We start from the raw sequence: 136743 nt of genomic DNA, 5'->3' as shown, positions 1-136743 counted from the left end.
ATCCTGAAATGAAGGCAGGGCCACACTGCCCCCCCACAGCCTCCAGGGGAGGGTCCCTCCTCGCCTCTCCAGCTTTGGGTGGCCCCAGGTGCTCCCTGGCTTATGGGCGCATGTCGTACCCATCTCTGCCTCTCCTCCGCACCCCTCTTTTTCATAGCTCATCAGTCACATTGGCTTAAGGCCCACCCAATGCACTGTGGCCTCGTCTTAACTCGACTGCCTCTGCAAAGACCCTATACCCCAAAACCATCACATTCCCTGATACTGGAGGTTAGCACCTCACTTTTGGGAACACGGTTCAACCCACCACCTATGTGGTATCAGATTAGGAGCACCTGCAAGTGCTGACTCAGGCTTGCGGTGACGTTCCGGAAGAAAATGACCAAAGCAGACTGCTCCCCCCTGCTCTGTCTGCCCCATTTCCATTGACCGCAGGATCCTCCGCACTGTCCCTGTGACTCGCTCAGCGCGGCGATGAAAGGCTTCTCTGGGACTGGGGATGGCAAGCCGGCCCCGTGCACGCCCGTGGGCACAGATACTGCTTGTCACAGAGCCAGGAGCCACGCCTTGAAGGCAGCGAAGGATCCAGCCACCCTCCAGCTGAGCCCAGTGTGGATCTGCCTGTTTCATCGGACTCCTGTCCGCCTGCTTCCTGAGCTCCTCAGACCATCCGCCTGCCCCCTCCCGCTCCCCACCCAGCTCCCCCCAGCTCCCCCTGACCCCGACCCAACAACACCTCTCCTTTAAACTTGCAGAAAGTCACTTTCCTGGCACACAGGGATGCACGTTAATATGGGGCCACAGTCTCTCTCTGCTCACAAACGAGATCCCTCATTTCCCTTTCACAGATGAGGAGGCTCCGTGCAGGGAGGGTACTGAAGGGCCTTACACTTCTGCCCATTTCAGGAAGATGGAAACTGCTGGGTTGGGAGGAGCGCTTGTTTCAAAGGCACTAGAGTGAAGTGGCAATGCTTGTGTCACTTGCTGAAAAACAGCTCTGGAGACCATAAATAAATGTAATTCAGTATCTGAATGACAACCTCTTACGAGGGTAGGGCAGTGGTTTCTGTAAATTCTCCAAACGCTACCCTTGAAACATTAGCGATCAAAGTCACTGGGGCACCTGGGCAGCTCAGCAGTGGAGCATCTGCCTTCGGCTCAGGTCCTGACCCTGGGGTCCCGGGATCGAGTCCTGCATCGGGCTCCCTGCGTGGGGCCTGCTTCTCCCTCTGCCTGTGTCTCTGCCTCTTTCTCTGTTTGTCTCATGAATAAGTAAATAAAGTCTATTTTTAAAAAAAGTCACCAAAAATTGCCAATCACCCGAACAGCGTTTATTTAAGTGTATTGCCAATCACCCTAACAGTATACGGGATTTCTAAATATCCAAGTAGAAAAACAGCTGGTAAGCGCACAACTGAATCAGCCTGGGGGCAACAGTTTTCGTTTTATTTTTACTCTCTGTATTTCGAGTAATCATGATAATCAGAAAATCAGCTAATAAATCATGAAGGATCAGAATAAAGAGTCTCTCATCACTGTGTAAGCCGAGAAATGGACCCTGCGCTGTGATGACTGTGGTCCCGCCCTCTGAAGACGTACCCCGGCCGGTTTCTTCCATTTCCCGCGCCCTCCCCTAGTGCAGGGACCGAGGCCGGGCCGAGGAGGGGGCAGGAGGCCGCGTGCTGGGGTGAGGGTCTGCCCCGGTCTGGGTCCTGCTGCCTTCAGCGGGGCGGCGCGAGGCTGCGCTCCGGGGGCTCCGGGGGCTGCGGGGCGGGGCGGGGCGGGGCAGGCCCGAGCACCCGAGCACCCGAGCACCCGAGCACCCGAGCACCCCGAGCACCCGAGCACCCCGCACTGCCTCTGGTCAGCGCCCTGGGCTGGGAGCAGGACCCGCTCCCCCAAGCGGCGACCCCCAGACCCGGTCCAGGGCAGTGAGCGGCGCTCGCCAGGCCTCCCTCCCGGGCAGCGTCCTAGGGGCGCGGGGGGGCGGGGCGGGGGTGCCGGCCTGGGGGCGCCCCGGAGCCCCCCACCCTCGCCACGGGGCTCTGCGCCTCGCCTCGTCTCCCTTCACCGCCGCTGTGGCCGCGGGGCGCCCCTGCAGTGGGGGCGGAGGGGGAGGGGGAGGGGGCGGGGGGCGGGGGGGGAGGGGGCGGGGGGCGGGGGGCCGGGGAGGGGGCGGGGGGCGGGGGGGCGGGGGGCGGAGGGCGCGGGGGGCCGGGGAGGGGGCGGGGGGCGGGGGGGGGAGGGGGGGCGGAGGGCGCGGGGGGCCGGGGAGGGGGCGGGGGGGGAGGGGGCGGGGGGCGCGGGGGAGGGGGAGGGGGCGGGGGGGCGCGGGGGAGGGGGAGGGGGCGGGGGGCGCGGGGGGTGCACGGCCGCGGGCTCGGGCCTCCCCTGGCTCCCCGCGCCCTTAGGGGCCCTGCGCGCGCCGCCCCCTGCCCCCCCCGCCCGCGGCTGCCCCCCGCCCCCCCCGGCCGCCGGGCGGAACCGCCTCCCCCCCAGCCTCTCACCTGCGCGCCACCCTCAGCGCCGCCCAGCAGGTACTTCGGGGCGCGCGAACCCGAGGCCCCGGGGTCCCCTCCCGGGGAGCCGTCCTGGCTGGCCACGGGGCGGGCCTGCGTCGGGACCCCCGCCCTCCGCCTCCGCCCCCCGGGACCCCCTGCGCCCCCTGACCCCCCGCGCCCCCGCCCCCTCCCGGCCCTCTGTCCCCGCCTCCCCGCCAAGCCCCGTGCCCCCGCGTGTCCCAGTGTCCCGCGCGCTCTCGCCGCGTCGCCCTCGGCCACCAGCCTCCCGAGCCCCGGGCTGACCCCCGCGCGGCCGCGGCCCGGACCCGCCCCCAGGCTCCGCCGCAGGCCCCGCCCCCGGCAGCCCCCGGCCCCGCCCCCGCCCCCGCAGCCCCCGGCCCCGCCCCCGGCCCCGCCCCCAGGCCCCGCCCCGGCCCCGCCCCCGGCAGCCCCTGGGCCCCGCCCCGGCCCCGCCCCCGGCAGCCCCCGGCCCCGCCCCGCGCGTCCCACGCACACACGCACGGCGCGGGCCCGAGCACGTCGGCAGCGCGCATGCGCACATCGGGCCCCGCGCTTTTCGGAGGCTGCAGGTCGGCAGGGCGGCGGGGCTGGGCGCGGGGCGCGGGGCGCGGGGCGGGGCGGGGGGCGCGAGGGACAGGGGGGCGGCGGCGAGCGGACGGGGTGCGGCCGGGGGTGCAGGCGGGTCCCGGGCCCGCGGTTGCGGGAGGGTGCCTGGGGCGGGGCCCTGCGGGGCGGCGTGACCTGGGGCTGCAGTGACCTGGGGGCCTGCAGTGACCTGGGGGCCACGGTGACCTGGGGCGTGGTGACCTGGGGGCGGGTGACCTGGGGGCTGCAGTGACCTGGGGCTGCAGTGACCTGGGGGCCGCGGTGACCTGGGGGCCTGTGGTGGCCTGGGGGCCGCGGTGACCTGGGCCGCGGGGTGCATGACTGGGGGCCGCGGTGACCTGGGGGCTGCAGTGACCTGGGGGCTGCGGTGACCTGGGGGCCGTGGTGACCTGGGGGCGCGGTGACCTGGGGCCGTGGTGACCTGGGGCTGCAGTGACCTGGGGGCCGCGGTGACCTGGGGGCCGTGGTGACCTGGGGGCCGCGGTGACCTGGGGACCGTGGTGACCTGGGGGCTGCAGTGACCTGGGGCTGCAGTGACCTGGGGGCCGTGGTGACCTGGGGGCCACGGTGACCTGGGGCTGCAGTGACCTGGGGGCTGCAGTGACCTGGGGGCCGTGGTGACCTGGGGGCTGCCAGTGACCTGGGGACCGTGGTGACCTGGGGGCCGTGGTGACCTGGGGGCCACGGTGACCTGGGGCTGCAGTGACCTGGGGGCTGCAGTGACCTGGGGGCCGTGGTGACCTGGGGGCTGCAGTGACCTGGGGACCGTGGTGACCTGGGGGCCGTGGTGACCTGGGGGACGCGGTGACCTGGGGGCCGTGGTGACCTGGGGGACGCGGTGACCTGGGGGCCGCGGTGACCTGGGGACGCGGTGACCTGGGGGCCGCGGTGACCTGGGGGCCGCGGTGACCTGGGGCTGCAGTGGCCTGGGGGCTGCAGTGACCTGGGGACCGTGGTGACCTGGGGGCCGCGGTGACCTGGGGGCTGCGGTGGCCTGGGGGCTGCGGTGACCTCGGGGCCGCGGTGACCTGGGGGGCCGCGGTGACCTGGGGGCTGTGGTGGCCTGGGGGCCGCGGTGACCTCGGGCCGCGGTGACTTGGGGGCCGCGGTGACCTGGGGGCTGCAGTGACCTGGGAGCTGCGGTGACCTCGGGGGCCGTGGTGACCTGGGGGCCACGGTGACCTGGGGGCTGCGGTGACCTCGGGCCGGGGTGACCTGGGGCACGGGGACGCCCTCCGCGGGGCCTAGGGGCCGCGGGGCAGGTGTTGGGCTGCTGGCGCGCACATGGGGGGGCAGACGAGTTGGCAGGAAGTAGACGGACAGGTGCACTTCCAAGGAAAGGGTGAAGGTGGAAAGGAAAGGAGGATGGCGGAGTGCTGAGCCTGGGGGGCGTCCCAGCATGGCGGGGGAGGGGGGGAGGGAGGGAGGAGGAGGAGGAGGAGGAGGAGGGCCTTCCTCCCCATGAGGAGGTGGTGCCCACTTCCAGGTCACCTCCCAGTTCCTGGGTTCCAGGACTGCCCCCGAGACTCTTAGAGGCTAACATGGTGGAGCGGAAAGGAGGGCGAACGGTTGTCAGAAGTCAGGTGTACTTTTTTTTTTTTTTTAAAGGTTTTATTTATTTATTCATGATAGTCACACAGAGAGGGACAGAGAGGCAGAGACACAGGCAGAGGGAGAAGCAGGCTCCACGCAGGGAGCCCAACGTGGGATTCGATCCCGGGTCTCCAGGATCGCGCCCTGGGCCAAAGGCGGGCGCCGAACCACTGCGCCACCCAGGGATCCCCAGGTGTACTTTTGACTCGTTTATTTTTTATTTGTTTATTTTTTAAATTCATTTATTCATGAGAGACACAGAGAAGAGGCAGAGACCCAGGCAGAGGGAGAAGCAGGCTCCATGCGTGGAGCCGGACCTGGGACTCAATCTCGGGACCCCGGGGTCACATCCTGGGTTGAAGGTGCTGCTAAACTGCTGAGCTCCCTGGGCTGCCCCTTTTGACTCGTGTAATTCAGCTTTATCACTTAAAGCAAAGGAGAACCTGCCTGGGCCCTTCGTTTTTTGTCTCCTTATGGGAGACACGGCTGTATTACACGTGTACTAAAAGAACTTACAGATTGCTGATTCACAGGCAATTTGGGAGGTAGATTTTATTTTATTTTATTTATTTATTTTATTTTATTTTATTTTATTTTATTATTTATTTTAAAATATTTCATTCATTTATTCATGAGAGACATAGAGACAGAGAGAGAGGCAGAGACACAGGCAGAAGGAGAAGCAGGCTCCATGCAGGGAGCCCGATGCAGGACTCCATCCCGGGTCTCCAGGATCACGCCCTTGGTGGAAGGTGACGCTAAGCACTGAGCCACCTGGGCTGCCCAGGAGGTAGATCTTAAAGTACACGAGTTCTTGGTTTCTGCAACATCCTTTATCACAGTACTCCCAGGAAACCTGGGACATTTTCTTACGCATCCTTTTGTGGATCAAGAGGTACAGTCCATACATCCAGCAATATGATCACAATCACCTAAAATTCTGGTAAAATAATTCAACGTAATGTAAGGAAGCTTATAAAAAGAAGTTGAGAGAAGGACCCTAAACTAAAAGCACCTTGGTAGCAGACTGTTGAGACCTAGTGTTTATACTTGGGCAGATTTGTTTTCATGTTTCATTCATAATGACAGTTTCATTTTTTAAAAGATTTTATTTATTTATTCATAAGAAACAGGCAGAGACACAGGGGGAGAAGCAGGCCCCGTGCAGGGGGCAGGATGCAGGACTCGATCCCAGAACCCTGGGGTCACGCCCTGAGCTGAAGGCAGATGTTCAACTGCTGAGCCACCCAGGTGTCCCAGTTTCACTTTTTAATACTTCACGTGACACTGGAAAATCGTGAAATTGTGGGGCATCCTGTTTTCAGTGCTGCTTGATGAGTAAGCCCTTAAAAACATCACCTGTAGGGTGGTCGCTGATGTTCATGATCCCCGCCCTGTGGCCTTTGCTGGCAGCGCCCAGGAGGGTCTCGTGCATGCCCACAGTCTGGATTGTGTGAACGGGCAAGTGTGAGATCTGGCGCTGCTGCTTGTTGGCTCCGTGACCTCCTGGGAACTCTCAGCCTTAGTTCGTACGTTTGTGTAACAGGCCCGAGAATGGTACTTTCCACAGTGTGTTCGTGCTCATTGTTTGACTCGATCCATAATGGTGATTTCTCTCACTTTGCAGATCAAACTGAGGGCCCGGTGCTAGCGGCTTGGCTGACGTCATTCGTCTGGCTCTTCTGAGACGGAGCTGAAACCCCAGGCTTGGTGTGTTGCTGATTAATTTGAAACCCTTTCCATCTAAACCTTACGCATGTTTTCTGCACGAGCAGGGAAAATGACATAACTAAAACCATTCGCCCCATCACAAAGCGTTACTAATCGAGTCTCTGTCTTGAATGCTTGAGCTCGGTGATTATCTAGCCTTTCCCTTAGAAGTGCTCCGTCCTTCCACACGAGAAGTCTAGCACGCCTCCCTGCCGACGAGCAGAGGTACGAGAAGCACGCTCACAGTATCGTGTCTTTGTTTTAAATTCTTCTTGCTCCTGATGTTTTCATTTTTGTCGTTTGTCAGAGCACCTCCGGCATGCAGGCTTCCAGCAGCGGGTCCGTGCACCTGAGCGAGTGGCAGAAGAATTACTTTGCAATTACATCTGGCACGTGTACCGCAGGACAGAAGGCGGATGCGTACCGGGCACAGATATTACGCATTCAGTATGCATGGGCAAACGCCGAGTTGTCCCCGGCCTGCGCCACCAGCCTGTTCAGAAGATACGCAGAGAGATATTCTGCAGTTATTGATTCTGACAATGTTGAGACTGGCTTGAATAACTACGCGGAAAGCATTTTAACCTTAGCAAGGTCTCAGCAAACCGACAGTGACAGGTGGCAGTCTGGATTGTCAATAAATAATGTTTTCAAAATGAGTAATGTGCAGGAGATGATGCAAGCCGGCAAGAAATCCAGAGACTCTCTGTTGGCACCTGCTGATGCATCGGTCGTCATCCATCAAGAGGCTGTTGTCCTCGATCCCCCTAAATTGAGTGTGTGTGGGGGTTCTGGGGAGGGCCGCCTGTTAACTAACTCAGCGCATGATACCACCAGGACCCTGGACCTCCCAGAGGGCAGCCCTCCAAAGTGCCCTCAGAGTGCCCTGCCGCCTGCGCTGCCCAACACTGGTAAGACCTGTCCCACGTCCTTAACACCACTGGGTGACTTTGCCACCGCAAAGATCCATGCCACTCCGTTATTTGGAAACGTCCGGAAGCACAGTAACAGCTCTCCGAAAGCCAACGTAGGACTAAACGTGTTCTCGTCTAATCAGTCTTGTTTGCCTTCCGTCTGCGAAGGTCCACGGGAGAGGAGAGCTTTTTATGGTTCTGGCACCATTGATGCCCTTTCTGCCCCAATGGTGAATAAGGCTTTCAGTAAAACGGGAGATAACGGCCAAAGAGAAGAGGGTAGCTTGCCTACTTTTAAGACTGCAAAAGAACAATTATGGGTGGATCAGCAAAAGAAGTACCAGCAAGCCCAGCGAGCATCCGGGTCCTCGTACGGCGGCGTGAAGAAGTCTCTGGGAGCCAGCAGGTCCCGAGGGATATTTGGGAAGTTTGTTCCTCCTCTCCCTAAGCAAGATGGGGGAGATCAGAATGGGGGAGTGCAGTATAAGCCGTACAGCCCGGGACCCGCAGAGCTGGCACATCCCGTTGATGAGCGTCTGAAGAACTTGGAGCCAAAGATGATTGAACTTATCATGAATGAGATCATGGATCACGGCCCGCCAGTCAACTGGGAAGATATCGCAGGAGTAGAATTTGCCAAAGCCACGATAAAGGAGATAGTCGTGTGGCCCATGATGAGGCCAGACATCTTTACTGGCCTGCGAGGACCCCCTAAAGGAATTCTGCTCTTTGGGCCCCCCGGGACCGGGAAGACGCTGATTGGCAAGTGCATCGCGAGCCAGTCTGGGGCGACGTTCTTCAGTATCTCCGCTTCTTCTTTGACTTCTAAATGGGTGGGTGAGGGGGAGAAAATGGTCCGTGCACTGTTTGCTGTGGCAAGGTGTCAGCAGCCAGCTGTCATATTCATTGATGAAATCGATTCCCTGTTGTCTCAACGAGGAGATGGCGAGCACGAATCTTCTAGAAGGATAAAAACCGAATTCCTAGTTCAGTTAGATGGAGCAACCACGTCCTCTGAAGATCGTATTCTAGTGGTGGGAGCGACCAATCGGCCCCAAGAAATTGATGAGGCCGCCCGGAGAAGGCTGGTGAAAAGGCTTTATATTCCCCTCCCGGAAGCTTCGGCCAGGAGACAGATCGTGATTAACCTGATGTCCAAGGAGCAGTGCTGCCTCAGTGAGGAGGAAATCGCACTGGTTGTACGTCAGTCCGACGGGTTCTCGGGAGCCGACATGACACAGCTTTGCAGAGAGGCGTCTCTCGGGCCTATTCGCAGCCTGCAGACTGCTGACATCGCCACCATAGCTCCCGAGCAAGTTCGACCCATAGCTTATGTGGACTTTGAGAACGCGTTTAGAACCGTGCGGCCTAGTGTGTCTCCTAAGGACCTAGAGCTTTACGAGAACTGGAACAGGACTTTTGGCTGTGGGAAGTAAAGGGACACACGGGACACTTGAAATTTAGAGATGGCATCTTTGGGACGCAGCCTCTCCCACATTTTTAGCCTGGGAAACTGGGAATTTATTAGTCGTGCATTTAGTGTCTATTTTGAATTCTACACCTCAAATAGAATAGCGTAACAGGAGCTCAGATTTTACAGTCGATTGACTTAGCCTGTGTGGATGGAAGCTTTAGTGTTCGTCCAGATGTTCCCTGATTGCGAGCCTCTTCGTACAAAATGTGAAGGAACTTTTTCTTTGGTTTCAAAGCGGTCTTTCTTTTCAAGATGTACAATATGATGAGTAGTGAGCTCAGGTTGAAACCAGAAAATCTCCTGTGTGCGTGAGGTGGCATCTGATGGGCGCGCGTCTTCCGTTGAAGACAAGGTGTCTCCTGAAGCCCACGTAACCCTTCGTGTTGGCCGGTGTCGTGGTGTATGTGGGACGCAGCTTTGCTCACTGCTGTTTGGGCCCCCCGGGACCGGGGGATCCCCCGGGATCTGAGTAGGTCTCAGATCTCCCCAGACCCTGGGATCAAAGTGCCAGTGTTTTGTTCTGGTTGTGACCGCTTCAGAAGTAGCCGGGCGCAGTCTAATAATCAGAGACGTAGCCGCAGAATCAGAGGGTGAAGAATGCCGTGTTTTTGCAGGGAGTAGGTGATGTTGGAAATTAATATGTTATTTGACCATACTTCACAGCCCGTGGCATCGGTCTCTCAAAAATAAACGTTTTCAGATTTTTATAAGGACCATTTTATTTTATAAGGTAATGGATGTCCATTGTAGAAATATTGGGGAATAGATAGAAATGAACAGCAAGAAGAGAGTAAAAACCACCGTCATCCCACCACTTTGGGGAACACAGTGGCATTTCTTCCAGGGGTTTTGCACAGGACCGAGGCTGCACTGCGTTCCCCTTTGTAGCCTGCGTTTTTCTTTCTGTCCTCATCACTTTCCTTGTGACCGTGCTCTTTGACAACATCTTCCCTTAGGATTCCCGTCGTGCAGATGGACTATAATGAGCCAGTCCTCTCCTGGGAGCATTTAGCACATTTAGCATGTTGTTCAGCTTTTCTTCATTGTGCACAAAAACACGTTGAATGCCTTAGTGATTGTTTAAGAAAATAAATACACATTTCTTGAGTAAAATTCTTGCATTAAAGATCATGCACAATTTTTGTTTTTGTTTTTTTTCATGCACAATTTTAAGGCCTTTGGCCTGAATTGTCCCCTGGCAAAGTCGAGCGCGTATAGAATTCCCATCACACTGAGCCACAGGTCCAGACGGCGGTCCAGGTGCTGAGAGCAGGGCGGTGAACAGCACAGCTGGGTCTTCCGTAGGCGACATTCAAGGCCTAAGGTTTTCTCTTGACTGTGCTATCGGAGACCAGGAATTTGGTACTTTTAATAGGGGAGTTTAGACTGTTGTTTTAATTTTTATTCTTGGCTTGCCTTTTTTTTTTTTTTTTTTTTGTGCTCCTTTAAAAGCTTTGTTTATAAAAAAAAAACTAAAAAAAAAAAAAAAAAAAAAAAGCTTTGTTTATACAACTGTCCTTTTTTTTAAAAAAAAAAAAAAAAGATTATTTATTCATGATAGACATAGAGAGGCAGAGACACAGGCAGAGGAAGAAGCAGGCTCCATGCAGGGAGCCCGACGTGGGACTCGATCCCGGGACTCCAGGATCGTGCCCTGGGACGAAGGCAGGCGCCAAACCGCTGAGCCACCCAGGGATCCCCACAACTGTCCATTTTTCCCTTTGAAACATGTCATTGTCTTATTAGAATTTGGATGTTAAACTTGTCTCTAGTTTTTTAGTCAAATCTTAAAGTCATAAAGCATTTCACACATTCTTTGTGTCATTTCATTTCTGCATAAAGAGCATTTCTACAGGAAGCCTTGGATTCCTAGGTATTGCCGCCCCGGAATTTCTGCGATTGCTTCCCCGACACTAGCTCTCTCCACGTCACGCACGCCTTGCCTGCTGCGGTCATGGCAGCTGACCAGATCGTCAGCAATTGCCCGGGAGCTGTTTGTGTCTTACCCTGTAGCTTGGGCTCCGTGGTTACTGAGGGTTTTTCTCTGGGCAGCCGCTCCTGCCGGCCCCAACACCTCGCTCCGTGGGTCACCAGCCTCAGGGCCACGTCCCCGTGGGGGGAATTCAGTTTATGTCCAAGAGGAAATACCCAGTGGCTTCGCTCAGCTCTTGGGTCAGGCCGAGCCACATCTCTCGGGCTGTGAACTCGCTTTCCCGGAGCCCGGTCTGTGCTGTTCAAGTGGGAATCCGACCCTGAAGCAAGGGGACGGAGGGTGTGCTGAAGCTGGAACGGCAGTTGGAGCTGGGGAGTCACCTTGAGACTGTTTCTGCCTTCTGCGTGGAAGCCGCCTTTCTCTTGGCCTTCTGCCATTCGGAGTAGGTTTCTGAGGCCTTTGGGTATAGAAACTTCCAGAAACTGGACGAGGTTGCTTTGTATCTGCACATGATGATTAGATACGAAAATCTGGGATTGAATTCTCTGCTGAGCATTTTGTTGGGGCTGCACTGTCTGCACCACCGCGTCCCTAGGGAAGTGGGCTCTCACCTGGCTTGTGTCTTTGGGGGATCCGTTCCTTCACGGAAACACGTACTTCATACCGACGCAGGGACCTCGCCTGTGTATTCATGCCTGAAGGCGTTGGTAGGGATGCAGTATTTAGGATCTGCAACGTCAGTCCTTTCAAAGTGTCTGTATCCTACATCCAATTTCATGTGATGCGTATTCGGGAGCTTGTGTTCTAGTCTGCGGTCTTCTCCCATTTGGAAATTCTAATGCATTTTCTCAGTTCTAAACTCTGGTAAAGTCCGCCTCCACGCTCACCCCGCACGAGGGGCGTCCCGGTGAGGCGCCTGGGCTTTGGAGCCGGCGGGCCGCGGTCAGAGTCGGGCTCCACGGGCCGCGGACGTGTTCAGCCTCGCTTCTCACACGAGGATGTCCGCGCCCGCTGCCTGGAGAGTGAGGGTGAGCGGCCTGGTTGGGGATGGCTCGGACGCCTCGACGTCCTGCTGCCTCGACTGCCGTCGCTGCTCTGCGGGATCGTTCTCCCTGCAGCCGCTTTATGTGGCTGTGTGCTCCGGCTGGTTCTGTTGAATATTTGTGACGCTTGTCTTCCATCACAGGGCCTGTGTCATCTAGGCTTATGCAGGAAGTCTAATTAAAAGGAGTATCTTTTAGTTTTGTTTGTCTTCGGAACATTTTAATAGATCCCAGATTATGCTTTTCCACTCATTCCTCCTCACATCTTATTCATCAGTCTCCAGAATCACTCCCCAGTGTTTTCAAGGGACATTTTGAAACCCACCTCCGGAGATCTGATCGGAAGACATAATTCTCTCCAGCTCCATGGCAAAAGGGCAGGTCAGACAAGGGCAATTTTTGTTTTAAGTTTTTATTTAAATTCTTAAATTCCAGTAGTTAAGATGCAGTGTGCTGTTAGTCTCAGGTGTACAAGATAGTGATCCAGTATTTCCCTGCAACCGCCTGTGCTGGTCATGACAGGTGCACCCCTGAGTCCCCGTCACCTGCTCCCCCCATCCCCTGCCCCCTCCCATCTGGTGACCAGCAGTGTGTAGAGAAGAGTCTCTTCCTTGGTTTGTCTCTCTCTCTCTCTTAAAGATACATTTTTTAAAAAAAGATTTTATTTATGCATGAGAGATGCAGAGAGAGAGAGAGAGAGGCAGAGACACAGGCAGAGGGAGAAGCAGGCTCCATGCAGGGAGCCTGATGGGGGACTCCATCCTGGGTCTCCAGGGTCACACCCTGGGCAGAAGGCAGATGCTCAACCGCTGAGCCCCCCAGGGATCCCAAAGATACATTTTTTAACCACAGATTCCCACCTCTTGACCTCAAATCTGGAGTTGGTGGTGAGCAGGCCAGTGGGACAGCTATTTAAAGTCTGCCCCAGCTGTCTGGCCGAAGGAGGGCATTTTAGGAGAATAGATGAGTCACCACTTCTAACCCTTGTCCTTAAACTTATCCGTGGGCTTTATAAAACAGCGGTGGTGACTGAGTGTGCACCACTTGTGATCCGCCCTCGGGCGACGTTTTTCTTCACCCTGAGTCTGAATGCTGTAGTAGATAATCCTTAAGACACACTCAGATTTGCTATTCTGTTACCAGTTACCAAGTATTTATCAATCGGACAAGTGCTTACAGAGCACCAGGTGCTGGGCGCTACGCTAAGTACAAAAAAAAAAATTGTATTTCTATGTTCCCTGTAAACGTCATGATGGAAACCGGGAGGGGGCGCCGGGTGGTACAGTTTCGGTTTAGCATCCGACTCTTGGTTTCGGCTCAGAGGTGATCTCAGGGTCGTGAGATCGAGCCCTGCTTCAGCTCCAGGCTCAGCAGAGTCTCCTTGAGATTCTCTCTCCCTCTCCCTCTGCCCCTCCCGCTCATGCTCACTTGCTCTCTCTCTCTCTCTCTCTCTCTCTCTCTAAGTAAAATAGATCTTAAGAAAAAAGAAGCTAGGAAGACACGAAAGGAGAGCTTTGGTGAGGAGTCCAGTCAGCATAATGTACCACTGAATATATGAATGATGTAAGAAAAGGGGGAAATTAAAAAAAATCAGGAATTCCACATAGGGCGGCACTTCAGCTGTGGTTAAGGATGTAGCGGATCCTGGATGCTTCGCAGCAGCCAGCTTGGGAGTCTTGGCAACCTGCAAGGTACCTGTGACCGGTGGGGCCTGCCCAGGCCCGAGAAGGCCCTGGAGGTCTCCTAATCCACTCTTCCCAGACAGTTAGAGTGACTTGGGCTAAAAATGGGAGGCTCCTCTTGCTGGGACGTGGCCAGAGCAAGCAGCCCTCCAAGCAGGGCCTGTGCTCACCTCCACCTGGGCAGGGCGACAAGCACGCAGCCCCGGAGAGGGCCTTGTCCTCGTGGTCCTGTCCTTTGGGGGCAGGATTGCTCCTTGCGTCTGTATCTCATATGTGCTGTCGTCTTGCCCCTAAAATGCTCCTGGGAAAAACTGCCCCAGCCTTTTTTTCTCTCCCGGAACAAGATAGCAGGTTCGTAAGAAAAGGTGTAATATGGAGCTTTTCATCTTAAAATAACGGGCGAGGCCACACGTCAACCTTTTCCACCTCCATGTGCAGGACCTTCACTGACAGGAGGAAGTCAGGCTGATTCCAGGGCAGTGGTGCGGGGCAGGGGGGCCGCTGTTCTCAAACACGCCACCACTTATGGTGCTTCCAGAAGTTACAGGGCAAAGGCGTTGGTGGGGACCCCTGGGCTGAGAGCAGCGGTCCAACAAGGGCCGGGGCCGGGGGAGCAGCTGAGGCTGGCTTCCTGGTGACACGGAGCGGCGGGCGAGAGGAGTTCCCTGAGTCGGAGCGTGACGGACGGTGGGCCTGTCTCCTGTGGGCGGTGGCAGGTCAGTCCCGGGTGCCGGGCCAGCTAACGCTCAGGGCGGTTGGGGGCTGCCCGCCTGCTGACCCCTCACTTTGTGACCTGCTGCCTCCTCCCCGCACCGACTCCCGCCAGGAGGCGACCGTCCCTTCCCCACGGCCCTGCTGAGCAGCGCAAGAGCACGACTGGAGCATCCCCACTCGCCGTCCGACAGGTTTCAAGAAGTCCGCTTCTCCCCTGTGAAAATCCCGTAATAGACGCCCCCGAAGTAGAAGATCCAAATTCCTACCAGAGCTGTCATCTGTCTTCACTCCCCCTCTGCTCCATCCCGCTGGTCCTTACTCTTCTCCAAGATGCGACAAGGCTTTATCCGCGAGCAGGAGGCGTGGTGGGCGGCGTCCCGGGGTGTTCCCGGGCTCCTGTCCTCCGGTTGTTCGGCCAGACACGGATGCGGGCGCTGCTGCAGAGGGACTTGGCGGGTGTCGGGCAGCCGTGGGTCTGAGGACGGTGAGGTTATCCAGGCTGTCCCAGGTTCTCTGGGCCGTCAGACGAGAGGAGGCACAAGACAGCTGTGGCCGAAGTGGAAGTCAGAGACGCCAGGAGGGAAGGAGCCAGCAGGGCGTTGCGGCGCGGAGATGCGGGCGGAGAGCCACGTGGAACTGGACTCTGCCAACAAGCTGGGCACGCCTGGACGTGGGTGTCCCCCAGAGGTGCCCAGTGAGAGCCCAGTGGGCCAGCCCCTTGATCTTAGCCCCACGGAGGGATCCTGGGGAACCTGGCCGAGCCCACCGGATGCACGCCTGATGGACGGCGGGATTGTGGGTCACTCGCCAGATTCGTGGGGATGTGCGACAGCAGCCATTGGAAACTGAGGCAGGGACTGAGGGCCTTTACGCTCCCCGTTCCCTGAGTTTCGAGATCGCTCCCATGTCCTCTCACGGCTGTGGCCTCATGTCCTATTTCTCCAGAAGTCCTCCCCGACCGCAGGGTGGGGGTGTCCACCCATCGCCGTCACACCGCCCCATCTTTGTTGGCGCCTGTCACTAGCTGGAGCCTTTGTGCTCACTGCCCCTTTGTCCCTAGCGGCTCCCTGCCTCCTGTCACACCCACTGTTAGGGACGTCCCTAACAGCCAGGCGCTTTCTCGTTCACATGAGAACCACGCAAGATCCACCAGACGCCTCAGAAAACCCGATAGCTGGGCCAGATGCAGATGCAAGGGAAGAACGGCTCATGTTGAAGAAATCTGTGCGTTCGGGAGACCGAGCACGGCCCCAGAAAGTCCTGATCCCAGAAGACACGGTGGCCATAAAACAAAAACAGCAGCTGTTATAGGAGTCACAGTGGAATAATAACTTCACCAACTTCACCACAAACAGACGCGTGAAACATCCACGTGAACGATCTCACGGTGTGTGCGGGCGGCCTGCCCGGGCTTCTGTGTGGGGGCCTCACGCAGCTGCCCTCGAGGGGTCGGCTGGGGACGAGTCTCAGCCGGGGCTCGACTGGGGAAGGGGCACCTCCAGGCTCCGGCGGTTGGCGGCAGTGGGCAGGACCTGGGACCTCAGAGCCCCTCCGCTGCCCGCCCGTCCTTGCCGGGAAGGCCTTCCCGAGCGGCTCCTTGCCTCCCGGGAGCCAGGGGGAGAGGCCTGCCGGCCAGCGGGCACTAGACGCATCCACGACGTGGTGACACCGCGGCCCTCCAAGCCTCTGCCGTGTCCCGTCGGGCTATAATGGGCGTCACAGCCGCACAGTTCAGACGCAGGAAGCAGGAAAGGGTCCTGTCAAGAGAAAGCCCTTAGTGGAGGGGACGGGATACAAACGAAAGTGGCTGAAGCCCACCTAGTGGCGTGGACGGACGCCTTGCGGGATTCTCAGAGCGCGGCCGCAGGACCAAGAGAAGGAAGCGGGCAGGTCAGCGGTAGGGGAGGTCCCAGGAAACTAATCTCCACGTAACGGGAACCTTACAGAAAAGGAACGGAGAACAGGAGACAATGGGCACGTTAATAAGAGCAGATGATTTCCTGAGTGAATACCTGAGAATTCACATAAAACAAAAAGTCTATTGAGTGCCCGGCAAGAATGGAGGACGGGGAAGAAATACCGAGAAATCTGTGTTCGGGCTCTCAGGGAAACAGGCCCAAACCAGACCCAACGGGGCGCGTGAGAGGAGGTTTAGCACAGAGCGGCTGCTGGCTGGGGAGGCTGAGACACCCCACGACCTGCAGGCCATCGTGGGTCAGCGTTCGCGGCATAAATGATTTAGAGATTTCGGCCGTAAACCCAGGCTGGCAAATGTGGGGCTGCAGGAAAGTTGTATTTAGACACAGGAGACCCCAAGTTATCACCCGCACGTTCTGGGGGCACCTGGGTGCCTCAGGTGGTTACGTGTTGGGCTCATGATTTGGGCTCAGGTCATGACCCCAGGGCTGTGAGACTGAGCCCAGCTCCGGGCCCTGCGCTCTGCGGAGCGTCGGCTTCTCCCTTCCCTCGCACATGCTCCCTCCCTCTCTCTGTCTCTCTCAAATAAATAGATAAATCTTTAAAAATAATTATCACTCACATGTTCTTTACTGGAAGGGGAAAAGAAACCGTCAAGGATGCGTTACGCAGAAGGCAGAGGTGCTCAGGACAGGGAAGTTAACCAAAGGAGGTCATGGGTTGCCACCAACAGCCGTGAGCAAGGGAGCCAGTGACATCGTGTCTGGAAAAGGAGCTGGAAAGTTTAGTGATGAAAGTGTTCAAATGGATTCCTAAAAATAATCCAAAGCTAACACTGCAGGTGATTTTCAACAAACAGGTGAGGGGACGCCGAAGTAGAACACCTGCTGGTTTTTCATCGTGTGTCTTGTTCTGTCGGAGGGAGTTAGGTACGAATTGTGGTTAAATTTTAATGCTGATGATGTGGGTTTAGGGCCAGGGCCCAGGGACACTGAGGCTGAGCGCAGACCCCATGGCAGGCTCACGGGGAGGAGTTTGAGGTGCAGGCACGGTGGGCTGGGAGGCGGGGGTGGCGCAGACTCCCGCCGCGTGGCAGCAAGGGCTAGAGAGAGCCACCCAGGCCGCGGGGTGAGGACGTCTCTGGGAAGCTTTTATTTATTTATTTATTTATTTATTTATTTATTTATTTATTTATTTATTTATTTTTTCTGGGAAGCTTTTAGAACGGTGGGAAAAACAGACCGCAGGGCCACGTTTCTTTCTTACAAGGAAAATATTCTCAGGACACTGGAATATTACTTTTAAATTAGAGGACTAACAAATAAATAATAATGAAGTAAGGATTTTAGAATCACCGGTGTAGAGCATAGGGAGTGTTTAGGGCAAGTTCTTATGAACTATTAAGGCCCCACGTGTTCCAAAGATGGGACTTGTGTTCGGTGCAAAAACAAAGGGAATCAGAGTCAAGGACACAGTCACCGGTTCCATTCCTGGACCTTTTAATGAATCTGGAAGCTTCTCTGATAACTGAGCCAAAGGAAGGCAGCCGCAGTTCTGCTAGGAAACCCTCCGCGCACCTCTCGTCTCAGTACAGAAGGGGGGAGGTCGCCCGTGTTCCCCGAGAACCTGGCTCACGTAGTAGGCCTGGGGCGCTGGCAGCTGCTGCCAAGGTGCAGTTAGCAGAGCCTGGAGCAACGTGTAGCGGCTCACGACTCCGGAAGGCGCCTCCCGTACATGACCGCGGGGAGCCCGGCCAGGAGACGCCACCTTCCCACAGCCTCCTGGTCAGCAGCTCATGGGAGATCGTCTTTCCGTGGTAGTCCCAATTCCCCAGCCTTTAGTCCCATGGTCGGTGCAGGAATTCTAGAACAGAGCTGCTCGGTAGGCGGACACGATGACAACCACACGTGGGATTTTACATGTTCTAGTAGCAACGTTAGAAAAACAAAAATAAAAGAACCAAGTGAAATGAAGACCCAGTTATGTCATTCCAACGTGTAATCAAAGTAAGGATTATTCATGAGGTATTTTATTTTTTTAAAGATTTTATTTATTTATTCATGAGAGACACAGAAAGAGGCAGAGACACAGGCAGAGGGAGAAGCAGGCTCCCTGCAGGGAGCCCGATGTGGGACTCCATCCTGGGACTCCAGGATCAAGCCCTGGGCCGAAGGTGGCGCTAAACCACTGAGCCCCCCGGGCTGCCCTGTTTATGAGATACTTTAATTTTTTTTTTCTTTCTCACACTGGGTCTTTGAAGTCGAGGTGTATTTTACATTTACAGCACTTCCCAGCAGAAGTGAACCACACTCAAGTGCTCAGGGGTCGTGGGTAGCTAGTGACCGCCAGGGTGGAGGGGCAGGGCAGGGCCGAGCGTCCTATCATCAGCCTATGCTTGGAATTAAGTCAAGTAGCTTCTCTTAAAACTCGTGTGAGGGGATCCCTGGGGGGCTCAGCGGTTGACTATCTGCCTTCAGCCCCCATGATCCTGGGGACCCGGGATCGAGTCCCACGTCGGGCTCCCGGCATGGAGCCTGCTTCTCCCTCTGCCTGTGTCTCTGCCTCTCTCTCTCTCTGTGTGTCTCATGAATAAATAAATTTAAAAAAAAACCCAACAACTCCATGTGAGGCATAAAACCATATGGTGAGAATTAGACGATAGAAATCATTGCCAGTGGAAAAGGTCAGTGGCATTATGCACATGGGTAATTTAGAAATACTATATACTGAGGGGGGGAAATGAGAAGCTATATAAAAATAGAAAAGCTTGAAACTGAAAAAAGTTCTTAGAATTGTCGATATTGAAGTTTGGACCTCAACCAGCCGTGTTCAACATTGCATTTTAACTTCTTACGTCGCGTCCTTGCGCTCTGCTTAACTTGGGACACGTGGCTGCATGTTAATGAACGATCATCAACTCTTTCTCATGAAATCAGTCCTTGAGAAGAAATAAAAATCAGTGTTTGATCTACACTGATTAAACATCTCACTAAATATATATATACACACGAATATATGCATACTTAAATATACATATATGCACATATTTTAAATATACACATGCCCTGTTTAAATTAAGGCAACAACAAAATGCATACATGCGATACATACGTATGTGTGCGTGGATATATTTCATTAAATATGTCAGCGTTAAATGCTAGTGCAGACCTTGGTGAAGTAGAAATAGGGCGTAGAGCAGAAATGAGACCTGGAACTTCCAAATCACAAGAGAGAAAAGTAAAATCCAAATGAAAGAGGAAAAAAGATTTAAAAAAAAAAAAAAGGCTATTCTGTTCATAGTAACAGGAAACTTGAAATAAGATGTCAGGAACAGGGTGAAACATTTTGGGGTTTGCAATAAACGTGAGGAACTCCCCAGTTAATAAAGACAGAGCCTTGCAGACGAGCCGGCCGGGCAAAGTTCAGTGACCTTTATAAAATGGACAGAGATGTTGGAAAAGGAGGGACAGGGCGGGATGGCAGCGGGAAGGGCGAACAGGTGAGCGGGAGCAGCGCGTTGACCCCGGAATCGGGGTAAAAGGCCATCGACTGTATCAGGGAAAACAGTCCCTGTGGGTGAAGCTTTACCCCCTTCCTGCCAGTCGTGGACCCTCACACACCGAGCCCGAAGCTTCAAAATGAAACCCGAAAAGCTACGCGTTGTCGACCCCCAGGCAAACCCTGTAGGATACGTAGGATGTTCCCGGGAACCCTCCCGCCGTGAAGCAGGCCGGCCTAAGCATCGTCCCTGGACAGGCCGTGAATGCGCCCCGGCGGGTGCTCTGTCTGAAATACTCGGGGCTGCATGTTTACACGCTGGTGGCGGGGGGACAGCCCCACGCACTGCTGGTCATTAAAATATGCAAATTGCACGATAATTTCTACATGTCTGTGTGTGAGTAAGTAAACGAATGAGAAGAGGCTCCAGAAGCTGGACGATAGCAACTAAGGGAGCTCACCCTCTGCGGTGGGAGCTGGGGGCTTGGGCGTTTCCAGGTCTGACTTGACACACACAACACGGTGGTTCGGATTGTTTGACTCTTTCCATATTTTGAAAAACTCAGTGAAATTGTATTTTTAAAGTGCCGAACATAGCTTTGTTGAATAAAGCTTTTTAAAAAAATTTCTATGGCAGCCATCGGGTTGTTCATAAGTAGTGCAAGGGGAGAGGACCTGAAGCCCCGGTTATTATTATTTTTAAAGATTTTATTTATTTATTCATGAGAGACACAGAGACACAGGCAGAGGGAGAAGCAGGCTCCCTGCGGGGAGCCCGATGCAGGATTCGATCCCGGGACCCCGGGGTCACGCCCTGAGCCGAGGGCAGATGCTCAACCCCTGAGCCCCCCAGGTGCCTCCGGAAGCCCTGATTATTAATTCCTCTTAGAAATCATTTCACATCACATATGGAAAAACAGGGCTGAAAAATAACAAATGGACTGGAAACAAGTCTTTAAAAAATAGTTTGAGAGCGTTGACGTCTGGCACATATATAAGACGGTATTTAGAAGGAAGCCTCTCAGGATCAGAATCCGCAGCAAACAGCCATCCATCCATCCAACTCCGAATTGAGCAAGGCTGTCAAAATTGCTTCAAAGAGTAGCTGTGAGGCCGATAGATATTTCATCTGCATTTTAAGAAACTGAATGTTCAGAAACCCATTTTATACGGAAATCTCGGAGCAAGCAACGTGCATGAATAACATTACACCTGTGACCACAGAAGGGAATAAATTCCATCTAGCAGAGTTTGGGGTGTAGATAATGTCGAGCTCTCACAACTGGAGGAAACGGTACCGCCACACGCATGCTTCTGACCCGGTGCAACACCGCAACCCCCACGGTGTGATAGGCTTCCGGAGACATCATTTCACAAAAATACAGAAAATTGCTGTAGAACTAGGGCATGATTGCAATTTAAGGGAAATGGTGCAGATAAATCTCTCTTAATGGATAAGCTTAGTAGATGCAAAATAAATATGTCGCTACTTCATTATTTATTCCTTTCAACGGGTCTAAATTAGAGTGGAAAATGCACACAATATCCAATCTGCAATTGTACACACAGAAATGAAAAAATGTCTCCTAAGCCATTTAAGTACTTTGGAAAAACTTCCTCCCACCGTGTAATTAATTTCAAAGGCTCTTTCTGACTCTTTCAATTCTGCTGCATGATCCGTCGTGCACTTCTTGGGCGTCACACAGGACCTAGGCCATCAAGCTGCTCACCACTGAGTGGAGTTCACAAATTCTCTTTTGATCCAGTGGGTCTCTTTGGACTCTAAGCGTCAGTATTTCCATTCAGTGAAGATTATGTTAGTGTGATTGGACAGAGTCCTCTGCCCGGCATTGCTGCCAGACAATAGGGCAGTTGGCAGTGGGACCCCGAGGGGCTGTGACACCTTCCAACCTGGTAACTCTTGGTTTATTCAGCAATTTTGTTGTTGTTGTTGTTGTTTTTTAAGATTTTATTTATTTATTCATGAGAGATGGAGAAAGAGAGAGAGAGAGGCAGAGACACAGGCAGAGGGAGAAGCAAGCTCCATGCAGGGAGCCTGACGTGGGATTCGATCCCAGAACCTCAGGGTCACGACCTGGGCTGAAGGGGGCGCTAAACTGCTGAGCCACCCAGGTGCTCTATTCATTAATGTTATTAAGTAATGAGCAAGGTTTGCCTTTCTTGCTGCCTACACAACAGATAGATGAAGAAGGGGAACGAAAAGTTTTATTACTTAAGATTCTCCCCAAATTCTATTCCACTGGAGGAATCAAACCATATGTAAGAAATGGGGAGTTCAATATAGCATTTCCTTTATTGTATTCAATGTGCTAGTTTATATAAGACACAGTATAGGCTTTATAATATGCTGGAGAAACTATGACATTTAAAGATATCAGGGAGGGGATCCCTGGGTGGCGCAGCGGTTTGGCGCCTGCCTTTGGCCCAGGGCGCGATCCTGGAGACCCGGGATCGAATCCCACATCGGGCTCCCAGTGCATGGAGCCTGCTTCTCCCTCTGCCTGTGTCTCTGCCTCTCTCTCTTTCTCTCTCTGTGACTATCATAAATAAAATAAAAATAAAAAAAATTAAAGATATCAGGGAGACAGGTTCCTGATAGCTTGACACATGATGTTATCAGATTAGGATGAACGAGCTTTAAGATTAGTGATCAGCTGGAAACAGGAGAAACTATATGAAACAGAGCTGAATCTTGCATGAGAAAATAAACCAATACGCTTTCTGGCGTAACCATAAAAGTAGGTACAGTTCAGAGTCAAAAAGTGAGATAACTGAAACTGGCTCTATTGAGCATAAAACTCTAGAAATTAAAATTGTAGGTGCTGGAATTTAAGGAATTTAAGACTGTCCTAATGTTTGGAAACGGGAGAATCTGTGATGGGAATTCCAAATGGGCATTTGTCGCAGGTGTCCTTAAGGAAAACCAACTCTAGTCTCCAGGTGTTTGCAAAGCTAAATTTTCTGAGTTTAAAGAGCTTTAAGAATCGTCATGTTCAGGTGGCTCAGCAGTTTAGCATTTGCCTTCAGCCCAGGGCCTGATGCTGGGGTCCCGGGATCGAGTGCCATGTCGGGCTCCCTGCATGGAGCCTGCTTCTCCCTCTGCCTGGGTCTCTGCCTCTCTCTCTCTCTGTGTCTCTCATGAATAAATAAATAAAATATTTCTTTAAAAAAAGAATCCTCGTGTTCTTTGTCTCTTTTAATGTTCTCTGTGTTTTATCACATGAGAATAGTGTTGCCCACATTAAGGACCATGAGAAGGAGTAAATGAGAAATATGTATTTTGAACTATCAGGAACATGTCAAAACTTTGTTTCTTTTCTCCCTTCCACACTCCTTCATTTTCCCCCTGTATTCTTCTCTATATTTTTATTCAAGTATTATACGAAACTTCCTGAAATAAAAGTCTTTAATTTTTTTTAAGATTTTATTTTTAAGTAATCTCTACACCTCATGTGGGGCTCAAACTCACAACCCTGAGATCAAGAGCCACACACCCTACTGGTTAAGCCAGCAAGGGGCCCCAGAAATAAAGTCTTTAAACTCAGAAAATTGAGCTTTGCAAACACCTAGAGACTGGAGTTGGTTTTCCTTATGGACACCTGCGATAAATTCCATTTAGAATTCCCATCACAGATTCTCCCATTTCCAAACAATTACTACAATCTTAAATTTCAAAAAAAAAATCCATTTTAATGCACGTAGGGAATTTAATCATTATAATCTATGCTCACTGAAGAAAATTCAAGGAGTACAGAATGTCGGGGGGAACATTACACATGCAATTGCGCAACCCAGAATGATTGGACACACTTCTCTCCAGGTCATTCCCTCCATGACACGCAGTATACACTTCTATATAGCTCACATTATACTGTGACCCAGTTATTATTAAAGTCTAGCAACGTACTATAAGTGGACACCACGTACCTACACACGCCTCAGGGCTGCTTGTATTCCACTGAGTGGACATGCCAGGCTGCGCTCCACCAGTCCCTTGATGTTGGCCTGACGTAGAGGACAAGACTACTAGGTGTTGGGGGAACTCTTACAAGAGCAGCAGAGAACTACATGGACGTACGAGAACTAGGAGGCTGACAGCCTCAAGAGGGGACCCTGAAATGTATCCTCTTCATCTCCTGAGCTAGAGGACGCGGATCGGCAGCACCGGGTCACCTGGGCCCCCTCTAGACCCACTGAGTTAAGCACCCGCATTATGTAACAGGATCCCCAGGTGAGTCACACGCATAGTTTGAGAAGCCAGAGCTTTAAAAACAGAGAAAACCGTGTTACTAGGTGGTGCTAGGAAATATTTTCAAACAGGACAAGCAACAGCCTTCGAAAAGGATTCCCGAAATCATCTCCAGCGGTAAAATTGTTCACCAATACATCAGGCTAGATTTAAGGAATGGGGTCTGAGGTCTGAATTGTCTCAGAGGGAAGGCGGATTGTGATAGAAGGCAACTGCCCTTGAGGTAGACCTTTTATCCGTCAAATCTTTCAATTCCGTGTTTTGTGATTTCTACCATAGCTTTCGATTTAGAAGGCCTCCTTCCAGACAGAGATGAGATGACTTGCAGAGATCTTGCATTTACATTTATATTCTGGGTTGGAGGACCCAGTGGACCTGTGTCTACACTCTGGGCCCATAGACACTTATACTGAGCTGCTAAGTTTGTTGTACTTTGCTATGGAGCAGTAGACAGTGACACAGACTCCAGCTTCTGGAAGTGGATTGTTGCTGCCACAAACACCTGAGAAAGGAGATGTTTTGAAAGCAGGCCACGGCGGGAGGCTGAGAGTACAATAGAGCCTAAATCACCTTGAACAGACTATTGTAGGAGCTACGCATGGGACACTGCTGCTGGGGACCCCAAGAGAAGTGAGGAGCATGTTATTGGGAACCAGAAGAGGGGGGTCCTTGTTATGTAGGAGGAAGCTGAGCAGAACTGCCTCCTGAGGCTCTACGGGAAGCAGGACTGGTGAGCGACCGCCTGTGTAGCTACAGAGACTTCCCAGCAAAATATAGAAGGGGCTTTCTGGGTTCCTAGTGCTGCTCACAGTAGGATAAGGGTAAGAGGAGTGGACTGAGAGAACGAGGACTTGATGATTTTGGAAATGCGCAGCTTCTCCAGATGGCAAATAGGCTACAGTTAGATTTATGATCAGGAAAATGTGTTTTGGGGCAAGGCAGAGGGTTGACCACACAACCTTTGGGCAAAACCTCAGAAAGGTGAAAAGCTGAGAATATTCACTTACAGAACAGACCCTCTTGATTGAACGGGAGGGAGGGCCCCTGGGAAGCTTCAGGGCCCGGATCTTCACCAAGCTAATGGGGACCACGGTTCGGAGGGATGATATGTGGGTGTGACTTTCATCCAATAGAGAGAACCCGTGGAATCCACAGAAGGCCCCTGGAGCATCGGGGAAAACTGTTTTAGCAGAAACTATCCACTGAGACTAACAGGGACAAAGAGAGTAGAACTGAAAAGTGGATGTCAGACCCCCAAAGTCCTGGCAGGAAACAGAGAGAACCAATGACTCACCTGCCATCACTGTTCATGAAAAAGGAAGGATGCTCAGAGGGCAGAGCTCCAAACTCAGAGGGCAAAGCCAAGAGCCAGAGGAACTTACTCTCAGGCCTTGAAACCTAACACACCCCTGACATTTGCCCGATGGAACCTCAGAGCCACTCTGGATCAGTGACCCCATGTGCCTCTTGGGTCTCCCGGATTTGAATGAGAATGTGCACAGCTGCGTCCTGCCGTTCACGCGGGACGTGATGGGCAAGATCCCTCGCTGGCCCACGTGTCAAGAGAAGTTGTGCCCCAAGAACTGCCCTTAATGACCCATCCCGCCAAGGGCCTTATCTGGACCTGGACTTGACTTAGATTTGGGACTCGAGTTGTTTTGTGAAACGGATGAGACACGTGGAAGGTGAGTGTATCTTACAGGTGTCGGAATAGAACCACCGGGGCCAGAGGGCAGCTGCTGGGGGGCAGACACCAGGATCCGGACTTGTTCGTTGTTTCCTGGACTGTGAATTGCTTCTAATGAGACAAATATAGACGGGATGGACTGTCACATCCATAGTTAGTGCATGAAAAGATCGCGGCTTCCAGCTTATTCTCCTGTCACTCTCACTTGCTCACCCTGGTGGTGTCCAGCCGCCGTGTTGTGAGGGGCCCTATGGAGAGGCCCACAGGGCAAGGGCAGAGGGAGGCCTCTGGTCAGCAAGGAACTGGGGTCCTCCAGCCAACTTCCAGAGAGGAGCTAAATCTTGGCAGTCCCGTGGAGGAGCTTGGAAGTACATCCTCCCCCAGCAGAGCCTTCGCAGAAGACCCCGGCCCAACGGACTTGAATGTGTTTTTGTGGGACACCTTGAGCCAGGAACCCCAGCGGAGATGCACCTGGATTCTTGACCCGCAGAAACTGTTGGGTAGCGAGTGTTTCCTGTGTGAGGCTGCTGGGTCTGGGCATCAGCTGTATGCAGCACTAGGTAACTGCTAAGGACAGTAAAACGGCATCTCACACGGTCCCCGGGGCCTTCAGGGAAAGACGTGCTGCCACATTAAATACAGCAGCAGAAGCGACGATGGGAAAACACAAACTGTAGAGCCCAGGGGAGAAGGGAGGGGCTATTTCAGGTCAAGCCCCCAAGTGTCGTCTCGATGACGCACCAGGCGACAGCCCAGGCGTGTGGCTGCCTGTGAGTCTGGGTGACGTCCTTTCTGACTGAATTATGGTTTCGCCCCCGATTCACACCTCTCAGGGTGGGCAAGGGCGCTTGTCTACAATTTCCGAGGTTAAAATTCCACAGAGATGTTTCATTTAAGACGAAGCAGGTACCAAACCAGTGCAGACCAGCTCCCGGCAGAAACGCAGACAATGTTACCGTGATAGAGACGCGTGGCACGTACCACGCAGGGAATCATCTGCTTGGGAGATGGGACAATGGACCCGTTTCCCCGCCGTGGGTAGGACTGCGTTGTCATATAGCCCCCCCCCCCCCCACGTGGTGATTTAGCTCTGAATTAAGATGAAAGGTAGTAAGACATTCAGTTCTTGGGCCGAGGCAGCCACGTGTCAGGTGCTGAATAGCACCGGGGCTGTGGATTCTCCATTGCCTAGGGCGGAAGTAGAACGTTTCCATCATCACAGAAAGTTCTATGGGATAGCACCGATCTAGAGAGTGCCAGGACCTGAGGGGCGCCACGGGGAAGGGGCGTGACACGGGGTGTGAAATGAGATATTGCATGGGGTGGAAGTGCAGCACGGTCCTCTCACTATTGTTAAAGGTGACAGTGGTATTTAAATGGGTTTATTTTTCAGATAACTCACCAATTATCTCAGCTAAATTTTAAAGATTTTTTTTAAAAAAGCTTATTTATCCATGAGAATTAGAAAGAGTGAGAGAGAGAGAGACAAGCAGAGACACAGGCAGAGGGAGAAGCAAGCTCCCTGCAAGGAGCCTGATGCGGGACTCGATCCCAGGACCCCAGGGTCACACCCTGAGCCAAAGGCAGATGCTCAACTGCTGAGCCACCCAGGGGCCCCTCAACAATTTTTTTTGAGCACCTTTCTACGCCTGTGATGTTTTAAATTCCTCCTTTATTAGTCTTGGGGGACTTTGGGCAAACCCGACCCATTAGCACCTGGACTCCTGGCCATTCACCATGGGGATGTTTTTCTTTCTCGAAGACCAGATGGACTTGGAACGTTGCCCTGGGAAAGCGTGGCCCTTCAACCTGGGACGGCTCTCTGCAAAAGAAGCACACTTAATAGCAAAGATTAGGTCAAGTAAAATAAAAGACAAAGCATGACTTGATCTTTGCTTTTCCATCCTGCCCCCCGAGGACAGAGGAGAGCACGTGCTCTAAGACCCGACGTCCCTCTGCGTGCAGAGCAGATGGTCCAGCGTTGGGAATTCCCGAGGATCCGGCCTAGGGCACGGCATGCCCAGAGGCATTCGTTGGCATCAGTCTTTGGATTCATCTGTTAAATATAGTGAAAAATGACGCTGGCCCCGCTCCAGAGGGCAGGGGTCCGCACAACCCTGTGAGCCTGCCGTCGTGCCTGGTCCCTGGAGACGAGTGGTGGGCAGTGTGAGGACAGTAGTGCCCTTACCCCTCCCCTAGGGTGTGGGCTCGGGTCCCTCCCCTAGGGTCCCAGAGCATGTGAAGACTCAGCTACAGTTTGGCAGGGCCCGCGGGAAACACGGGGCCAACAGAGAGAAGGAACGAAGCAGGACATGATACATGTGACGTGACCGCCCTGGAGCTCGCTGGCCACGGCCCCTGTGGGGCTCTCCCGACGGCCCCTCTCCCCCCGTCCCCTGGTGCACATGCTGCTGACCTCAAAGCACAGGATGCCCCCCCCGGTCCCTGATCCAGTTGCTCCTGGCCCCCCAAGAATCATTTCCTCCCTGTCCTGTAGAAGCTCTTTCTCCCCTGCCTGGGGTGGCTCCGGAGGGAACTGCAGCTCCTTCAGGACAGGTCCACACCCTGGGCCCCCGGCCGGGCCGTGCTGAAGGCTGAGGAGCACCTGGACGGCTCATTTCACCCGGACCGGGTGGGGCGGGTGCTCCCATTGCTCCCAGAACAAAAGAAGGCGGACACTGGTGTTTTCCCGCTTCACCACTGTCGGCGTAGAAACTCGGCTGGTCACTCCACTACCTAATGACGCGATCATGATAGCTGGTGAGATACTTCCTGCTTTCTAAAATTTAGTCCCCCCCATGCTCCTCTCCAAGGACTTCCCTTAAACATGTAATAAATTGCTGAAGTTTGGACTCAAAATGTATTCTTTGTGTTTTATTTTGTGTAGTTTCTATTACTATACTTTAAGGCCACTAATCCTTTCTTCAGCCATGTGTCGTCTGCCCTTAATCGTATCTAAGGGTTTGTCATCCTACTGTTGGGGTTTTCCCCTATGGGCGTTTTATTGGCTTTTTTTTTTTTTTTAGTATTGGCAATTTTTGAAAGTTTTTTTTATTGGTTTATTTATTTAGTAACCCTATACCCAATATGGGGCTTGAACTCATGACCCCAAGATAAAGAGTCCCATGCTCGTCCAACTGAGCCAGGTGCTCCTATTTGCATTAAAAAATTTTTTTAAAAGATTTTGTTTATTTATGAGAGACACAGAGAGAGAGAGAGAGAGAGAGAGAGAGAGAGAGAGAGGCAGAGACACAGGCAGAGGGAGAAGCAGGCTCCATGCAGGGAGCCCGACGGGGGACTCGATCCCAGGTCTCCAGGATCACATCCCAGGCTGCAGGCGGCACTAAATCGCTGCACCACCGGGGCTGCCCCCCTATTTGCAATTTTTATATCAACTACGTCACTTTGTCATCTTCTGAATGTCTGGGATGATGCTCCACATACTAATGGAATAAATGACGGGCGACGTGCTACCTGGTTGTGGTAACACCTGCGTCAGTTCTGGGTCAGCTTCTGTTGATCTCCACGGACCGAGTTTTCCTGCTTCTTTCGATCCCCGATAATATTTGATTGGATGCCAGACATTGTGAATTTTACTTCGCTGAGGGCTGGATATTTTTCTGTTCCTGTAACTGTTCTTGAGTTTTATTCCAAATTAATTACATTTATTTGGAAATAGTTGGATTCTCTCGGGTCTTGCTTTTAAGTCTTGGCAGGTAGGAATGAGACAGGGGTCAGTGGAGGGTTACTCATTCCTCCCTTCTGAGGCCCGAGTGTTCCGCGTACCCTTCCCTAATTCCTTGTGAACCCTGCCTGGAAGGAAAGGCGGTACTTCCGGCCCCGGCCCCGTGTGACTGGCTTCTGTGATTACTCCTAATCCTTTTGGATGGTTCTCTTTCCACCTTGAGGTGGTTTCCTCCCATGGATGGACATTCGGGGCGAGACCGTAGACCTCTGGGAGATCTGTCTCTATGTAGCCTCTCCTACCTGCACTCTGTCCTCAGACATACCTGCCTTGCTTCCCTAGGCCCCTTCACTCACACCCCTCAACTCAAGGAGTTTGTTAGCCAAGGTCCGCCAGTGTCCCCGTCTGTGCTGCTGCCTGGAGGCTCTGTCCAGCCAGTGAGTTGAATCCATCGTAAGACGACTCACTGGTTGTCCCTCCTGCAGGGATCACTGGCAGGCATGGCTTTATGTGTATTTCCTTGAAAACGCTCGTTTCCATGTATTGGCCTCTATTTTTATTGTTTCTTTTTTTTTCCAGGTGGGAAGGTAATAATACCTGGAATATGTCGCCGGTAATCTATCTTGGCCATCAACGAACGTCTAGATACCTTAATTTTTCACCCTTTCACTGAAGTGGCACTGGATGATGTGCATCAGTTTAGCTGCTCTTCAGAAATACAAGAGGTTGTCACAAGGGAAGTAAAGGCTTCCTACGGCCTAATGCCCGGCTTCATAGATGTGTAGTAGTGGAAAGTGCTTGTGGAAGTTGGGCGAGGACGTTGGCACTCCCCCCGTGTGCCCACGGACCTCCCTGTCTGAAGGCTGAGGCTCACCCAATGCTAGGCCAATCCTGATAATTAGATGACAGGCTTTAAGTATCCAGGAGTGGGCAGCTGGGGTGGCTCAGCGGTTTAGCACCGCCTTCAGCCCAGGGCCTGACCCCGGGGTCCCGGGATCGAGTCCCACGTCAGGCTCCCTGCACAGACCCTGCTTCTCCGTCTGCCTGGGTCTCTGCCTCTCTCTCTCTCTCTCTCTCTCTCTCTCTCTCTCTCTGTGTGTCTGTCATGAATAAATAAATAAAATCTTAAAAAAAAATAAGTATCCAGGAGTGTGTGAAACAGAACAGGGTGTTGAGAAATGGTTGGAAAAGAACCCATCCTCCCCGAGTGTGTCCTAGGTGCCAGGCACCAGGCTTTTCCCACACTGTCTTCATGACAACCTTTTACGGCAGGGACTGTTCTCATCTTGGCCTCACAGATGAACACATTGAGGCCTGTAGACAGCAAATAACACACCTGAGCTCCCCTAAGTCCAGAACAAGAGCCCAGTGGTCACTCATTTACCCACACTGTACGGGGGCCCCTCTGGCTGCGGTCAGTGGACACTGGAGCAGCAACAGGCTGGAGCCGGGGTACCCGAGATCAGAGTCCACCACCCCTGAATATGCTACTCTGGTGTCAGGGTTATTTTGAGCCCGAGGCAACCGAGAAAAACTCATTACTGGATGAGGTCTCTGCCTTGCTCCAGCCTCCTGGGAGCTGAGCACAGATTCTCCCTGTGGAAGGATCCTCCCACTGCCCGAGCAGTCCTCACCTGCCACCGGCTTCCTGCCATACTTTCTGTCTTACAGATCACTGCTCCTGCAAGTCCAGTCTCTTTCCTTTGTCTTTCAATTCTCTTTACATTTGTCTTTCTTCGTCTGAATAGCACAAAAGCCTCCAAGCCTCGGCATTCCTTTCTTTCTTCCATGCCATTCAAGACTTTTAACACCAAATAAAATCATACATTGATTTTATTTTTCTCCTGTTGATCTATTGCCTCTTTATTCCTCAGACCCAGCCCCTGAACCCAGGAGGTCAGAGGGAAATGTTTCCTCCCCTGCAAGGCGTCCGGGTTCTTGGTTCCAGGAACCGGGAAGCCAAGGGGCAAGGGCCAGCAGTAAGAAGAATCATCGTCTGAACCGTGTTCTTAATGCGGGTGGGCTCCTCGTGCTCCTCGTGCTCCTCGTGCTCCTCGCCCGGCTCAGGGCAAAGCTCCACGGAGGTCAAGGTGGCTCCCCAGGGAGACGCAGATTAAGAGCACCCATCAACGTCAGCGGGGCTCTGGGCCAGAGTGAGGGCGAGGGAGACCCCTACTCTTGGTGTTAACAGAGTTTATGTAAGGATTGATTTCAGGAGGCATCAGGGCTGGATGGCAGGTTTGAAAGGGTCATTTGATAATCAGTCCATAACCAAACGGTGCTGACATTTACCTGGTTGCAAGCCAGTTTCCACCCCTACCTGCCTGAGCAGGTGGGTATGTTTTTACTGCCCCAGGGCTCCGCTTCTCCCTCCCACAGTCAGGAAGCTGGGCTGGGTGTGGAGGGGCTCCCTCCTGGCCCCCAGCAGGTGCAGCACCTCCTCCTGGAGGCTGGCTGGTTGTCAGCGGCACGGATTCCGTCCAAGGCCGCGTTTGCTCACCACTAGATGGAGAGCTTCTCCCACCTTTCCCCCGGGCTCCAGGAAGGCCCTGGAGGTGGCAGTCACATCACTTCGAATGCTGACCCCACTGAAAGGAATTCCAACTCACGTGTTAGAAAATGTTCCGTGAGTTAATGTGCTAAAACCTCAGATTTTGGGTTTCTTCACTTCTGTCTTCTTTAATGTGCTGCACTTACATTTAAAAAAATGCTTCAGGGGCAGCCCGGGGGGCCCAGTGGTTTAGCGCTGCCTGCAGCCCAGGGCATGATCCTGGGGTCCTGGGATCGAGTCCCACGTCGGGCTCCCTGCATGGAGCCTGCTTCTCCCTCTGCCTGTGTCTCAGCCTCTCTCTCTCTCTCTGTGTGTCTCTATGAATAAATAAAATCTAAAAAAAATGCTTCATTAATTGAACTTTCAACATGCTCTGGCTCGTATTTATCATTAAGGAATTTTCAGCAGAACCTTCGGGGGTGCTTGTTTCTATGTAGGTTGGAAGTGGCTAAATCCCTTCCAAGTGAGCTGTCCTTTCCGGGGCCAACCAGACATGATGAATGGTGGGGCCGGGGGAAGCGAGCCACCAGCTTCTTTTCAGCAGCTTTCGGACTTTCTGTGACCTGTGAAATCCCTATTCTCACGTCCTCAGCACAGCGACGGGCACACTCAAATTGGCCGATTCCCTGTAGAACCCTGTGCGAGTACCTGGTTCACACACAGGGTCTCACCGAACCCTTCCTCTTAGAGCGAGCGTTTTAAAACTCTGGTCTGAAGACGAGGTGGTCAGACTGAGTTCTTAGCCGGCAGGTCCCACTCCAGCCCTGTGCACGCAGAGGCTGGGATTCGGAACGGCCTTGACTTCCTCCTGTGGCCCTGACTGTGCGACTCTCTGCATACACGACTCCGGGTTTTGCAGCCAGGGAGCAGAGAAGCCTGACGTCAGGTGGATGGAACCTTCCAGAGCTGCGTCCCAGCCGCAGGGTCTAGCGGAGACCAGCACACTCCGCCGAAGGAGGAAGGAGATGGCCTGAGCTGGCATTTGTCTTCAACCGCAGATGCAAGGAGCAAGGAGTTAGAACGCCAGGGACAGGGGGAACCTGGAGAGGGGAGGGCCCCGAAATGCAAATGCCTCCCAGAGCCTCGCTGTGTGAATGTGTGGAAACAGCCACTTTCACAAGGAACATTTCTCTAAGTGCAAAGGAAATTAGGCAAGCAGTTTATTTAGGAGAAGCAGAAGCAAGAGGAAAGTGATTTGCCTTCTTTTCCTCTTTTTCTCCTGGGAGGAGAATGATCCTGCAAGAATGTACCGGCAGGGTCTAACGAGCCCTTCCCTATTTTGCTGGAAATCCCACCCTCCCGCCACTGCTCCTCAGTTTCTGTTTTGCAGCCCGCTGCTCCGGGGAGGGGACTGGAGGTCACCGAAGCAGCCAGCCAGGGCCCCGACGCAGCCCAGGGGACGGGGTGGAAGGCAGGCAGGTCCCCAGGTTCCAAGGCACTGGGGGCAAAAGCAGGCCCCACTTAGCCAACACCAGTGAGCCCGCTTTTGACAAAGCACATGTCCTCAGGCAAATGTCACCTCCCCGCTGGCAGAGTGAAACCTGGTCTCCAAAGGGGAAGTGAGAGTTGCTGCATAATTTGAATATTGAAGGCAGCCTTCGGGATTCGGTGCCCCAGGCAGGCTTCTGAGGAACAAGAGGGAGCTCGGGAGCTCGTGGTCTGCTTGGGGAGGGCATCAGTGTTGCCGGGCACTGTCTCTGCCGGCCGGGGGCTGGGGCCCGGAGTCAGGCTGGCACGGGGGGTGCATTGGAGCTCCCGGAGCTGCTCTGTCCCGCACGGTGGCCGTGCCATGTGTGGCCTGCTGAGCACCTGGAATGTGGCTGGTGCCCCTGAATTTGCTATTTCTTTACATTTTAATGGCTTTACATTTCAGTAGCACGTGTGCCCTGTGGCTGGGGTACAGAGCAGCGATGCTCTGTGCAGAAGCCCCGTTTGGGGACTTGTATGGGGTGGGGGGCTGGGCTGTAGGCTCCGGGCACCCCCGGGCCATAGGTGGGGACAGGGAAGCCCTCTTCCTCCACGCAAACGGTTGAGAAATCGGATTTGCTCTTTGCTTCTGAGAGACATGACTTGTCCTCTACTCTGTGTCCCACTCGACGCTGCCTAAACGGGGGTGCGCGTGCACGCAGAGAGCCTGCCAGTGATCAGGTCACCCTCGCGGTGAGGAACGGCTCCCCTTTTTGGTTGCTTCTCCTGATTCTGTACTCGAGCCTCAGCCCCGGTCACCGTGGTGTGTTGACAGGTGGGGCTCCCAGCAGCCGGAGGCCCAGGCGGACGAGGTATCGTTGCTCCAGCCTTGCTTGTCCCCATCGCCCCCCCCTGTATCCCTTGCCCTATGGGTCTGACCCACCAAACTCTTCACTCAGTGCTGGGGTCTCTGGGCCTGCGGGGGGAGCCGTGTCCGGCCACCCAGTGGGATGGCTACTTTCATCCTTTGTGAGGAAGGCCTGGCATCAAGCCCCCGGGGGACGCGCTGGGGTCCGGTGGGCTCCGGCCTGGTGGTTTCCTCCCCGTTGGATTGCAGCGCCAAATGGGAGGCTACACTTTTTTCTTTCTTTCTGTGCAGATTTTTTTTTTCCCCACTCAGCTTTCTACTACTTCTGATTCTTCATGAATCATTAGTCTTTCTCAACTCATGTCTTCATCCCATCATTCAAACTCAGGCACACCCCATGGATGTGAATTTTCAAGTTTCTTTATCGTGTTTTTTCCCCAAAACTGTTCTGTCTGCCTGCCCTCCACCCCAAACTCCAAACCTAAAGTGTTGTAAGCAAGATTTACATCACCCGAGTGAAACAATTTTGAGGGCTCTTCCTCATAATCGCTGGTTGCCAGAGGTGGGGGCGTGGCATGGGAAAAATGGGTGAAGGGGATCAAAAAATACAAACTTTCAGTTATAAAGTAAGTCCGTCACACGGGTGTCGGGGTGTCGGGTGTCGTGTGCGGCATGGAGACCATAGTTAACAACATTGTATCTCACAGCTGAGAGTTTGGAAGAGGGCAGATCTTAAAAGTTCTTGGGCAGCCCCGGTGGCTCAGTGGTTTAGCGCCGCCTTCCGCCCAGGGCGTGATCCTGGAGACCTGGGATCAGGTCCCACGTCAGGCTCCCTGCATGGAGCCTGCTTCTGCCTCTGCCTGTGTCTCTGCCTCTCTCTCTCTCTCTCTCTCTGTGTCTCTCATGAATAAATAAATAAAATCTTAAAAAAAATAAAGTTCTTGCCACAGAAGATAAATTGTACAGTAAGGGATACAAGATACGACTGAGTCTGAACTGAAAAGTCTGGGTACTGAAAAATGTGAAAAATGCGAATAATACTTAATGGCAACCAGTCGTGGGAAACTGCTTGGAAAACAAAAAAAATAATTTATTAGCACAACTGGTGTCTTTCCTCTTCCCTTACATGCCCCATAACGCAGTAGACAGATTATTAAGAAGTTGTATTACCTCCATGTCGGGGTATTGCTTTTGCTTTGTTATGATCAATTGTGTCATCCTGGGGATCCGGGGTCCGCGAATGCTGTGTGACTTGGGGGAAATGACCCCTCCTGTCTGGCCCTCCTGTCGGTGGGTGTGATGGGACCTTGCAAGGATCACAAGGGCACCGTGTCTGGTGTCCGATACCAACTCAGTGCATTTCTTTCCTTCTCTACCTGCCCCTCCTGTGTTTTATGGCTGGTCTGATGGTGTTTTCACCAAGGCCCAAACTAGAAAGGAAATATGGAAATGGTGCACCGCTTCTTTCCAAATGTCGACACAGATGCGCAGGGCCTCAATCTGTTCTGAACCATCCAGGCCCCACATCAGGTGCTATGTCTCCACATCCAGTGGAGGCATAGGCTGAGGAGGCGAGTGTCCTGCCTCTTTTTTCTCCTGCCATAAAGGGAATGAGACACCCCAATCTCAACTCTGAAATGCCCCCACTACACCCCTGCTGGCAGCAGAGACCTGTCCCCCAAACAATTCCATTTTCATGGGAAGACTGACTTCCAGAAGGCAGGGGACAGCCCATAGGACCACCCTTCTATGGCACGGACACCCATCTGTTCCATGGGGGGCCCAGGGCACACCCTCTGGGGCCGGGGGCCTATGTTCTCACCATGGCTTCCCCCAAGGCACAGAGCCACACGTATGTCTCCATCCACGGCCCAGGATGCTAAGGGTCACCCGGCAGGGTGATGGGAGCACAGGGGAAGCACACAGGGTCCCTAGCACAGGGCGTGGTGTTGCAGGAATAGCCTTGCCAGGCAGTGGTCCAGACCTCAGCCCTGGGGCTCGGCCAGGGGTGGGGGTGCTGGTCCTCGAGCAGGGACCCGCTGGGTATTGTTGCCAGGCCTTCCCAGAGCCGTGCACACACTGACAAAAAAAATGGGGTGGTGGGGATTTGGGCGAGTTCAGTCCATTTGTGGGAATCCGGATTAAAGAAACTATACTCCATTCCTGGGGACTTTCAAATGCTACGTGAAGCGTGGCGCTCTGGGAAGGGGCAGGAGTGTGTGGCTTTTCCCCAACTGCTCTGTCCCGTTCTTCCTTTTGTACTATGCATAATGGGTGGTAGGAAGTAGGGCTCAGGGGTGACTCTCTGTGACCTTGAAAAAGTCATTCTGCTTCCCTGGCCTTGGTTTCACTACCTGAAACTGATGCTCACACCCATCTCTGCCCTTCCTCCCGAGCAGCCTGGCAGCTCCAGGACGAGGACGAGGCTCATTTCCCACCCCTCTCCCAGGCCCTGCTTAGCGTGGGTGCTGAGAGGGTCCTTCGGGGGCAGAAGCTGACCTCCCTCCTCCTGCTTCGCCACCCCGCAGGGGGCTGGCCAGAGGCCGCAGGCCCCGAAAGCTGTCCCGGGACACTCCAGCCAAACTCTGGGCCACGGCCTTCCTCAAACACCACCTCCCGGGTTCGAGCCTCTGCACCTGGACTCATGCTGTCCCTTTGCTTTAGATTTTTCTCTCTGCCTTTCTTCACCCCAATGACCCCTTCTGTCTTGCTGCTCCCCAGTGTCCTTGCCAATTTTCTGCCTGCTGGATCTGCCTGGTTCTGAGCCTCCGAGTGCATCCCTGGGTTCATCTCTTCCCTCTTGCATTTCTATGCATTGAGCCTCACGTATTTTGATGCTGTTGTTAGACACGCACATACACGTCCAGGCGCGGCTACCTCTTCTTGGAGGATGGACTCTATCATTGGGCAAGGCCCCTCTTTGTCCCTGACAACTGTCCTGGCTCTGAACTCAGTTCTGTCTGAAGTTTTAATATAGCCTCTCCTGCTTTCTTCGGATCAGTGCTAACCTGGAGTCCTCTCCACACCTTTTCTTTTAGCTTATGTGTCTTTCGATTTGACGGGCCTTTCTTGAGGACATCACACAGCTGGAGCTTGTTTGCAGATCCACTCTGACAACCTCTGTGCTTTAATCGGTGCGTTTATGATTTTTTTTAAGATTTAATTAATTAATTAATTAATTAATTAATTGAGAGAGACAGAGAGTTCACAAGTATGGGGAAGGGCAGAGGGAGAAGGAGAATCTCAAGTGGACTCCCTGTTGAGCTCAGAGCCTGATGCAGGGCTTGATCCCATAACCCTGAGATCATGATCTGAGCCAAAATCAAGAGTCAGACGCCTAACTGACTGAGCCACCAGGTGCCCCTTTAATTGGGGCATTTAGACCAATGGTGCTTAAATACTGATACAATTGGATTCATGTCTACTACACTCCTACTGCTTCCCATATATTGGCTGGTCTTTCTTTCTTTTTTCTTTCTTTCTCTCTCTCTCTCTTTCTTTCTTTCTTCCTTCCTTCCTTCCTTCCTTCCTTCCTTCCTTCCTTCCTTCCTTCCTTTCTCTCTCTCTCTCTTTCTTCTTTCTTTCTTTCTTTCTTTCTTTCTTTCTTTCTTTCTTTCTTTCTTTCTTTCTCTTTCTTCTTTCTTTCTTTCTTTCTTTCTTTCTTTCTTTCTTTCTCTCTTTCTTTCTTTCTCTTTCTTTCTTCTTTTTTTTCTCTCTCCTCCACTCCCTTCCCCTCCCTTCCCCTCCTCGGCTCCCTTTCTCTTCCCTTTTGTCTTCCACTCTTTCTGCCTTCTCTGGTTTTAACTGGATATTTTGCATGATTCTGCTTCTTCTCCTCTCTGCCTCTGTCTCTCCAGATTTTACTGAGATGCACTTGGTCCGGGGGACCCCAGCAGGCCTGCCTTTCTGTCCTCTTACTCCATACAGCAGCTTCCCCTCAGGACCGCTTAGTTTGTCCGCTAGATGGGACCTCCCACCCCTGCGAGGGCCCAAATGCCGGAATGCAGACAGGACCCTCCTGGAGGGCCTCAGGGAGCCAGGGAGCCTGGGGCTTGGGTCCCATTGCCTCATGCCTGTCTCCAAGGAGAGTGATGCTGGCCCTGAGGCAAGTGGAGAAATGGGAGGGGGCTTCAGAAGGAAGAGTTGTGGGGTAGTCTAGGTCATCACCTCGGGCAAGATAAGACCTTAGGGAGCCCAGGGAGCAGAACTGAAGGTCCATTCCACAAGACACACAGCACTCCTGGAGCTGGGAGTGTCTGACTTCGCTGTGGGGGGTCTGGGGATGATGGAGGCGAGACTTCTGCCCTCCAGAAGCTCAGTCTGATGGACGAGGTGGGCACTTGACCCACCGTACCACAAAAGCCCCCACGGATTCCAGGAACACAGAGATCTGGTCTTGAGAAAGTTCCAAAACCCAGCTCGGTACAGTGAGCTCAGCCTTGTCACATGACTAGTCCAGCAGTGATGACGCTGCAGGGACCGCGTGGAGTCAGGTGATGGCAAGGCTGGAAGCCTTCCCGGAGGGAGTGGACTTGCAGCCTAGACCAGCTTCCATGACCTCTCAGGGCAGCAGACCTCCCTGAACTCACACAGCAGCCGGCTTCCCGCTGGCTGGCACCCCTCGGTTCTGAAGAGGCATCCTGATGTTTTCAGGGATGGGACCTGGGTGTGGGCAGGGGTGGCCACGGCGGGCCTTGTGAGGGGCAGGGCCCAGAGGGAGGAGGCCCTGAAAGGGGAATCAGATGAGGGCCCCCAAACCACAGACCCTCCTTGCTGTGGGGCCCGACCCGCCCTCGCCCACAGGAAGAGGGAGGGAGATGTGATGAGGAAGCTGCCACAGGTGCCGGGCGGGCTGAGATGCCCCGGAGGTGATGCCACCGCAGGGTCGGGGCCAGCAGGCCTCTGGAGAGCCTGGGCCCCTCCTGCTGGGCGTGGGCCTGGGTGTGTGAGCCCGGGGCACCCAGGGAGAGGCCCCTCGCATGGGTGGCCCAGGGACGGGCAGCGCGGCAGGGAGGCCTGGGGCTGACCCCTGAAGGGACAGACAGGACATCTCGGGACAATTCACACGCTCAATGTCACATCTAGTTGGTTTGACAAAACATGGGAAAGAAGAAGTGAAATTTGTTAGCTGTACCGAGATCCATGCAGTTCACTTGAGGGGACAGTTTTGGTACCAAATTATCCCTGTTATGCAAATTTCCTCCCCAACCGGCTGGTTCCCAGTTGTGCACAGGGACCTCGGGGGCTGCATCTGCTTCCCGTGGTGCCGACTCACCGGGTGGCCGCAGCCCAGCTGCTGCCGGGGCGGGGGGACGGCAGCCAGGGGCCCAGCGCACGGTGTCCGCCTCGCCGCTGACCTCGGCCTGGCTGAGGGACGAACAGAGCGAGGGGACGTCCCACGAGGTCTGAGCCTGCCCCAAGGGAAGCGCTGCCCAGACCCCGGCACCTCGCAAGTGGTGGGTCCAAGCTGAGGCCCCCGGCCCCGGGTTAGGGACTCCCCCAGGGTCCCCGGGAGTGCCCGGACCCCCAGCCTGCAGCTTTTCCTCCGGCCCGTGGTTGCTGCTGCCCGGACCTGGTGGTGGCCTGGCCTCTGCACAGAGAAGGTCCGGGTGCTGCTCACAGCTGGCTTGCCTCTCGGGGCCCAGCTCTCAGCACCCACCCCTGCCACCCCCTCCCCGGGCAGGTGGCTCACCTGTCACTTTCCTTAGAGTCGGCCATTGCATGCTGGGGCCGCGCAGGTCTCGAACCTGCTCACCTGTTCCTGCCGCCCGTTGTCTTCGGTGCACCCCAACCTCTCTGGCCTCTCTGGGCTCTGTGGTCCAATGGCTCGTCTGGGCTCTGAGACCATTAGTGTCTCGAGGGGCAACAGCGGGGAGCCCCAGGAGATGGTCCCACCCTGGCAGCCGTGGCCGTTGCCGCTGCCGCACTCGCCGAGCACCACTTCCCACGGTTCTGGAAGCTGCACATGTGAGGCCAGGCTCGGCCTGAGGACCCTCTTTTGGGGTCATGGCTTTGCCCTGGATCCTCGAGGACAAGGATCTCTCTGGGGCCCCTTTCGGGAGGCACTGGTCCCACTCCTGAAGGCTGCTGGGATTTCCAAGCATGGCTTAGAGGGAACACAAAGACAGGCCAGGGCAGGCACGGAGGGCAGTCCGTGTCCTGCTGACACCGAGGATGTGGCAGTTAGTACATTTAAAAAAAAAAGGGGACCCCTGGGGGGCTCAGCAGTTGAGCATCTGCCTTCGGCCCAGGGGTGACCCTGGGGTCCCGGGATCGAGTCCCACGTCGGCTTCCCCACATGGAGCCTGCTTCCCCCTCTGCCTGGGTCTCTGCCTCTCTCTCTACGTCTGTGTCTCTCATGAATAAATAAATAAAATTTTAAAAAGAAAAAATGAAATCCCAGGGGCCCTGGGGGACTCAGTCGGTTAATCCCCTGACTCTTGATTTCAGCTCAGGTCATGACCTTGGGGTTCTGGGTCCAGCCCCACGTCAGGCTCTCTGCTCAGTGGGGAGTCTGCTCCAGGACTCTCCCTCTCCCTCTGCCCGCCTCCCTTTCTCAAATAAATAAATAAATCTTTAAAAAAAAAAAAAATCCCAAACCACCCTGTTCATGGAAATCTCCTTCTTGTGGCAAGAACCCAAGGCCTCACCTCTTTGCTTCTGTCTCTGCTGGACTCCCCCGCCAAGGTCAGCAGCTTGACCCCTGCCGCATGACCGCCGGGTCCTCCCTGCCTCCCACTGCATCTCCCCTCCAAGCTCCAGGGGCTCCCTGTCGCCTGTATGGTCACCTCTTCACAGTCTCCTGGAGGCAGGAGCTGAGCACGTTTCCTTTAGCTCTGCTGCGGCGTGCGGCCTGCTGGGTGGCCCACCCCGTGTCCTCGCTGGGGCTCAGTGTTTCTGGGGGTGTGCGGACGGAGGTGCTGCCTGCATCCAGGGAGCACGCTGCTCTGCTGCAGGCCAAGGGGCTGGCGAGCCTGCGGTGGCCGCTCACTAGGCTGTGTCCTCCAATCTAGGCTTTATGGGTAATGTAGCAATTTATTTTGGTTTTCCATTCTCTGATCCCCTTGTCTCTCAGTTGTTTCAGACTCAAGAGGGGTAAGAGAGAGTCATTGATTGTTCTTCCTCCCTCAAAAAAAAAAAAAAAAAAGAAAGAAAAAAAAAAGGAAAAAAGGTTTGGGCAGAGGAAGGAGGTTAATCTGTAAACTGTGTGGGGAGAAACAGGATGAGGACACGGCTTCGCAGGTCCCAGGCCTGCTGGGTGGGCTCCATGCAGCCCTCCAGCTCCAGGATGGTCAGGCGCGGGCCTCCAGAGCTGCACTTTTAACGACCACCCAGCTGATTGGGAGCTGCATCCAGAGAACCAGGGTTTGGAAGCATTGGCACCAGCGTCCTGGGGCAGGCGGGGACTGGGGATTCGGATTCAGGGCAGGAGAGTCCAGAGGGAGGACAGGAGCCTGGCTGTGAGCCACGACTGAGCCAACGGGCTCCGTTTGCTCCTGTGAGGGGGCTGGATGGGGCGGTGTTTGGGGGAAGGCATGTGCCACCCCCATGGAGTCCCGAGAGCAGTGATGCTTGAGGGGTCCCCATGGGAAGGCGAGTTAGGGACGGGCTCCTGTGGCTGCAGATCTGGGGCAGAGCAAACCCAAACACGGTGAGCAGACCGGCCTGCAGCGGAAGGCGCCCCCCCCTCCCCGCCAGGCCTGGACCAGTCGCCGGGTTCCCAGGATTCCTCAGGATTCCTCGTGCGCTTTGCTCTGTGCTGGGGGTTGAGGAGCCGTGCAAGGAGAGCACGGGACTTTTAGAAACTGCCGAAGGGATCCTGTTCCTGGAGAAACGCGTGGGTTCCGATGACTGTGCACGCTTTCACCAGGGACTCAGAGCCTCCAAGGCTTTTGGTTTTGACTGAAAATATGACTAATTGATTGGCAATGGGATTGGGGCTCTTTGGTCTCTGCACCTGCAATCCTGATCTTTAGCTCCCCCAATTTCACACTAACATTTAAAATATAGTGTGACTTTTAGGGGCGCCTGGGTGACTCGGTTAGTTAAGCATCTGCTTTCTACTCAGGTCATGATCCTGGGGTCCTGGGACTGAGTCCCGCATTGTTCCTGCTCCCCTGCTCACGCTCTCTGTCTCTCAAATAAATAAAATCTTTATATTATATAAAACATATATATATATAGATTTGTTTATTTATATACAGATATATTCTATCTATCATCTATCTATCATCTATCATCTATCTTAGTGTGATTTCTAAATCTTTGGCACTCATCAGGAACAGAAGTGAAGTGCCCAAGAGCAGCGGTTCGGTGGGAATGATCAAATGCACACAGGAAACCTCAGGAGCAGCCCTGGGGAGGGTGGGGGTGCCCAGGTGGCTGGGGACAGTCAGCCTCTTCTGGGTCCTCTGCACCTGCTGCGGGCTCCCCGCACATTGCTGCATCCCTCCTGGAATCTGGTGCCGTCCTCCCAGAGGCCACCAGGCACCCTCACTGCCATTCCACAAAGGGGGCACCCCCTCCGGGTCAGCCTCCCCAGGGTGGAACGCCCCCTTTGAGCCCATGGAGTGGATGCACCACTGAGTCACAGTGTGCAGGGACCGGGGAAGGCACGTGGACCCCAAAGGTTCAGTGTCGGAAGATGTGCTGAGAATAATCATTCCTGTGATGAACCCCGACGTGGAGTCTCTCATCCCACCACGGGCTCCTGGAGTCGCGATTTGGAAGCTGGCCCTCACCCACTGGCCGCCTCTGGGGCTCCAGGACGAGCCTCCAGCGTGTGCCACCGAGAGCGGGGAGGCCTGCGAGGGATTCGTGCCAGCGACGCTTTCCCTCTGGATTCCTCCCAGTTCTACCTACCGGGTGCATGAGGACGTGCGTGCAAGGTACACGCAGACATGCTCCTCGCTCCCCGCCCCACTGGTCCCTCCCAGGGCCCCCCTGCCCTGAGGCCAGGCGCACTTCTCCCAGGTAGGGGCAGACAGCCTCGCGGTCGGGGGCTGCGCTCGCCCAGCCGTGCGGGCCCGGGGTCAGGCAGCGGAGCCCACTCTACTGGGTGCCCCGTCCCTTCAGTGCGGGCAACGCGCTCCCGGTGTGCTCAGCTACGGAGGCCGGACGCTCCCCCAGGAGATGCTGCAGGTCAAGGGTTGCCCTTGAGAGCATCCCTGGGGAAGAGGTGACAGGGCCTGATGGGAAGTGCCAGGCCTCTGTGTTTCAGCAGAGCCTCACCTTGTGCGGATGGGACGTCCTACCCGTGCCCTAGTTGCCCCCCTCGGCCCTGCGAGGCGCGGAGCCCGTGCTGCCTGGCTCTCCCTCCACGGGGCAGGTGAGCCTCCCGGTGCCGCCCGGCCGCGGCCTCAGCATCAGCTCTGCAGGACCAGGACCACGACCAGTCGCTGTGGTCAGCCACTGCCTCCTGTGCCCCCATGACTGTGGACTTAGGCAGCGGGTGCTGGAGAGCGTGGGGCGCACTGATGCTTGCCCCCCACCTCCACCTGCCTCGAATCCACATTCTGAAGCCGAAGGCCGAGACTCAGCAGCCCAAGCCGGGTGCCGCTGTGCTCGGGGGGCTCCAGCGTGCAGCAAGCTCATCCGATGCTGGATGCTCGTGAGGGCTTGGTCCCCCCGAGGCCCACCCACCTCCGCTGGCCAGGAGCGGTCTGCAGCGGGTGGCGGCGCCACAGGAGCCCGGACGTCACAGGATGGGACAAAGGATTTGTTGCATTTATTTGTTCTATCTCTACAGAAGAAGCAGTTCAAGATGTGTACAAAAGGATCCTCTATTCCTCCAGGGGTACCCCCCTCGTTCACAGCTAAACAGAAATAATTTAACATCATCAGAGAGGCGGATGGGAAATACAAGTGCATTTTCTCATTTACAATCCTGTACACGTATTTTCCAGAATGGCAGACAAAGACCTAAAGCTGCACCAGATACGAGCAAATTGTACCTTGACAATCCCCACAGACAACATCGTAAAAAAGTGTATTAGAAAGTATTTGAAACAATATTGCATATTAATCTCTGGTTACATCTGTTCACAGTGAATGCGACTGACCGTAGACCATACCGACAGGTGGATGTGCTTCCTTCTTCTCATGGCTGTACATCTTAAATAGATCTGATTTTGGTTCATTTTAAAATTAAAGACGAAAACAAAAACAGGACGCTGGACTGAATGAGAGCTCTCTGGAGTTGAAGTAGAGCTGACCCTTCCTTATTGCTGAAACTCCAGAAGTGCAGGCAGCTATAGAGAAACACAGTTGCTTCGTGATTTGTCTATGCAAGTCCATCTGATCCCCGCTTCCGTTTCGGTCGGAACACGACACTCTAAGGGCTACATGGTCCTCAAAGCAATGCAAGAAAAAAAAAAAACACAAAAATAAAAAGAAATCCCCCCCCCCAAAAAAAAACCCACAAACAAACTCACATCTCCGTTAGCAGTAGCTTCCTTTTGCAACGACGATTCTGAGATTTCTTTACCTGGTGGATTCTCAACTGGAAGTGGAACGTGCTGGTCTCCGAGGTGACTGGTGCTGGGTCAGCCCTTTGGCGACAAGGGAGTGAGTGAATGGTGCCGCACGTCTGCGGAGCGACTCTTCCAACAGGACAGACCGTGCTCTCGGGGGCACGTCGCAGAGGAGACCTGGGTGAGGGGCAGGTGCGCGGGCCTTGCCTCGGGGACGCTCCGGGAGGGCCCCGCGGGGGGGAGGGCCAGCGATTTCTTGTCGTGGTGGACACGTGCCCCCGCCCCTCGCGGCCGTCCGGCCTCTGTGTTCGTTTTACATTCGAGTTCACGACGCCTGGGCGCAGCGGCTCCCAAGACACGTTCCCGGACCGCCGCACAGACCGCAGTACAGAGAGGGTGAGGTCACGCGGACGCGCGCTTTAACCGGCTGGGGGACCAACGTCAACAGCTTTCGGTCCAGAACGGGACCCCCTTCGGACGGGATGTAAGCACTCCTCGCCTTTCCGTGGGGCCCTGCCTTACACAGTCGTCTCAACGCAAATTGGGCGCTACAAGGTAAAACCACAAGGAGAGGCGAGTACATAGGTGGTCGCAAAGGCTGTGGGGGCAGCGTGTTCGGGAAGACCGTCCGTGGCCGCTATTTACAGTTGTGGGCAGGCTTCGCGTGAAGCCTTGGGGCGGCGGAGTGACTCCTTTCGACCAACCGGCTCTGTGGGGTGCACGGCAGAGGGCAGGTGGGTGCAGGTGCCGGCCCACGGGACATCGGGGGGGCCCGGCCGCGGGCGCCATCCCACGGATGGACGGATGGACCGTGGCCTCCTGTGTGACCGGCTGCACAGCCCAGGGGTCCACAGGGTCCGCAGGGGTCTCCACCCGACTCCTCCGTCCACGTGCCAGGGTCCCACGCACCACGATCCGGTTCATTTGCAGCTTCAATGCTCCACACGGTTCCATGAGCAAAAGAACCCGCCGCTCAAGAACGGCAGGTGTGGACTCCACCCTTGCAACGCTACTCGCTCGCACGTGGAAAGAGTTGCTTCTGGAGAATGAAAGGGACCCATTCGTTTATAGGACTTGCGGTGGACACGGAGGCACAGGGGTCAGGGCGGGACTCCTGGCGGGAACAACCTTCCAGGGCTTCTTTCCTCTGGAAGGCTTCCCGGGCCTTCCGCCTGGTTCAGAGGTTGAGCAGCGGTTCTTGACTTGGGATGATTTACTCCGTGGGGACGTTTGGTGACACCTGGAGAGATTTTTAGGCGTCGAATGAAGGTGCTACTGGCGTCTACTGGGCCGGGACCAGGGATGACGCTACATCTCCTGCAGTGCACAAGGGAATCCCTCACCCCAGAGGAATACCCAGCCCCAAAGGTCAAGAGCACCGTGACCAAGAAGCCCAGATTTAGAGTAGGTGCAGGGTACTCATGGGCACTTTCTCTTCTGGGTTTTTGTTTTTACGTTCACCTTGGTTCAGTTTTGGCAAAGACATGTAAACATTTGAAATTGTATGCTCTTACCTGCCTGGGTGGATGGCATTATTACGTTTAATAGTGGGATGAACCCTGAGGTCTACCCCTCCCAAGTGGGGGCTGGAGACACCAAACACCTTGGCGGGGCTCCCGACGGCATGGCTGAGGAAAGTTCTACCCCCGGCACCCGCCTCTTCCTCTTTCCTATCTGACCTTGGCTGCAGGGTACACGGTCGCTTTGCGCGTTCCAGGCTCCCAGAGAGAAAGGATGCTCTAGGTGGGCACACGGGGGCGGCTCTGTCCTTCTGGGAGAGTTTCAGACTTTTTTTCTTTTCTTTTTTTTTTTTTTTTTTTTTTTTGCAGATTTTATTGATTTATTCATGAGCGACACACAGAGAGAGGCAGAGACACAGGCAGAGGGAGAAGCAGGCTCCCTGCGGGGAGCCCGATGTGGGACTCGATCCCAGGACCTGGGATCACGACCTGAGCTGAAGGCAGACACTCAACCCCTGAGGCACCAGGTGCCCCGGTGTCAGGCTCTTTCAACATTTAGTTTCTAACAGGTAGGCTCTCGGCAGGTTAGCCACATCTCCTGGGCTTCACTTGTCGTAGCTCCTTGCTCTGAAAATGAACGATCACCCTACATCCTTCTTTTAGGGCCTTTAAAACAAGAATAATGTAGAAGGAGGGCGGGGAGAGAGAGTCACCAGTCAACAAGCAATGACGTCGTGGAAATGGGGTCTGGCCTGGGACTGGGAGGGAAAACCGGCTTCTGGCTGTGGGCGGAACCAGCCGGGGAAGGAAGGAGCGTGGAATCTGGGGTAGAGCTTGGTTTCTGAGGGGTTCAAAGGAATGAAGGTCCACGTTCCAGGACAGATGTTAAACATGTAGTGCTAGACTCTGGGCCACGAGAGGCACGGGCCTGAGGGCAGAGGGCAGAGGGCAGAGGGCTCCAGATTGGCCCCCGGGACTGTGGCATCGGGGCCCTTCCCCTCCCGGCAGGCCGTAGGAGGCTGAGCTACCTCCCCACTCCCTTTGCTGGGTGAGCGCGTGTGTCTTTGTCCCAACCGCGTATTTTTGTACAGGTTGCGACTTATCACAACATCTTCTTTTAAAAACTGAGGCCTTGCAGACCTAGATGCCTGCGGCCAGAGGCTGCGGCCTGGGTTTCTCGGCCCTGCTGTGTTGGGGGCGCCCGCTAGGTCTGCTCACCCGCAGCACCCGACCCGGGGCTGTGCTCACTGCCTCTGGGGCCTTGGAAACCACATCGGTGCGTGGATGCTTACTTAGCACAGAGACCAGCTCGTTCCTTCCCAGGCTTTGGCCTGTCTTTACAAAACTTTCTCTGAAAATGAGCAGTTCTTTGAAGGATGGGACTTCTAGGAAGCAACAGGCGGGGGCGCTTTCGGCTAGCAGTCTATGAGCACATCTAGCAAGACAGCCTTTGGGGGAGGGGGTACTCCAAATGTAACCCTGCATCTAACAATAAAAACTCCTCTGTTTCAAAAGCAAATCAAACCCCAGCCAACCAACCCACTTAAAAATACAAAACTAAATGCAAAACCACCTAGGGATCAAAGCACAACGTTCTGGTCCAGTCTGGGCTGCTGGCGGGATGCGGGGCCCCGGCCCGTGTGCTTCTCTCCGGGCGGCGCCCACAGGCAGAGCAGGGCTTAGCTCATGTGGAAGCGGTGCTCGCCCCGCGTGATGTGGGACGAGAACTCGTACCTGTCCTGGCTGTGGTAGCCACACATGTTGCACTCGAAAGGATCACGGAAGCCGTGACAGCCCATGTGGATGGTGTACATGACGTGGTCCAGGAAGAGCACCCTGCAGTGTTCGCACTTGTAAACCTTCATGGGCTCCCCGCTCGTGCCGATCACCCGGAAGGCGTCCTGGTTGCTCTCGGAGGCCGCCCGCAGCACGTCGTAGGCCGGGTGCTCCTCCTTGATGGACAGGCCGTTGCGGGCGTGGGGGTTGATGTGGTTGGTCAGGTAGATGAGGCTGCTCCGCTGCTCCTCATTATTGCTCTCCGTGTCCGTCGAGTCTTGGCAGCTGTTGCTCGGCGACGCCTCCCGCTCGGAGGACACCGACTTGGCCTTGGAGAGCAGAAGCAGGTTCTCCACGGCGCTGTCCTGGGCCGAGTGGTTGGACCGCGGGGGGCCCTCCGCGTGGGGCTTGTGCAGCTGGTACATGGGGCTGATGACCGGGACCACCTCCGAGCTGCCCGGGGGCGTCTGCACCAGCGGGCGCAGGGACTCGGCCCCCAGGTAGCTGATGGCGTTGTTGATGGCTTGGTCCATCACGTGGGTCTGCATCATCTCATTCTCTTTCTCGTAGCTGGCACTGCTGTCGTAGGGCATGTCCGACAGGCACTTGTCCCCTGTGGGAGGCAGGTGACAATCAGTGAAGCCGGGTTACCTCCGTGCATGACGGCAACAGCCGAAGTCTGCACCGAGGGGGGTGTCCCGGTGCTCTGGCACACATGCCACACCTCCCAATGGGAAGGCCGAGCTATCTCCGCCTGTGGTCACCGAGCACAGGGACCTTCCCAGAGTCTACACTTCAACAGGTTGGACCCGACAAACGAATCTGTGAACCAAAGTCAGCGCCTCTCACTATAAACAGCACAACTTCCAAGTAGATACTCCGCCAGTACCTGTGTCTTTTACTACGGACGGTATAATCGAACATTATTATACTGGACTACGGTTAATAATTAAATGATGTATTTTCAATATAGCATTCTAAGCAATTTACAGTAACTGGTCGATTTCTCATAAATGTATTTAATTAAATAAGTATGTAATTATTCACGATAGTTCGTGATATGCTTATTTAAAATAACATTACATAGGGGTGCATGTGTGGTCAGTCGGTTAAACGTCTGACTCTTGATTTTGGCTCAGGTCATATGCTCAGGGTCATGGGATTGAGCCCCACATAGGGCTCCACACTAGGCTCCACGCTGGGTGTGGAACCTGCCTGAGATTCTCACTCCCTCTCCCTCTCCCACCCTGCTTGTAATCTCTCTCTCTCTCTCTCTCTCAAATAAATACAGACATACATACATAAAATTGCATTACACGATAGAATTTTAAATTCATAACTTCAATACTCAGCATAGAATTTATTTATTTATTTATTTATTTAATTTATGATAGTCACAGAGAGAGAGAGAGAGAGAGAGACAGAGGCAGAGGGAGAAGCAGGCTCCATGCACCGGGAGCCTGATGTGGGATTCGATCCCGGGTCTCCAGGATCGCGCCCTGGGCCAAAGGCAGGCGCCAAACCGCTGCGCCACCCAGGGATCCCGATCTATAATAAGATTAATCAAAAGTGGACTTTGGCTCTTAGAGTAAAAAGGTGCTCAGATGCAGTGTCCACACCCTTCCCACTTCCAGTTCCACTGGTCTTTCCATCCCTAGTGGTACCAGAGCCATGTACTACAGAGGTATGTGCAGGGAGGCTGGGGGCAAACCAAGGAACGTAAGCGGAGAAGGTGTGCCATTCATCTGATCTTTCCAAAAATTCCTGAGCATGAACGATGCTCAAGGAACCATGGCTGACGACTCTCAGTGTGCCAGCTTCTCCTCCTCCTCAAGGAACTTCTGGTCTGAGAGCAGGGTTTGTAGGTGAGCTTGCTCCCTGGGAATGGTGAACCCTGAGAGCAGCTCTGGCAAAGCACCCGAGGCACACCCAAATTGTTTACATTTTACCCCTTACTCTGTTTCTTTTCTTCCTCTAACACATCTTCATGTAGCACTGAGTGTCTCCTGGACCAGACAGGGGGGACAGACAGGGAGCTAGTATAAAGGGCCCCCACCCTTAGTGGCACACAGCTAACAGGGGACGCAGGCATTAAAATGTGGCTGTACAAATAGCCCTCTCAGGATGTGAAATTCTATGAAGAAAATAGAAGGCTTGTGTCATATGGGCTTCTGACCTAAGATGAGTTTCTGTCATGAGTGGGACTTGTGTCCCACACTGGGAGCAGCCAGGGGAAAACAAGAGAAGGAGCCTAGAGCTTTGGAGGGACGGAGTGAAGGTGATGGGGCCCAGAGCCCGGGTGCAGGGCCGGGCAGGGGTGCCACCCCATCAGACGATAGGGCTAGACCAAGAAGGGGCTTTATCCAGGGAGAAAATGAGAAGCCCCTGAAGGGTTTGAGGGAAGTGCCCTTCTTGGTAACCAGCAGAAGAGCAGGCTGGGAGGGGCAATGGCAAGTGGACCTAAGAGACTCTTTGAAGAGTCCAGATAATGGCTGCTGCTGAGGGTCATGGCAGTGGAGGATCCCCCACTGCCCACACTGACATCAAGGTCAGTTGCTAATTCTTAGCAACAGGAGGATAAACTACCTGGTGGTTCAAAACTTATGAACTAATCCTTCTAGAAAAATATTGCTGACCACTGATAATTGTCCAGGGATATGCCCCACCACACTATAAAGTATCTTTAGGCCTCATTCCTTGCTTGCAAAGGAGATTTATCATGAAACGGCCCAGCCTGCACTCATTCTAATCTATTGGTGGTCAGGAGGGGCACATGCACTGATAGTGAAACAGTGTGATCCTCAGATTACAGAAAAGAAACCTTTGCTAGTGGCCAGTCACACCCTCTGCAGAAACTGAACGGAATGGATGGAATCTTGCCACGAGGTGGGTGGTAGGGAACACAGAGGTGGTGTTTCTCTCCATTAAAAGTTAAAAGAAGAAATTCGATAGCATTACTAAAGCCACACAATTTTCATTGTTTCTGTGTTGAGGTGCCAAGTGTCTTGTTGCTCTACCCCCAGAGGAGAAGGTTTGTGCCCCTGTCCATCCCTCCTACCAAACCCTGGTAGGCATAAAATGAGGTATAGACTTTAAGGCTGATTTGGATACATACCAAAGTGTTTACAGCCCCATCAAAAATGATGCTTTCCCACCTAATTATCCTGCTTCTCCTCATTGTGGTTCTCTGGTTTCCCAAGCAACCATTAAAATGGATGTAGGAAAACATCCATATACTGCAGATTACTGTGGCCTATTGAAACCATCCACAGAATTTCTCTTCCCTACTACTCCACAAATGAGAAAAATAAAACCCCACACGACTCACTTTGGCAATCAGCTAACCAAAAGAATGCATCCTAACAGAATAGCTAAAAAAAAAAAAAAGAGGGGCTAAGAAAAGACAATTCTGGCATGAGTCATACCGTGAAGGGTGACTCTTGACCCAACTTCTAAAAGCCTTAAGTACGAGGCAACAAAATCCTCAGCATTCTCCCAAATATCCTCATATGTACAGGAAACCAATTCAGATATATGTCTTCCTCCACTTCGGACGAAAAAGCAGTGAAAACCTCTGCTAGAGAGAACCAGGTGGCATTGGACAGCTGAGCGGCAAGGTTGGCTCTTTAGACAGGAGTAAAGTCCTCTACAAGGAGAAATGGACCAAAGCTCGTCATGTCCTCCCATGGGGCTGGGAAGCCCTCTCCAACTAGGTGCAGTGATAACTGGCTTAGGGCAGCTAGCCAAATCTCAGAATGAGGGAGAGAGAGCAGCGAGAAAGGTTTTCAACAAAGACTGCATTTTGCCTCACCTGAATTCTCCTTTCCATCCTTGGCATTCTTTCAGGATTTAGAAAAGTCAATAGCTCTCACAGGGAAAAAAAAATGTCTCACATACAGTGGGAAGAATGTTGAACGTCAATCAAGCTACATCAGCCCAAGTAAAATAAGCAAGATGAAAAGAAATGTCATGGTTACTGTGAAAATATTTTCTAGCGATACGAGGGAGGAAAGGAAGTAAAACAGACCAATAAGTCCATCCTAGGAAAACAGCTTAACTCAAGGAAGAGAGGAGATAACTCTTAATTATTTTGTGAAATGGACTCCATAAAAAAAAAAAAATTACTAAAAGATAGCATGCTAAAACAACAGAACGAGATGAAAAAAGATGTCAGGTCTCAGGAAACAAAATGAGGTCCAAAACACTTTTATTACAGGATGAATCCATGGATTTGGAAGTGGCAAGTAATAGAACATAAGCTACTAAAAATGGAATGGTTTGCAAGGAGGAAAAACAAGATAAGTGTGAATGAATGTAAAAAAGACCAAAAAAATTAACTTAAGGAAATGCTAACAGATATGGAAGACAAATAATCTAACATAAGGACAACTGGTACCCCCGACAGAGATCACAACAGATGGAACAAAAAAATGTCTGTATGAGGAAGAGAATTTCTCAGAAATAGAGAGAGAGAGGGATTCTGCAGATTAAGGTGGCAAGAAATTTTTATTCAGAATATAAAATACTAAGACATATCCTAGTGAGGCTAATTCACTTGAAGATTACAGAAGGAACCCTTCAAGCATTCAGGAAAAAATGGAAATCACCTTTCAGAAAAAAATGATCAGATTGGCCTCAGACATCTGCACACAGCATTCAACAAGCAATGCCACCATGGTGTTAAGACAGAAAGGTGACAAGTAGACGTCCTTGGACACAGAACCACCATGGAGCTAGAACTTCATTTCAAGAAGGTGCTTGAATGTTATTAAGAGATTAATAAAAAATAGACAGAAATACCAGTAAAAGGACTGAATCTGAGCCTTGGCTCTATTTAAATACTGAATCAACAATAAGTAGCTAGGCCTCTGGGAGAATTCGGATTTCAGAATAGAATGTGAATATTAGGAAGCAGGATGATGTAAAAATAATATACACTGAACACAGGGGAATAAAATCGTGTCCTTATTTCCCAAAGCCACGAGTCAGTAGATGCTGCCTAAATGGAAACAAATGGATTAAAACACTGATTTGAAGGTCTTCATGTTTTTCATAATGCAGTATATCTTTCTAATCTTAATCCTTTAAAAATATCTTTCTGTGAGAAAATATTTGAAGATCAGCCACATTTCCAGTTTTATTTGGCTCTTGTTCACCTCTTAAATTTAAGACAGCTATAGAAGGGATACTTTCATTTTGAAACAGCATCTGTAATATGATAGAATCTTTACAGAAGCATTAATTTCACACCCACCAACCCACCTGTTCATCACCCTAGCCCTGCACGTACATGATATGGGTAGAAAGGTATTTAGAGTAATGCTCAGCTACTTTCAATATTGGCAATTTCTGGATGTGGCTTTTTGGGGGTGATTTTAAAACATTCAACTTTCCACCAAAATTCTTTATATTAACCATGTATCATTCTAATAATGAGAAAAGGTTGTGTTTTCCTTCTGGAAAAAAGAAACCATACCAAGAGAATTAGAATGGATAGCAGGAATATTAATCACTATTATTTCCCCCTATCTCCTCTTCTGTATTTAAAAAGCTTTCTCAGTTTGGCTCAGGTCATGATCTCAGGGTCCTGGGATCGAGCCCCATACCAGGCTCCTTGCTCAGTGAGGAGTCTGCTTCTCCCTCTCCCTCTGCACTCTCCCTGCTTGTGCGCTCTCTCTCTCTGATAAATAAATACAATCTTAAAAAACATTAAAAGCTTTCTTAGGGCGCATTGGTAGCTCAGTGGGTACAGAGTCTGACTTGATTTTGGCTCAGGTCATGATCTCAGGTTGTGAGATGGAGCCCAGCATTGGGCTCTGTGCTCAGTGTGGAGTCGGCTTGAGATCTTCTCTCCCTCTGCCCCTGCCCCTCCCCTGCTCTCTCTCTAATAACAACAACAACAACAAGAAACAACACTTCCTCCCCACAATCACCAAGCAGAGTAAGACAATGAATAGTGTTGCGACGTAACATTGTCATCCCCTTTCTGAGGGGCTTCATTGATCCTGTCGGCTTCTATCTGATTATTTCAGAGAACAGGATCTTCGATATAATGGTGAGGAATGCTGCTGGCAGCATCAATACTTACAGTCATGCCAACATGCAATGTAGAAATTTTAATCATAGGTCATATATCAATTAAGTAAGATGATAGACCATTGTGGGCAACATTCCACAGAAACATCATGTCCTCTTACATTCTTAAGGTGCTTCCTTGAGTTGAGAGCAGCTGCACACCCAGTGTCCCTACTGATCTTCAGAATGGTGCTGGGAAGGATGCTGGGCAGGAGGCATCACACCCATTTCATAGATGGGGACACTGAGTTCAGTGATGTTCTCAAGGTCACCAGCCAGTCAGAGCTGGAGCTAGATCTAAACCCAGGTCTCTTGAAAGAACTCTTTCAACTACATCACCACTGGCCCGCATATATGATAATGTAGGATACCAGTTGCTCTCCTACACACTTTCTGAATTTGTATAAAGGATACACTCAACATCTGGAAGTTTAGAAGGACCTAAGAGGTCTATCTCTTCCCTCTCTCCTTCCCTCCTTTCCTTCCTTTTAAAGTTTTAGTGATGGAGAATCTTTGACAAGTCAGGAGTGGTTGACTAAAATCCCATCATGTTGACGTGAGGACAAGCTATAGGCATTTGGGGATAGAAGAGGCATTATTACAGAAATAACTTATCAATCACCATATTCCTGGCAAAACACCCAACAGAATACACACTCCTGAGCCCTTTGTTCCAATCTCCACACTGCTGTCCTTGTCCTGCTGTTCCCATCACACTTCTCCTGTGCCTCCCCTCTCCCAGGGGACTTCTTCTAACCTTGGCTTGGTTCCATTAGAGCATCTGTTTGTTTTTGTTTTGTTTTGTTTTTAACACAGAAGCACCTCAATCTGAAGACAGTGCCTAACTTGTGGCCTCCTCCCGAGTGGCTGCGGGACAGGTTCAGGACAGGTTGGGAGCCTCCAAAAGCTAATACGAACCTCAAAGGTTCATTGACAAAGTCCTCAGCAGGACTTCTCCAATTTCCCAACCTGAAGGAGAAGTCGTGCCAGCTTCCCCAGGTCAGTGACCACTGACAATCCTTGGGTGCTAGTGGGTCTTTGCTCCATCTCTCCTCCTGGTTACCTGGCAATTGCCCTCTGCCTCACCCACTGCCTGCTACCCGTTGCCCACTGTGCCATGCCCACCACCCACTGCACACTGCCCACTGCATACCACCCAGTGCACACTGCCCGCTGCACACCGCCCACTGCATACTGCCTATGAGCACCATGTTCTCACTAGCCCCGTGTGACCTGAAATCCCATCACAACAGCCTATTCTGTGCTCAGAACCTTGTTCCTCCTCTGCTCAGGAAAGACAGGGTCTCTCCCATTCTCACAGCCTAAGAGCTCACATAATGTGGGTGACTCTCCATAGGGCAACTCCAGCCAGTGGTTTGCAGTGTTTTAAACTGAATCCTTCTTTCCCCCAACTCTCCCACCCAAAACCTGTGACAAGCCTCTCAGACCTGATCAAAATGGAGGCATAAGTGCAAGAGGGAGGCTGCAGCCCCAAGAATTTGGCCTCTCCTTCGTGCTCCCCACTTTCTGCTGTCTCATGTGTCCTCTAGAACCCCAGGCCTCATGAACCATTAACCTCATTCTAGACCCATCCTCTCCCAACACACATTTTCCAGGCTCCCATGTGGCCTTTACCCCAGAAAACCCTTGAAGATGAGCAGATCAAAACCAGAACTATTTCCAGAAACTGGCTTTATCATTTCTGTAAATGGCATCCTCCTCTACTAGAACCACCATGAGTCACGGCTTCCATAGCTCAGTCCCTCCCTGACCCCACGCCCATCACCAGACCTCTCTGCTCTGTTCCCTCCTCCTTCCCTGCCACCACTGGCCCTCTTCTTTCCTGATCACCTTCCGGCACCTGTAGTATTGTTTTCTACGGTGTGTGGCTCCCATCAAAAAGAGGCCAGTGCTTTTTCCTGCCTCCTGAGTTAAGGAGACATTTCTCACCATGGTGTTCAAAGGCCATTGATTCTGTGGCCAGAGCTTTACTGTGACTTTATTTTCCTTGCTTCCCTGAGGCTACATGAATCAGTCTGAAACACGCCCCCACTCCAGCCCCTACAATCAGCACCACCATTTCCCTGTACTTCTATGTCTGTTTAGAATCCTGTCTTTTCCTTCCACTAATAGTGTGCTGAAATCCTATTCCCCCATCAAGGTCATTATCAGCTTCATGAAGCTTTTACTAATCATTGTCTTTCCTGACCATGACCCTCCCACACGGTCCTCTCTCCTGGACACGACCCTCCCTCATGGTCCTCTTTCTTGACCAAGACCCCTCTCCACTGTCCTCTTTCCTGACCATGACCCGCCCCCATGGTCCTCTCTCCTAGACACGACCCTCTCATGGTCTTCTTTCCTATGACCCCTCTCCACTGTCCTCTTTCCTGACCATAACCTACACCCCATGGTCCTCTCTCCTGGACACAACCCTCCCCTATGGTCCTCTTTCTTGACCATGACCCTTCTCCCCTGTCCTCTTTCCTGGACATGACCCTTCCCCCTCCAGGATTCTCTTTCCACGTTATCCTACTGATAATAGTTGACCTTTAAACTGAGTGTTTCTAAATGTTTTCATGTCTTTTTTATGTTAATTCACAAAGCCTTGTGAGGCATATAAGAACAGAACCAAGGCTTAGAGAGGTCCAGAAATGTCACCCAGGTGACAGCATTAACATGTGGCTGTGTGCTGCCCCCCTCCAGTTGGGCCCTGAGCCCAGGGCACCTCCACTCTTACACCGAGCTAAATAGCTATCTGTCTCCCTGCACATACAGGGTGGCCTGTGTTTGTCTGTCATCTATACTGGACAGCGAGCTCTTACAGGAAAGGGCCACCTTGCTCCTCCCAGTGTCCTTCAAAGCCCCCAGCACAGGTAAAGATCTCGCAGCGAGAACAGTGATTGTGGCTGCGCCCCCCTCTTCCCCAGGCACATTCAAGGTAGCCCGGGCGGGGAGTATTATGAGCTCTGGGAGCATCTGCAGCTCAGTGAGGTTGCTCAGGCAAGTGAACGGGCTATGTGGGGAGCCCGCGGCCACGCTGGGCCCACGTTCACAGCCCTGCGCCCACAAACCCGGCCACCTCCTGAGGCACACGGCTGTCCACAGGCAGATCTCGTGGGCACCCAGGATGCTGTAAGAGCACTCTAGGAAAAGCTGCCAGGAGAGGATGACTCCTTGCGTGTCAGAAGGCCTATTCGAGAAAAACCCAAAGTATTTAAGAAGTGCTAAGCCTGCTGATATTTGCTTTTTTTTTTTTTTTTAAATGAGATAGTGTCTCTCTCCTGCTCTCAACTAAGGACCATCTGAGTCTAAGACACCCGCGTAGTTGAGTTTTTTTTAAGAGACAGCAAACGTTTGACTCTTACCAACAAATTTCTGAGGCATAGAGCTCTTACGTTTGGCGACGTTACTTGCTATTCTGTCCAGCACGAGGGATCTCTCTGATCCTATCTTGCACAGATCTTCTCCCATCTCACTGTGATTAGCTTCTTCTTTAATGACTAAAGTCAAAGACAGTTAGAGAGGCCAGTTTAGAAACGCTTACATGAAGGAATAGGGTCGCATCCCGCGTTCAATGTGACATTAGTACAGTGCCTACGGGAGCTGGCCCTTCCTGGGGCTCATTTCTAACCTCCCTGGCAGCTGGGCCGGGCGGCTGGACATGGCCCCCAGCTGCCTGCCCGTGACACCTGCGGACCGCACCTCGTATCCCATGGCTGGAGGAGCAAGCGCCACCCTGTCACCAGAAGATGGATGTGCCAAAGCCCTCATGTCCCTGTGATGTGTCCCCTTAATGTCTCAAGGGCTCTGTGATCCGCTACTTCCATGGGTCTTGACATCAGGCTGTCAGAGCCGGAAATGACCTAAGGACCTGACACCATGCGCGGGCACAGTGAAGGGAGATGCAGAAATGCTACAGTGCATCCTGGCAACACACAGGGAGAGGCCAGAGCTCCTGATCCCCACACACGCGGCAAACTAGGCAAAATCAACACCCGCAAACTGCAGAACAGCTAGACACTGACGGGCTAAGTGCTGCCGGAGGGAGCACTTCCAGCCAATCTGTATTTCTCTACGTTATCTTTCTTTCCATGATGGGAGAGACAACTTTGTATCCTGCAGAGTCCATCCATGTTCTGGTTTTTACAGTTGGGTGTCTGGAAAGAGAATCCTCTAATGTCCCTGCAACATCCTCACACATGAGGAGCTGAAAATGCAATGAATTGCACCCCAACTAGCTAGTCAGTCCTTCCAGCACGATTTCCAAGTGGTCCACCTCAATGCCATTGCCATATGCCTTCTCCTCCTGTCTCAGATACGACCCGCTGACTTATCACAGGACCTGGAGATTTGGCCACTCCTATCCTTGCTTTTTGTCTATCCTTCAAAGAGCTGCACACTAGCTACATATGAAGATGGCACTAGATGTTATCCTTTTTTGAAAATGCCAATTCTTGCCTCCGTTCTTCCAGCTACCCTTCACAGTGTTCCAGCACAATTCACAGACACATCTTATGTGGAAGCCCAGCCTTGTTTGGGAAACACAAGCCTGCAGTGTCAGGCCCTCCGCTTCCACCTCCGACCTTCGTTTTCCAGCCCCTGTATGGTGTGGCAGCTGTCCTCATTATGCCCCGCACATTGCCTGCTAAGATGATTTCCAAGTGTTTTAGGTTTTTGCTGCTATCATGATGGATGATCCAGGTACATCGTGCCTGGAAGACTCATGCTTTGCAAGTAGTTGTGGCAATGCTCTTTATCATGAAGGCCATGTTGGAAACACGTATTTCAAATTGGTTACTGTCACTGCTATACACAAATTTTAACATTGGAAATGTGTGTTTGCTACTCAATGAGCAAAGATAACAGCCTATACCCTAATTTATATGAAGGGTGCACATTAGCTCCATGCAGCCCAATTCCAGGGGTTGTACATTTGACCTGTTGAGCTCATATGCTTCCTCACTTGTCCCTCCTCTCTGCCCAGGGCACCTGCAGCATTTCAGGTGGGGTTATGTCCTCACCAGGCCACAGGGCCTCCTGAGACTGGAGATGCTCAGAGTCATTACAGTGAGGGACAACGGAGTCCAAAGCTCCCAGAGCAGTGGCTATCCTGCCTTTGATGCATTTCCCTCTAAAAGCTTAAAACACAATGTGTGTGTCTGATTGATCTTCTACACACTCGAGAGAAACTTTTTCCATAAAGGAAATTACGACAGAGGGCTAAAAAGGCTTTAGCTAAATGAAGCTAAATTCAGAAAAATTAAACTTTCCCACATCCTAGCTAAGCTAGGCTTTGTTTTTAACCTCATCCCAAAGAATGGCCCCATCCTAAGGGGACTGAAGAGGGGAGAAGCTGGCTGGGTGTCCATCTGAGCATCAAGGGGGTGGTCTCAGATGCCATGAGAAGGGAGGATGGGGAATGAGAAGGCACAGGTTCAAGCAGCCTTATCACAGTGACAGAGGCCACACTCCCACCCCCACCAGCAGCCCACTGCCTTCCTTCTGAATCCCAGGTGTCATCTTGTAGGACTTCCACTGAGGTGCTTTAACGGGTTCCCTCTACACCCTGAGTTCTTTCCCTGCACACACGGAGCCTTCTTTATCTCCTCAGCCCAGGAACATAAGGACACATCATTGAGGTATTCCGAATAATCTGATCACCCAAGGGAAAGATGAGCATTTCGACAGAAAGTTGATTCTGGTGCTGGGGTAATACATATATCGCGGCATATAAGCTCACTGACATAGCCAGCCTACAGGGGAGACAGCTGGGTGACTGACACTGCATGTTCACGTGAGTGTGTCATGCGCGTCTACACTCCCTGCTCTCTCCTTTCTCTGTGGTAGGAATGATCACTCCTACTTGAGAACCCAGGGTCGTGGTCACAAACAGATTTGGAGATACAACTTGGTGCCACCAATGGAAAGCAAATGGTGTTTTGAAAAAGGCTAGCCTCAGTTGATCTATTCATACGTTTCTTATGTCTTCAAAAGTTAGGGAGGCGCCCCTTTTATACCACTGCCATCCCTCTGAGTAAATTCAGTCTGCTGCAAATTCAGCCATCTGTTTACATCCTTCACTTTACATTATTTAAGATTGGAGTCAAATGCTACCTTGCGATGGGTTGCTGCGAGCATCAAGGCTCATAAGAAAAAAAGCAGCCTTTCCTCAAAATCTGTGACAGCCGCAATCCTCTGGACTGTCAGGGTTTTCCAAGGAGCTCACCTGTTCCAGGCAGGTGCCAAAACAGATGAATGAAAACCCAGCCTGAAAGCTTTTACTCGATCAACTCCATGCAAAAATAGTTTTTCAAACAAGATTTCACATCTTATTTTGATTACGCCAGACTTAAAAAAAAATTACCAAAAACCAAGAAACCCCCCCCAAAGTTTGAGGGGGGGCCGCTGATATCTTAGATGCTTCCCCAGCTTTCAAGGGGGAGGGGTTTGAGGTCAGGCTCTCTCTGGTGAGATGAGGGCTTCAAAAGTCGGGAAACACGGCATGCTTCAGGTGAAACTGCCGTGTTAGTGGCCAAAAAAACGTCTGTCTGTCTGGGTGGTGGTGGCGTGCACGCCTGCATTCTGCACCCAGAGCTGTGTGCCCGGGGCCCTTCTTCACCACGTGCTGGGGAGGGAGAGCCAGCGCTTACCTGGGTACATCGTGCCTGGAAGACCCATGCTTTGCAAGTAGTTGTGGCAACGCTCTTTATGTTCCTCTAAAGAGCTTCGCTGTTTATAGCTTCGGCCACAATATCCACATTTGTGAGGTTTACCAACTGCAGAAAACACAATTGAGTTCAAGACCCCAATTAAATATTGGCCTTATGTGTAATGGGAATTCACGCAATACAATTATTATCAAAAAGGCAAAAACAAAAAACAAAAAAACAAAAACAAAAAAACAAAACCTTCTACTCTTAAGAGCTAAAAGCCTTATGGACTCAGTCAAAATTGCTAAATTTAAAAATGTTAATGCCCAGGGTTTTCTTTGACTGTACCAAGAACTCCTGTGAGTCTTGTTTCATCTGAATTTGCCCATAGTCCCAACTACTAAATTCTCTTGGCCTCATCATTTCTTTAACTGGAGGAAATGGACCACTACAGTGTGATGAGTTGGGCACCTAACAACTGGGTAGAGATGGGAAGAAGGCCCCTGGGTTGACTGGATGAGACACAGATTCACCTCTAAAGTCAGACTCTGGCCCACATCTACACTGTGGGACAGATCTAAATGCAGCCAAAGTGGATTAAATTCCAGGATACTGAACTGGATAATTTGAAGTTTCTAAGAAACAACAGTGGATAAATATACCTCAACGAAATGAGCATTTATTTCCAAAATGTATTTCCTTATTCTAGCTTAGAAAAAGCTCTGTGTTCTCCCTGAAACCCATGGTTCCTCCATCGGCTCTGCCCAACAGAACTTACTATGAAGATGGAAGAGTTCTCCATCTGCGCTGCCCATTGCGACAGCCACCGTGTTGTTCAATATGGTGGCTACCGGCCCTATGTGTCACCGGACACTCAAAGAGTCACTGCGGACTGAAATTTTGATTTTGTTTAAGTTCAACTGATTAAACTTACAATTCAAATACCACGTATGGCTGGTGGCAACCGTATGAAGCAGTGCAGTTCTAATGTGATGAGTTTAGTTCATCTTGAACTTTATTGATCAGTATTTTAGGGAAAGAAGATCAGCACAAATAAATTCATATCATGCCTAAGCTCAAAGACTTTAATACACAGTAATTTAAGAGATGAAATAAGTATCTTTAATTATTTATAGGAGGAATATAAATTTCCATCCTAAGACCAGAATCTTCTCTTACTTCCTTCTTATGTTAGATTTCAGAGATTGTATAAAAATCAATACCATCCAAATAGGAATGCTTGGTAAAAGGGTTTGACCAAAGCTTGTACTGGCTCAATCTCTTTCTTCGGTGACCAGAAGCAATGGTTTAAAAAGACTAAGGCAAAAAGCAAAATTTGACTTCTGGGATATTTAACCGAGGAGGAAAGGGATGGATCTTTATCCATAGAAAGCGTTGTATCACTCACATCAGGGAAGTGAACATTGAAACACATAATATTGCCTAAAATTGTACATTTTATTGAGTAATACCTTCAGAAATTAATATAAATTAATAGAATATAGATGTCCCTTCCTAGAAAAGCTGTAACTTCAGCAAATTCATGTATATATGGGCAGAGAGTCTGAATAGGCTTCTAACTCTGGAATGTAAGAAATATGTTTACAGTAAGAAACCGAATTAAAGTATACCCGGAAGCACAGCCCAATATTCTGAAGGAAAGAAAGTCTCTAGCTTGGCTCACAAGTCCCAAAGCAAGCAGTGAGGAGGGAAGGGAGATGCCGTCCCTACGCTGCCAGGCCCCCGAGCCCTCCTGTTGTCAGTGTGGGGCACATTCTATGCTTACGTCACCACTAACGTGTTGGTCTTTGGAACCTCGGGCCACCACCAGTTGCCAGGGGAAGCTACGAGGTTGAGGATGATTTTAGTGGAATCGGGGAGTGGCCCCCGTTGGGTATTTTCGAAGAGTCGTGTGTCAGCGGCACTCTCAGCTGCCAGGATCAGCGGCAGCCCTGGGTCAATGGAATGGTGTTATCTACTTGCTCATCGGGGGATCCGAAACAGAAGTAAGCTGCCCAGAGTCTACCCCTCAAGCACTGGCCAAGCCTGGAGCAGGATACCGTCACGCCTTGAAGGGAATAGGCAGGCGGGGAGCTGGAATGACCAAAAATACTGCATTAGCTGCTCCAAGCTTCACCGTAGGTATGAGGGCAAAGAGAGAGGCGTGGCATCCCTTTGAGTTTTAAGGACTGGCATGCAGGAGAGATTTCGGTTGCAAATCGGAGTAACTGGGGATGATGGTGATGTGCTTGGTGCCACCTAGGCCTGAGTCTTTTTTTATGTTTTCCACCTACATGGAGTGGGGCTTCCTGCCCACCCTGAGGCAGTGCTGTTGGCAACTGTGCTCATGTCCCCCCGACCTGCGTGAAGGTTATATGAGAAGTTCCTTTGTCCTGGATCAGGCTCTGCACACCACCCGTGCAATGGTCACCTGCGAAGCCCAGCATCTAGTTCCCCGTACACCTTCACTTCTAGGGACGACACACTTGCTCCTCATTATTGACACACGTAAACAATGAAAAAGGCTCATTGTCAACCTCCCACGTTGGGGGAGGCATCTGTTCAACCTGTCCCCTCCGGCAAAGCCCTCCCCAGTCTTCAGCATGTGCCACGTCCCAGGTTGGGGGGGAGGTTGGGAGGCACCAGCCCCACCGTCACCCCGCTGCTGACTTGCAGCTCGGGACAGCTCCTTTCTCGGGAGATGTTAAGCAGCTCACCCACATCATCACACTGCTCCAATTAAAGAGCACTTTGGGAACCTCCCCTGTGTTGACGACCGGGAAGGGGATGAGCATGGAGAGGAGATGGCTTGGCTGCACCCGGGAAGGCCGCAAGCACCCTCTCAGCTCTTGGCGAGCTCTTACAGGTACCGCTCCAGGAGAAAGACTGTGCTTGCCACAACCCAGCTAAGGTGCGTACCCCGGCCCCTTGTAGGGTCCTGTACGGAATTACGCCCGCGGGTGGAACCTCTCTGAAGGTAAACCTTCGACACTCTCCTTTCCATGTGGGCTCAAGCCTCTCCGTCTACGGGGAGTCCCTCCTGAGGCCTCCCTGGAGGCTGACGGTCCCCTCCCTGCACTCCCACGTCCCTTCAGACACTTGTGTCATCACACTGGTGACACGTTGGTGCTCTACTTCCTTCCGGGCCCCTGGGCGCTCGGTACCTGCTCCGTGACTGAGGGACAGGCCACCAGACCCTGGCTATGAACTACATTCATCACATCGGAGAGGAGACAGCCCGATTCCAGGCATGTATTCCCCAGGGATGCGGCGCCCCGCTTCTGGGGGGAAGAGTGTGGATCTGGGGATATCGGGAGGGAGCTGGTCGGAGCCTCCTCCTCTCCAACAGGGTCCTGCTCCGGAGAAGTCACTGACCACCCCACGGTCTGGATGACGAGCTCTGGGAGGGCCGGGGTGAGGTATCCCCGCTGGGCGGAGCGGCCTGAGCTTTGCTCCTCTGGCCTGGAAGACCGTGGGGCCCCTTGATAGAATCGCAAGGAAGATTCCTCAGGAGGCAGGAGGTGGGACCTGATCAAAGATGGGCGGATGCTTCGCACGCTGGGGTGCCTGGGGACGGGTAAGGCGTTGGGGGGTTACCGTGCTCAGAGACTCTGGGCTGTTTGGGATGCGTCTACTACAATGCGGCCCCTCGGCTGAGGTCTCACTGGCTGGTGGCACGGGTCGGGCTCAGGCCCAGACGGGGAGCTGAGCCTCTGGGGGACGGGCGGGTGTCCCCAGTCGGGACAGACGTCTGCAGGCCCCGCTCACTGGACCTCTCAGCCTTGGGATGGCGACCACCCCGGGTTCCTCGGTGTAAAGCAGGAATGCATGGGGCTCAACCACCAACCTCAAGAAGGGGACCAGGAGACTGTCTGGGGGTGGGTAGCCAGCCAAACCCCATGCACGAGCCCTGCTCCCCTGATGCCCCGGGCATAGGAGGCCTCCTTGGAAACAGCCTCCATAAAGTGGGACGTGTGCATGGGCATGTTGTCCCTCCGGGTCCTGGGCTCCGCGGGGGTCACAGCTCGGTCCCGGGGGGCACTGCTCCCACGCTCCCGGGGCCGGGCCCCCATGGTGGTGGTGGTGGTGGTGGCAGTGGGGGGGGGTGCCCCCACGCATGTGCACACCCACGTGACCCGGGGGCTGGGGGCGGCCTGGCACCTGCGCCCGAGGACCTACCGGAGTGCGTCCTCAGGTGGCCGGTGAGGGCGTCCCGCCGGCGGCACGCGTAGTTGCAGAGGTGGCACTTGAAGGGCTTCTCCCCGGAGTGCAGCTTGATGTGCCGGAGCAGGTTGCCCTTCTGCGTGAAGGAGGCGCCGCACTGGTTGCACTGGAAGGGCCGCTCCCCTGGGAGGAGGACAGGGCAGCGGTGAGGCCGGGCCTGGGCGCGGGGGCCTGGGCGCCCACGGGGCCCGCGGGCTCCCACCGGCTGCAGGTTTGATGGAACACGGCGCTTTCAGACTCAACCTGCCAGCTCCGTAACGCTTCGCTGCTTGGGTCAATTTGATCTGAAAATCTAATTTTTTCCCCCTAAATCAGAATGGCACATCACAATGCAAATTCAAACTCATTTAAATAAAGTGACTGCAACATTTTGTGATGAAGAGCCAGTCTTCCTGATCAGCAGTTTTGGAATAAACCAATATCCAATTTTGCGTGTTGTGGCATTTGGTGGGGTTTTTAATGTGGCTTTTTTCAAAGGGTCTTTAAAATATGCCACTGAAGCAGCAAAATAAAAAGGAAACTCATTAAAAATGCATTTCAGGATCACAAGTTCATTTCAGCGTTACATTCTTATATTTAAATGAAAGGCACTTCATTATAACAGTTATAATAACTTCTTTTCATTTACATTTTTCCTGTATTTTGCCTTTCAATTTCTTCTCCATTACCTGTCTGTCCCTACGCAGGCAAATCAGGAAGGAGACAGAGAGAGTGTGAGGCTCAGAGAGAGAGAGAGGGAGGAAGATTGAATAAAATGAGAAGTTAAGGAACTGTGAAGGATGCTCCACATGGTCCACGGAGAGGCCCGGGTCCCCGGGGGCAGGGCGTCCGAGCCTCCGCGCACCCAGGCCTCTGCTTCCTCGTCTCCTCTCAGTCCCGGAGCCACTGAGCTGCCGCTGGCTGACACCCCCAGAGCAGCTGTGTGTTCAGTGCCAATAGCCTACGGGATGCGACCCAGGGGTTATTAGGGATTCTTTGAGGGGCGTCGGGGTGGAGCGGCGGCTGGGACAGCGAGGAACCCAGGCTGCGCGTGGCAGCGCCGTCCCCATGGGCTCGGATCCCACAAAGGGATGGACACGCAGGCATCTGCGGGAAAGGGACGCGCCACTGAGCACGCTGGGTCTCGGGCTCCCCGTCAGCCACCGTCTCACTTGGGCCTCGTGTGGGAAGAGCATGACGCTTGCCAGCTTTAAGCACACGCTCAAGCTCTTTGGAAAACAACAGGTGCTCGCTTTCTTTCTTTCTTTCTCTTTTTTTTTCTCTCTCTCTCTTTTTTTTTTTTAGAAGAGCTCTATGTGCCCACGGTATCTGCTGTTGAGATACCATGAAAACACACACACACATACACATACACACATACTTCCTGGTAATGGGTTTTTCTTAGGAAGAAAGAATGTGTGAAAATGTATATTTAACGATTTTCCCGATTGCTTCATGCGGTTTTGGTGGATGAGGTGGCACTTGCCAGACGCAAGCCGTAGAAGCGCGTCGGGTGCCGTTAAAACCGACACCGGCTTAAATGGAAAAGTTGACACCAGCCCCTGGGTGTCATGGTTGTCCTCGCTCCTATTGTTCAGTGGGCCCGACAGGTGTGCGGCCGTAAAATCTGAAACTACTTTAAAATGAAATTTAATTAGAGGCCCGCGGGAGGGATCCCGGCACCTCGGTGTCTTGCTGAATCTGCATTCTGGGTTGGACTTGGCTGCGCAAGGAGTCGGCTCGGTGGGAAGGTGACAGCAAAGCTAATGAGCTGGAACTGAATCCCTGGGTCGCAGGTCAGTACTGGACAGGAGAGTCAAAGAGCTCGCGGCCGGGCGGCCCCCAGGAACCTCCAGCAGAGACAGATCATCATCTATTAGAAACGCTTCTGGGCCTCCGTCACACTCGTGCGTGGATGTGCATATTTTAGCTCCAAGTAGATGCAAGGGAAAGAGAAGTAATTGGTCCCCGGGCGCAGGGATCCCGACAGAGAGGACCTGAGGCTGGATGTTGCGGGGCAGGCAGCCGGGAGAGCTGATGCCCCACAAAATGCACCTAGTGAGGGACACGGGTGACCCAAAGCCAGCTCAGCTGGCTGTGTGAGGTCTGCCCTCCTATGCTGACGAGGTGCTGCAGATCTGCAGGCTGGGGCAGGGGGGACAGGTCGGACCCCGCCGTGGAGGCCGGGTCGTCCCTGAGCTGCAGCGGACCCGGGGACGGAGCGGGAAGGCCGTGCGCCCCTCCCGCAGGACAGGCAGGAAGGAAGGAAAGGCCGTTGCTTACACAGTGAAATCTGTCTCTAGTTTGAGTCAAGCGTCCTCGTGCCCCCGGCTGTGCCTGGCGTCTCACTCCTGCCGGCAAGCTTTGCTGGCATCTGTCGCTGACTGCCTGCGCCGGCAGAAGGTGTGACACGAGGACGCGGAGGCTGCCGAGGCCAGCGAGCCCCGAAGGGACAACCCGGGGCTCAGCTCTAGGCGGCTTCCCTCGCCGGGCTAGATCCCGGGCTAAGGGACGCCGGGCGATCCGCGGCTGCGCTTCTTATCCCCGGCGGGACGCAGACGTTATCATCACTGACTCAAAATTGAGGTTTTACTCTCGGGGACCGTACGGATGTGCCCCTTGAGGGCCTCTCTGCAGGCACGTCGGAGCCCCTCTAACTCCAGTGGGAAGAAAACGAACAGGGCTTCACGATGCCTCCATCAGAAAATTTAGGAGGGTCTATCGGAAGGTAGGTCACAAAATGCATCCCCGAGCCGGGGGTGAGCTGGGCCCGCTGCAGCCAGACCCGGGAGCAGACTGTCCTTGGACGCTGGTCCTGGTCCCTGTGCCTTCCTGCCCCGCAGAGGAGCCCGCACACAGTTACCACCATTCAGACACTGTTGTCGACCGTTCAAAGTCCCATCCTCCAGGTCGACACCGCGGCACATTTGCAGGCGGGGTTTCCCCGGCCCGGCCTGCCTCCTACCCCGTCCCCTGTGAGGCTCACACCAGCCCCGAAGTGGTGGCTGGCGGGGGAGGCAGTGCTATCACACTTGAGTTAAAAAAAAAAAAAAAAAAAGAAGAAGAAGAAGAAGGAAAGAAAGAAGAAACTGAGCAGCAGAGCTGGGGATGGAAGTTCAGCGAGCGGCGCCCGCGGCCCCTGCCCAGGTGGGGAGACTGGCCCTGGGAGCTGGAGGGTGTCCCGAGGGAACCCCGGGGGGCCTCCGGTTTGAGGAGCACCTCTCTCGAAACACTGGAAACTTGGCAAGGTCGGGGTGGGAGTGACAGTCAGCAGAGCGTGGCTTTTCTAGCATATTCCACTCGCATCCCAAGGAAATGGGACCCGTCCTGGCATCGTCTACTCGCGGAGACCTTGCTTGGCCGATGTGCTCCTGGATCCCCCTGCGACCCTCCCCAGTCGTGCGAGGGGGAGCACAGCCTGAAGACCATCCACCCGTTTACTGCTGCAGGGCTTTGCTTTTTTTTTTTTTTTTTTTAAATAAAAGCCAGGCTGGGAACCATAAACCTGACGGTCTGCGTGTCCCTATTCCCGGAATGTACTTGTCCTGTGAGTGAAGGAATCGGCGTGATGCTGTGTGCCTGGCTCTTGGCCGCTGGCTGTGGGGAGAAGTGGGCCGCAAACAGCCGGTGCTGCTCTGCATATCTGTCCTCGGCAGGTCTATTCATTAAATGCAATTATTCCTTTTATCGGGGCAGGAGTCATTATATTTTGGCAATTTACCATGCCAGAATTTGATTCATTTATCAAATATTTATTTAAGCGAATTTTCACAGTATAGGCAGGCTTTACATGAATTAGCAGGAAAGTAATTCGCTTGTGAGCTCTGGTGCCCGTCAGGGCTGCATTCACGCGGGCCCGGCGGATCCTGTGAAGCGTCTATCAGCAGGTAACTTACCTTCGCTTTAATTTCCGAGGCGTTACCAGAGGGGAGAGCCCGACTACCCTCCTACCCTCACGCGAGCTTTACTTAGGGCTGGAGGTGAGGGCTCTAGCGCACGGGATAATCTGAGGATGAAGGGGCCCATTAGGGAAAGCAAAGTCTGCTTAATTGGAGAAGTTACGTCTTTGTCGAAGACGCGCGTTGACTTAAACAGACCCGGGGCCTCTCCAGGCGCGTCGCTCGCACACGGCAGGCATCACGTTGGAGGCCGCCCGGGTTCAGATGCCGGGGGGGGGGGGGGGGGGGGGGGGGGGGGGAGAAAAAAAATCACAGCTCCAGGGAGAGAGACCTGCGTGTGCTGACAAGCCAGCGGATTTCCTCAATGATTTTTCTGAATTCCTGCTAAATTTCTGACGGTCGTGGATTTGTTTGGCCCAGGGGGGCGGGGGAGGGTGGGCATCACGCAAGGCTGCGATTTCCAGGTCTCCTTCCTGTTCCCCTAAGTCATCTTATGACCCTGCTGTGCCTCCAGAGCCAATAAGCACGTCACCTGTCACGTTTTGTTTCTCCTCCGCCCCCTGCGGAGGGCGGCAGGTGCTGGCTCCAGGACGGCCCCCCAGCCCCCCAGTACCAGCCCCGGGCGGGCAGCCAAGCCTCGGGTTTCCGCCTTTCGTGTTTCACCCTGCAGTGACCACTAGGGGAGGTGACTCTGTCGTGCAGAGTCAAGTTCCTCTGCCGTTGAGGACGCTCCTGCCTACGGTTAAGGACGCGATGTGGCCCTCTGATACCTCGAAGGCCATCTGGGGCCGTCCAAGGGGACCCCCCGGTCCTGGCGGGAGAGCGGGGGCTGGTGGCTGGCTGCGCCCGGGCACCTGGGGGGCGACCCCGGGGTGAGGGCACCTGGTGAGCCGCGGCACAGCCGGGGCCCCACGCTGTCCTCCTTCCTTCCTGTCTGGACACGGAATACGGCCTTCTCTGATGCTTCCAGAGCCTCCGACAGACAGACAGACAGAGGCCCTGCTGGGAAATTCCATCCCGTCTTTGACGGAAACGGGCGGCAGCCGCAGTCGCTCCGAGGCTGGCCCGGGGACAACTGCCCCCGGCTCCACGGAACGCTGCGCCCGCCGCCTCCGGTGCCCGCTCACGCTGCTGAAACCCCAGCTCTGTGACCCCGGTTTTCCGAAAGGCACATTTCACTCATGGATTCCCGGGGGACCCCCCGGAGGAGGCGCCTTCTGCGGCTCGCTCTCTGTTAGGTCTGTGTGGTCGTGGGGCAGCGGGGAGCCGCGTGGGGCTCTTAGCGCCCCCGGCCTCCCCGCTCTAGGGCGTCGGCTCGGCGCGGGCTGAGAGGGCCCCCCCGGCTGCTGGTCCAGGAGAACAGACCGGGAGCGGCGCCGAGAGACAGGGCGCGTCCTCCGGCTACACCCGCGGACCCCTCCAGGCCACCAAGGGAGGAACTGCACCAGGCCTTACCAGTGTGGCTTCTCTTGTGGACCATGAGCACATTGGGGCCGATGCAAATTATCCCACAGACATCACACTTTAGTTTGCCGTTAGGAAGTCGAATGCCTCCAGCTCCCGACAAAGCTCTGCCGCCTTGGCCACCGTGGGAGCCATTCATTTTCTCTCCCGCAGCATCAAGCACTCGTAAATCCTCCGCACATTCTTCCCCATTCAGCTCACAGGCACGCGCATTCTCTTCATCACTCTGAGCCTCTACTTTAACATTACTGGCTGAAAGACACAATACAGGTGCCACTCAGTGTCATCGCAAAAAAAACAGCAAAACAAAACAACACAGAACAGCACAGCAGCAAAAAGACAGCGCGTCAAAGCAGAGGAGGTTCCCGGGGACCGCAGCCCGGGCTGGGGCGGGGACCCCGCGGGCTCCGGGGGCAGGTGCCAGGGAGCCGGGCGGGCCCGCAGGTAAGTGCTGACCTCACAAGCTGCCTCCTGCCGGCCGCGGGCAACACCCCAAGTGGTCGTCAAGCCTGAGAAACCTCCCCCTCCCGGAGGTGGCCGTTGCCCGCGGCCCGGGTTAACGCACTCTGGGGCAAAGCTCTGCGGGCACCCGCTCCCAATTCCGGCCACGGGGGCCCCAAGGACTTCCGCAGGACTTCCGTGTGCTGTCTGGCTCACGGTCACGCTCCCGTTTTTAGCCCCTGGGGCCACACGCCCTGTGCCCCGGGGCAGAGTCGCAACGTCTTACGTGGCTTTGTGGAAGGGCGTGTGGAGGTAACCGACCTCGCCAGCTCATCGGAGCGGGGGCAGCCCCAGCCGGGGGGAGGCCGAGGGCTGCTGCTCAGGAGCACTCGGGTCCCCGGCTCAGTCTGCGTTCCTGTCCCTTTAAGTCACATCGAGGGCAGTTATCTCGGCCATTCACGTATTTTTGTAGGTAAAGCAAATCAGAGACACTGCGTGTGCATCCTTCAGAGGCACAGCCCGGGGGTGCACCGATGGGTCCCACACTATCATACGGAGGAGAGACTGCAGCGACCCCGAAAGCCATCGCTCCCATCATGGCCTCCATAGATTAAGGGGGGGGGCAGGTAAATTTTGCCAAGTGCAAGAAACAGTGACATGCTCTGTAATGGTGACTGCGGAATCTCGCATCGACATTTTGAACCAGTGGGTCCCCAGGCTTGGTCCTCGAACCTGCAGCATCAGCATCAACTGAGAACTTGCGGGAGGGCCAATTCTCCGGTGTGCCCCCGACAGGCTGGACTCTGTTTTCACGAGCCCTCCGGGGGATTCGGATGCACAGTCACGTCTGAGACCACGGTTTTAAACAATCTGCCCCGTTAGTGACACTCCAGGTTCATTCTGTCCAGCCCTTTGATCATGGGTGGACAGCCCAGAATCTGCAGTGGGCGCTCGTGGCCGGCGGGTCGGCTGCACTCCTCCCACGCGCTGATCTCGGGGGGCAGGTCACCCACTTCCCCTGTGCCTCGGTTTTCATGTCCGTCAAGGGGGCACTGACCCGCCAGGGGTGTGGTGAGGACTTGGTGATAAACCCAGGAGCACGGGGACTGGACGGGGCAGGTGGGAGCACATTCCCTACAGAGCCGTCCATGGAGGGTCCCCTCACCCCCCCCAGTGACGTCTGCGACACGGACCCTGTGCCAGGCACACCGCACTTGACTCGCTTTCAGGTGGAAGCACATTCCCTAGGGTCTCATTATCGCTGGGCTCGGTGCTAGAATGGTCTGGAAGCATGAAAGTCAAGTTTCCACGACTCCTGAACTCCTTCACCTGGGATCACGTCAAATCATCCAGCTGCTCCCCCGACCCCCGCCTGAGATTGGGGCATTCTAGGCCTGACTGCTGGTGTGGCGGGTGCGTCAGCCTGTGCACTGCGACCAAGCTCTAGGCCTGTGTCCCTGTGGCTGGAGAAGTGCGGGGACACGGAGGGAACTGAGCCTCGCTTTCTCAAAAGTACACGTGCCAGAAACCAGGGCTCCTGGTGCCAAGGAAGACGGATATTGCTGTGACCTGGTGGCCTGCTCTGCGGCATGTGGTGCTGGCGACCGGGTGGGCCCTTCCCCATGAGAGGGCAGGGAGGGCGGGAAAGCATCGGGGGGACCCTCTGGGTGACGCGTGGCCACCTGCCGCGGGGGCGAAGCTGCGTCAGGAAGGAAGGAGGCGAGGGCGGCCTGGTGAGAAGCACAGCATGGGTGTCATCTTAAGTACCACGGGCGCCCTCCACCCAGACGTGCCACCAGCCATAACGTGACTTTCTCAGTGCTCTTACGCCGTGTGGCAGTTTCTTCGAGAACTGCAACAGAACCAAAGTATGCACAGGAGGCTCCAGTGGCGCGAGAGCTGAGTAGGAGCGACCCTGAGACCCCGTGGACCCCAGGCACTGCCTGAGGGGAGGGGCCCAGCTCATAGACAGGAGCTCGAGACGCTGCTCACACAGCGGGTCTCTGAGGGCAGGAGCGCGGAGAGCGCCGCGGACCGCTGGGGCCAGGGCAGGGAGCCACACGTGTCCCTGGGAGCAGACACCGCCCACGTTTCCGGGTAGGAGTCGGGTGGCACATGCACGGTGTTCCAGGGCTGGAAGCTTGCTAGCACTTTGGGGACAGGTGCCAGGCCACGTTAGCACAGGAAAGGTCTGTAGGGACCAAGGGGGAAAGGACGATGGGGAGTGGCCAGGGGTCCCGGGGACGTCACGGAGGGCCACACGGTCCACCACGGGCGCTCCAGGGCCAAGCATAGGGGAAAGCTCTCTAAATCTGGGCAAGAAGCTATCTTTTTGTTTTCCTCTCTTTTAAGGATTTATTTACATATCTGAGAGACAGCAGGAGGAGGGGCAGAGGGAGGGGAGAGAGACCTTCCAGCAGGCTCCCTTCAGCATTCCCACCTCTGTGAACAAATGCAAAGTGGGTGCTGGCCATGCAGGAGAGAGGGACTGCCCCCCACCGAGGAGGGTGTCCGTGGAAATGGGGTGTCCCCTCTGGCTAGGAGGATAACACGGGCAACGGGCTGATGATCTTCAGAGGCTCAGAGCGTGAACGTATCCTAATAAAGTCATGACACGCTGGTCTCAAAATTGCAATCTAACAGACATAAACGTCAAGTCCCCTAAATTAAAATACATTTAAAAAAAAAAATAACACAAACTCAGGATGGGGGCGGTGTCGGCCTCACTCATTTAAAGGTGAAAAAGGTTTTGGGGGTTTTGGCTCAATTAGTGATGTGGCTGGAAAAAGGAAAAAAAAACAGAAGACGTAGCCTCGGAGTCCAGCACTGGGTGCAGGTTGTACGTGTCCTTTGAAAGGGACGAGCACAGTGTGAAGCGGTCAGAAGGAAGGAAGGACGTCAGTGAGGTCTGGACACTCTGGGGGCGTCCACGGGGCTGGACAAGCTCAGAGGAACAACTGCGGGGCCGAGAGGAGGAGGCTGGACGGGAGAGCGGGAGGCCAGGGCGGCCCTGCACAGTGCGGCGCGGCGGTGGCACCGGGGGGCAGGCTCCTTCTGCGGCCCGGCAGGGTGGCCTCTCGCTCATGGAACCCGAGGGGGTGGTGGGGGCGGCGTCTGCAGACGTTTGTGTCTGTTCGACCACCTTCTGCATCTGCACGTGTCAGGGAGGACTCGGGAGGCCTGTCCAGTGCTGCGCTCCTGGGCCTGTTACGGTGAATCCCACCAGCCTGCAGAAGCCGAGGGCACCAGGGGCTGCTCCACCTAACGAAGGGCTCACGGCAGATGACTGGCTTCATTGAAGCCGTCTACCTCCCGGCCTGGAGCCCAGCCGAGGGACCTGGCAAGATTCCTCCTCTATCCCCTTGAGAAAGGCCAGCTGCGGTAGGACGCGTCCTCCCGTCCTTCGTCATTGGTCTCCCTGAATGGCCCACGTCCACCTGCCCAGTCGGTTCCATGAAATAGCGGCTCTCCCCGTGTTTGTGTTCACTGTACTTCGGTCCGGCCTTCGGATGATGTTTCTGAGCCAGCCGGGGCTCACGGCAACTGGCTGTGCCCTCCCTGGACTCCTAAACCCCTCCCCTGCTCCATCTTCACGGAGCTGGAACTGCTTAGGCGACCATCGTGTCTAGGAGACGCTAGGCTCTCGCTCAATGTGGGGATCCTACTCATAAATATTTTGCAACTCCATCCCTCCACCACTTAGAAAAATGTTGAACTCAGTACAATACTGAATTGAATTGAAGCGATTAAATATAGAACATGAGCTGAGACTCCGGCGCTTCTCCACCCCCGAACGCTCTGGCTCAGGCCTAACCTTGCGGCTCTTCCGCCGCCGACTACCGGGAGTGCACGGACAGGGGCCCCATTTCATTATTTAATAAATGAGGCTTATATTAAGAGCGGATGTCTTCGAATCTGGAAGAGCCAAAAGCTACTTTCCTTCTCAGATGCGGTTTTCCATTAAGTCAAAGTATTCTTGTTACATAACGTAGAGGCCGCCTATGTTATCAGTAACACAGCAGACCTAAGAGAGGCCCCCAGGTCCCTACGGCCGGGTGGACCTCGGCCCATAGACAAGTTTGGCACTTGGAGAGTCTGGAGAGTCCAGGGAGCTCAGGGTCAGTGGGGCCGAGGGGCCTCCATGTGCTGCCAAGCACTGCACGAACTCATGAATGATTAAACCATTTTAATGCATAACGTGCCCTGGCAGTCCCCCCGGCAGATGGGCTGCGCTTCCTCCCCGTGCTCCGTGCCCTTCTGGGATACGTCTTCCTGTTTACTGGTAAGGTAAATGTTGGACCCTCTGACTGTGCTTTTCCATGGAGAAGACATTCTGGAATCGTCCCTAGAGTATGAGTTGAAGCCACTACCGATCGAGCCTCGAGGGCTCCCTACCGTGAACGAAAAAAAATGGGAGACAGAAATATTTCTGCAACCAGTGACTAGCAAGCAAAACTCAAAGGGAATGAACCACACTGACAAGGGGTCTTGAATGAGCGTAATTAAATTAAATTTTAAGATGAAGAGGCAGTCTGTAGATGCTTTTCTGCTGCCTCTAAGAGAGATTTAGGAGAACTTTTAAGCATCTTTAAGCTCATAAAGCAACTTGTTATAACTTCTATCATTTAAAACATGGAGGTTTGGGGGGGGTGGCACGTGGGTGGCTCAGTCCGTTAAGGGTCTGACTCTTGATCTTGGCTCAGGTCATGGTCTCAGAGTCATGAATTCAAGACCCGTGTGGGCGCCACATCCAACAAAAACCAAAAAAAAAAAAAGAAAAAAAAAAGAAAAAAAGACCCAATAAAACGTAGGGGTATTTTCCTTGTGAAGATGCACGATGAGGCATCTTTATCATTCTTTGATACTTTTGGCCTCTAAATGCAAAGAAGTCAGGGGCGGAGGAGGAGGAGTCTGACAAGGTCATGGTTTACAAGCACGTGTACGTTTTCCTCAGGTGACTAGGAACAGAAACTGGGATGGAGGAGGTAGCGGGGTCAGACAGGTCATGTCTTTAATTTTCATAGAAGGAAAACAGACGAGGAGGGGCGACTGGGGCAATTCTCCACCCTCTGCAGCAGGCGGCCGTGTCGGCCCAGGGCAGCTGGGTTGCTGGGGGCGGGGGAGGCGGGAAGTCCTCCAGGTGCACAGCCCTCTGTGCAGGGGGGAGGGGAGGGTATTCACAGTCTGGGGAGCTGGGAGGGGGTGGGGAGGAAGGAGAGAGCTGCAGAAACCTTGTGAAGCCATTTGCATAAACGTCTAGACCAGACCGGCATCTATCAAAACATGTATCATCGACCTTATAAAATCTGCACGTAGCACGTATGTTTACGTGAGCACATCACCGAATGCTTGCCCCGGAACCTCCCTCGGGTTTAGTGAAAACATCTCAGAACGTGTTTGCATCTGACTTCTCAACCTCGCAGCAGCACGAGGGCTCACCTCCAAACCTCTCTGTCCTGGCACCTTCGTGTTTTATGGGATCGTATGAGCACCCACACGCACGTACGTGCACATATGGACACGTATACCCACATCCGCGTCTCCCAGAGATAAGTCCCAAGCTCTTGTTTCCAAGTTGAACCAAAGGAAGTTTGGTTAGAGAAAGATCTCGACGACGTTCACGTCCTGGGAAAGCAATCTCTGATCTGGGTTGGTGCTAAATCCTTTAGACGTCAAACAGTTCTGATGAGCAGGATGTCAGCAGCCTACTTTTACCGTTACTGACACCTTTTGGGGTTGTGCCTGGATCAGCAACGGCTGCGGTGTTAACGAGCACACCCTGTTTGCTGGTGTTGCTTTACAGCAGCGGGGAATTTACTAGTGCAGGCTCGGAGGCCTCGGGCCAAAGGAGGCGACCAATTCGGGTTCCTTTAAATATTTTAAAGCATTTAAAAAAAATGTTTAAAAAGCACATTCCAGTCCCTAAAATGCTCCCTCCAAGCCGCTGCCCTCACCTATCTATGGGTTCTCATCTCCCCAGACCTAAAAATGAAATCAACATCTGCTTTTGGTTTTAACAGCTCAGATCAGGAACGTCCTGCGCGCACCAGGCACTAACGTGTGTGCTCGGGCGGCGAGGTACCGCACCGCAGCCCAACGGCCCCGAGCCCCGCGGTGTTTCTCTTCTCGGTTCTGAAATTAATACCTCAGAGCAACAGAAGGAGAGTGTGTATCTTCCTCCCGTCCCACAGATTTGCAAAAGTCATCGTGCGAATACGTTGGGCTGTCTCGTGGGGAGAGGAAGTCTGGCCATCCCCACGCTCGCTCGCAAGGGGACGCTGAGCGTGGTGAGGGCAGGGCTGATGACCGGCTTTGGCAGAGCAACAACTGAGCGCTCGCGTCCCTTCTACCCCTGTTACCCCACAGCCACAACGAAAGGCATGATCCACAGTGCACCTTCCAACGGCCCAAGGGTCACACATGCACTTTACTGGGTCAGCGATGCCCTGGACGGCAGACGTGGAATGGCCAGGATGGGGAGAATCATGCATTCACAGTACTCACACCATGGAAATGGAGTATGAAATGGATACGTGTTTCTGTTTTCCAGAAGCAAGGCATATACTTACGGGAGAAAGATTTGGGAATTAGTGCGTGAAAATCCCTAAAGCCATCGGCCCCATATACAACTGCAATAAAGAAGGAGAAAAGAAAGCTGGCTTTTGATAGTGTTCACGAGATAGCACAAGCATCTAAAAACAAGGGTTGGGAAAAAAAATAAATAAAAACAAGGGTCGGGGATCCCTGGGTGGCCCAGGGTGTGGTCCTGGAGATCCAGGATTGAGTCCCGCATCGGGCTCCCTGCATGGAGCCTGCTTCTCCCTCTGCCTGTGTCTCTCATGAATAAATAAGTAAAATCTTAAAAAACAAATAATAGAAAGAAATAAAAACAAGGGTCATTTTTTTTTAAGAAAGTATTATTGCTCAAAATCATTAGTTAGCCACTAATCTGCTAATGCTCAGCCTTCACTCAGCCGCCTGGAAAGTAACCCAGGGGTGCCAGGAGCAGGGCCGTGACACGCAGAGGTCCGAGCTCCCGGCACGTCTGCACAAGCTCTGCTGTGCTGGGCATCCCAGGGCTGGTAGCCGAGAACACGCTGGAGCCGCGAGGAGGTTTTCGGCAGGACTGGTGGGCACGGACCCCAGGTCTGGGCACCGCGGCACAGCTTGTCCCGGGACAGCGCGCATCTTCACAAAAGCAGTGTGTTTCTCGCCGGGCTGAATCGTGCGGCAAACGTTCTTTATTTTCAACATTTCTTAGAAAGTGTTCGCAGAACATCAGAAATGTTCTCACGACCCACTGAGTGGGGGAAAAATGAGTGTTTTCCCCTCGCTCAAGAAGAGCTATGAACGTCTGTGGGCATTCCTTATCAGCCGCCTTCATAAGTGTTATCAGCGCCTCGAATCTCCAAGTTCTTGTTCTGTTTTTATAGGTCAGAGCTTCCCACCATGTGCCGAGGCCTGGAGGCTTAGCAGATACCGCCCACGTGCACGCATGGAGCCGTGCGTGCATGCACACACACATGCACCGAGTGTGCTCCCCGAGGGTGGCGTCCCCACGTCTGTCGGAGCTGTGAGCACGGCGTAGCTGCAACTAAACTTGTTGGGCCACCCCCTGAATTAGCAGAGGGGGGACCCCCCCCTCCCCGGTGTCCTCCAGGAAACAGACCTTGCTAAAACCGCGGCGAGCTTCCAAACTTCCCCGGTCACAGAGCCTCCCTGCTCTCCCTGGAAAAGTCCATTAGAACAGTGGGTGGCGTTTGGGAGAGGCTCACGAAGCTGTTCCTGGAAGCGACCCCCTTAATTACGTCCCAACCGCCCCTCAGGCCTCCTGACTCATGCCGCCCGCGACCGTCCGCAGTCACTACCTTGCTGCCCCTCAAACGGGCAGGTGAGCGGCCGCTTGCTGGGCGCACCTGAGCTCGGCGTCCAACAGCCAGCCAGCGAGGAGATGCCAGTTTCACCGTGACCTTGGCGCTGACCTCCAACTTGTCAGGTCAACTTCTCCAAGGCCCGTGTCTGTACGCACCGGGCTGGCCCATCCACCTAACGGGAGAGGGGGCAGAGTCTTGCCTTTTACGAAGGAGGGCACGACAACACTGCGTCTCAGACTGATTTAAGTGTTGAATCGGACACTGTCGCACGCCCTGCGATGCTGCTCAGACGGGTCGGGAAGCTCGGCTTCCCTCGGCGCCCGCACAGCAGCACAGGCCACGGGTGGTGCGCATCGTGATGAACACGGTGGCGCGAGGTGTTCACGGTCACCGTAACTCGTGAGCTCAGGAGCGGAGGGATTCGAGAGGCACACTAGTCACCAACTGTCTGGTGGTGGAAAACGTTGACTTGCGTGGGGCTTGGCTCACCCCAGGGAAAGCCCTGAAATCCAGGACACGACGCGGCACCTCGTGAGCACTGAATGCTCATCGTTTCGGGAGAATCCGTTCCCTGCCTACCATCATTCAAATGGACACTCTGAGTTTTGTCCTTCATCCTTGATTCCCTAAGATGGACAAAAAGCTTAAAAAACAAAACACGGCTGTAGCTACAGAGCTGTTCTAATCCCCTAAGAAAGCTGAGCCGATAGGAATTGGCTCTTGCTCACGCACCACACACGTTCATGCACAACTAACTCCTTGGTCTGGGAGAAAAGCACAGCATCCAGGGACGGGAGACGTGCACACAGGAGTGTGGGAAACTCACCCTGTCCTGTCCTGTCCTGTCTGGTCCTACCCCATCCTTTCTGTCCTGTCTGGCCCTACCCTGTCCTGTCCTGTCCTGTCCTATCTGGTCCTACCCCATCCTGTCCTGTCCTGATTCTACCCTATCCCAACCTGTCCTGCCCTGTCCTATCTGGTCCTACCCCATCCTTTCTGTCCTGTCCTGTCTGGTCCTACCCCATCCTGTCCTGTCCTGTCCTGCCCTGTCCTATCTGGTCCTACCCTGTCCTGTCATGTCCTGTCCTATCTGGTCCTACCCCATCCTGTCCTGTCCTGTCTGGTCCTACCCTGTCCTGTCCTGTCTGGTCCTATCTGGTCCTACCCCATCCTGTCCTGTCCTGTCCTAGCTGGTCCTACCCTGTCCTGTCCTTCCTAGCTGGTCCTCCTGTCCTGTCCTAGCTGGTCCCTACCCTTCCTGTCCTGTCCTGTCCTTTCTGGGTCCTACCTGTCCTGTCCTGTCCTGTCCTAGCTGGTCCTACCCCATCCTTTCTGTCCTGTCTGGTCCTACCCTGTCCTGTCCTGTCCTAGCTGGTCCTACCCCATCCTTTCTGTCCTGTCCTGTCTGGTCCTACCCCATCCTGTCCTGTCCTGTCCTGCCCTGTCCTATCTGGTCCTACCCTGTCCTGTCATGTCCTGTCCTATCTGGTCCTACCCCATCCTGTCCTGTCCTGATTCTACCCTATCCCAACCTGTCCTGCCCTGTCCTACCTGGTCCTACCCCATCCTGTCCTGTCCTGTCTGGTCCTACCCTGTCCTGTCCTGTCTGGTCCTATCTGGTCCTACCCCATCCTGTCCTGTCCTGTCCTAGCTGGTCCTACCCTGTCCTGTCCTGTCCCATCTGGTCCTACCCCATCTTGTCCTGTCCTGTCCTAGCTGGTCCTACCCTGTCCTGTCCTGTCCTGTCCTAGCTGGTCCTACCCCATCCTGTCCTGTCCTGTCCTAGCTGGTCCTACCCTGTCCTGTCCTGTCCTAGCTGGTCCTACCCCATCCTGTCCTGTCCTAGCTGGTCCTACCCTGTCCTGTCCTGTCCTAGCTGGTCCTACCCCATCCTGTCCTGTCCTAGCTGGTCCTACCCTGTCCTGTCCTGTCCTAGCTGGTCCTACCCCATCCTGTCCTGTCCTAGCTGGTCCTACCCTGTCCTGTCCTGTCCTAGCTGGTCCTACCCCATCCTGTCCTGTCCTGTCCTAGCTGGTCCTACCCATCCTTTCTGTCCTGTCCTGTCCCATCTGGTCCTACCCCATCCTGTCCTGTCGTGTCTTAGCTGGTCCTACCCCATCCTGTCCTGTCCTGTCCTATCTGGTCCTAGGCTGTTGTTTTACACAAGGGTACAGATAGAAAAAGATTCAAGGTATGTTAAGTTTTCTCAATGTCATGAGATGCTTTCCTCTCAAGAACAAATCTGGTTCATTTGGGAGGAATTTTTACTCAACAAACTGTCCTAATATTTTCAAAGAAAATGCCGTCAATGGCTCGGATTCTGAATTCTGTTCAGACTGTGACGCTGATGAACATTCTGGAAAAAAAAAAAAAAAAGATAAAATGCCCACAAACCACACTTTACTTTGCATTCGGTCGTGCACCTGAATTTCTCATGCTCTTGTCACCTTAGGGAGAGGTGAAAACAGACCTGAGATTCTTCAAAACAGGAGGAGGAAGTCTGTTCCACTTTGAAGTCAAAGAAGGATGCGGACAATTTTCTGGGGACGGTAAACACGTGTAGATTTGTATTTAGGAGAAGCTAGCAAGAGGCTGGGGTCTGGCCTTTAAATCCTATTAGCCTGTTGGGCCCGATCGGGTCATTAGCGTCCTAGTGACCTGGGTAAGTGTGGTCTGTGGTGACCTTGCGGGGCTTACCGACCCGGCGTTTCAGGATTGGGAACCCAACCCCGCCCCGTGCCAGCAACAGGGTCCCCACCTGGGGCGGCAGAGAAAGGCCAGGGACAGGGACAGGTGAGCCTGGTCAGCGCCGAAGCACCACGCTGGCTCCTGCTGGGGGAGCGGTTAACGTCATGGGGACCAGGCCCGGGTTCTCCGGGAACTCCGTACCCGTACGGTCCTGGGACGCATGTTGGTTCCTCCCCCACCGTCCACCCTGGGGAGCTCCAGGGCCCGGCAGGGGCAGGGGGGACCACTCATGCGTCCCGACTGCCCTTCCCGGGGAGGCACTGCTGCCTCAGCCTCACCCAGCGGGAGGCTGAGCTACACACCACTTTGGAGGTTGACCCACAGACGCCGCCGGGCCCCTCGGCTGCGGAGCTCACCTGGCTGTCGCCACCCACCTCCCAAATCCGAGCTCGAGCGCCTTCGCCAGCCCCCGCGTCCCTCCCCATCCCGCCTGCGCCAGGGGAGCTGGCACCTGCATCCCCGCGGGCCTGACGCACGCGCCCCCCCTCCACCCCGGGCCCCCACAGCCCACGTCTTATCCTGCAGGGCTTCTCGCTTCCTGCTCTCCCGTCGCATCACCTCCCGGCACCGCCGCCCGGCCGAGGCTGCCTCGGCTCGTGCCACATCCTGCCAGTGCTTCCTGCCACCCTGGCTCGCTGGTGGCTACGCATCCTGTGGACCTCGCCTTCGGGCTGCCCTCCCGGGTCCGGGCCTGTGCCCCAAGACGCTCATGCTGAGGGCCGCCCTCCTCGCCACCATCTGCTCCCAGAGCTCCCGGCGGCCTGCACTGCTGCCGCGAGCGCCCAGCCCCACGGCCCGGGTCCGAGCCCCTGCAGGACTGGTCAGCGGTGACAGTGGCCCTCGGCACGTCATTCGATTCAGATAATCAAATGCGTGCACCTCAAGGGAAAATGTAAGGAAAGCCCCTGTCACCGCCACACCCCGTTTGTGGACACCCTGCGGCCCCCGCTCGGCGCCCATACGGTCACTTCCTAACAGCCTCCGCCGCGGCCTCCACTGGGGAGCCGCCCCCCTGGAGCCCCGTTCGCCCCACGCTCCGGAGGGCACTGGCTCTCCCCGGCGCTGGCTGCAGCCTCCCGCCCTTGTGGTGCCCGCCCCAGAGCCCGCCCGCCCTCCTGCCACCCCCGGCCCAGAATCCTCGGGGCATATGCGCCCGGTTCTGGACTTGACGAGGTCGGGAGCCCACCTCTGTGCTCAAAGAGGCTGCAGGGACCCGCTTCCCTCCTCCCCCCGCTCCCCGCACGTTGCCTACGACACGCCAGGCGCTCAGGACAGAATGGGAGGCCCAACAACCTGAAGACAACGATCGGGTCTGCACATTTTCAGAAGTTCGTTCACGTCGCAAAATACGTGGGAGAAAGCAGCTTAGCTTCGGCGGCGGCGGCGGGCCGGGCTCCCGTGACACTGGGGCGTCCGTGTGCAGCGAGTCGGGGGCAGGCGAGCTGCTCTCGCCGGGTTTTGCTGAGGGAGAGACTGGACGTCAGCTTGTGTAAGCCGAGCACAGGGGACCAGCTCTCAGCCTGAGGGGGTCCCGCGGCCCGTGTCACGTCAGCCCACGGGACGGGAGAACAGCTGCTGGGTGGTGGGGGGCGGGGGGCTTGGGGTCACAGGCCAGTTTGGCCTTGGCCCCACCGCCCGTCAGCTGTGCTCACTGAGGGGCCCGGGGCCACCGACTCCTGCCCACCCAGTGAGAACCCCCGTATCTGTCCTGTCGGGTTTGTGTGGAGACCGAGGCCCTCGGCGGGCGGTGGCTTTGTCCCCTGGTGGAAAAGCAGCAGCAGATCAACACCCGTCTTGTCGACAAGACTTCAGGGCTTGTGGGATCAGCTACAGCTCAGTCACCCTAAGGGAGCTTTCTAAACGGGGAACAAACAAGGGTCACGCTTTGTGGGGCCACCTGCTATGACAAGCAAGGACAAGTACCCTCAGGGAAACTGAGTCACTGTGGACCTGAGTCCATGCGGGCTTCCCTTCGGCCCCGAGTACTCCCGGCCGGTGCTCCCTTCCATCTGGGAATTACCCCGATGCTGTTTGAGGCGCACCGCCAGGCTGTGCGGCCACTTTGGTGGCTTCACCTGGGCCTTGACAAAGACGGCCAACGTCAGGCTCCAGCGCTCAGATCTGCCTTCCAGAGCCGACGCGGCCCAGCGCCAACCGAGAGCCCGGAGAACTGGCCCAAAACCCGTTTCTGAGCCCCTCTCTCTCTGCAGCACACCTGGGGACCTGCCCTATTTCTGCTTATGTTTTACTGATGCACTTGTCATGTCTCACCGTGAACTGAGGGACCGAGGCAGAAGCCCTGACACCCAGACCTGTAACTTAGAAAGGGAAAAGCAGCAAGTGACGTCCTCGCTTCTGAACGGCACGAGTAAGAAGACTGCAGGTTCGAAAGCGACGGTGCTATTTACGGGATGATCCTGGAAAGTCACTTTGGTACCACTTGGCCCTCCCATCACCCCCATCCCCGACACAGTTCATCAGAACGTGAGGATGAGACGTCCCACACGTGAAAGAACAGGGTGAGGGACACTTCCTGAATGCTATGCCCCCTCCCCCCCTTTTTTAAAGATTTTATTTATTAATGAGACAGAGAAAGAGAGAGAGAGGCAGAGACCCAGGCAGAGGGAGAAGCAGGCTCCATGCAAGGAGCCCGACGTGGGACTCGATCCCGGGACCCCGGGGTCACGCCCTGGGCTGAAGGTGGCCCCAAACCACTGAGCCACCAGGGTCACCCTATGTCCCTCATGCTCTTTCATTTTTCTGTTAACAAAAAAAAGTACCTCTTTTTGGTAAAAGTAATATTTGCCTGTGCTAACGATCGCAAGATGAAATTCACCTCCGACCCCTGTAAATCTTAACAAATCATGCAAAGGAGAAAATGAGGAAGAATAATAAAATAAAAATTAGTGAATAAAATAAAGAATAAAAACAGAGTGATGGGGCTTAATCCAAGCTTTAAGAAAGGAAAAAGGGACTTTTTCAGGCACGGAATCGGGGCTAAAGGGAGTCACGCTGCCTGGAGAAACAGTGACAAGACAGCAAGGTCCTGTCAAGTGCCAGGGGTCGGCGAGCGAGCGTGAGGCCCAGGACAGGAGTGACAACCTGGGGACGCTGGGGGGCTCAGCGATTAAGCGTCTGCCTTCGGCTCAGGTCATGACCCTGGGGTCCCGAGATCGAGTCCTGCGTCGGGCTCCCTGCATGGAGCCTGTTTCTCCCTCTGCCTGTGTCTCTGCCTCTGTCTGTGTCTCTCATTAATAAATAAATAAAATCTTAAAAAAAAAAAAAGTGACAACGTGAATGCCCCCTTCCATTCCCAATGTCACCCCGGAGGCGTGCCTGCTGGCTCCGGCGGGCCGAGACAGTAGGGAGGGGGCCAATCCACCAGGCGGCTGTGCCGGGGTGGGCGGACGGGGGCTGTGCAGCTGTGTCAGTAGCCGGGCCGGGTAGGGGCAGCCACCTTGGCACGTCCAGACCCAGCAAGGACAGCACCCGTGGGGTGTACCCCCACCCCCCAGCCATGCACGAGGCAGGGCTTGCTCCCCACACCCGGAGGGAGGGACGGACGGGGCCACAGCTCGCCAGATGTGGCTTCCCGCGGGCTCGGCCGAACTCTTGCTGCCAGGGGAGCTGAGGGGGCAACGTGGAGCGCGGAGGAGGATGGCAGTTCTGCAGCGGGGGGCGGGGGGGAGGACACCCGCCGGCTTCCCGAGCCTGGGGCGCCCGCCCGAGAGCTGCTGCTCCTGATGGGAAGTGGGGCACGCGGGGTGCCCAGGCCGGGCTCAGGGCCAGGGGTGGGGGCACGCGGCTCCCGACCGGCTCCACACACCCCACGGGCCATTCCCTCCCGGGCCCTGCTGGCACCGTGTCAAGCCCCGAAGATTCCAGGAGCCGGGGCCCTGCTTCAGGGAGGCCGCAGATAAAGTAATCTCCCCCGGGACACCCAGAGGGTGGGTCCCCGCTGGCCCTCCCTTCCAGAAGCCCCGAGGGGTCCCGACCAGAATTCCAAGCAAGGGGTGACTCAGCAGAGGCCGGGCAGCGTCTGGAAGGGCCGCTCGGGTGTCAGGAGCGTCAGGAGCGTCAGGAGCAGGCCGTGCTCGGGGCGCCCATCCTTGGGGGACGCGTCCCGGCGCCCTCCCCGCCCGCCCTGTGTCCTGTGCCCCAGCACACCTGGCAGGCCCAGCGCCGCCAGCGAGCAGGGGTGAGGGTGTGCGCAGGGAAGGGCAGGAAGGGCAGGTCACCTGCGCCGCCCCCCCACCTGGAGGAAGAGAGGCCGCGGGTGCGAGCCGCCGCCTGGTGTCAGGTGGCAGCGTGCAGGGGTCAGTGGCATGAGGACCCCTCCCCTGGCACGGGGGGCTCACAAAGGCGGCTCAGTGGAGGAGGCTGGAAGCCACACAGCCTGACCCCACGATGCCTCTTACCTTCTGGGGGGAACAGGCCCTGAGCACCAGGTGGGTCCCCCGTCCCTCGGAGGCACACGCACCACCCGTGGGAGGCTGTGCCCCGGGGCCAGGCATCGTGGGGCTTGGCTCCGCCCGGCAGTCCCGAGGCTCCCTCCCGCCGCCTCCCTTGCTAAGCTGGCAGGCAGGGTGCCCTGTAGACGCTGCGGGGTGAGGCCCACGGCCCCGCAGGGCTCCCCTTCCCGGGGGTGACCTGCACCCAGGCCGCGGGCCCGTAAGACCTGCCGTGGCCGCTGGGAGCCGTGCAGTAAGCGGCATTAGTGTGCTGCTCGCCTCCAAGGGCTCCTGAGGGATCCTAACCCCCGCCCGGCCTCCTTCCCCGTATCCCTCTCTCTCTCTCTCTCTCTCTCTCTCTCTCCCTCCCTCCCTCTCTCTCTCGTTATGGGCCTCGTAAGTGCTGAGCTTATGGTGTTTTGTCAACACTCGCAAGGAAGCTCCGGGCTCTCCTTATCAATGCTGATTCCGGGGCTCAGGCCCCCGCCCCGATGGGATGATGGAGGGGAGGTTTAGGGACCTGCCCACACTGTCCCCCCCAGGGCCTACCGGGTCTCTGTCCCCTCGTGCGCGACCGCGGCCTCCAAGGCCCCATCCCGTCCCTGCGCACCTGCGGGCGGGTGGGCACCCAGCGCCCCGCCTGGGACCCGCTCATTACCCAGCAGCCGCCCGCTTCCCGGCACCTCGCTCAAAGTCGCACATCTCTTGGGAAGAACCCTCAAATATCACACTTTATTCCTGGAAGACGTCAGCGGCTTCTCAGGATCCGAGAAGCCCAGAAAGTCCTGTCCTTCACTTCAGCACCATTTCTTTGAAATGAGGGAGGTTCTCCTCTTCCTTCTCGCCTCTTTCTGTAGTTTTATGATTCAGCTCTTTCCTGGGAAGCACGGGACAAGGACCAGGGCAGGCCGTGCCTTCCTCCAGCTGGAGTCCAGGCGACCCGGACAGGCAGGGTCAACGTCGGGGCCGCATGGCCGGCTGGCGAGCGCCGTCGGGGAGCAGCTACGGGGCGCCCGCCCCCAGGAGACCCTTGTGCCCAGCGCTCCGCTCCTGAAGCAGCCCCACCAGGCGACTCCGAGCCCCGGCCCACGGGGAGGCCAAGGACCTCGAGGGGTCAGCTGGCGCCCGGGTCACCTGGCGGGCGGGCGAGGCAGGGACTCGAACCCGAGCTCTTCACCCCGTAGCCCACTTGCCCACCCGGGGCTGCCCCGTAGCCCATCTGATCTGAGAGCCCAACTGAACACAGGCGACCGGGATGACAACTTTGTCACGGGTGGGAGACGTGCCGCCTTCCTCCGGGTGACCTGGAGGGCAGAGCCGGCCGGCCAGCCTCCCCGCTGTCACCCTTCCTCAGTTTACAAAACGAGTCCACTTGACCAGTCCCACGGCGCAGCCTTGCAGGAGGGTTTATACTCCAGGCACCGCACACGAAACCCCAGCCCAGGCCTAAGGGGGCCCCGTGCGAGGGGATGTCCTCGTTCTCAGGGACACCGGTCGTGTCTGTGTGGGGAGAGTGTGGTGCGACAGGTGTCCGGGGCCTGAGCTCCCAGGAGGGTGCGTGACGAGGAGCATCGGGGAACCAGTATAGACGCGGCGGGTGTGGCTGCCCCGACCTTGGGGTTGCAGGGGGGACGCAGGCAGCTCAGGGGCCTCTGTGGCGGGGATGTGGTCCGAGGGCCTGCTCAGAGGGGCCGGGGGGGGGTGTCTGCCGTCAGGGCGGAGAGGGCCAGGTGGGGGGACGCTGGCCTGGGAGATGGGAGGACGCTGTCCCCCCAGCACACACCAGGACCGGGCGCCCGACACAGGCTCCCAGCCTCCAGGCCGCACACAGCCCCGCGCGTCCCCGCCCCTGCGGTGTCGGCGCCCACGGAAAGTCCGGGCTTCTGAGGACCCGCGGCCCCCCAAGCCCCAACTTCTGCATTCCGCCCGGGGCCTGTGCACACCGCCTCCCTCCTCCTCCCCTCCCCCTCCTCTCCCTCCCCCTCCCCCTTCCACGTCCTCCTCCTCCTCCACCTCCCTCCTCCTCCCCTTCTCTTCTCCTCCTCCTTCTCCTCATCCTCATCCTCCTCCTCCCTCTCCCCCTCCTCCCCCTCCCTCCTCCCGTTACTCCCTCTCCTCCCTCCTCCTCCCCCTCCTCCTCCCCTTCCTCCTCCTCCTCCTGCAGCCCCGGGCAGATGCCGCCGGGAGGCGGGGCCGGCGAGCGCCACCGTGTCAGACTGTGACTGGGTGTCTGCATCCTCTCGGGCGCAGGGACGGCCCAGAAGGGGAAGCGGTGGCCTGGCCGTGGGGGGGGCGGCCGTGAGGGGGCGGGGGAAGAGGAAGCCGCGCCTGACGGCGGGGACAGCCCGGGGGGCGCCCGAAGGGCCTTGCGTTGGGGCTTGGCCCAGCGCTCACGCTCGTGTACATACGCACACACACTCCCATACACACCGGCACCCACACCCACACCCACACACACACCCCCTTATGCACAGATACACGCTCACACACACGCTCTACACAGACCTACACACAGACCCACATACCCACCCGTATACACACTCATCCTCCCAGAGAGACGCTGCCTGTCCCACACACACGCAGGCGCCGACACACATTCGCACATACTCACTCACATACACTCACACGGAGACAAATACTCCTACATACACACACGTGCACACACACAGTCTCACGGACGCGCATGCACAGGTGTGAGCTCTCACAGGGGCACGCGTACAGCCACTCACCACACACACGCACATTCGCACACAGTCACGCGCGGCCTCACACACGCACATGCACACTCTCTCACGCTCTCGCGAGCCTTCCCTGCTTCCCCACCAGACTTCTAAGACTCAAGGCTTTCCTAGTTCTCAGCGCCCAGGAAGGGCAGCCAGGTCTGCAGTCCAGCTGTCCGAGGACCTCGGGTCCGGGCTCCCTCTGTGTGTCTGTCCTAAGTGGCACCAGATGCAGAAATCCGTAAGAATTCTAAGAGGCCGTTCCGTCATTTTCCTCTTACCTTTAAAAAGCCAGAGCTAAACAGGGTAAAATTTCCTTACATTATAATCAAAAATTTAATTTTGGAGCTGAGACAAAAAAAAAAAAATGGAATAATGAACAGAAAGCATAACTACATTCAGGCAGATTCCCTCTGGGACAAAAAATACCATTTTAAGAAATGAGAACAGGCCAAGAGGAAAAAGCCTAAAATCTAGGGAAAGATGAGAAAGAAGTTGTGAATTAACCCGTTTGCGGCATCTTCTGTGCGCGGAGATAACCAGCAGCGGGGCTCGGGGTCGAGGTCATTCCCACTGGAGGGCGAGGAGGTTGCCCAGAAACCCCTTATCTACCGTTCTCACCGGGTGTGGGGAGGGTGGAGGGCGCGGCCCGGCCCGCCCCCCGGGCCCCTGAACTCACACGGGGAGCCCCAAGGGTGAAGGCTTTACAATGAACCACGTTCCCCTCTCCCTCGTTTCCGGGAGGAGCACCGAGCCTGCTCCTGTAGGAAACAACATCACCTCTGGAGCCCTTGCACGCGCGCGTGGGGCCCTCCCAGGAGCGGCCTCCGAATCCATCCCTTGCCAGCTCGCGGGTGGAGGCCGCCAGGGCTCTAGACGAGGGCCGGGTCCGGGGAGGACTTGGGGCAGACGTTCAGCCCCGGGCCGCCCCGTGCGCCCGTCCTCCAGAATTCCTGGGTGAAGGTTCTAGAGGACGTCCCGGGCCTCACACACCGTTCCCACCCCGCCGTGACATTCTGTGCACGCGGCGTGACGCCAGGCGCACCACGCGGAACCAGGACCCCTGACATCCGCCTTCACAGTTAGGCCGGGATCCACTCAACCAGCTCTTGCGGAGCCCTGGTGGCGCTGCTTCTCGTGCCCCCCGGGCTGTGACATCCGCCCTCGGCCACAGCCTGCCACCGAGGCCACTGGTGACTTGTGAGACCCTTCCCAATATCAGGGAAACGAAGACCTCCGGGGCTAGCAGGGGACCAACCGCCTGTGATCCCAAAAGGCCTGAGTTCTTTTTTGCCTTCCAACTTGGCAACTTGGTTTCTCGCCTCTGACCCTTGTTCCTTTTTTTTTCTATCAAAAAAAAAAAAAAAGTAATGGCAGCAGAGACCTCACCTCGGCACCAGACTGCCCCACCGCCCTGCCCGCGGCCCGTCACCCTCCCTTTCACCCCGCTGCAGCAGGTGCACCCCACACACCTCACGTCGGCTGCTCAGCTGTGCCTCATTCTTTCTGCCCAGGGCATTTGAGGCTTTAGGAGAATCTGCGCTGCTCAGCAGGAGCCCTGAACCAGGACCCTGACCCCCCGTGGGGCAGCCCTTGGTCGGTGGGGGGTGGGGCGCCGTGCCTGCCTCCTGCATCCCGCCTGGAGGCCCCGGGCAGGTGGGATGGAAGCCTTGTCCCCCTCATCCTGGGCCTTCCCCTTTTCTCTCTCCCCTGCCCCTGAGCCCAGCCCTCAGCAGGCTGGGAGAACAGCTCAGTCTTCCGAGTGATGGAGAATTTATCAAGAAGCCTCTCTCACGCACAGAGGGCAAACCTGGGGTATTTTAAGCCCCGAGTTACGGATAAAGCAGGCGGAACCCAGAAAGTGGGGGCTCCCCAAGGCACATGCTCATTCCTGCTCAATTCCTGCATCCCGGCTCTGGGACAGGCTGGGTCCCCATGCAGATGGATCCCCTACCAGGGGACAGAGGTGCTGGGAGAAGTATGTAGAGGGTTGTTGACACTATTTAATAGAGGAAAGTGTTAGCAACTTGCTAGTAGATTCAGAGATTCACTAACAAGAGATGCCCTTCAAATAACAGGGACACGGTTGAGGACCAGCTGCATCTACAGACCTTGGCATTCATGCCTCTCCCAGCCCGGGCCTCAGTCGTCCCCCCCGCCCCCAGGACTGGCTCTCATGGCCACTCACTCCCTTTGGTGACTCGGGAGAGTCCCTAACGCCATGGCCGGCTGACACCCGTAGGCAAGGGGCAGACTCGTTTTCCTCTTGTCCCTTCCAAGCCTTAGCAGATGAAGCTTCAGGCTCAAAGGCCAAGGAAGAGGGAAAGAGCAGGAGACACGTGCCAGGCGGGGAGTGGACATCGGACCCGCTCAGGGGAGGTGTGGGGACGATCAGGGGCTCTGGGGCGAGAACTGCCCATTAGGGCCAGAGTTGTGGCGGGCGGGATTAAGGGGAAAGGAAAGCAGGTTTTCTTGTCCCCCCCCTCCCCCCCCACCCAGTGCCCTCAAAGTCTGGAAAAAGTGGAACTGCGAATCCACAGGACGGGAGAGGAGGAGCCTGGGCGCCAGGCGCAGGGCCCGTGGCACGGCACATCACCGTGGCTCTGCGTTCCCTGCGGCCTCCGACCGCCCGGCTTCTGTCGTTTATGCTGAGATCCCACCCTAAGCTCTACGCAAGCAAGAGGGATTTGAGAGGCCATAACTTTGCTTATTTAAGAGCAATATTTATTTTCGGGACACCGAGTATTGAAAAACATCTAACACTATATGAGGGGGAAATGCACAGTGTGTGGAATTCACAGAGAATGTTTTACCCTCTGCCACGACAAAATATTCATATTTAGGTCATCAATTACTCCAAGGTCTGCCATGGTTGAGGGCCAAAGGAAATAAAATGTCTAAGGGGGGCGCCTGGTGGCTCAGCGGTTAAGCAGGCGACTCTTGGTTCTGGCTCAGGTCATGATCTCAGGGTCATAGGATCGAGTCCTGTGTCTGGCTCCGCGCTCAGCGGGGAGTCTGCGGGAGACCCTCTCTCCCTCTGCCTCTGCCCCTCCCCTGCTCATACTCTATCTCTAAATAAGTAATAAATAAATTCAAAAAATCTTTTTAAAATGTCTAATAAATAATGGGAAGACGTATCTGCACAGTTGATCAGGAACACTCATTAGACTTTCCCATCTCGACTTGAGGCTTCGGGTTTCAGGGGCAGAAAGAAATGGAACAAAAAGCTAAATTGGAAGGATCTGAGTAAAGATCAAAGAAATCGAAAATACAATGCCTTCTGCCTCGTTCTGAGGTGCTAAACTGAAAAATATAGACGGGGGGAAGCCAGAGCATCGCAGGCTGACCTCATCCCGTTGACATTACACTGACTCAGAAGCTGGACATCCATCTGCACGGACTGGTGACAACAATGAGAAAGTAAAACTGGCCTCCAAGTCGAGCAACAAAAAGAGAAGTAAGAAGCCTCTGAACCAAATTCACGCGCCCCGTCCTGGGTGCGTCCCCCTGACACTCCCTGGAGCTACCTTGCGCACGGTTTCGGGGACGGTGGAAGAGTCCTTTCTTCTCTGAGCACCGAGCAGAGTAGGAGTCGCCATTTGGAAAGCTGAGGAAGGTGCTTAAAACACCAAAACCCGAGGAGAGCACTGGAAGCCAGGCTCCTTGAGGGAGCGGACGTACGCCCCACGGGCACGTGATCCCCCGTGGAGTCCGGGACCTCCACCACCTGACAAACGCCGGGGTTCTTTCTGCCGCGAGAGGACTTCCTCTTCGCGCTCCGGAGCGCTTTGGGAAGTTGGGGAGCCGGTACCCCGCCACAACGGGGCGTGAGCCTGTCTGCTCAAGAAAGGGCCGAGCGCACAGGCGGGTGAATGAAGGAGAGTGCGGTCCCGCCTGCACCCGGGGTTCGTGAGTGGCCGATGTGCGCCCACGATCGACCCCTGCAGGACACTAGAATTCCTATGTACAGCCGGAAGCCTGAGTGCAGAAGAGGAGGTTCAAGTGGTTTCAGACGGTCTTGAGAGAATCTCGAGGGGGCCGGGAGGTTCTAGAAAGATTCCCTCATCCAAAAGGGTTAAAACATACCAAGAATAAAATGGGTAGGTTTGCGTGGTTTGGAAGACTTAGTCATGCAGGAATGCTCCCTCCCTGTAGATGCTAGATGGACGAGGGGTGGGTGGGAGGCCCCTGACCGTGAACTGAGAGCACCTGTGGCCGACCCGGTGTCGAGCCCAGGCCCATCGAGGCGAGCGAGGGGCTCCCTGGCCGGCCCAGTCACGATTTCCCACGAGCCCGGGACAGCGTCTGCCTCCCACACCCATTTCTGAGCAGAGACACTGCAGATTTTGATTGCAGCCGTGTGCCAAGTGCAGAAATCTTAGGGGTAAGAGAGCTCGGTGTCACTCGCTTCCAGGGTTTTGCTGCCGGGAAAGTAGATATGGAGGAAATGCAGAACATTCTGAGATTAAAAACAGGAAATGGGTGAATTCATTGCCCCTTCTGGGAAATGATGAAATGAAATGCGTTTCGACCTTAAGGTGTAATCATGCAAAACTTAGTTTATCAGGGTTATTAAGACCTATGATTTCTCATCAAGATAAATGACTTTCTGAAATTTGAAAACCCAACGAATGCAAGGGTCCCATCCACCCCTCTTCCCATACCATAAAACTACAAAGAGCTTTTCTATCAACTGACAATAAAGAGAGAGAGGGCGTCTAATGAATAATCGTGATGTAGTAAATGTCCTCATGATCCCAACTCGGAACTTATAATAAAGTCGGTCACCGGCTGCTTTGGTTCGAGGTGTGCTCGCGACCCGACTCGAGCAACGAGCGTCACCGTGTTAAAACGCCGATCCCCTGTGCTGGAAAGCACGCCCAGCACTTTCAAGAGCAGGTCTTCCGCGGCAAGCCCGCTCTGTCGTCTGTTCGCTGATCCAGTGACGCGGGCAGGACCCGCTGCCACACCGCCTTGGAGCTAACCATCGAGACCCAGGGGCCGAGGGGCACCACGAAGCCCAGCGTGCCCACAGTGTCTCTTCACAGACCGACACACAGAGCGGTTGTCCGCGTCCCCCCGAAGATCTACATGTATGAGTAACCGATGCAAATGAGAGGGAACGAAAGAGCAGAAAATGATGGGAAATCTAACAGCACAAATGTTTTCACACTCCAGTGACACATTTCTAACGGTTAGGAACGAGGCAGCTATGTACGCGTGACGTGGGCCATCGTCAGAGTCTGTCGGCGTGATGCGCTATCAAAGCCCGAGGCACCCTCCCACCTGCCCGCCTCCAAGCCCTGTCTGGGGGTTCTCTATCCAGTTGCCAAATCTGCCGCAAGCAAACTCTGTCTCGAGCCCAGGAGCTGGATGGAACGGATCACCGGGAGCCGCGCACTTCCCAAACCTGGCACCTGCGTCCTGCAAGCCAACAGTGGTGGGCAGGGACGGATTTCACGGCCTTCTGGAGACACACGGACTGGCCTTGGTGGCTGCACCCCACATCAAGAAGGCCTGACCCCCGTGCACCCCAGGGTTCCCCTCCATGCTCCTCTGAGCAGATGGCATTGGCGCATGGCCCCGTGGTCGCCGATGGTGACTCAAACCCAGGCCTGCAGGTCCCCCCGGGGCACCCCCTCGCACTGCTGCTGCTTTGCATACCTCTGCTCAGACACCTCGACTGACCTGCGGGCCACTTCATTTGTTTTTCACGTGGGTTCTCGTACCTAACTTTGGTGTTTTCAGACTTGCAGCTTTCTGAATGATACACTGTCTTGTTTCCAAAGCCTTGAGTCAGCCTTTGCACGGAGGGTCCCTGCCTGCCCCCATCTTATTTCTTACCGATCTTATAACATGACCTAAAATAGAAGCGTGAATGCTCTAAATGGGGCAGAGTTTCAGTTAGGGTGATATGTGCCGTAAGACTTCTTGATAAAAGGCAAGTGATGGGCCAAGATGGCATTCATTTTTGGGGGTAGTTATGCCAGGGACCCCCTCCCCAACCCTCATCAGCTCCACGACCATACCTGCCTAGGAATTGAATACATCCCCTGAAGCCCTTCTCTGAGGTCAGCCCCTCCTCCCAGGATCCTCCCTGCCCTGGGGCCCAGGCAGAAACCAAAGATCCCATTGGGCTTCCTTGGGCCTCTGTTGTGTCCCCCCACACCCCTCAATCCATCACTTTCTCCTTTCTCTTATCCATCCCTAAAAATTCTACCCCATTCTTGAAGGGGTACAATATATGTCACATCTTCTGAAATCCTACACATCCCATCAAAAAGGATTCGGGTCCTTGCCCGCTTGTGGGTTCTGATACCTCCACTGCAGCATGTCGTGTATCCTGCTCCCTGAGGAAGGCCCTGGGCATGTGCCACTCGCCCTCACAAGGCAGAGGGTTCCTCACTGCCTGCCCAACAAGTGCTGCATGAACTAAGCTAGACTGGCCTAGAGGTATCACAACCAAATCTTCCTACCAGTTTCCCAACAATACCAGTATTTTTCAAGATGTCCTTCAGCTAATACTCTTTGGATGTTAACAAAGATCAAAAAAAAAAAAAAAACCCACACAGGCTTAATATTAAAAAAAAAAAAATGGTAGCAAGAGAGAGTTGAAAGAACACAAAGTTTAGAATCAGAAAACTTGGGTTTGTATGGGTTGCGCGATGCGAAGTTTGGTTAATCGACCTCATGAAGCCAAGGTGGAGGCCCAAGGACTCCGAGTACCAACTGCCATTCCAGGTGGCCTGGGCATGGGGACCTGTCTCCTCTGTAGAGTCGAGAGAAAGAACGGGGCGGGGGCTAGGTTCAGCCACGGCCCCGAGCCAGGGCACTCGGTTTCCCACCAAGCAGTCAGAAGGGCAGAGGCTGTTGGCCTCCATCCGTGGCGCCCGTGCCGGGTGCACTCTGCTCCACGGCGGGTACGACCACTGCATGAAATGGCCAGTCCCTTGCTGGAATCGTTTCGCACTAAGTTCTGCTCTGCTTGCTCTCGTTCACCGTTGTCCCCGTGTGTGCTCAGAAGCGTCGCCGGCTCGACGCCACATCGGGCCCAGGGCTTCACTCGATCCGCACATTCCCGAGACAAGACGGTGCCCGGACTCCGTTTGCAGGTGAGCCGAGCCCCTGTAGCTGGTATGGGTGATGCCCGTGGTTTCACCCACCACGGTCTGGTTCTGATCTTGGTGCCATAGTGATGAGGAAGCAGCACCTTCCAAAGGTGTCTTACCTCAAAGAACGTGCCCAAAAGAACTGCTTCTCAATGTACGTATCCCCCCGCCCCCCCGGCCTCTCTCTCTCTCTCTCTCTCTTTTTTTTTTTTGAGGTGAGAATTTTGCTAATAGCCGATTTGCAGGGCATCTCATGAAATCCCTTATCAGCAATTCTTTTCTCCTTTGTGGCTGGGCCTCACGTGCTCTTCCCCGTGGATTCTGGAAAGTCAGCTATGTCATCGCCCGGTAACAGTCACTGAAAACGTCAAAGAATTAGTTTTCCTGACGAGCTAAAAAAATTAATTTCTTTCCCTATTTACTAATTCAAAAGCTGTGGCCTACCGGTGAGAAAACAATGGACAAGGGTCTCCCTAAATGGGAATTATTGAAAATGCCCCTGGCATAATCAGGAAAATCTCGAGATTTTCTTTGTTCTTCCAAAATAAAGAACAGACTCCATATTTTGGTCACAGTAAAATGTCCCTCCCTTTGCTCGTGGATCTCCCATCTCTCTGTGGACCTTGGGATGTGAGCCCTCCTGACCCAAGGAGGTGGCTAAGTGGGAAGGGAAACGCGTTCACAAGCAGGACGGCGTTGTCCGACCGAACGCTGGGGACTCGCCCCCAAAGCTGGCGTCGTAAAACACACTTTCTACCAATTTCTCTTTCACTTAAACTTTCTAAGAAACCTTCCTGCATCAATAACAGGCCACCTGCGCCTGATGCACAAAATTGCGACACCACACCGGACATTTACACTGAGCGGAGGAAATTCTGGATTGAAGATTTGTTTTTGTTTGAGACTGATTTGTTTAATGATGACATTTCCACTTACAGGAGTAAAAGTTAAACTCAGCTGACAACGTGATGGACACAGCCTCGCACCCGTCTGACCTCGCCTGGAACAAAGAATTAAAGGTTCCGGTGGGAACGGTGGCACTTTTTTTTTTTTTTTCTTTTCTTTTCTTTTCTTTTTTTTCTTTTCTTTTCTTTTCTTTTCTTTTCTTTTCTTTTCTTTTCTTTTCTTTTCTTTTCTTTTTTTTTTCTTTCTTTTCTTTCTTTTTTTTTTTTTTTTTGATGCCTGCTGTGAGCTTTGCTCCTTTTTAAGGAACTTGCAAAATCTTAGTCGTCAATGGTTTATAAAGCTTTGACCTTCAGCCTGGATCCTTGATAAAGTATCACAGGCTGCTTCCTTTTACATGTGCTGTGCAGACGGCGAGGCCAGCGGTCCCAGAGGAGTCAGATCAGACCGCGGAGCCCTCGGCAGCCCACTGGTGCCAATCTCATCTTTTTTTTTTTTTTTTTAAATCTAAACTTTACAGAGAAAAGAAAAAAGGTTACGTTTCCAGCTGAGCTTCTCACGGGGTTGTGGGGGAAAGAGCATCGTAAGGGGAAGGAGTGCTCTTACTCACACCCTTGTTCTTAGGTCTGGGGCACACAGTCATCCCAAAACGGTCTCGCCAGCCTGACGTGAAACACATGCGGCCCAACAGGACAGGGATGTGCACCAGGTCCTCACCTGAGGTCCAAGTACCAGATGCGCGGGACAAGGTGATGGAGATGTGTGTGTTGCGGGGAAACCGGCGCACGTGTTCTCATCAGACAGTTAATGTGGGTCGTGGCTGCACAAACCTACCACAGCCCCCTGTGCCTGCCTGAGCTGCATTAGGGGAGCTGGGGCCCCGTGCAAGGCGCTGCCCTCCAGAGCCAGAACATTAAAGCTCGCAAACACGGAGAACGGGTTTAATGTCCACGCTTCCGCAGACTAACAGTGGGAGTCCTGCATCCGGAGGGCGAAGGCAGATTTGGACAGAGGGCAGCTCCCCAGAGCCCTGATGGGGCGTCCTCCATCCCTCGTGCTCCCTCCCGGGCCTGCAGGGTCCTCCAGGGTGCCGTGTGTGCCAAGGGGCTGGGGCACGTGGCCAGGGGTGGCAGGGACAGTGCGGGGAAGGAGCACTCGGAGCGGCCCGGGACACGTCAGCGGGGGATGGGGACGTTGGGGGCGCCTAGCGTGGCTGTCCTCATTGGCGGGGACAGTCCTCGTGGTGTAGGGAGGAGCTGACACAGCGCCGGCTGCCCACGAGGCTCTCCACACAGGGATTTGGTTCAAGACCCTGCGGATAATTGGTCTCCCTGAGCCTAGAGCAGACGGTCCCAGCAGGTGCGCAGACACGCGGGCCCTGGCCCACCTGCGGCGCTGAAGGACCTACCCACGGGCGCCAGTTAGCTGAGGGGTCCTCCGTCTGGGGCAGCTCTCAGGGGGGCAGCCCGCTGCACAGCCACACGGAGGCAGGGCGCACCCTGCGCAGGCGCCCTCAGGGGCGGGGGGCAGAGGAGGGAAGGCCGAGCGCCAGGGCTTGCCTACGTTTTCCTTGTGTGTTTGGGTTTGTTGTTGTGTTTTTGTTTTTTGTTTTTTTTTTTGCAATGCGGGCTTGAACTTGTAACCCTGAGATCAAGACCTGAGCTGAGATGAAGAGTCGGATGCTCGCCGACCGAGCCAGCAGGCGCCCCTCCATTTTTCTTGTCTCGGCCACTTGCAGACAGAAGCCGAGTCACCTTCCCACGGGGCGATGGGGGTGCTGCCCTGAGCGCCTTCCACCAGGAGCCTCAGCACGTCAAACTCAATATTTTAACTTAAACCAGCAGATGTTCAAAACCAGGCAGAGCTGTCTGTGAGACAAGAAGATAGTTCATTCCATGTTTTTCACTTTTTTTTTTTTTTTTTTTTTTACTATCGCTCTCTCTCTGCTTAACTGCATCCTTTTCAGAACAGAAGGTTTCCTCCCTGAGCCCGAGTCCTCTGTGTCGTGGCCGCCGCTGTCCCCGGCAGGGAACCTGGGCCAAAGCAGGTCCTTGGGAAGCTTCTGTCTCATTAACTGATGCTCCGAGCCCCTCAATCCCACCTGCAGCTTGCTGCCCTGCTTTCCGGGACGCTCATGCCACTCCAGCTTCAAACCTACCATGGTGTCGGGCGCCTGGGGCTCCCTGAGGTGTAGACAGTGTATTTAACTCCTGGAGGGAGCCAGTGCTCGTACAGCCTGATGCCCCGTGACGTCTAGCCTAGCAGCTGGGAACACGTTCAGTGATTGCACTTGGAAGACACTATTGTGCTCCAAAACGTGTCAATAAGCATTCAGGTTTCTTTTCAATTGCCCAGGCTGCCCGGGATGAATTAATCCATGGTATGTGCCTATGAACATTTCAATAAGATGATAATTCAATATAGGACACAGAAATCATTTCTAACATCCTGGGATGCTGCTAATTTGGATTGTTTGTCTCCTCATGGGTCAGGAGAGGACAAGAGGGAGTGACCTTCACAGGCTCTAGGCTGCAAAGTAAATTCTAATTGCGCAGCCAAACTGAGAGTCCTCATTTCCCTGATCTTTTCCCATCTAGATTTGACTTAAGTTTGTAGATGACACATCTTATTTTCCTCTGAGCCGCGAGGCACTGCTCCTTTCCCTTCTGCATTGACTGTGTTCACTTCGTGGGTTCAAATGTTGGGCTCTGACTTCAACTCCCTCCCGAGGGGACTTTCTGTGTCTACAGCGGGTCTCCTGAAAGACACCATAGAGAGGCTTTCACCACCCATCGGGTTGACTGTTTCCGTAAGGTGGGATGTTCGCCGCGTCCCTGCTTTCCCCCACTTTCCCCACACTGATGGAGAAGCGAGAGAAGGAGATGGCTACCGGCCCGCGAGGATCTTGCGGTGCAGCTGAATGCAGGGCGCGGGTGCAAAACATGCCGGGTTCCCCCCGGGGGCAGCTCACGCCCGAGGGCTAGGCCTGGCACCACAGGCGTCTTCGTGCTTGTTGCACGTCTCGAGCCAAAACAGTGGAGGAATTGTAGCTCACAGAAACCTGGGTAAGTACCTGGGAAGGTGTAAAACACGTTTCCTAGAGGGCAAACCAGTAAAGGTGAGGGAAGCAACGGGCCCTTACGGGTCGGCCATGTCCCAAGAGAGGAAGCTTCTAAATGTGGCCCAGTGACGTCGTCAAGGATTCACTGGAAGGGACCAAGACGGGAGCACAGGGGCTGGAGAAGGGCGCCGCCTGCCCGACCGTCTGCCCGTCCGTCCGCCCCCCCATCCAGCCAGCCAGCTATGCATGGGACACGCAAGCAGTAAACACAGGGCAAATTTTCATCTTTTTAACCCAGGCAGGCAGGTTCACAGGGTCCTAAAACAGCGCTTTATAGACTCTGCGTTTAGGAGAAATGCAGGTTCACTCAGTGTATTCCGCCCACGGAGGCAGCGAGGCTAAGGGCCGAGACTTGACCCAGACCTCCTCCTTCAAAGCCTTCTACAACAAGCAGGACCCCTCTTCCGGGGGGATTCTTCTAGGGTGAACATTTATGGCAGCCTCCAAAACAAGTCTCACCCCTTCACAGTTAAACCTTGGGGCAGGGCTGCCCGGGTTACTTCAACCATGTGTTCAAAATTCTAGATTCCAGGGCGCCTGGTGGCTCAGCGGTTGAGCATCGCCTTCGGCTCAGGGTGTGACCCCGGGGTCCTGGGATCAAGTCCCACGTCGGGCTCCCTGCATGGAGCCTGCTTCTCCCTCTGCCTGTGTCTCTGCCTCTCTCTCTCTCTCTGTGTCTCTCATGAATAAATAAATAAAATCTTCAAAAAAAATTCTAGATTTCTAGCAGACTTTGGATAATTTCTGAAAGAGACAGAAAACCCAGCCTCAAGTGTCCAATGGTATGGGCTCAGGGCTGTCTCCACAGGAGCTGTAGGGGGCCTGGGCATGGATCCAGGACAAGTCTCCCTGCTGGGGCCTGGAAGCCCAGCGCTGCCCCACAGGATGGAGCTGCATGTCCACGCAGCTAAGGGACGTGTGCCCGCCCCTGATGCCTACGGACGGGTCCTTGTCTGGTTCAGCCCTTTCGGACAGAAGCAGGTCTGGTCGTCAGTAACCGAGGCCAGAGCATTCCTGTCTAATTCACGTAACAAGCCGTGAAAAGCAAGAGCCAATGACCCTGAGACTCGTGGCCCGGGACTCCAGGTTACCTACTGCACAGGTGCAAGGGACCCGAGGGCACGGGGGCCACCTTGCCTCTAGCCTCCTGCAATGGTTTATTCCTGGGCAAAAGGGTTCAGTCGCTGGCCCCTGGACCCAAGTAATAGGATTTTGATGACACTGTATCAAGATCAGCGTTCAAATGAAGGAGAGAGAGGGAGGGAGAGGAAAGGAAAAGGCTCAAAAGAGAAATAGTGCAATCAGAGCTCCAGGGCTGAATCTGTGAGTCCGGGGATCGGGGAGTGCTCAGGAAACACGGCGGCCCCACAAGTGCACGCTGTCTCCTGAAACGCAGGAAGGGCGCCCGCGCACAGGAAGGCCGGGGTCTGGGCTGCACGCAGCTGGGGGGCCGAGCGCCAGGGCGCGCCCCGGGGCCCGGGCGCCGGGGGCAGACCTCAGGCTGGTCCTCTCGGGCGGCCGCACAGGCAGACTGCTGCTTCTCTTTCCTCTTATTAACATTAAAAACAAAAAAAAAGCCTCTCCTTTACCACCTCTGCTCCATTGCTTCATCTCGGTTGCAGCAGAGTCTTTTACGAAGATATTGAGAAGCTTCATTCAACACAATTTTTGCAAACGATTTCACAGATGCGGTGGCGTCCGACTCCGAAGCTTGCTTCACTCAGGGCCTGTCCTCGGCGGCCGGCCCGTGGAACGCGCTTCGTGTCTATAAAGCAACCGCCTTGTTTCAAGAAACTCGGGAGGATTTGCCAACCTGCACCCCCCCCCGCCCTGAATTACCATAAAGAGACCACGAGAAGAGAATGAATGGACAAAAACCTAAACTAAAAGTACTCGGCTCCTGTACTGAGCTCGGCCATTCTGCTTTGGAAAACTGCTTCCCTTCGACATGTTCACATTTTGCCTTGTTATTCATCTTTACCGTGAATTTTTGCTACCAGTAATCGTCTTCTCATTATTTTGCACTTGATCAAATGCCTACAAGACGGATCGCCAAAATAGAGCCGTGTAAAATAGATCGAACTGATGTGAAGATTGGACTGGACCTAGATTTTCTCAAATGTGGCCAAAAATGGAAGAACCAAAAAAAAAAAAAAAATGCAAATTTTCACTTTCGTGGGTGAGGACAATTGAGAAAATGTTTTAAAGAGAAAACTGATTTGAATACTAGTTTGGAGAGGTGATGAGTGACCAGGTTTGGGCTACATTTCGGGGAGGATGGACCTGAAAAGGTTTTCTAGGACGGGGGACACGGTTCCCCTCCATCCCTCTAGGTCTGCCCCATCTGGCAGGTGGCCCCCGGCCAGGGTGGCTTCTGAGCCCTGGAGACGTGGCCACTCTGGATTGAGGTGCGCTGGACGCATCGACTGGGTTTCGAGGACACAAGAAAAGAGGAGAACAGGACTCACTAATGATGCTTCTGTTGGACGGAGGCTCAAATAAAGGCCCGTAGGGCACACCCCGTTAAATCCGGTGGAAACTGATCTCGCCGGTGCCACGTCTCTCTTTGAATGTATCTGCTGGAAAATTGAGAATTATGGCCGCAGGCCTCATGCTATTTTCGCTGGGCAGTGCTGTCCTAGGACACGTGACTCCCGCATTGCACTGGCAGGTCCCAGGGATGCTGCTCACGACTCGTCTGTGAAACCTCTGCCCCCAGACCGGGACTGAAGCTGCCTGTCTGCCCGGGGTCCGACGGGAAGGACCCACGCGGAGCATCCGGAGGGGGTGCCTGGGGGCCGCGTGCACCCACAGAGGAGCCTGAACCTTCCATTTTTAGGAGATGCTGCGTCATTAAGAAAAAACAGCTGGCGGGGGGCGCCTGGCTGGTTCTCTCGGTGGAGCCCCCAACCCTTGATCTCAGGGCCACGAGTCTGAGCCCCATGCTGAGCATTGTAAAAAAAAAAAAAAACAAAAACAAAAACAAAAAATCGTAAAAAATTGTGAAAACAGCCCCAGATGGACACAAGCAAAGCGCCAACAGAATCTTTAACACTCGCAGTTCCAAAGTCAGCTATAAGGTTCGGTATCGAGACCGTCAATTAGTAATAATCGTAGTGTTTTCAAACGGTGAGTAAACGCAGCGTCTCTAATGACAAAATAACTCTGTTATCTTCTCAGGAATAAAACCACTTCACTCAAAACCACAGCCTTCTCGACCAAACACGAATGTCACCAGCACCAGCGACAGCTCAAACTGCGTGCAGCACCGGGATGAGCCACGCGGTGGCCGCCCCGGGTGACGGTTAGCGGTCACCCCGACGGCGGGGCCGGCTCCCTCGGGGAGCTCTGGGGACCCCGCAGGGCCCCTACGTCTCACCGCCGCCTTCGGCTGCGCAGCGTGGGGACGGCGAGCGCCGGAGAATTCCTGGGGTTCCCGGGGCGCTAATGGAACAGCGTCCGCGGCTGCCCACGGGCCTCCCGGGGGTGCTTGGCCTCTGCTGTCACAGCCCCGCACCTGAGAGCGCGTGGCCGCCGTGAGCTCTGGAACATTCCAGGGTCATGCCAGCGAGCGCCTTCCAGGGTCACCCCCGCCCCAGGGGGAAGACACTGGGTGTTCAGGGCTCCCGTGGAATCTTGCCCAGGCGATTCCGTGGAAATCGCCGGCCTGCAGCCTCATCCCCTGCGGGGGAAGCGCTCCCGGGAGGCAGCCTGGCACCGACACACCGGCACGCGCGCCTGGCTCGCTCCTGAAAGCAGGGCAGAGGGGCAGGTGCTCAGAGGCAGGTCCAGCTGAATGCAGGGCTCGGGTGCACGGAAAGGCCCCTGCGACCCCTGACCTCTTGGGGTCACTTGTCACCGTGTCCCCAGCCGCCTGCACATGGCCAGCCTCCTGCGGCCGCCATGCACACGGGGACACATGGCGGGTCGTCCCCTAGATCTGTACACGCGCCTCACGGTCGTATTTAACCCGAGAAACTCAGGCGCACGCCAAGCTCAACCCCACATTTTGAAGGACCACGCGAGGCCGCCGCTCTCCCGCAGCAAGCGTCGTTACTTATTCATCCGTGTAACGCACACGAGCGTGCAGATAACAGGCAGAGCAACGAAACCAGCTCACCGGTGGCGCACAGCCTTTCTGGTCGCGCTGCCCCCACCCCCGCAAAACCAGCAGCCCCCCCCGGGGAAGCGGAGGAGTGTTCTATTTATTAACACAGCCGGTCCGCGGGCCTGGCGCTTCGAGCTTGTGACCTCAACGGCGGAGTCCCCTGGAATCAGGCCTCTGCGGGACACGCTGCGTTTCCCTCCGGCCCCGACCGTGCCAACGGGTCCCCTCCTCCCCGACCCGCTCCGCAAACACACGCTCGCGCACCCGGCTCTGCACCAAAGCGTCCCCGGCTGCTGGGAGCAGCACGAGAGGCTCTTGTATTTCAGCCCAGCTCTCAAAAAAAAAAAAAAAAAAAAGCTGTCATTTGGAGCATTTGCCAATTTGCCAACATGGGTGGCGTATTGAGTCCCTCCCGCCCCGGTGGGCCTGCGGCACCTGCAGCTGACCCCGAGCCCGGCAGCTTCCCCGAATCCGTGCCCGTGGGCGTGTGCCCGCTGGCTCCGGCCCCCGTGGGCGTGGGCTCCCTTCCTGAGCTCCCTGTAGGCCGCGGTCAACACCACCCCCACCCGGGATCCCAACGGGCACAGGGTTTGAGCAGGTCGGCGGTGACTGGTGACTGCGAGCGAAGCGCCTGCTACGGCTTTGAAGAACCCCGGGCTTATCTGGCGGGCGCAGCCGCCGGGCGCCCACCCCGGCCGTGCAGGGCCTGGCGAGGCGCTTCCGGGGCCGCCCGCCTCGGCGACAAAAGCCTTTGCATCGAATGGAACTGGGTCTCTGGAAACTTCGCAGGGCGATGATTTGGGCTCTGCCCTGCACGTCAGCCTCGCTACTTTTGCATAAAAGGAGGGGAAGCTTGCTTTTTTTTTTTTTTTTCTTTTCTGGGTTATATTTACACTTCCCAAATCAGAAAATGTCCTAACCAGATAGGAGGACAGGTGGCAACTGGCAACCACAGCTCAAAACCCCTTTTTTTTTTTTTTCCATTTCTTTCTGAAACCCCATGTAGAAGGAAAGTTAACGAAATGTCGGTTGGCTGTTTTACACTCGCACTCACTCTGCTTTCAGCACAGATGGAACGAAGCAGAAAATGAAATGGGGACCGACAACCCAGGAAAGAAAGTGCTGGTAGCTAAGAGCCGCTTTTATTTCCTCTAGTAAGTCAGGCCCGATGCGATCCTGAATTTCAGTTGTTAGAACAAAATGAAGATGAACCCTGACGTCTCTTTGTAAAACAAAACAAAACTTTTCAAAGGAAACGTGCAGCTTTGGAGACACGAACATGGTGGACGTGCAAGGATCTGAGCCCTTCAACCACCTGTGGCCTGTTTTTTTCTGCAAGTATTCCTTCTAGTTTTTTTTTTTAAAGATTTTATTTATTTATTCATGAGAATACACAGAGAGGAGAGAGAGAGGCAGAGACACAGGCAGAGGGAGACGCAGGCTCCATGCCGGGAGCCCGAAGCGGGACTTGATCCCGGGACCCTGGGGTCACACCCTGGGCCAAAGGCGGCCCTAAACCGCTGAGCCCCCGGGCTGCCCTGCAAGAATTCCTTCTAGAAAAGAAACCCACGGCCAGGTTCCAGGTTACCACCGACCATGGAATCAGCCCAAGGCTGAGGGTGTGGGGACCGGGGGCTCGGGCTCTACGGCTTCAACCCAGGGAAGGGATTCTCAGCCCGGGAAATGTGTGGGGCTGTATGGGGCGAGGCGTGACACGAGGGCTTAATACCCCCGGGGGAGGGACGGAAGCCGCCCCATTACCGTCGGTGCCCACTGAGAAACGGTGACCTACAATGATCCACACGCTGAGCCTCAAATTCAGGCCCAGCCTTCGATTCCTTCCCTTCACTTCTTCTCTGGGGTCCCCCTGGGAGAGCGACGCCCCCGTTCCCTGCTCTCACGCGGCACACGCCCTGCAGGCCTACTCAGGGCACGCCAGGCCCAGGTGCTCGGGGTGCAGACTGAGCAAATCCCAGAAAGGCGCCTTCTCCCTGAGGGGCGGCGGCAGGGGAGGGACCGGCGATGCCGTGAGGTGGGCTCAGGGTGGCCGCCTCGCTGGGGACTTCTGCACGGAGCCCGAGGGCAGCGAGGGAGACGGCCACGCGGGCGTCTGGGGGTGCGCTGCGGGCCTGGCCGTGGCGTGGGCGGAGCCGAGCCCAGCTCCCCGTGGCCTCCCCGGGCCTCCACTTGGGCTCTAGCCTGGAATCCTCCGTCTCCCCCTGCTCCTTGCGCTGCCCTCCTGCAGGCGGGGCTGCCTCCTACCCTGCGCCCGCTCCCTGCGGCTCCCCGACTTCCTGACGTGGACCTCCAACCCCCTGAGCTCCTTTGGGGGACCCACCGCTGCTCCCCCAAAGGCCCTTCTCCAGCACCGCCCGCCCTCTCACCCTCATTATCATCTCCTCGTAGTGGCCGCTCCGCCATATTTCTTTCTGGAAATTTCACCGGAACCCAACAGCTCATTCCCTGCCTCCTTCCTTGCCTTCTCTCCTGGACAATCATCCACATTCATGTCTCAAGGCCCTTGATCTCCACCATCCCTCTCTCGGATCCTAGAGCTAGAACCGTCTCTCTCCGCCTCTCACCCATCCTGCCTTCCAGAAGGCTCCTTGGCTACCGATGGCCAACAGAGATCAAGTCGGCCCCAACTCTCCATTCCCTTCAGGGAAATCACTGCCGTCCCCAAGGTGGAGGCTGAGCCACCCGATGCACGTTCCCACATTGAGCAAGTGGACATATATGGTGGCCACGCAGGGAAGCCTCCCCACGGCCCGGCTCCTCCCGCCACAGCCCTCCCACGCGGCACAAGTCCCGCCTCCCTGCCTCCTGTGACCAGTGATGTTTCCGGCACCCAGATCCTGCAGGGCCACTCCCCACGGGCCCCCTGGGCACCGGGCCTCACTCCCCGGGGACTCTGGCCTGTTGCCCACCCTCCTGCCCACCACCCAGCCCCCAGTCCTGAAGCCCAGCATGGCCCCCCTTCCCACCTGCTCAAACGTCCACCCTGGGAGTCCTCCCCAGCCCCCCTCCCCTCTGCCTGGCTCCACGAGGAGCACCTCCTCCTTTGCTACACCCCAGTCCCGGAGCTGCGCTCGGCATTACTGCGGCGCCTGGCCACGATGCCCGGGACGTCTGGCACGACAGCGGCCGCCTGGCCCGAGCGAGGGCTCTCGGGGTAGGAGTGCTACCGAGGGGCCCTTCCCAAGAGTCGGGGGAGCTGAGGTTGGGACAACGTGAGGCCGACAGAAATGGCATCTCCAGAAATCCCAAGGTGGGTTCAGCAGCAGAAGCCTTCTGTGGTGGCTCTGCTTTGGGTCGGGCCTTGAGAACTTTCCAGAACTTTGTGGTCATTAACCGGCAGGTGCAAGCAGGCAAGGACATGCCGGCCCTTGTGGGACAGAAGCGAACGGACAGCTCACCGGCCCATAGTCCCCCCGCACGCCCCTCTGACGGGGTGTGCCTGCCGGGGGCCCGGGCCCGGGGGTGGCATCGTGTCCAGCCGGGCTGGCCTCTTCCTCGGCCCCTGCTCTGTCCTGAGACCCTGGGGCCCTTGCTACGCCGACCACCCCCTGCTCTCTCCGGAAGCCTTATTTTGCAGGGAGAGGGGCGTCAGCTTCTCCACGAGGTCACCTGCCAGCAGGTGCATGGGCACACGTCTCCCAGGTCCTGCAAAATGTCTTGCTGCAAGTCCACCAGGGGCGCTAACGACCTCCCCGCAGCAGCCCCGACGGAGCCCCCACCTGCCCAGTCCCCCCACAGGGCGCAGCGGGCGGGTGACCCTTGTCAGCTCCTGGGACACAAGTGAGGGGAAGCCACCTGCCACGGTCAGCAGGCGGGAGAGCAGCAGACCCAGGGACATCCTGGGCCTACACACGCTCCTCCCAGGGAACAACTGTGATCTCTTGTCCACTACCACCCAGGACGCGCACACGCCACGGACACGTACCAGACATGCACATGCCACGGACACGTACCACCCAGGACGCGCACACGCCACGGACACGTACCACCCAGGATGCACACATGCCACATGGACACATACCACCCAGGACATGTACACGCCACATGGACATGTACCAGACATGCACACGCCACACGGACACGTACCAGACACGCACACGCCACGGACACGTACCACCCAGGACGCACACACGCCACGGACATTTACCAGACATGCACATGCCACACAGACATGTACCATCCAGGACACACACATGCCACATAGACGCGTACCAGACACACACTCGGCACATGGACACGTACCAGACATGCATACGCCACACGGGCATGTACCACACGGACACACACTACAACGCACACACACCACAAGCGTACACACACACATCCAGCACGCAGACACACACTATGTGCCTGAACACATAATACACACACACCACACAGGTATACCCCCACACAAACACGTACACACCACACACACCATATATTCACACGCCACAGACATGCAGCACATACGATATACGCCAGCACATGCATAAACACATAACACACATACACGTGCGTCACATATACTATGCACACACCAACACACCACACACACCACTCACACACCCCACATGCATGAACACACACCAACACACCACACATAACGTGCACAGAGATGCCACACACAGCACACACACTCGTATAAACACACACCACACAGATACATACCACGCACACACCCTATGCATGCACACAGGTACACCACAGGCACATACTACAGACGTATACACACAGCACACGCACACGCACACGCACATGCACACACACACGCACGCACACACACACGTAAACCAGTTTCAGTTTTCTCCAAGGAGTGTCCTTGAAGCCGTGCTGTACAGTCCCGGCCGCCTACACCAAAACCTACTAAAAACTGGTAGCGACACGGCGCACAGTCGCTTGCTCTTCCTTCAGCGCGCCCACCCGCCACGGCGCCCTGCAGAGATCGTGTCTCCCACGTGTAGCGTGGAGGTGATAGAAAAATAAAAAACCCGCTTACTTTCCAATGGGAAGCAATGTACCTGGTACGTAACAGCCTCCTTCCAAAACCTAAAAGTCTGAGGCCAAACAACTTTTTTTCTTTTTAAGGCCATGTCTCCTATTTGGGGAGATTCAAGAACATGAGTCTTTCCAACTGGAATCATGCTGGTTTGGAAATGTCCTGGTGGCAACACCTCCCCTCTCGTTCCAAGATAGGGACGGCGAACCGCAAGATGAGTAATGCAGAATTTTACGGCTTTGCTCCATGCACCTCCTTGCACGATACCTCAGCTGTGAGGAGGAGCAGGGAATGACAGGGCGAGCTGGGCGAGGATCTGAGGCGGTTCGTTTCGCCTTGGAGGAAAAGGGGCAGAAACCCAAGCCCAGCCCGTCAGCCTGCTGAAGTCCGGCCGTTTGCGCTCTGCCACTGCTTTCACAAGGCCGCACCCGTCGGAGCAGCCTGAGCTCTGCAGCTAATGCTCAGATGCTGCTAGATAATATTTCTCCCCAGCTAAGATGGGGTTTATCGGCTCAGAAGAGATGCATTTTACAGATAAAAACAACTTCCTCTAACTGCTGATTAGATAAGCGGGCTTAGCATCCGTCCTCAGGAGCCGGCTGCCCAATCTCCAATTAGACCGAAGCTTGCTTTCTCTTTCCATCGGGAAAAACTCTCTGCACCCCCCCCCCACCCGGGGGCTGCCGAGAAGCGTCCTAGCCACGCGCCCGCCTCTCTGAGCCACCTTGGCTCTCTGCGTAAACTCGACCACGAAGGGGAGATTTGGCACCGGACTAATCGATTAACAGCATGTTACTCTGACAAATCTGTCCTCGAACTCATGGCTTGGCGAAGGGATTTTTACTTTCATCAAATAAATCAAAAAGAAAGAAAGAAAGAGAAAGAAGAAAAGAAAGAAAGAAAGAAAGAAAGAAAGAAAGAAAGAAAAAGGAAGGAAGGAAGGAAGGAAGGAAGGAAGGAAGGAAGGAAGGAAGGAAGGAAGAAAGAAAGAAGAAAGAAAGAAAGAAAGAAAGAAAAAGAAAGAAAGAAAGAGAAAGAAGAAAGAAAGAAAGAAAGAAAGAAAGAAAGAAAGAAAGAAAGAAAGAAAAAGGAAGGAAGGAAGGAAGGAAGGAAGGAAGGAAGGAAGGAAGGAAGAAAGAAAGAAAGAAAGAAAGAAAGAAAGAAAGAAAGGAAAGAAAGGAAAAGAAAGAAGGAAAAGTCATGTTTTCACGTAGTTAATCATTTTTCTGGGTTTTTAAAAAAAATTAGATTTTTTTTCTTTCTATTTCTGCTGGGGTGAATCAAACCGTGCCCTAAAGATTTGAGAGAGGCCCCAAAGTCACACCATCTCAGCTTCCAGAAGGCCACAGGGCCTGGCTCCAGACACCACGCGGTGACACGCGGCCTAGGGGACTTAAGCCCAGAAACAAACCCCGGATGAAACCACAGTGACCCCCCCCCCCCCAGCCCCCAGCTCCGGGCGAGGTCAGGCAAGCGAGCAGAGGCAAGAGAAGCCTGTTCCAGAAGGCAGCGGGGCCTTCAGAAATGCTCACTCGCACCCACACCCGAGCCCAGGGCGGCGGAGGAGCAGACGGTGCGGCGGCCGGTGACTGCAGCAAGGCCAGGCCATCCCGTCGGTGACCCGCTCGCAGAGCCACGCCAGCGGCCTCTGCACCGGGGGGACCGTGCCCCCCGCCCCCAGCGGCGCTGCTGTGCCTCGCCCGAGGGCCACACGTGCTGGCGTCTCCCTGGCCGGGCCCCCGGCTCCCTGGCTCGTGTCCCTCCTTGCTCCCGCTCCGGCCACCAGGCCTCCTCCCCTGTGACCTGTCTCCCAGCCCCGGGAAGGGGCCTCCTCCGCATCCCGCCTGCGGGGGGTGGGGGGGAAGGCTCCTCCGTGGCACTCGGGGGCCCTCCTCGCCCCAGGTCAGGGCACACACACTGGCACCCGCGGGCGGTGCACAAGGAAGGCCCGGGGCGGGGCCGCGAACACAGGAAGGAAGTCGCCGAGCTTCTCACTTCTCCCCGCGGGCTCGGCCGCTGCTCGGGGCGCCCACCCGCTTCGTTCCCACGGGAGACGCCGCGCGAGCCCCTGGCCAGCGGCCGTGGCAGGCAACCCCGAGCTGTCCTCCGCGTGTCTAGCCTGGCCACCCGTGGGGGGCGGGGGGTAAACCCGGGGTTGCCCGAGGAGGTCACTGAGGACACGGTCGGCGTTCGGCAGTTTCACACACAACCACTTCAGAGAGGTGAGATTTCTCTCGTTGTTAAAGCGACCACTTCAGAAGCACAAGCTCCCATCCCATGAAGGAGACTGAGTCCCTCCCCACGCGGAAGTCCTCCTCTGAGTCTGACTTCAGTGCGTCAAGCTGCACTTCCAGTCTGTTCCCTCTCACTCAGGCCCAGGATCAGGGGGAGCCCACCCATGGGCTGTAGCCAGGTGCTCTGACGTCTGCTCCCCATCTCTCTCTCTCTCTCTCTCTGAATCCAAGAGACCATATTTCCTCTGGTCCCCCAGCGTCCCCTCAGCATGGGGTCACCCTGGGAACGGCCCACCGTCAGCATGAACAGCACCGCCTGTCACGTGGGCTCATTTCCACCACCCCGACCGGTGTGTTGGGGACTAGGGCTGAGATCCGACGTGTCTACACCTGAAGGAGCGCACCTGCTGCAAGGGCCTTGGCGTTACGGACGCATCCCCTTCTCCCCCTAAAGCAGACATGCCAGGGGGCACGTCAAGCGTTGCCAGAGATTTCCCACCCTGGCATCTGGCCATTTGTCCTTGCACTTGGGTCCGGCAGTGGCCAGCGCCGCCGAGCTCTCTTCTAATCCCTCCCTGTGGCTTGCCTAGCCCTTGGATCAATCCCTTTTTTACTATTATTGATAAGTAGCTGTCCCCAGCACTACCCAGTTTCTCTCTCCCTTCACTCCAGCAAAGCCACAGCAGGTGCCCTCGCCCCTTATCTCATACATCTTTAAAGGGCCTGTTTTGCACAAATTGCTTCCTTTCTCTGCTCTCTCCTGTTCTCTTTCACTGTAGGTCTTTGCCGCCCCGTGTTCAGCAAAGCACGTTTCTAGGCTTTCACGTGACCCGAGAAGCCCTTCTGTGAGATGAGCTCTGCTGCTGTCGCCTCTCGAAAATGAGGAAACAGGCTCCGTGGTCAAAAGCGGGCCGGAAGCACCGACCGGGAGCGGGGCTTGGAGGTGACCCTTCTGAGATGGGTCTACCCGGCTCCGTGGCCCCCACCCCGGAGCCACCGCCCCTGCCCCTCTAGGGGACCTGCGCCCCGCAGTGCTCGGGGCCCTCGGGGCCTCGCTGCTTCGGTGCTGGGAGAGGCTGTTTCTCATTTCCTGTTGTCTGTCCTCCAACACTCCTCTGCTCTTCTGGCTTCTTCCTGCGGAGCCGGTGACTCGTGGCTTCCAACGTGCCTCCCTGTCCTCCCGGGAGGCAACCCCCCGCCGTTCTCCCCGTGACCCTATGTATGAAGAGTCACTTCCATCAACAACAACTAGGCTAACACCACCTAGTTTCCCTCTCAACCCCCCAAGGACGACTTCTCAACCAGGTGCCCTGAAGCACAAGACACTTCCTTGGCGGCTCTTTGGACTTGGTCTTCGGGGATTCTCTGTCTTCGGGGATTCTCCGTCTCCCAATGTGCTCCTCAAACTCCTCCCCTCTCGCGTGCTCGACTGTCTGCTGGGCTTCTGCATTGTCAGCTTCGGGGCAGAGCCCCAGCGCCCCTGTAGCCCCAGTGCCCCCCCCGGGAGGGCTGGCTCGCTGAAGCTGTCTTGGCCCCCACCTTGAGCAGCTCTCCCCGCCTGTCCCTATGGCCACCACAACTGCGCTTTACAAACCAGGCGGAGAGGTTTCTCAGGTGTTTTTAAATGTTATTCTGAAATTCACCTGTCACAAACTGCATCCTAAAAAGAGGAGCGGAATTCAAATTGTGTCAGCCGGCAGCCAGGGAGCACTGGCAGGAGCGCACAGGGAGTCAGCCCCGGCTCCACGTGCTAGCACCCAGGGCCCAAGCCTGAGCCAGGAGAACTAGGCCTGGGAGGCAGTCGCGAGCACCCGCCAGGGGCCTGGGGGCCTCGCACCAGCAGAAACTTCCAGCGACCGGAAGCTGACCCGGGGCACTGCATCCAGAGCACTGTGAAGGCATCTGTACGGAGTGTTTACCCACCTCCACCAAGTGCACTGTGTGCTGACCTCTGCTCTCCAGGAATCGGGTGACTTTCAGTTCTCTAAAGGACACCCATCATGACCTGCGCTCACGGGCTGCAGGGCAGCTCCGGGGATTTCAGGGAGCGCTCCCTGGTTTCCCCCACGATGAGCCTGGAGCCCTAACGCTGACGTCCGGGCTCTCAGGCTATTTGAACAATTGGTGGCTACATATTTACGCGATTTCTTCTGAGCAACCCCTTCACTGTGTCCTGGGTGGGTCGCGTGTGCACCTGCTATAGCCCAAGTACAGATAACAGTACCCGCCTCACTGGTGGCCTTAAGGACTGAACCGCAAAGCAGGGTCGCCCCGACATTAGCGATTCACGCACCACCTTTGCAAGTCTTTATCATGCATGTGCGCCCCCTCTGGCTTAATATTTTTATTAAAATTCGACATTCTACTTTACGTAAATGTGTCTTGAAAGGAAGTGTCGTAGTAGTAGTGCGGTAGACGATACACCCGTATCCCTTGCAACAAATGCAAGACAATCTTAAAAATAAATGCATCAGTGACACAGAAGCATGCTCTTCTGTGTCCCAACTTTGAGAACCCCTGAAATGGTGTGTGTAGACGGAGCAGAAAATCCAGAAATGCCTGTCTTCCCACTCACTGTCCCACATCCAGCTGCCGTGCTCTGACAGGGAAAACAAGTCACGAATGTCCTTGTTTTCTTGGTTCCCCTACATCAAATGGCTTCAGCCACTATCCTCATCTGTTGGTACAATGAACTGTAGGGTTATTTTTTTTAAAGAAAACCCTTAAACTCAACGTCTCATTGGGTTCTGAGACACGTGAAGACACACAGAATGTGTTTCTTAGTTCCTACATCACGATGTCCTATGGAGAGAAAGCTGTGAAGGTTTTCATAGACTTGAGAACTTCACACATGTCGCCCTCTTGGCTGTGGGGCTCGCGCAGCTGCTGCACGGGGGACCCATCCCACCTCAGGTCACCCTCGACACCGTTTGTAATATTCTTTCATACAAATAAATGGCTCTCAATGTCAGTTTTTTTTTTTTTGTACTTTAAGAAAAGAAAGAGAAAAATAGGTATTCTAAGGAATCACTGACTCATTATCTCACGACAACATGGTACAAAGGTGTGAAAACTAGACTTTGAGTTAGAAATTTAGCCTAACACTGACTCGTATGTGACTTTGGTTATTTCCCTGAACTTCTGTGGCCTCAGTTCTACAATAAAGAGGGTAGGCCAGGTTTTGCCAACATGAACCGTGAGGGTCCGTCCACCCCGGGAAGGACTGAGGAACCTAACATACCTACCTCTTTATGGAAAAACTGAGTGAGAAGAGGCATTCTCGACAGTCAACAATTTCTATTCCTCAAATTTCGTATTTGGAGTTCACTTTGGCATTTAAGAAACACAGAGGGACAACATAAAACGGGCAGATTTGGCTTCTTCTAAACCAAAGCTCTAAATCTAACTATCCTACTGCTGTAACACAGGAAATGCATAATTTTCATTACTTATAATCCATAAAATTGGATGTTCCTGCAGCACCCAGGGGACAGGAGACAGCACTAGGGACGCGCCCCGCGTCGGGGTGCTCTTCCACTCTGTCACGCGGTCTCCTCGTGTGGGTGTCACGCACGGGGAGCTGTGTCTGTCCTCCTGCACACACCAGGCCCCACCCTGCTGATCTTTACCTGCACCTTCTTAACGTGGTGGTTGAGGGGAAACAGCAGGTACCATGATCCCACCACCCAACCACCGACTTTGGAAGGATACGAAGGGACGGGGGTGGTACGGAAACAGAGCGTGCGACAGCCCGCCAACGGGACGCCTAGACGGCCGACTCACCCACTCCTCTCTCATTCTTGGAGGCCTGCTGTCCGCCAGATGTGGTGGAAAGGTCTTCGGGGACCGGCATGGGTTCATCCCCATCATCTGGGGTGTCACTCACTGGAGGGCTTTCCTTCCCTGAGGAGACAAGCAGCGGCCTGAGTCTCTGGGCTGTAGTCACCGCCAAGGGTGGTGGTAGCTACAGCCTGGCCAGCAGGGAGGCTGCGTACATGTGCATACATTTATACATCATGGATAACATGTGGGGATCTATTTTATCAAAATAGATGGTACCTGTCGGACATTCTCATGGGCACTTTTCCAAGCCAGTGACCAAACTCCCACAACTTCATTTATGATGCCTGCCTGCTACCCCGTTGCATGGCGACACTAGAATCTATTTAAATTCTCTTTCTATTTTTGAATTTATATCGTTTTCACTCTTTTTCCCTATTAAACAGCATTGTGATGAACATCCTAGTAGCTCGCGAACCTTTGCACGCATCCTTAGGAAGCGTTCCAGAAGTTTCACGAGTGGGTCCAAAGGCATCTACACTTTTGAGGCTCGCGACATATCATTGCACATTTTTTTCCTGCAAGGTGGTTCCAATTTACCCCCCTGCCTGTGGGCTCCATGCCACCTTCAGATTAATCTGTTTTTAAGGTCACCTCACCAGATATTGTGCTCAGAGCTATACATTCTGGGTCTGCTCACTGCCTTTTTAAAGAGCTGGGGAACATTCTGGCAGAGGCCTGGTTTGAGTCAACCTGGTGGGGAAGGCAAGCTTGCAAAGAGCTGGAACAGGAAATCCAACGCCTCCTGGGATCGTGATTCCCTCTGTGGAATTCTTATCTTTGAAACACAATATAATGCACACGACCACCGAGTTGCTTACCCTTCACAAAGTGAGATTTACCTAATGAAACAAGGTTTTCCAGGATGGCTGTACCTACTGTGACCGCATTAGAATTACTTTTAGCCAGAGGCTCCGGCAGTGGGGAACCCACCCCTCCGACCCACTCCCAGAAATCCAGCACTGGAAAGCCATGACTGGCAGAAAATACTCTTTTCTCCCTTGAAACTGAAACACCTGTATCTCCTAACCTTCCAGACATCACTTAAAATTGGGTTAGGAGACACAAACCACATGCAAGAACCAGATGGTGAGGCCTGGAGCTGACCCGAAATAACCCATCAGAGCTGCTCTAGAAGACCTAAAAGGCCAGTGGAGATTCCAGCCCTAAAGGAGGTTAAAAGAAGTGGAAGGTGGGGAGGGGTGGGTCACATGCTTGCTGGCTGGGCTGGTGACCTGGCTTCCCAGGCGATGAAGGACATCCCCGCACAGAAGAGCCCAGACTTTTGGGAGAGCGTACAAATGATCAGGACAGTGTTGAAGGACCTAGAAAACATGGCCAGGAAGATTGAAGTGTGCTCGCCTGTTTGAACCACCACCACCAACAGTTCAGGGCATCGGCAAGAAGAGCGCACAAGTCCCGGCAGAGGACGTGACCTCTCGGGCGTAATTGAACTGACACCACGCAAGCAGGTACCAAGGCGATGCTTTGGGGACATCCCAGTGGAGTATTCCAGCTCAGCTGCGGAGGCCACAACTGGCGTGTTTTCAGGAAGAGCATCACTGGGTACGTCTGTACAGCCAGTGCAAGATGCATCGTTCAAGGTGGGGCAGGATTATAAGAATTTCCCAAGGAAAAAACAAAAAGCTAAAGAGGAACTGATTGAAAGGGCCCATGATATGTGGAAGCCAAGTCAATGTGCGTTGGGGCAGTGATATCTCCAGGGCTCTGGAACGGTGGCTAACAATCTTGGTGCTGACACCTCTTCCGTAACTGCAGAAAAGCTGAATGGGAGAATGTAGGAGGTATATGGACCATTACGATGACTCGTTTTTCCTTACCACTGCCCAAGAGCAATGGTTTCAAACTTCCAGAACTCCAGGGAGGTGGTCAGAGGAGTCTTCTTCTTTTGGGGTGGGAAGACTGACACACAACTTCAATACGTAACACCAGGCTTCTCTGTTAAGTGGAGACGCTGCCGGGTGCAGAGGCTGGAAGATTGGAGACCCAGATCCCTTGGGGACCTCCTCCCCCCGCCACGACACACACCCGAACCAGACAGTGGAGACCCCTGGCTCAGCCAGCTGACCCAGAGGTCAAAGGTGTATAGAGTAGGTGGTGTGCACGTGTGTGTTCGTGATGAGCCAGTTGTCATGATTATGGGGTGGGCATGGGAGGCTGGGTAACTAAGCTTTACGAGCATATTTTATCTTCCCTGTGACACTTCCCTTTGGAGGACGCCACGATGCTCTAGGGGGAAGACTCAGGACTCGTCCAATGAAGGAACATGGTCTCAGCTCACCTGAGCTAACACATGTCCGAGTAGCTCTTGATTACTCTTTTGGTAATCTAGTTGCACTACGCATTAGGGAATAAGGCCAACCGCATGCTGTGGAGGATGCTTCTATCATAGATGTGCCTGCTACGGGTCCTGTGGGTCTGCTTGGGCTCCCGCACTGCAGGAAGTGCCAGCTCTCCAGGGCCCATCATCCTGCGTCTCATTCTTCAGCAGGAGGGATGATGAGTCCAAGCTGCCGCGGGTCACACTGATCAATGTGAGCTCCCCACGTGGGAGAAACGCCCCACTTCAGGGGAGAAGTGAGAGTAAACAGTCGTCCCCGGCGAATACAGTGAGACCTGGAGGGAAGCAGAGTGGGATAGGGCCACGTTCCCTCCAAGGGCCCTGCTGTCATAGCCTCAGCTCACCTTGACTGGGTGACAGATTTTAGGAGCTGGCCTGATTTGCCTGAAATTCCAGCCCCTAAAGTCTGGGTGGCTGCCGAGACACGAATCCCTCGCATGAGCCCTGGAGCCCCTGGCCCTCTCTCACTGTTGGAGATTGCTGCGGTGAACAGCCACCACTTTGTGAAAACCTTCCTGTCAGGCAGAGATCTTCTGTGTGTTGATTTTAAACTAATATGCCCCGTGAACCACTGAAAACGCAAAGCCATGGGAAGATTATGAAGGATGCAAAAGGGAGGCAGTTAGATCAAGCGAACCCATCCCAAACAGCACAGGGGTGGCCCAGGATATGGTTCAGACAGAAGCATGGAGGAAGTCCCCCCTTTAAGACAGTTTCCTCAACAGATAACTGAGGCTAAAAACCGTGATTTTGGTCTAACTCACAGGGCTGCTGCGTAAATAACTTTCCCCCAAGTTCATGCACAAAGACACAACAGGTGGAACTACAGACGGCAAGGGCTCGAGACTTCTCACGAAAGAGTGTTGGAAGTGCACCGTAATTTCACTTAGCTGGAAAAATGAAAGAAACTTCTTAGCAATCTTATATAATATTACTACTTATATCTAATCTTGCTACTTGCCTTTGCTTCAAATAAAGCATCACCTATGAGAAGCGTCTGGGGCAGATTAGATAAGCGTATAACGAGCTTATCAAGTGCAAGCAAGTTCATTGCTCCAGTAGATTATAATTCACCTACCAGCGTTCTGTGATTCCCCTTCTCCCAAGTGCATGGATTTTTTTTTTAAATATGCAATAACCCAGGGAACAAAATGCCTGCGGATAAAGAAAAGGTCGGAGTACAGACTCCCCACTCTAGAATGGTGGACAAGCTTGCAGCCCAGCGCCGTGCTTGGCTCCCTATGGGCCTCCTGGTCCATTTCCCCGAGTCTCAGCTCCCTGCAGATTGAAAACGGTACCAGTATCTTCCTCACTGGGTGCTTGTAAAGTCCAAAAGGGACAACACTTAAGGGCGGCGATCGATAAATGTAAGCATTCAATCAAGGAGATTTCCTATGACGAATACTTCCAGTCCTATGGTCCGTAGGGATGAGCCTCATTTCCTAAGCGTACTGTGGATGTCCACGGAGCATACTTCCCGTTTCTATGTCCCAAACACTACAGAGGCCACGGAGGAGACATCCTCCAGTTCATGTCACAGGAGCCAGAGGACTGTTCAATATCAACTGGGCCTCATCCCTCGTTTTGCAGATGACCCTACAGAGGTCCAGGAGGCAGGAAAGCTGTCTCAGGTCCCACAGTCGGGGAGAGATGGGAGAGTCCCCCACGGGCTGTCTCTTCCCTTAGAAACCAAAACAAAGAATAATGCAGAGGCACAAAAATATTTTGGAAAGACTGTCAAAGAAGAAAGAGACAAAACAGAACACCACAAAACTTTACCCAAAAAATGAATGAGATACGCCTTTAGAGGAAAAATCCCCCAGGAAGCAAGAACCAGGTGACAGTGAAAGAAAAAAAAATTCAGCTATTGTGTATTTCTTCTTTTTCAAGCACATACTTCACAGATCCTGATGGAACTTTGATGCTGGAGCGTTTTTGAACCCAGGAAAGTGACGGCTTCATAGGGTTCAACTTAGAAAGTTTATTGTTTTCTTTCCCGTGGACGGAACATGACAGTGAAGAGTTTTTAGGGCAAGAGGGTGATGGAGTAACATCATCTTCCAACTCCTGTTTGACTAAATGTACGGCCTTATCCCTTTTTTTTTTTTTTTTTTTTAAGATTTTATTGAATGATTGTGCACAAGCAGGGGGAAGCACAGAGGGAGGTGGAGAAGCAGACTCCTCAGTGAGCAGGGAGCCCGATGCGGGACTCGATGCCGGGACCCCGAGATCATGACCTGGGCCGAAGGCAGATACCCACCCGATTGAGCCCCCAGATGCCTCTGTACATCCTTATTCCATAACTGTCAACTACCCTCAATTTCAAAAATGGAAAAGAGAAAGTGATGGGGTCAGGTTTTAGCCAGAAAAGCAACAAGAAGTAGAAGTATCCTTCAAATCTTTAGGAAAATAGCAGGACCCTTTAGGGGCTCCGCTCCTGGCATAGAAGGCCTCAGGTTACATCAACCAAAGGCCCTATTAAGGTTTTGGAAGCAGCATTTCCTCTGCAAAGTGCACACAAACAGAATTTCAGGCCAAATCTCGAATCTTCTTGACCACAGAAGTTTCTTTTTTCAGGCAATCTTGGGCCACGGGCCTCCCTTCGTTCTTGCTCACCACCCTCTTCCCCAATCTCCACTTTCAAAAGCCAGCGTCCAGGAAAATGGGGTGTTTCACATAACGATAAGGGCAAGAGATCTATGAGGGGGAAAAAAAGGAGGCTTTTGTTACTGCGGTTGACAGGGTACGGGATGGGAACACTGACCTCCTCGTACACCCCGGAGACGTCCGCCTGCGCTTTCAGCTCCGGCTCGGGGACGTCGGAGGACACAGGACAGATGCTTCATGCAGGTGCCGCCTCAGAGGCTCCCCAAGAGAGGGACACCTGGGTGGCCCAGCGGTTGAGCACCTGCCTTCGCCTCAGGGTTGACCCTGGGTCCTGGGATCGAGTCCCGCACCGGGCTCCCTGCAGGGAGCCTGCTTCTCCCTCAGCCTGTGTCTCTGCCTCTCTCTGTGTGTCTCAGGAATAAATAAATAAATAAATAAATAAAATCTTAAATAAAAATAAAAGAAGCTACCCCGAGAGAAAGCGGAAACAATGAAAGGGTTTCTTTGCTGCCTTTGGAAATTATTACTGTCCTGGGTTTTTGACATGCTAATGCCCTGTAGCCCAGGCCCTCAGCCCCCAGGGAGGGGCACAGTCCTCTTCCCTCCTCCCCCTCCTCTTCCTCCTCCTTGGGCCAGGCCTGTCCCCCTGCAGCCACCAGACCCTGGCCCAAGTCAGCAGCCAGCAGTGAGAGGCTTCAAAGGGTCAATCTTTTTTTTTTTTTTTTTTTCATTGAAATAGTATTTTGTTGTCTTTGTACTTCAGTTTCACAATCAAAGAATGTGTTCAAGGGACAAAACGCAAATAGGCCTCACAGATAATAAGACTGTTGTAAAGCTAAGGGCTCCCTGCCTCCGGCCCTTGCCTCCTTCCCACCACCAGGCTCCTGAGGGGAAGGGCTAGGAAGTCTCTCTCCGGGATCTTCTCCAGCAGGAAACGCGCATGTGTGTGTGTGTGGGGGGGGTGCGTCTGTGAGATTTGTTTTGTTTCGCACAATGGGTCACACCGCGGGTGCCACCCTGGACGCCACCTACACCCCGGCATGGGCCTTGGCCGGCTTCCACGACACAGGCATCTGCACCGTCGTCGTTGGCGGGAGCGGGCTGAGCAGGTGCAGGGGCCTCGGTGTCCGACGTCAGGTCGAGGCCGCTGCCAGCGTCTACCTGGACGCTCGTGGGAGCCGCTCTGGGATGAACTCCTCCTCGCAGCCCATGGGGTTCCGGTGCACGCTTGCCGGGCGGCCGGAGGAGGCAGGGATGTCCCCTCCCACACACCGTCCAGGGCACACACCGTCCAGGGCACACACCCTCCAGGGCGCACACTGTCCAGGGCGCACACCCGAGCAGGGCCGCAGCCCCACGTGCACACCCCATCTCTGTCACCTGGACTGAGACCCAGGTAAATAAATAAAGACTTGGGAACACGGGAGGACAGGCAGGCCAGGTGCAGATGACCCCCACAGGCCATTCTCCTGGATGCTGCCCCTGGGGTCTTCCTACCCCAGGGGCACAGGATCCCCAGGGGCGCAGGATCCCCGCGGGCTTTGCCCACCGGCTACTGGGCCCCCGCCTGGCCCTGCCTAGTGGGACCTGGGACCTGCCCTCAGGCCTCCCGCTCCACACCCTGGGCCTCCCACGGTGACCGTCCAACACAGCTCGAAGCAGCTCCCTGGTGGAGGGGACCGAGGCATTTCCAAGCTTCACAGATACTCTCACCTTGTGCCTCAAAACCACATTTTTCTATTTCTTTTTCCTGCTCTCCGTCCTCCTCTCTCCCCCGTAACCCCCCGCCCCCCGGCACGGGTTGGGGTCGGGAGCAGATGGACCAGCCATTCCCCCCTCAGAGAATCAGCGTATATGGGGCTTGTCGGGGTGCTCCCCGGTTCACAGTGCAGCGCATTTCATTCTCGGAGACTTTTCTGTTCAGGTTCTCGAAGTCGGATGCCCTCTAAGAGTTTACATGAAGCATCCGATTCCGTCTCGGGTCCCTCCTTCCGCGGGTCGGCCTATCTCCCTCCCTCGGAATGGAGCGAGCGCCTGGGCTCCCGGCCCCCCGGGCGCAGCTCCTCGCGGGCCCCCCGCTCAGGTACCCCACGAAGGTCTCACCTGAAACTCGGGACATGTCTTGACCCTCATCAGTGTCCATTGTCCTCAGGTTATCTGAGAAAGAGAGGAAGGGATTTTAGTTTAAAGCAAATGACTAATAAGATATGAGAGAGAGAGAGAGAAGCTCCGTGTATTTAACAACAAGGTTATCTACCAAGAATAATGCATTTTCCTCCTCACATACTTGCTGGAGTATCAGACTGGCACAGACCTTGATCCTTTTAAAAACAGCATTACAAAGATTTATAAAAATATCATTACAAGCACAGGAGGACCAAATTTGTTATTTATTGTTAATTTCCTACTGCATAATAACCCAAAATGCAAACTGACTGCAACAAAATTAAGCAGAAAATTAAATGGCCCTGGGTCATTGTAGGCACAGAATTCATTCTCTTGGCTGATCCATAGTTATGTTCTTTCTAATTTACTGAGCATGCATCGATGAACCTTGAGTCAGCTTGGTGACACGCGTACAATCAGCAATCAAAAAACGAAGCAATTTGCTGAAGAATGTCTCATTTACCCAGGCAGGGCTGCATCCGTGAGCGGCTCTCGCACCCCCCATCAATAATGAATGCACCTCCGGCCTGGCAGATGGGCCGCGCGGCGCTCCCGCCTTTGTCCCGCGCTCTTTCAGGGACCCTGCCTCGGACGTCGCCCGCGCCCTGCGCACCAGAAGGGAGGCTCCCGACGGCAGCGCGGCCCGGCCCGGAGCGCCCCGACCTTCCTGCCTGCGACACGCGGCCCGGCTCCTCGGACTGATGTGAAAACAGCGAACCAGCTGGGAAGAGTCGCCCTGAGCGGGGACAATGGGACAACGGACGGCCTGCGGCGCCCGCCGCCCTGCGCACCCCTGAGGTCCTGGCCTGGGCCCCCCGCCCCGGGGGATGACACCCGGGGGCCCCGCAGAGAGGGGAGCCCGAGGCCGGCGCAGGGGACCTCCACGGACTCCTGCAGGACGGAGCCTTCCAGGCCACACACACGTCCCTGTTGAGTCCCACTCAGGTCACCTCTGTTTCTGGGGGGCCCGCCCCTGTGTCTTTGCTTCAAGGGCGAGGATCGGAGCCGTGAGGCCAGTTTTCAGGACCTGCCCGCTGGGGACCCGCCGGTGGGGTTCGGGGACCGGCCCACGCCCGTGTAGGCAGGAGCCCTTACGGTGCCCGTGGAAGCCACATGCTCAACGTCCGTAGCATCAGTACTAGTCACGAAGAAGACACGAATGAGGGCAGCCCGGGGGCACAGCGGTTTAGCGCCGCCTTCAGCCCAGGGCATGACCCTGGGGTCCCGGGATCGAGTCCCACATCGGGCTCCCTGCATGGAGCCTGCTTCTCCCTCTGCCTGCGTCTCTGCCTCTCTCTCTCTCTCTCTCTCTCTCTCTGTCTCTATGAATAAATTAAAAAAAAAAAAAAGACACGAATGACTATCACTTTTTCTGGATGGGGAGGGGCTCTCTTCCACTTCTGAAAGCCACTGTGATCGGGTCTGAGGTGTGACATGAATTTTCCAGGCTGCTGTGTACGGCTGCGACTGCCGGGGGGGGGGGGGCGGGGGGCAGGCCCAGGCCCCACGTGCGCTCCTGCCCCGACACCGAGGTCGCCCAGCAAGGCCGCGGCCCAGCAAGCCCGCCCCGGGAGCCACCTCGACACCCGAATGCGTCCGCCGCCTCATACACCCCTCCGTAAAAAAACACAAAAATCTATGACCCTCAGACACTGCTCCAACAATTATAAAGAGACAAGATGGACTCAAATGAGACAGATCTTTGTCCCCTTTGTACTCCCTGGGGGTGGCCACAGGGCATTATTGTGGGATCACCCACCTGCCTTGAAACTGCCCCGTGGTGGGTGGCAGGACGGAGAGCAGAACTCAGACCTTGTTGCCACAAAACCTGGTCTAACACAGAATTTGTACAATGTTGACTCGGACCCTTCTTGCCATGCAAATAATGCATTTTTTTTTAAACAAAGGCAAGGGGAAAAAAAAAAAGGCAAGAAAATGCCCATAACTTCCACACACCGACACAGAGCCTTTACCAAAACAGGACACTCCATGTATTCCAAGGAGGCTCTTGTAAAATATTTTTTTTTTCATTTAATCCTCCACGTGTCTTTTTATTTTGCAAACGTACATCCACGTCGTTTCGATGGCTGTGGACTCCTCGGCCGTGGGACTGATTTACCCACTACCCTGGTGCAGATGCAGCTATTTCCAAGGAGGGGACCAACTGTGTCCCGGGGCCCCACGGAGGGCCTCCCCCCGCGGCTGTAAGGGCGAAGCCTCCTCCCTCCAGGCGCGGTGAGGACCCCGTGCGTCCCAGTCCCTTCCCGCCAGGTTCTCGGCCGTGCTTCCGTGGGGTCAGGGGGGAGATGGGACACGTGGCCACGAAGCAGAAAGCACGGCAGGAGGCCCAGCCCAGACTCTGCCGGTGGGAAAGCCCTCGCCCCGGGCAGTCACCTCACGAGTCTCCTGCGTCCCTTCTTAGAAGCAGCCCCACGTCAGCGGTGGCTGTGCTGGAAGCCAGCCACACCGGGCAGAGAACCATGAATCGGTGTCAACACGCCTGTTCCCATTTTCACTAACCGTCCACACCCATCCCACCACCCCCACCATGTGGAACTCCAGTGGGTAACCGGCACCACTCAGATTTTCAAACAGGCTCCTAACCCAGTGGGCGTGGGCGTGCGGCCGTGCTTCGGGGGCCCCCTGCTCGGGCTCATGTCTGCGTGTCACCACGGTTCCAGGCTTCTTGATCACTTGGGGCCAGGGCCCACGTTTCCAGGCTGCCCAGGCCACGTGAATACTCTGGCCGGTCCCGCTTGCCATCACGCAGGGGGCCGGCCGGGGGTGGGGTGGGGAGGACAACTTGACAAGCTCCCTCAAACTTCCCTAAAGTCCGAATTCCTATCTCTTGGGATGAAACAGTCGTGACTTTGTGAAAGTGATGGCTTTTAGGCAAAGACCAAACGGAGCGTTCAACAATGGGAGACGGATTAAGGGAGAGGAAACTTCACCCCCTCCAAGACCTGAGAGTCCAGAGGAGCCGCCGAGGGGGGTGTCGGGAGGGGCAGTGGGACGCGCCCCCTGCCCCCCGCTGCCAAGTGGACCCCGGAGTGTGCCCTGGAGACCATCTCTGCTATCGAGCGGTTTGCAGTCAGAGAGACGAGTCCATCGCGGGACCGGATTCATAACCTGTTTGCAGAAACCGGCACCTAAGCAGAACCCGGGAGCACAGGCCCGTAGGGGGAGACACCAGAGGCCACGGGTGTTTCACAGAAGCGGACTGTGATGTTCTCCACACGGGAAACCCGAGCGACTGAGGCCAGGAGCTCGACCCATCGACGGCCGAAAACGTGACCTCAGCAAACACCTGTCACCTGGGCGGTTCCGGCGGCCCTGAAAGCTCTTACTGTAGCTCTGGAGCAAGCAGTTCGCACACGGGAAGGAGACGTAGAGATAAGCGAGGCCGACGTGACCTCCTCTCCCACGCTGGGGCCGACACGGAGTCCAACACCTCTTCCCGTCCCTCCTTCGCCTCCCCCCCCACCCCGGTCCTTCTGCTCCAAGGATGTTCCTGGTGTCAGTTCAATGGGGTTGGCATATCAGCGACTCCAGAAAGCACGGGGGGGGGGGGGGGCGGGTGCAGAGGATCAAGCAGGAGAAGTGAGAGGCCCCGCCCAGCGGATGGCCCAGCGCGCCTGTGCTCCTGCAGCGGCCTGGCCAGGGAACCTTCCTGCCAGGGCCGCCCTCGTGGGGGGGCCTCCCCGGGGGACGGGGGGACATCAGAAACACCCCCTCACCCTCGTCCTTCTTCCTTCTTCCACACCCACGGGGGCCTGGGACCTGGCTGTTTCCTGGGAGGAAGCACCCAACCGCCCCGGGCAGTCATGGCTTGTGTCGGGGGGCAGGCAAGTGTCGGGTGGTGGCCCTAAGGACAGCCCTGAGAGCCAGAGGGCGCTCCGAGGGCCACCGTCAGGGCACAGGGCTGGCGGCGGTGGCGGCGGCCCGCAGCCCCTCCTCACGAGCCCCCTCTTTGCCCTGAGATGAGCACCTCTCTTGGCAGCGCCTTCCCGTATTTCTGAAAAGGTGAGTCTGAATCAACAGAGTCAACGTGAAAAAGCCCGATGCCCACCCAGAATCACAGGCGGTTCCTTTCCGAGCGGCCCGAGCCGCTATCCCGGCAGCGCCAAGTGCACACGTGCCTAACCGGGGTGACGACCGCCCGCCCTGGTCACGCGGAACGAGCCACTCCCGGGGGGGCCCAACACCCCCACAAGCTTCACGACTCCACGTGTCTTTTTATTTTGCAAACGTACATCAACGTCCTGGTTTCGATGGCTGTGGACTCCTCGGCCGTGGGACTGATTTACCCACTACCCTGGTGTAGATGCAGCGATTTCCAAGGAGGGGACCAAGTGTGTCCTGGGGGCCCACGGACGGCCTCCCACCGGGTCTCTGGGGTTTAAACAACACACACAAACTGAAGAAAAAAGGCCACGTTTGTGCAGCAGGATGCTGGTAACCACGCGGGCCTGCCTGCTGGCAAGTTGCTAACAGTGAATCTTAGAAGCCCTCATCACACAACAAAATTTTCTGTGACTCTGCGGTGACGGCTCTTACCCAGACTCGTGGTGATGATCGCTGCGCAACACACGCAAACCCTGAACCGCCACGCTGTACGCCTGGCACCAGCATCATGTTACGTATCAATTACACGTCAATCAAAATAAATACATAAATACCTAAAAACAATGCCTTTCCTCTCCTCTGACACACATGGGGGGTTTTCTGGCCAGGGCTGTCTCATTTCTTACCCACTTTATAGGTGCCAGGGAAAGACGGTAGAGGAGCCGACTAGGGCATTTAACACACTGCGGAGAACCAGGGGACCGAGCACACCGTCCACCTGGTCCACCGGCTGACGCGAGCGCCCGGCCCAGCGTGTCTGACGTGGAGCTGGTACCCAGGACTCCTGTGCCAAACGTGCATCTCCAATCTTCACGACTAAACCAAATGATTATGATTATTGGGCATAATCCGTACATCATTCCATCCTACAGATGAGAAGAACGGAGGCCACCCCTACGGCAGCCCACCAAAGGCGCACGTCTGGACACGAACGGAGCCGACCTGAACCCACAACCGCTCCACGGACACGCGTTTTGCACTCTACAAACCTCCCAGGCCATGGGCATGGTCCCAAATTTCAGACGGACGATGGGCAGGGAATGGACTCGTGACCCGTATCCTAACAGAAAAGGAGTGTGCCCCTTGCAATACCCTGCAGGTCGGGCAACCTTCGTCACAAAACTTCTCCAAATGAACTTAAATTCTTCTTATGTGATAAGACGTGGGCCATTGATTTTTTTTCTTCTTCTCTGATGAGCGAGGGTGCACTAGAGGTACATTTTGGGGTTATTTCCTTATACACTCAACGATGCTTGTTTTGAAGGGGGCAGGAACTGGGGGGGGGGGGGGACACGGGCCAAGCTTATAATCTATTTAAAATGCCTTAGGTCACAGACCTTTTTAATGAAACCCATTATTCCTGCCCAGAGAGAGCGCTTTCATTTTCAGATTGGTAGATTTTATTTTTGCAAATCTATCATATTGCGGTGAATTACACTGTACCTTAAAAAAAAAATAAAGAAAAAAGAAAAAAAATTGTTCCAAGTGAGAGCTAAGGCAATCTGCAACGTCTTTGTGTCTGGTCAGGGGGACCTTATAGATTTTCCTAACAACTTGACAAAACAGGTCAGGAGAACGCAGAAACTTCGGGGCACTCTTATTTCATTTCTGATTCTTTTCATTTTTCAAAAATTAGCTGCCAATCTACACATTTTCGTGATTATTCCACAGAGTACCGCTGGCACAAATAACAATGAAAAACAAGATTTCAACAGGACAGCAGGGAATCCAATTTGGCTTTCAGACTGCTCCCCCTCCCCCCTATTTAACTGAGCCACAGAACGCCTCCAGTGGTTTGTTCTACTGAGAACCTGCTTTCTGAGGGCAAATTAGCTCAGATGTGCAATTCTGTCCTCACCATTTTTTTTTTTCTCCTAGGGGCAGAAACTGATATGCAAAAGAGGAAGGGTCGGAGGGAACTGAGGAAGCCTTTTCAAAATATAGCTAAAAGCTGTGCTGTTTGAAAACAGTCTCTGCAAAGAGATGTTTAAACACAGAAGGAAAAGAACATCGGACTGTTGCTAAACGGCGGCGTGACGAGCCACCTGCCTCAAAGTGGAGTATTAAAGCAAGATTTGAGATACTGTATTCAACTTTTTTTTTTTTTTAAGAGAAAGTAGAGTTAGAGACAGATCTCCGTGCTCGTACATCTACCCTCGGAACAGGTGCAAGAGCAGCATTTCCAGGGCCCCGGGATGGTCCTGGCGAAGCAGAGGAAAGACTTCTCAGTAAAGGCCACCCTGCCTCTGGACCACAGTCTCCCCAACCATCAGTAAGTATGTTTGTGTGGCAACCATGGCAGAGACACACATGCCCCAAATTCACATACACTGTTACAGGACTTTTCCTGATTTTGACTGTCATCGCGGGCCACTTCCTAAGCAGCTTCCTCAAATATAAATGGCTTTTTAGACCTCACTTCATTACTGAAGTAAAAAAAAAAAAAAATCTAAGTTTAGAATCATTTCCTTCTACCCTCTTCCCGGTTTCAGAAGGTCTTCATGCATGGCCGGCGACCGTGCAACAAAAATGAGACTGACATCTTGAAAAATATAGATATAAACTGCCCCCCAAATAATGATGGACACGGATATTCCCAGAAGTGCTGATGTTTTGTCGTTCATTATTATAAAGTGAAGAGACAGAGGAGCCCGGGAACAATTTTGTGTTCCTATTTTTTTTTCTCCAAGTTTCGTTTTCACTTAAAAAAAAAAAAAAGGGATAAATACCAAGTTGCAGTATTCAGTAAGTGCTCTGCTCAGCAGGACAACGTGCGGTCCCCACCAAGAATCCCGTACCTTATCTTGCCTTCTTAGCAGTGACTTTACCTAACATATTAGCGGGTCATTTCAAGAGAACATGTGAAAGCTCAAAATTAAAACTAACCCTGCAAGTCCGCTTGTTTTGTAGACACATGACATTCCCAGAAATGCACTTGTAATGCTGAGACTTCTAACAAGGCCACCAGGCTGTTGTTTTTTTTGTTTGTTGTTTTTTTTTGTTTTTTTTCTTTTGTATATGAAAATTTACTTGTTTTTTTGTTTTGTTTTGTTTTGTTTTAATGCAGGGCTCATGTGAGTTTCCTTGGAAAAAAATTTAATTTATTTAGACCCCAAGAAGAAAAATAAGTCTTGACAGGCATGTCCCGTTGTTCAGAAATCCATACACGTATGTGTCTTTCCAATATCAGAAGCCATGGCCGATTCGCCACGGAGAGCACCCTCCTAGGTACTGTAACCTTTTTTCCACTTTAGATCAACCTCTGTTGTCTGGTTGGTACTGAGACAAGATCTACAGATCTAGATCCGCACACACAGGGAAAGTGTGTCCCTGAGCAAACATGTCATGGGATCCACCGTTGCCCGGATATATCTACCTCTTACTCTTGCAACGTAAAGGGCGGCTTGGGCCCAAGTCCTAAGGGTGGGGTTTCATCTTGGCTCCAGAGAGGGGGCTGTGGACACCCCGGTGACTGGTTCCCTCCACACTAAGGCCACATGGCTTCCGGGCTTACAGGAAACTCTCCCAGTAAGACTTGCCTCCTGAGCTCCCGGGTCCTGTCGGCAACACCCCCAGATCATCCACTAAAATCACTTAAAACAAGGTAACCTCAGGAAAATCATTAAAAATCCTAATGCTCGCCTTTCTAAACGTGTGTTCCGAGAACACAGAATGTGGATTCACAAATCGGGTTCTTTGCACCCGAGCCCCCGAGCCCCCGAGCCCCCGAGCTCTTGGTAGCTTTAGAACTCTGGAATTCACCTTGTTCACCCAACCTCAAATGGTCCCACTCAAGTCAAATCGAGCTGTTTTCGAGAAGTGTAAAAGGGAGAATAAAGGTACCAGTTACTTGGTAAGAAGGATTCCTATGGCAATACACCAAATAATCACAGAGAAGAACACCACTTGATGATCTCAGCCGGCTCTTCAGCTGCAGCAAATTAGCAAGAAAAGTTCTAGATTTCCGTTTTGCTCTGTGATAGAGCAGGAGCTCCGTCCCCGCTGGGCTGGGCCCCCAGCCCCGAGGGCTCCTGAAGACCAAACGCCCACCACAGGGAACAAGCAGCAAGGTCCCCGGGAATACCGACCCCAGCGGGTCCCGGCCCCCCAGCGCGGCTGGGAGCTGGTCTCCAGTGCACCACCTTTAGCCTACAAAGTCCTTGTGCAGAGCCAGCGGGGGGGGGGGGGGGGGGGGGGGGGGGGGGGGGGCGGCGGGGGAGTCATCAGCAGAACTTCACAGAAGCTTACAACTTCCTCATTTGGAGGGCCACAAAAATCGTCGTGTCTTTATTTATAACCTGGCAAAAATGCTCACGTCTGTCAGGCAGCAAAATATAGGAAAACACATTTTAAACGCGGCACCATCAGATGTTTCTGCAGCCCTCGGAGAAGAGCTTAAATTATTTATTTCCATGCTTCACTCTAAGTACCGTGCTGCTGCTGTTCAGCAAGTTTCATTTCTTTTACAAAAGCCCTGTCTGCTCCAAACGGAGCTGGAAACTCGTTACGTTCAGGGAAAGCACGTACAACTCCAGGCAGGAGCAGGAAAACACGTGTGGAAAAGAGCTAGAAATTCCCAAGCCATTTTTAAATGGTAATGAATGGCCTTATCTCTCGCCACCCCCGATAATTAGTGTGATTTTGGTTTAATGAAGTGGGATACACAATTTATCAATACGTGTTCGCCGTGGGTCTCTCTGAATATCATTTTAATTTTCCGCCCTCCACCAAACCCGGCACAGAAGAGGAAGGAAAGGTCACTTTTTCAGGCTAGAAAGTGGGGCTCGCACCGGGGGGTCGCTGGCTCGCTCTCTGTGTGCATTAAAAGCCCGGGAGGACATTTCAGAGTGTCTCAAAAGTAGGCTCATGAAAGATCAATTCCTCATTTTCATTTCTCCTAAAGATCCTGGAGTAAACATTCCCCCCCTCCCCTGGGGGCTAAGGAGGTGTCTTCTGGTGCAATTTCATTTGCTCCAGCTTGGCCAGTGAAAAGCAGATTCCACGAGAAAAATTCACCCCAAACGGACCAATCGATATTCCTAGTGGGACTCTGAGCCCTATCGTTCCATTTTAAGTAGCCTCAAACTAGCAGAAAACGCTTTAGAGGGCTGATAGCGGGATGAGCTCCAAAATGGAGCATGAAACTCTATGTCAGGATGGATAAGAGCACTTAGAGATACTTTAGGCTCTTCTTCTCCCTTGTTTTCATAGAGTCTCCCCACCACCACCACCACCAAAAAAAAAAAAAAAAAGAGAGAGAGAGAGAGAATGGAGGAAAGGGGGGAGGGAGGGCAGGGAAGGGCGATGGAGGAAGATGCTGGGTGCCCCCCTCCCATCCCCCTGCCTCGCACCCCCACCCCCCAGCCTAGAAGCTCTGCACCAAGTCCACGACCGCTCACTTTTGGCGCGAAACTGGCAGGAAGAGAGTCAGATTTCCTTCAGCAGTGAGCTGATTGCTGGAGAAAAATGAATCATTGCACACTTGAGTGAGAAAATATGAAGAAGGCAGTTTCCCACTAATTAGGGCCCGTTTTAGGCAATTCGTTAAGCGGTGGCCCCGCGCCACCAGCCATCAGGAGGTGGGGCACGGGACAACCCGAAAGCAGCGCGTGCAAATGGCGCATAATGATGCTCTCCATCACCCCAGACAGGCGGCGGAGGGGTGCCGCTGGGCAGGGGCCGGGCGCCGGGCCCCGGGAGGAGAGGCCACCAAGCCGGCGGCCACCCCGTCTACGCAAGCCCAGCAGAGAAAGCGCGTGGCACTCACCAGTGAACCTGTGCCTCCGGAGACCGTGGGGCGCTGCCTTTCCCACGCAAATCCCGCCCTCGGAGGAACTGGGGTCTTCAGACCCTGGGGCCCGGGGCCTTGCGCGCCGAGTCCCCTCCGCTCAGCCACCTGGGAGGGCCCCTGTTGCCCGGGTGGCAGGCCGGCTGGCCTCCTCCTCTGCCACCGCCTTCACACTCCACTGGGGCGGAGAAAGGTGGAACCATTTGCCAAATATGCAAAAAAGGAGGGAAGATAGTTTTCTCTCAGGAAAACATGGGCAGGAAGGGAGCCTGCACTTCCTGTGACCAAAACGGGTTCAGAGATTATGAGGACGTCTGATGGGAGAGGCTTGCGGTGGAGGCGGGGGCTCTCGTCGTCGTCAACAGGAATTGTGAGTTCCCTAAAGGCCGATGTGGCCACGGGAGAGGGAACATAATAGGACCGGGCCGGTGCTGGGGAAGGCGACAGGCCCCACCATGCCTGGGACTTTGGGTTTTCACCACTTTTAACAGTTGATCGCCAGGCAGGTCCCTCAAGGCACCTGTGGGTCCCGCCTGTTTACCACGGTAAACTCCGAGAAGGGACAAGAAGCCAACGGAAGGGAGCGGGCTGTGGCCCGTAGGTGAGGCCTCACGGGCGCCCTCCTCCCGAGCGACCCCCAGCGACACACGGAAGCAGGGTGGGTCCTGCCCCCCTCCCCCCTCCTCCCCTCCACCCCCCACGCAGGAACTTGCGCACAGTGTCTTTGTTTGGCTGTGTTCACGCTGTGCATGTGGTCACATATGAAAAAGATTTGTCAGAAGAGCATCACACATTCACAAACGACGTCAAACAAAAGCCATTAAATAAATGGCGGCGACGGGGCAAGGATGGGAGTGTGTACCACGGGAGCTGCAGAGAGACCCCGGGGGTGACGTTGTTCCTTACACCGCAAGGAGCACAGTGGTAGCCTGGGTCCCCGAGACAAAACCGGTGTGAGCGTCCAGAAGACCCCACGGGGAAGCCGGGCAGGCTGGAGTCCCCTCTGGGGCACGCAAGTCCCCGACCAGCCCCACGCCTGTCTCCCTCCCCATCTCAGCTTTAAGTGTGTGTGTGTGTGTTTCACACCAATACTCTGAAACACAACCTCCCTGACACCTAGTGACCCGTGCACCTGTGCCCGGCATGAGCAAAACAAGGATCGGTGTCAAGGTGTAAACAAGATCAATGCTTCTCCTTTTGTAAGCCTGAGAGGATGGGTCACTTGTCGCTTCTACGTCTCGTGTTTTCGCCCGTGACATAGAACAACTGCACACACACATGCCTGACGGCTCCAAAAATACCAACGTACACACCCGGGCCAGGGAGTGGCCTCAGCGGTTGGGGCGAGAGGTGTAGCGTCTCGTGGCCAGAAGCAGGAGCCACGGTCCCCAGACAGGCCTGTCGGGCTGGCACATCAAGGGCTGCCAGAGAACCCCAAAGGGGCTTGCTCTGGTCTCTGGGAGCTGGAGCCACTGCATGGATCTCCATCAGAACAAGGCCACCAAAACCAATACTTCTTTCATAGTGAAATTATTTCGTGATTACAGAGATTAGAGGAGGGGGAAAAGCACACAAAGGCCACGAAGTGGGGCCATCCTCGGCAGATTCGCGTCCACAGCACCAGGCAGACACCCAAAGTACTAGCGCCATTTAGGTCTCAACTCAACAGTATTCATAGGAAAATCCATCCTGCTGGAGGGAAAGGCCCAAACCAGCCAACCAAACAGGACCTCGCCGGAGGGGCTTCGCTGCTCGCTACTCGGGTCAGGTCGGTGGGATGTGACGACTCTCACCCTGCCCCCACGCCTCCCACTAGGCCGTGTGCATGCTCCGTGTGTGCGTGTGCACAGACTCCGAGAGCTTCTTTATTTCCTGTATCAACGCACGCAGCACCTCGACAGATACACAGAGCACCTGTCCGTGTGGGGCTGAGGGCATCTGGTCGCCGGGCATGCCGTCGACAGGACGCACACTCACCGTGCGGCTTCGGGGGTCCCCAGTCGGACATCTGCGTTGACAATATGCGGCCATACGACCCACACACGAAACACACCGACTCAAATCAAGGGGGGGGGGAGAAAAATCCCCCCCAAAGAACCATCATCCTCAAACTTTCAGGTCTCTAGCAAAGTGACCAGGACACAGCGGCCCCCAGAGCCGTGGGGCTTCAGACTTCGTGCCCGGGGCATTCGCCAGGGTCTTAATTTCTCAACAAAGGAAATGGAGCCGAGGACAGCTGCAGCTTGTCCCCTCAGAGGAGACATGGACCAAGTTCCCAAAACAGTGAAACGCAGCCCCAGCACACTTCTATTGACGGGCCCGAACGCTCATCCCGTGAGACCTTGCTGGTGGGCTCCTGCTGCTACCAGCCCTCGGCATTCGGGGACGGGTCATGTTTTGAGATGCAGCCGCTCAATTAAAACCCCAGTGAATTAAACCAACGAGCCAGCACGCCCGAGTTTCTAGAGCTCCTGCGTTCAACTATCACCATGAAACAAAAGGGGAAGCAAGCATGACCATTTAACTCGATCCTACATTCTGGCATCAGCCCTGCTGGACGTCAAGACTGGGAAGCACATTTTTTTTGTGGGGGGGGGGCACATAAGACAGGTGTAAACATGTATGTTCCTGGAAAGTTTTGAAATCAGACACATTCTATCAAACCACAAGTGTATGGGATTTTAAAATGTGACATCATTATTTATATCTCTGCCTACAAGTTATTTTTAAGCGTGTCCTGCATGTTCTATGATGTAAGCAGGTAATCTTCCTGTCTCGGATATTTGGCCCTGTGCACGTAGGAAATAAGCTGATTTGTCGCCGAAACAATTCTGACACTCAATATGAAAAAAAAAATCAACCAATTAATACTTTTAAAATTCCAAATTAAAGATGAGTCTCATTAGCCTCATCCAACATCCTCAAACAAAGAAACAAATTCACGAGGCTCCCACCATTTCCTGCCTCCTCCTGTCTCCTCTCAACTCGGAAGCGAGTGAATCCACCCTTGCAACCATTTCGATTTCTGTCAAAGTTTAAACGTGGTCCAGGGGAAATATTTTCAACTTCCACGGAGGTTTCTCCTTGCAAACAGAAGTCGATCTGGCTAGCAAGCAGGTGTTCTTGCAGCAGCAGTTTGTCTCCCAAGTTGCAAACGAGGTCCCTGGGAGCTGAGACACAGGGTGGGGAGCAGGGTGGGAAGTGGGGAGCCTGCAACCAAGCTGCCCTGACTCGGCTCTGGGGCGGCTGCAGCCCGAGCCTGGGTCCGAAAGCCACGCTTGTCCGGCCTCTACCTGCCCCGCCCGGTGCCTCCTCCCAGTTAGACGAAAAAAAAAAAAACAACAACAAAAAAAACCATCAAGTCTCCTCTTCCCCGATTCCTTAGGAATCACCGAGGATCCCTGACGATTTTTAAAAAGATTTCACTGCCAAGGCCAGTCGCCCGTAACCTGACGCCGCAGTCCCAGGGAGTTTGGAGCCCTAGTAGCCCACATCGCAGCCCAACGAAGTCCTGCTAACTTTTCACACCGGGATGATCCTGAATTTTGCAGAAAGCAAGCGAGTTCGGACCCCATCTAACCATCCGCACAGTCGAAGCGACGCGCTCTCAGCTCCGAGATAAAGGAGACTCTTCCCCCGGCTCTGAGCAGCCCGACTTCCGCGGTCTCCAGGGCGCACAGCGGTGCAGATCTCACCGGGGCTGGGAGGTCCCCACCGTGGGGACAGCGGGAGGCTCACAGGCCCCCGCCGCCCGCCTGGCCCCGCGCTGCGGCCGCCGCGCACGCCGGAGGCTCCGAGGGACAGAAGTGAAGCTGTCCCCGGCCCCGGGGGGGAGGCCGGCCCCAGGCCCCCCCGGCTCGCGGACCCTCCGCCCGCCCTCTCCCCGGGCCCCGCTCCCCCGCCCCAGCCACCGGCCGCCCCCGCGCTCCCTGGGAGGGCACTCACGTGGACGTGCGCGCCGCGCTGGCGGGCTCCGAGGCCGAGCTGTGGCCGGGGCTCCCTCCGCCCCGCCGGGCTCGCCGCCTGCCAGGTGCCGCCGGGCTCGCCGGGGACGCACGGAGGTGGCCGCGGTCGCCGCCCGGGCGCGGGCCGCGCATGCACTTGTTAGAGCGCGCGGCTAACTTGGCCGCCGGGGCTCTTCCCGGCTCCTTTCACAATGACTTCCTGAAGTTGCTCACTCGCATTGTTCCCCATTTCTCCGCCGCCCGCCCCCCCACTCCCACCCCCACCCCTCCCGCGGGCTCCGACCCGCGCTCCCGCTCTCGCCGGCCGCTGCCCCGAGCGCACAGCGCCGCCCGCGGGCCGCGCACCTGGGCCCCTCCGCGCCGCGCCCCTGCGCCCCCGCGCCTCGCCGCCTGCGGCCGCGCTCCAAAAACTTTGGGGAGCTCGCACCTCGGGCCGCGGCTGCACCTGTCCGCAGCCGCCCGGAGCACGCAGGAACCCCGGGGCGCACGGGGCGCGGGGGCGCAGGGCGCAGGGGCGCAGGGGCGCGGGGCTCGGAGCGGGGCGCCCAGGGGGTGCGGACGGGGCCTGGGAGCGGGGCCGGGGTCCGAGCGCCCCGCCCGCCCCGCCCGCCCCGCCCCGCCCCGCCACCCGCGCGGTGCGGTCCGACCGCAACTCCGGGGCCGCGCGCAAACTTTGCCGGGGCGCGAGGCTGGCTCCCGGCCCCGGGCCGTACCTGCTGGCGCCGCCGGCTGCAGCCCGCTCGCCCGCGCAGGGCCCGCTCGGCGCGCCGCCGCCACCCCCGCGCGCAGCGCGCCCGGCCCTCCCCTCCCCGCCCCTGCCGCCGCGCTTCCTCATTCCAGCGCCGCATCGCGCCGCGGCCCCGCGCGCAGGTGGCAGGTGGCGGGGGGCTCCCTGCGCCCCGGGCCCGGGGGCGGCCTCGGCCGCGGGGCCCGCGTTGAGCCCCGGGGGCGCGGCGCGGGCGGGGCCTGGCGGTGGGGACGCGCCCCCCGGGCGCTGGGGCCGCGGGACCTCGGGAAGCACCTTCCCCGGCGTCGGGGGCGCGCGGGGGTGGGGGCCGCCCTGCCCGCGAGCGGGGCCACCGGGCTCCCGGCTCCGGCTGCGACCCGGG

At 54.9% G+C, this 136743-nt stretch overlaps 2 protein-coding genes across 13 annotated transcripts; one reads left to right on the top strand and one right to left on the bottom strand.

Moving 5' to 3' along the window:
• Positions 1-3021: 3021 nt before the first annotated feature.
• On the top strand, positions 3022-9245 carry FIGNL1 (fidgetin like 1). 3 transcript variants are annotated; one of them, XM_041773444.1, is made up of 3 exons: positions 3022-3091; positions 6349-6431; positions 6739-9245. In XM_041773444.1, the coding sequence occupies exon 3, from the start codon at positions 6751-6753 to the stop codon at positions 8779-8781; it is 2031 nt and encodes a 676-aa protein (XP_041629378.1). In that variant the 5' UTR covers positions 3022-3091; positions 6349-6431; positions 6739-6750; the 3' UTR covers positions 8782-9245. The 3 variants fall into 3 exon arrangements, with proteins under 3 accessions (XP_041629378.1, XP_041629380.1, XP_041629379.1); XM_041773446.1 differs by having other exon boundaries at positions 6349-6656; XM_041773445.1 differs by lacking the exon at positions 3022-3091 and adding an exon at positions 4884-4914.
• Positions 9246-43785: 34540 nt separating this feature from the next.
• Positions 43786-136398, bottom strand: IKZF1 (IKAROS family zinc finger 1). Of its 10 annotated transcripts, none has more exons than XM_041723191.1 (8): positions 136348-136398; positions 121694-121747; positions 114565-114684; positions 70068-70328; positions 64690-64857; positions 60511-60636; positions 57226-57360; positions 43786-48395 (listed from the first exon to the last, which is right to left on the bottom strand). In XM_041723191.1, the coding sequence occupies exons 2-8, from the start codon at positions 121731-121733 to the stop codon at positions 47686-47688; spliced, it is 1560 nt and encodes a 519-aa protein (XP_041579125.1). In that variant the 5' UTR covers positions 121734-121747; positions 136348-136398; the 3' UTR covers positions 43786-47685. The 10 variants fall into 10 exon arrangements, with proteins under 10 accessions (XP_041579125.1, XP_041579124.1, XP_041579123.1 ...); XM_041723190.1 differs by lacking the exon at positions 136348-136398 and adding an exon at positions 135615-135844; XM_041723189.1 differs by lacking the exon at positions 136348-136398 and adding an exon at positions 131649-132184.
• Between the last annotated feature and the right edge of the window lie 345 nt (positions 136399-136743).

The sequence above is a fragment of the Vulpes lagopus genome, chromosome 11 (assembly GCF_018345385.1).
Source record: "Vulpes lagopus strain Blue_001 chromosome 11, ASM1834538v1, whole genome shotgun sequence".
Lineage (NCBI taxonomy): Eukaryota > Metazoa > Chordata > Mammalia > Carnivora > Canidae > Vulpes > Vulpes lagopus.
Note: the sequence above shows the minus strand (reverse complement) of the source record. Positions and strands in the feature narration are given on the sequence as shown.

Coding starts and splice junctions, on each gene's coding strand:
- FIGNL1 (XM_041773444.1), top strand. CDS start 6,751: ATGCAGGCTTCCAGCAGCGGGTCCGTGCACCTGAGCGAGTGGCAGAAG.
- IKZF1 (XM_041723191.1), bottom strand. CDS start 121,733: ATGGACACTGATGAGGGTCAAGACATGTCCCGAGTTTCAG. Junction 60,637..64,689: donor CCACCTGAGGACGCACTCCG/GTAGGTCCTCGG, acceptor TGTTTTCTGCAG/TTGGTAAACCTCACAAATGT. Junction 57,361..60,510: donor TCCAGGCACGATGTACCCAG/GTAAGCGCTGGC, acceptor CTTTGACTTTAG/TCATTAAAGAAGAAGCTAAT.